The 144179-nt window shown below is 44.8% G+C and overlaps 1 protein-coding gene across 3 annotated transcripts; it reads left to right on the top strand.

Moving 5' to 3' along the window:
- Window positions 1-27279: 27279 nt before the first annotated feature.
- LOC115097840 (AN1-type zinc finger protein 5-like) lies at window positions 27280-87658 on the top strand. Of its 3 annotated transcripts, XM_029613946.1 has the most exons (9): window positions 27280-27340; window positions 27685-27740; window positions 28256-28473; window positions 36095-36270; window positions 55024-55123; window positions 72656-72804; window positions 74477-74587; window positions 85461-85574; window positions 85666-87658. In XM_029613946.1, exons 4-9 carry the CDS (start codon window positions 36120-36122, stop codon window positions 85740-85742), a joined length of 702 nt encoding a protein of 233 aa, XP_029469806.1. In that variant the 5' UTR covers window positions 27280-27340; window positions 27685-27740; window positions 28256-28473; window positions 36095-36119; the 3' UTR covers window positions 85743-87658. The 3 variants fall into 3 exon arrangements, with proteins under 3 accessions (XP_029469806.1, XP_029469807.1, XP_029469808.1); XM_029613947.1 differs by lacking the exon at window positions 27280-27340 and having other exon boundaries at window positions 27347-27740; window positions 85461-85567; XM_029613948.1 differs by lacking the exons at window positions 27280-27340; window positions 85461-85574; window positions 85666-87658 and adding an exon at window positions 81220-84638 and having other exon boundaries at window positions 27351-27740.
- The last annotated feature ends 56521 nt before the right edge of the window (window positions 87659-144179 follow it).

Below are 144179 nucleotides of genomic sequence, written 5' to 3' on the forward strand. Positions count from 1 at the left end.
AAGACATTATCATGGTCTTTCAGCCATGTTTTGGTGATGCAGAGGATAGAGGGATTTTGTTCCTCTAGTAAATCATTTATTAGTGGGATTTTTTTTACATCGATTGTGCATTTAGTAGGGATGTGAATCGGATCCGATATCGGATCCGATTCTGGTTCCGATTCACATCTCTATAGATGTGAATCGGATCCGATATCGGATGTGAATCGGATCCAATATCGGATCCGATTCACATCCCTAGCATTTAGTAATAGGAGAGTAAACATTAGGCAGGGAGAAGTTGCTGAGGTGTAGTTATTTAACTTGGGATAAATCAGGGTTTTTCTCTTTCTGTGCTTGTGTTTTGAATTTCTCTGGTACATTCCATGTTTTCCACGTCCTGTGGTGATTTCAATGAAGTGGACTGGCTCCATTTTATGATATGTGTGTTTAGGGCTGAGATAAAAATGTATTTATTTATTTATTTCAGGTGCAAGATAGCTAGGTAGGAAGACTGGTTAGGTAGTGAAGACATCCAGGTAGTCAAGCTAGACAGGAATTATAGCTAGCTAGGGAGTGTAGTCAGCTAGTTATATAGTTAGGCTAGTCATGTAGTAGAGGCAGTTAGGAGATAGTGAGATAAGCACTTTGGGCTTGCATTTCAGGCACACACGAAGGGGCACACAAAGGGGCAATCTCCTTTGTTGTGCTCCTTTGTGTGCATGCCAAAGGCGCACGCCTTCCAGCGCCCTTGCTTCATAGTCGGTAATGGTGGGCAGGCTGAGGGTTGGTCTGGGGGGGGGGGGCGGGAGTCAGCCTGCTGGCGTCGGTATCTTCTTCCTTCCCTCACCTGCAGGGGGAGGGGGCACCTTTTCCCATTGCTTCCGCCACCTTACCACGCTTCTGGGACCGGGGTTCAGCTGCAGGAGCTCCGGCCACAGTCTCCCGGCGTGGCTGCCTTAAACTCTAATCATTAAAAGCCACTGTCATAAGCCATGTTTTCAGGTTTTAATGAAATTTTAAACCATTCTTTTCTTCATTTAGACCCAGTGGAAGTGAATTCCATAAGACTGGGGTTCCTGCCACAAACGAGCGACTTTGCAATTGCTTCTTACGAAAAGCTTTAATATTCGGTAATTCAAGAGAATAGCCTTTTTTTGATTGCAGATTCCTGTTAGCCTCTTACCATTTTAATTTTCCTTTGAGATGTGGAGCACAAGGGCCATTCAAGGATTTAAAAGCTAGCAATAGAAACTTAAATTTACAGTGCATGCTCACTGGAAGCCAGTGTAGGCCGAATAACAATGGCTTAGCAGGAGTTCTTCTAGTGCTTCCAGTAATTATATGTACCATAGTATTTTGAATTACCTGTAACCTGTGTAACAAATTTACTGGCAATCCCATGAACAGTGCGTTGCAATAATCCAAATGAGATAAAATGAGTGCATAAGCCAGTTTTCAAAGAATCCCAATCCAAAAATGGTCTAAACTGTCTTATCATTTTTACTTTCAAATACACATTACAGGTTACTTGCCGTATGTGTTTCTCTAGACCAGAGCTTTCCAAACTTTTCATGTTGGTGACACACTTTTTAGACAAACATAATTTCGGGACACAGTTATTCAGTCTACTAGCAAACCAGAGGTTAAAGGTTAAACGAACAAAATGTATTTCGACAATTTATGTATGTTTCCTTAAATATATACATAATAAAATGTTTCTCGACACAACCTATCTTGTGAAAATCTTTCATTTATATTAAAAATATATAATATTCCAAGATTAATGTTATTGTTATAATTTATGAGTAACAATAATAAAACAAAGTTATTGTGTTATTCAATTTACCTCTTTAATGAGATATATGAGCTTGATGGGATGAACACAGATTTGAATATTTGGTGTTAATAAGAAAGTCCAAAGGGTCTTCTGCGTAATTTTAAAAAGCTGGCCAGTTTCACACTATAAAATTATTTGATAGCCTCATTCAACTAATTCTATATGGCTATGAGAGTGAAGACTGGAATTTATAGGAAGGGACAGAATGTCAATATAAATCCTGCACCTCCAGTTCTGTAACTCTGTGCATCCACTGAAATTCCCCCAAACAATGAGCTTGAATGTTTCCCTTACAGCTCATCATACTAAAAGATGTTTTCAAATTCTGGTGTCACCTCACAGTAACAGCAGCACAAACACCTTCCACTGCCAGGCACATTGTGAACGAAAATAAAACCTCGCAAAAAAAAAAAGACACTCAAAATCTATACTGCAATCCCATCATAACATAACAGTAATAACACCAAGGACTCTAACAACAATAACCCTACCTGTGAAAAAGCAAGGGTAAATATTATACTGGGTCCTAGAATACCAATACACCACCTACTGAGGAAACAATTGCTATAGATCCCTATGCTAGCGAATTTCTCATCATGGTCACACACACACAGAGCAGAGACAGACCCTCACCAAATACAGAATACAAAATAAAGGAGCACAAATTAGACAAAAACTGAAATGGAAACCCCAAGAAGCCAGACTCTGTGTATTAATAATGGAAAAACAGAATCATCATTCCTCATAAAACAAATAAAATCAAGAAACATAAAGCATCAGTTATAATAGTAGAACCATACTAATAAAAGAATATTTAAAATTACTGATAAATAGAATTTCTATTCATTAAAATCATATACATTTTTTACAATTTCCTAAACACCAATAAAATATTTCAAAACAGCACATATATCAAATAACACCCAATAATTAAAACTAATAAGGATTTTAAAAAGCCCCTGCTGTCCATACGTGGGAGCTCTTGATTTCCAGTCACCCTGATATTGTCAAGGATTAGGAGGTTATCCTCTCTCTCTCACACATACTCACATTTCCATTCTCTCTCACACATATACTGTCACATACATACACATTCATGCTCTTATACCCACCATAACCTCTCGCTCTCACAGACACTGACACACTCTCAAGCTCTAAGACACTCTCTCTCCCTCTACACACACACCCCCACACAAACTCTTACTCCCCTGGATTTTCTCATACATACTCTGTCTGGCTCCCTCACATACACACACACACACACCCAGGCAAGCTCCCAGTCATTCTCACACACTGAAACTGACCCCCAGGCAGGCTTCCATTCAATTTCACACCACTCCCTCAGGCATGCACACATTCATTCTCACACACACAGACCCCCAGGCAGGCACCAATTCATTCTCACACACACATATACCACACACAGGCCGGCACCTATTCTCACACATACAAACCCCAGGAAGACACCCATACATTCTCATACACAGACACACCCTCAGGCAGGCACACACTAAAGGCAAACCCCCTCTCTTTCTTTTGCCAGCAACCTCGGAGCCTCTCTCATTCCTCTGCTGCCACTGTCACTGCTGCCGCATGGCTATTGGGGAGGCGCTGATTGCTGCTATTGGCACTGAAGCCCATTCTGCTGCCTCCTCTGTGCAGGACCCGTGGGTTTTCACTTCCTCCATGTTGATCTCGTACATTGTGAAATCAGCATAGAGAAAGTGCTACTCTTGCACATTACCAAAGATTACATGTGCCAATCAGTAAAAAGTAATTTATTTCTTTTTTTTTTACCTTTGCTGTCTGATCTTAGTTTTCTAATCGGTTGGTCACAGGCTTTTTTGTTCCACCTCCCCTTTCTTATTTTTTTGCCAATTCCTTTCATATTGTCTTTTTTTCTATTTCTTTTCTCTCCATCTATCTTCTTCCCTCAAACATTCAGTCAGGTTCTCATTCTCACATACTTTCTCTCTCTCACACACTCACAGGCTCTCTCTCATACAATCATTCATACAGTCTCTCTCTTGCACATGCTGTCTGACTCTCACACACCCAGGCTCTCTCTCACTCCCACATGCTGTCTTGCTCAAGCACAGACTCTCACTGTCACATGCTCTCTCTCATACAATCATTCATACACACAGGCTCTCACTGTCACATGCTGTCTCTCACACACACACACACACACACACACACACACACACAGGCTCTCTCACATGCTGTCTCTGCAAACATTCAGGTCCTCACTCCCACACACAATCTCTCAACTCACCTCATACACACACACAATCTCTCAACTCAGCTCACAGACGCACACAATCTCTCAACTCAGCTCACAGACGCACACAATCGCTCAACTCACCTCATTCACACACACAATCGCTCAACTCAGCTCACAGACGCACACAATCGCTCAACTCACCTCACACACGCACTCTACGGGCCCTCAGCCGCTCTCTTACCTCTGGGCCTCCTCTTCACCGGTCGCTGCAGGATGGGCTCTGCAGCGGCCCTGATTTTCTCCGCGGCGGCGACCCTGCTACCGGGCCTCCTCCTCTTCTCTCCCCGCTGCTGCTCCTCTTCTGGACGCGGCTGACGCTCCTCCCCCTTTCTGCCCGTGCGGCTCCGGCAACATTTTTCTTCCGGGGCCGCATGGGCAGGAAGGAGGAGGAGCACCTGCACGTCTCGACGTGACCTTTTTCTTCTTCGGGCCGTGGTGAGGTGAGCTCCACCACGGCCTTGCCGATCTTCCTGCCAGCGATATTTTACTGCTCAGCCGCCAGTGGGATGAGCTTCACTGGCGGCTGCATTGGCTCCCACTTGCCGGTGTGTCACGTGCACCAGGCTTGCGCGACACACCGGCACACCTCAGGCGACACACCAAAGTGTCGCGACACACACTTTGGAAAGCTCTGCTCTAGACAAAGCTCTGAATCTAGAATGACACCTAAAAATCTTACCTCATTTTTCATCACCATATCCACATCATTCAATTTCAACCCTTTTTAATCTCTTCCAAACCAAGCCAAAGCACCTCTATCTTACTGGTATTTACCACTAAATTATTACTATTATTCAACCACTGTGCAAGATTAGTTAAACGATGATTTATACACAGAAAATCTTCAACAACAATTAATACAAAGTTATACATGGTATTGTATTCGTTCAGTTACTAAGTTATATTGTAAAGCGCAATGCTGAATTACTGTTTGAATGTAAACCGAGGTGATGTTACTTACGTACTCCGGTATAAAATAATCTATAAATAAATAAATAAAATAAATAAATAAATAACAAGCTTGTCCATTGTAGCCAAAATCTGCACATTAGGGGGCGGATTTTAAAAAGCATTTACATGCGTAAATCTGGGTTTTACGCATGTAAATGCACTTTACTCGAGTAAGTGGGCTTTTGAAAATTGCTACAATATATGCCATTGAATTGTCCATAGGATTTATTCGCATAAGTGCACTTTACGTGAGTAAATGGCTTTAGAAAATTGCTACAATAGTAGTTACATTTATGCGCGTAACTCCTTTGAAAATTACCCCCTAGCAGCATAAATGAAGGAACTAAACCCCGCATCCTGAATAATTTAGCATAGTGGTGCCAAGAAAATATTAAATAGTAAGGGAGAGAGGGTCGATCCCTGAGGGAACCCCCCCCCCACCTCCACTTACCCTCTTTCACCCTCTATATTTCACCCTGAAAACTCACCAACTGTTTCCTAGTGTAAATAGAGTAAATAAAGGTCTTAGGAAAAAGAGGCCACTGTACTTTTCTAAAGAAGTGATTAAAATGGTAAAGGGAGCAAAGAGTAACATTCATAAATTACAACAGATTGCAGAAAAAGGAAGACAGGCAACAATATCTGGAAAAGCTAAGAGAATCTGAGAAAGTAGTCAAGAAAGCAAAGATGCTAATAGAAGAAAAAGCAAGTTGACACAGTAAAACAGGAGGACAAGAGACTTTTTTTTTTAGTTATATTAGTGATAGAAGGAAGTTAAAAAAAGGGATTGTAAAACTCACAAGTGATGAGGGCACTATGTAGAGACTGATGAGGAGAAAACAGAATAGCTTAACAAATATTTCTGTTTGGTGTTCATTGAGGAAGAGATTGGAATAGAACCACAGAAAACTGACACAAATAGGAACAGAAGATTGTGTTCAAGCAGAGCTAACAAAACTAAAAGTCTAGAAAGATAAAGCTATGGGGCCAGACGGAATACATCTGAGGGTATTATGGGGACTTAGGGAAGTTCTGGTAGCTCCGTTGTCTGATCTTTTCAGTGCTTCCTTAGAGTCAGGAGTGGTTCCAAAGAACAGGAGACAGGTAGAGGTGGTTCCTCTTCACAAAACTGGAAGTAAGATGGAGTCTGAAAACTAGAGACCAGTTAGTCCAACCTCAGTGGTGAACACATTAATGGAATAACTGTTAAAACAGAGGATAGTTCAGTTTATGGAATCCAGTGGAATATAGGATCAGAGATAGCATATTTTACTAGAGGTGCCAGACGAGTCTAATCAACTTCTTTGACTGGGTGACCAGAAAATTAGATCGGGGAGAGCGCTAGAAATAACGTACTTGGATTTCAGCAAGGATATGGTTCTGCATAGGCAAATTATAAACAAACTGAGTACCCTACGCATAGATCCTGGGTTAGAAAATGGTTGAATAGGAGTGTAGCGTATTCGGGCCTGCTGCAGCCTCAATAATAGCTCAGGAACACAATAAAGCTGGACCAACTTAATTCTGGTGCAAGAATTTACTTACAGTGCTTCAAGGATACAGAAACTAAAATAGTAGCTCATCTTACGTCAGGCACAACTATCAGGTAAAGTTATTCTGTCCAGGTGTATCGTGAGGTCCTACCAGCTCCCTGGGGCCTCTCCAAGCTTTGTAGGCCCTCGCAGCCTTCTGCCTTAAGGATGACTGGGTTAAAAGCCTGAGCCAGGCTTCTAAAGGTAGAATGGTTGTCGGTACACTCCGTCACAGGGAGTAGGAAAATGGTATAGAAGTGTATTAAATAAAAAAATAAATAAGAGAATTATCTGCAAGCCAGCACTATTAGTTGAAAGCCATCAAGTCAGATACAACAATACCAGGGAAGCAAGCCCAAAAATGACAGATCTATGCTGACAGCTCAACAATAATTGTAATACCTTTTATATCATCTGCAGGATTAGAGGGAAAAGGAAGATGATTCCTCTGAGGAAAAAATACTTTTCAGGCAACCATCTGGCCACATGGATGCCCATCCTGAGTTATGTGGGCTCCACTTTATATCTATGTGGGTATTAAACATAAGATTAGCAATATAGCCTAATGGTTAGAGAAGAGCATTAAGAAACAAGGAGATCCGCATCCAGCTGCTGCCCCTCAATCACTAGGCGACCTTAAGTTACTTGGGGGGGGTCATTTTCCAAAGGTATCGCAAGCAAAAGGGGACTTTTCACGTGCGATACCTAGATCGGGGCGGGTTCTGGGCGGCGTCCGCATTGGAAGGGGAGGAGTCGGGGCAGCACCGGGGCGGACGCTGCAAAGACATCGCTGACGGCGAAAAGGTAAGGAGCCTTATTGCCGTCAGTAACGCTGCCAATAGCGCCACCTTTCATGGTGGCGCTATTGGTTTGCAAGAGCCAGCAGCGATTGCACTGCGGTGGTGCGATCACTGCTGGCTTTCGCAAGCCCCCCCCCGCCCCCTGTTACTGCCGGATTTGGCCTTAATCTCTTAGATGGTGTGCTAAGAAACTCAGTCCTGGGACCTCATCAAATCATACAGGAGCAGGTCCATTTCAAATAAGTTCCAAATTGTTACCATTTTCTATGGAATTTTTTTAGAAATACCCCAACAGTGTTTGAGACATTCCCTTACATTTGCAATAATGTCAAAGATGCTATACAAAGAAAAAAATAAATCATCCGCATTTCTGATCCTCCTTCTTGTTTAGCCACAAAACAAAACTATTATTTTCCCATTTTATCCCTCAAAAAAGTTTTCTTGCAAATATCTATTTCCATGAAGGTTAGAACAGCCAGAGCCAGTGCAACCCATAGGGCTTGGTGGTAACTACTTGGCCAGCAACTGAAATGAAAGTTATTTGACCTAGTGCCCCAAAAATTCTAATTTAAATGGATTTCACATCAGCAAAATTCAATGTGTTTTTTTTCCAGTGAATTGCTTTTCGCTTCCATAAACCCAGACAGTACCCTCTTTCCCACGCTAAAACTCCTCTCTTAAAAGCTTTGAAATACTGACATGTATAAGGCACAAACAGCTGTTATTGAAGGCTTGGAGATGGAGAAATCTCTTTCATCTAAGGTTAATTTACACATCTCATCTAAGCCACACTCACAGGCCGATGCAGTAAATTGCGCACTCAAAATAGGTGCTAGTATTGAGCGTCTGTTGTCCTACCGCGTGCACAGCCACATCCTCTGGGTAGCCGATTCAGTATTTAAATGAGAAGCAGCATATAAAAGTGCGCGCCATTGTATTCTTTGGCAAGTTCAACCCAATCACATGATCACTTCGCCTCCCCCCACCCCTCACCTTAGTGGGCTCAGCCCTATAGTTTGAGAATCACTGCAGCACACCACCACCACTACTACAATTTCTAAAAATAATACCCTGTTCTTGTGAGTCCTTCAGCTATTCCTGCACTTCCCACCTTCTTTTGACCTTTTCCACCACACGCAGTCTCAGACCCTGCCCAATTCTAAATAAGCACAACTCTATGATGCGCTGGAGGAAGAAGGGAGGAACAGAGACTGGTTGCAGCAGTAACAATCCAAATGCCTTAGTGCAAGACCAGAAGGGGGAGCAGTGGATCCAGAGCACCCTCCACTGTTTGTTTTGTAGAGTACTTTTCCAGCGACTTGGACTCAACTATTACAACAATTTTTTTGTATTTCTAAAGCACTACTAGATAGATATCCACTGTACAGATACACAGAAGAGAGAGTCCCTTCTTTATAGAACTTACAATCTAGTTAAGACTATTTAATATAAAAGACCTCCAGGCCATCACTAAAGGTCAAATGTACTGAGCAGACCCAAAATAGGGAAACCCTTTAGTACCATTTGGCCTGATTGTCCATTGAGAAAAAAAAAAAAGAGGCAAGAACCCAAAATTGTGTTACTTCTGCCCAAGCACTTGGACTATCACAATTCTAGTGCAGCCGAGGGGTACCTAAACCTTTGAAAGCATAGGGCACCTCTATCCCTCTCTTTCCTCTCTCTTCTGAAAAGTTTAGAAGGACATTTATTCCAAAAGCAGGTTATGCGACATCTCTGTTTACCACCTCACTGTTTATGTAGCATTGACATTTCTTGCAGAGAAGAAACAAGAGAAGAGAACCATTTGTGGGAAATAATGAGTGTAATTTTGAAAGATGAGTGTTTCAGGGCGAGTTCTTCACTTTCCTCCCCTGTCCCCAACCTTTCTTTCTCTTTTTTTTTTTGCAAAGTAATGACAGCAATGAAACAAGAAAGAAATCTCCTGCATCTTTTACATGTTCTCTCCCATCATAGGTCATTTTGGTGGCCCATTCACACAGCCTGGTTACCACGGTGATTGCTGGCTAGCCAGAAAAATGTAACATGGCCCCCGAAAAAAAAAAAAAAAGAAAAAGGTTTTGTCCTTCCAGTGAATACACACAGAGACTCACAAACATATTTACATCCAGATAATGGAGTATAATGGAACCGGTATTAGCTACCTTATGACAGGGACCACTGCAGTCTTTCGTTGTTTGCTGGGACTATAGGTCTGTGGGTTCTTGAACATGTGCTGGGAGGTGGAAGGGTGGTGGCCCATGGTGATGCTGGACCAGCTTATCCTGTGTTCTCTTTTTTGCTATGATTATTTTATGGTGAAATGCATGGACCAAGTTGCAAAACCACCATTAGCCATGAATAAAGACAAATATTAATGCTCAATGCATGCACCTAGGAAGTCTTGACTACTTGCATTCCACAAAATACGAGCATGATTGTTTCCTGGATGTTCTCCTTTTGCATACCCTCTCTCCCAGTTCTTCTTGCTTTACTGCCATAACGTATTTTCTTTTTTATCTGATCAAATATCTCAATAGCAAATATTGGAAATCCTTGGGCTTAAGATACAATTGGCTCCTGAAAACTGTCTCAAGTTGAAACAATGTAACTCAAAACCCACTTTTGCATAAGAACAGTGTTATAAATGGGAGACTGATTCCAGCACCAAGGCCCAATGGGCTAGTTTCACCAAAATACAGTAATCTGGAATTTAGTAATATATAATACTGTAAAAAGTATGGACATTTTAAAGCATTGCATTTGTTTAATGTCTGAAGAGAAAAGTGCCAAGGAGTAGAGGAATTCTCTGGAGTTCTCCCTGCTGATATCACCTTGGTGTGCCTCACAGTCATCAGTTACCAATGTGCACTTACCAAAAGGCACTTATGTATTGCAAATCAGAAAAAAACATTATACAGTTGAATCATGGGTGTCAATTCACCAACGAGGTAGCAGATCAAACCTGCCCCCTAACACTAAGGTAATACACCCCTCTCTGGACAACAGAAAACCGTGGTTTATACCCGAGCTGAAGTCCCTCAAGCAAGAGCTCAGAAACAAAGAACATAGATGGCGCAAAAACCCCTCCACGACATCTCTGGCTATCTACAAATCCTCTCTCAACGCCTATAGGACGACCATCCTCAGAACTAAGAAAGACTTCTTCGCAAAAAAAATCCACCATTTCATCTTTGACTCCAAAGCTTTGTTCTCATACGTTTCGACGCTCACCAAGCCCACTCCCCCGACTATACCAGACGACCAAGCACTCAGCAAAGCCACGGAACTCGCCAATTACTTCAAGGACAAAATTACCAAACTCATCAACCCCCTCTCCGCTTCCAACCCCCCTCACCCCCCTTCTCATTTCCTCCTCATCACAACACCACCTTTGAAGCTTTCGAACTCACATCAGCTCTTGAGATAGAAAACATTCTCAAGAAACTTAAACCCTCCTCCCACCCCTTTGACACCATTCCTTCTAACCTACTCCTCTCCATCCCGAACACCATTGCTCAGCCCATCTCTGATATCATTAACTGCTCTCTAAAACAGGGTTTAGTTCCAGACTCTCTCAAGCTCGCCATTCTAAAACCTCTTCTAAAAAACCAAACCTGTCGACTGCTGACCCTGCGAACTTCCACCCCATAGCCAATTTGCCTCTTATAGCTAAACTCATGGAGAAAATAGTCAATAAACAACTTTCAGAGTACTTGGAGAAACACAAGATTCTAGCCCCATCTCAGTTTGGATTTTGCAAAGCTCTAAATACAGAATCCCTTCTAATTTCTCTCACAGACTCCCTCATCTTGAACATGGATAAAAGACAATCCTATCTACTGGCTCTCCTGGATCTATCTGCGGCCTTTGACACGGTCAACCATGCAATTCTCCTAGACCGTCTTGCGGACATAGGCATCTCGGGATCCGCACTCAATTGGTTTAAATCCTTCCTCGGCAACAGGTCCTTCAAGGTCAAAATAAACAGCAAACTATCTCATCCAATCAGCTCCAACCTGGGAGTCCCCCAAGGATCTTCCCTCTCACCAACTCTGTTCAACATTTACCTTCTCAACAATCTAAAGATCAAACATTATCTTTATGCAGATGACGTGCAAATTCTCATCCCGATCTTGGAATCGCTACAGAAAACCCTAACCTTCTGGAATAGTTGCCTCCAGTCTATCAACTCCCTCCTCTCTAGTCTCAATCTAGTCCTTAATACCAACAAGACAGAGATCCTCATCATCTCCCAGGATGATAACAACCATCCCACCCACACTCCAATCTCATCGCTTTCCGCCAACATCAACCACTCGCCCTATGTGAGAGACCTTGGCGTTCTCCTGGACACCCAGCTCAACTTCAAAAAATTTGTAAACACCACCACCAAGGTCTTAAAATACACCACCACTTCAGGTCTTAAAAAAGCTTAAAGCCCTCCTACATTTCCATGACTTTAGAATGGTACTCCAAGCCATTATCTTTTCAAAAATCGACTACTGTAACTATCTTCTTCTCGGCCTTCCAGCTAACACCATCAAACCTCTACAGATGTTACAGAACTCAGCCGCCAGGATATTAACTAACACAAAAAAAAGGGATCACATCACACCCATCCTCCACAACCTCCATTGGCTTCCCATTAAATTCAGAATCCTCTATAAAATCCTTACCATAATCCACAAAGCGTTGCACAACCTCTCCCCTCTGGACCTGACCATCCAACTGCGTCCACATACCTCCACCAGACCTATCAGAAATGCTTATCAAGGCATGTTGTATACTCCTCCTGCTAAATCATCACTAAGGAAACGAGCCCTATCTACAGCGGGCCCCCCTCAATGGAACGCATTCCCTCCGGACCTCCGACAAGATCCATGCCCCATATCATTCAAAAAAAAACATAAAATGTGGCTTTTTAGACTAGCATTTCCTGACTGATCCCATCATTTCAGGATCCTGCCAGCGCAAGACCTGGCCAACCACACCTAATCATTTTTCCCACACCATTATTATAATTTCCCTCCACCAGGGGTTTCTTGTTCCCTCTTATCATCAGAATTCTAGTTATCCCTCCCAACATCAGAATTCCAAGCAAGCTCTACAGCTCAAAAATCGTTCTCTAGAGACTTCTACGCTCCGTTCAGCGTTTGGTTCCACTGAGCAAGACCTTTTTTACTGAAGATCACGTTCCAACTGTTACTACTACCCATTTCCTATTGCTAACTAAAGCTCTACTCCTCCCATTTTCCGCTTGATCTCTCTTTATTCTCTCTGGTTCAGAAATTTAACTCATTATTTACTTATCTTTTATTAAACATTTATTGAACGTTTATTCACCCCCTGGTTTGTCACTCAAAGGGCAACCTGATGTCCTAGTTTCCCTGCTATTTGTATCACAGTTATGTTTATACCCGTTGGTTCTATGTAACGTTCCTAGGCGATGTTAAGTTCACTGTTAACCAGATTGTTCTATGTAACGCTCCCATGCTATGATTACTGTAAACCGGTGTGATTTGTATCCTATACAAGAAGGTCGGTATATAAAAGTTAAAAATAAATAAATAAATAATTACATTTAAAAACATTATTACTTCAGATCACTGTAACTTGAAATACCTTAATTCAATGATTGCTTGTATATACCTTAGTTATAAGAAACAGCTGCACTTGTCCAAATACTCCATAGTACATATATAAATGAATTTAATCTGTGGAGAAATGCAACTTGTTTAATTCAGTTTCTTTACAGTAATTGGACCATGTTTGATAGCATTTGGGTTCCTTTTCCTCTCAAGTGTAGCTGAAACAATGTACAAACTGAAGCAACATGACTAGTGCAACCTGAGTTCTATTATCACTGTAAAACCATTAATACACATAAAGCTCAACTTTCAAATCTATCCACAGTGCAGCATTTGCATGTATAAATGGATATATGGAGAATAATGCTAGTATTTTATAAAAACTGTGAGGCGGGAGCTGCACAGTTTAAAAAATACTGTGTATTTCAGCTCCAAAAGTACGTGTGTGTGTTTCAGTATGCACAAATATTACCAATGCAAGAAAATGCATACTTTTCTCTACCCATTTTATAGTAACCCCCCGAGCTGATGTGCCATCATAGGACCCCCTATGAATCTAAGGGCCTTCGATTGGTTCAAAGTTTCTTACAACTATTAAGTCCCTCTGCGTATAGAATGCTCTGTCCAGGGCAGGGATATTTCTAAGGCCTTGAGTGGTGTTAGCTCCATATTTATGCATCACAGTCTTGTGTATACAGGAATAATCATCATGCTGGAAGTAGATTATGGTCTCTAACTTAACTTTACTGATTGATGATGGAATATTGATGAAGCTATTGATGAAAAGTCATGGGATAGGAGGCAATGTTCTATTGTGGATTGAAAACTGATTAAAATATAGAAAACAGAGAGTAGAGCTAAATAGTCAAATTTCTCAACGGAGAAAGGTGAATAGTGAAGTGCCTCAGGGATCTGTACTGGGACCACTGCTTTTTAACCTATTAATAAATGACATAGAGATGGGAACGAATAAGGTGATCAAATTTGCTGACAGAATATTATTCAAATTGGTTAACTCACAAGAGAAATGTGAGAAATTGCAAATGGACCTTGTGAGATAGGCATCCAAATGGCAGATGACATTTAATGTAAACAAGTGCAAAGTGATGCATGTAGGGAACAGAAATCCAAATTATAACTGAACAATGCAAGGTTCCACATTGGGAGTCACTACCTAGGAAAAGAACCTAGTCTTTGTCGTGGAAATCTTCTGCTCAGTGTCCAGTGTGGCTAAGAAAGAAAACAGAATGCTAGGAATTATTAGGAAAGGAATGGCGAATATTATAATGCTTCCATATTGCTCCATGATGTAACCATAGAGTATTATGTGCAGTTTGGGTCACTGCATCTAAAAAAAAGATATAGCAGAATTAGAAAAGGAACAGATAAGGGTGAGCAAAATAATAAAGGGGATGGGACAATTGCTCTATGAGGAAAGGAATGATGAGCAGTGTGAGAATGAGCCCTTGTTGCTGTAGGCAAAACTACGAGGTCTACGTCGACAGCTGGCGAATGCGTCCTGAAGCGGGACAGACTGGAGCCCTTGGGTTCTGGTGGCCATCTGGATTTAGGTGAGTCCTTAGGGTGGTGGAAAGAACAAGAGTCCAGAGGCAAGATGGGATCAGGACAGGCAGCAGACTGGAAAGAATGGAAACAGGCCAATGGCTGGGGCAGGCAGCAGATGTCACATTTGCCGGCTCGTGAGTCAACACATTCATCCAAGGCCACCAACGCCAGACCCTGCTTCACAGCCGGGCTGCTGCCACCATGTCGTTCCTAGAGCTTCCCCATAGGCATGCACCTAGACTTAAAGGCCCCGCGGCAGGAACTGCTTGAGTCAGAGCTGGCACATGACATCATACAGCTGGATATTTAAACCCAAGATGGGCTACAGACCAATGCCTCAGAAATGGATCACTGGCATCCTTGAAGAAGTGTGTTGCTGCATTCTGTGATCCTGATCCTGCCTCCCAGTTCCAAGTCTACCTGTCTTGTCTCTTCAAACCCTGCCAGCCTCATTCTCCTTGCCCTGTTGCCCTCGTCCTCCCAGTGTCTTCCTTGCCTGTCCTCAGACTGACTACCGGATTTGACCATAGCCTGAATTCTGACCATCCTTGCAAGCCACCTGCCACTAACCTCAGCCTGAACTCCAACTACTCTCACCTGCCTCTGACCTCAGCCTGACCTCAACCATTGTCTGCTGCCTGCCTCTGACTCTAGCCACAACTGGGACTTGTGTTATTACCAACTTCCATGAGACTCATGCCTATGTCCTGCTGGCCTCTGGAACCCAAGGGCTCTGCTATGGAATTATATGGCTAAGATAGATACTTCTATTAACAACTTAACTGAAGTAGTGATAAAAACTTCCAATTCATTAGTAGTAAATACCACTGAATTGGGAAAACAACAAGAGGTTATTAATGAGATAGAAAAACGTGTAGGACATCTTGAGAAAATCCAGACCCATCAGATAAAAAATGAAAATGGAACCCAAGGGCTCAATCTAAAGGGAAAGGGGCTGGTATATGTGAAGCTCCAGACCAGTCTCCAACCAGCCTAGTCCCTCCAGCTGTCAGGGAGGACCTACAGGGCCTTCCCTGTAGGTTGAGCCAATCTCCCCACAGTAACAAGGGTCCATGAACCTTACAGATTGCTGAGGCCATGAACCCAATAGTTTCTATGCTCGCTTCTGGCCTTTGCAGGTTTGGTCCAATAAGACCAAGAACAACAAAGTATGTTGAACCAGGTCATCATGGTTTTAGAAAAGTTGGCGCTCTGCAACATCATAGTGGACAGATTTTCTAAAATGGAACAATTTGTACCTCTCTCTGGGCTACCTTCTGCTCCTGAGCTGGACTATGTATTCATCCAGCATGTCTTCAAGATATATGGCCTACCTTCTCACATTCTGTCCAACAGGGTATCCAATTCACGGCCTGTTACTGAAGGGCTCTTTGTCAAAAATTTGGCATCACTTTATATTTCACCACAACCTACCATCCTCAGAGCAACGGACAGACCAAGAGGATCAACCAAGTTCTCAAGACCTTCCTTTGATTGTACATTAAAAAAAAGGCAAGATGACTTGGCCACTCTGTTACCCTGGCCAGAGTTTTTGCATAACAACCAGTTATGAATAGTGCAACCAGTTCCTCTTTGTTTCAGATCATCTACAGAAAACATCCATGAGTGCTGTTACCTTTGCCTCTCATCGCGGACTGCCCCGCAGCCCGCCTAACTGCCAAAGAACTCTAAGACCTTTGGATACAGACGAACCAACTCTCTTGGGCCACCACCTAGCCAAGAAGTATGCGGACATCCGATGTCAAGCTACACCTCAATTCAAAACGGGTGATCTCATATAATTAAGCACCCAACACCTCCGTTTAAGCATCCCTTCACTCTGTCTGGCACCTCACATCATAGGTCCTTTCCCCGTTCTATGGCTGCTGGGATCAGTGACATATCAACTCAAACTGCCCATTACTTTGGGTATCCATAATGTCTTCCATGTATCTCTACTGAAGCTGTTAGTTCTTTCCTGGCCTTCTTGACTACATCCCAAGCCCACAGAAATCTTTGAAGAAGAGGATGCACAATATGAGGTAAAGGAAATCTTAGATTCATGCAGATGACACAACAGATTAGAATATCTCATCACCTGGAAACATTATGGGCCAGAGGAGAATTCCTGGGAGCCAGCAAGTAATCTCCAGGCTCCCCTTCTGGTCAAAGACTTTCAACCACCAATCCCCATGTGTTGGAGTCATTTTTTGTTACTTTTGCTGAGGATGTATGTAGAGGATAGGCCGTATGGATTCAGAGTTTTCACACAGACACAGACTAGTTTGAAGGCCACAGGCCAATCTCTCAGTGAACTCCTATTTACTTTCTTGCACTGTGATATGTTTACGAACAGGCAAGAGTCTGTTTATTTAGTTATTCCTCTAGGTCTATGATGAGAAAGCTAGCAATTAAAGCCTGACAGAGAATGAAGGCCACATAGCTGTGCCTGAAATTTGATAAAAAAATCAGAGGGAGGGAACATCACTGCTTTCACAAACATTTTTAGTGTATAAAGAGAAATAGCAGAGACAGAAAGAGAGGAGAAGAGCACGCTGGATGTGATGGTACAGGCTAATCCTTTGGAAACATGTAAGCTTTGTATATCTATGTACCAATTGTTATCATCTACCTTTGCTCTGTCCTCCTATTGCTCAAATAAACTGTTGCACAAATTACACTTTCCTAAATACCTGGAACCGTGATGTACTGAATCAAAGTCTGTGTGTGGCTCTTTGTGTTGGGAATTAGCTCCTGGGTTCAAGCTCACAGGGATAATCCCAGTAATTGTGTGTGGCTATTTGTCCGGGGGATAAGCTCCTGGGTTCAACCCCCCAGGTATAATTCCAGTAATTGTGTGTGTTTATGTGGGATAAGCCCATCAGATAGCCCCCAGTGTAGACCTCAGTGAGATTAGCTCCCCCAGGTCAGAGCCCCTGGGCAGAATACCAGTGTGCACAGTCTGAACCCATAACACCACTCAAACTGAAGCCTTGGACCTTGAGGAGGGGCTTAAGAGGGAGATACTGTTATATTTGCCGGCTCATGGGCAGCTCCCACAAGCCAATGCACTCACCTAAGACTGCCGAAGCCAGACCCTGCTTCATGGCAGGGATGCCACCACCATATTTTTCCCAGAGCTTCTCCCTAGGCACTCACGCCAGCGCGCACCTAGTCTTAAAGGTACTGCGGCAGGAACTGCTTGAGCTGATGCCGGCAGATGACATCACATGGCTGGGTAACTAAACCTAGGCAATGCTACAGACCAATGTCTCAGCAACAGGTCACCTGCATCCTTACGGAAGTGTGTTGCTGCATCCTTTGTCCCGATTCTGCCTTTCTAATCCTGCATTCCAGTTCCAAACCTGCCTGCCTCGTCTCTCCAAGCCCTGTTGCCCTCATCCTCCCAGTGTCTTCCTCGCCTGCCCTCAGACCAACTACAAGATTTGACCACAGCCTGAACTTTGACCATCCTTGTCATCCGCCTGCCATTGATCTCAACCTGAACTCTGACTGCTCTTGCCTGGCGTCTGCCTCTGGCCTCAGCTTGGACCTCGACCTTCCTCATCTGCCACCTGTCTCTGACCCTAGCTACGACCGGAACTTACATCATTACCAACTTCCACAAGTCTCATGCCTAAGTCCTTCTGGCCCCCAGAAACTGAGGGCTCAACCTAAGGGGAAAGGGGCCGGTATAGGTGAAGCTCAAGACCAATCTCCAACCAGCCTAGTCCCGCCAGATGTCAGGAGGAACTACAGGGCTTTCCCTGTAGGTTGAGTCAACCTCCCCACAGCAAGAAGGATTTATGAACCTTTCAGTAGGCAAGTAGGCAAGATAGGTTACAATGCAGGTCCAGGCAGCAGGCAAGTATGGTCAGGATCAAAGCAAGAGTACAGGTCCAGGCGGCAGGTAATCATGATGTCCAAAACAAAAAGGTCAGGTCCAAGAAATCAGGCCAAGGATGGACGAAGACATAAGGAGATACTGGACAAAACAGCTGGACAGAGCAAGGCTGGATGAGACAGGCTGGGCAAGGCAAGGCTGGACAAGCCAGGAACAATCAGGAATGCAGGAGCAACATGCACTGTTTAAGGCAGGAGACCCGTCGCTGAGGCATGGCTTTGGTGCATGGCTAGGCCTTATATATCCAGCAGTGTGATGACATCAGGAGGCACCAGCATTGTGGGTACCCGCCGTGGGCTCTTTAAATGAAGACACACACACGCATAGGGTAGTCCATAGGGGAGGAGAGATGGCGTCATGTTGGTGGCTTCCTGCCACAGGAGTGCACCGCAGCTTCCAGGCCTCACCAAGAGCTGGGGCGTCGTGTGGGAGAGTGCTGCTACTGGTGAGCATAATAAAAGCCTGAAGAGGTTAGGGCTCTTCAGCTTGGAAAAGAGAAAGGTAAAGGGAAATATGATAGAAGTCTATAAAATAATGAGTGGCGCGGAACGGGTAAATACATATCGCTTGTTTACTTTTTTAAAAAGTACAAAGACTAGAGGACATTCAATTAAGTTACTAGATGATATGTTTAAGACAAATAGGAAAAAAATAATTATTTACTAAATGCATAATTAACTTTGGAATTTGTTGCTAGAGGATGTGTTGAAAACTGTTAATATAGTTGGGTTTAAAAAAGATTTGGACAAGTTCATGGAAAAAAGTCTATAAACCATTATTAAGGTGGACTTGGGGAAATCCACTGCTTTAACCTTGGGTTAAGCAGCATGGAATCTATTGACCTTCTGGGATGCTGCCAGGTACTTGTGACCTGGATTGGCCAATTGTTAGAAACAGGATACTGAGCTTGATGGACCTTTAGCCTGACCCAGTAGGCCAAATCTTATGTAAGAACGAAAAATGTAAAAGATATTGAAAAACTTATCTGGAGAGACTGAGTACAAATCCTGTGCTCAGAGAAAAAATGATCGAGGAGACTCATGAGCCAACGCCCATGCAGGAATTCCTGCACATGCTCAGTAGAACTCAAAGCTCTACTAGCTATGATAGACAAGTCCATTCTGTATCACCAGCTGATGTCACCCACAAGTAATTGCTAATTCAGTCTGCTTACTGATAGAAAAACCCCCCAACTTATTCTAAGCGTGTAAATCCTTTAGAAATTTATCCCATTTTTCTTCAGAATTTTGCAGAACTCTAATATATTGTGCACACAATTTGTAATGTTTTTATGCAGAATTTCCCCAGGAGTACTTGGGAGGAAAGGTAGAAAGAGAATTTTGTATTGAACAAGAAAATCTAATTAAACGTAGATGTGAATGGGACAAAAAAAAAGAAAAAGAAAGAAAAAATAATAAGGCAATAGCCACTCCTCCCTGTTGCATCTTTTGCCATGGAACAAGGCACAGCTGTACAAGAAAAGGTTCTGACTCACTCCTTAATTGTATTCTTTTCCTAACTGCTATAATTGAGATGGTGATCGATATTGCTTGCTTAGTTCCCTGCCTTTCCCACCACCTGGTTTCCTTACATAAAAAGTGACATTCAGATGTTCTGCAATTATCATGAGGGTGGAGGGGAAGCTTGAGAGACATGGACTGATTTACACAAGGGTTTAAGTGGAGCTAGGTTTGTCCAGTTTTTACTTTAGGGCAGCTGGCAGAACAACATATTAAAATATATATAAACAAAAAAAAAAAAAGAAGAAATAAATATTTTAAAAATATTTAATAATCCTACATTCTTTTCAGGAAGTGCTGGAAAAAAACTTATGTTAATGCCGCTTTTTGTCTGTGCCCTTTTTCAACTTCATGTCTTTCAAAATTACATGCTTAAGTTCCATGGCATCGCAAAAATAGGCACATATGTCCAAGGCTGGAAACAGCGCCTTCCATGCACAATGCAACTTTACAGTCCAAACTTGAATTCACGCTCTTTTAGTTTTTCAGTAGCATTCACACATTCCATCCTCATATCCCACTCATAACCCATACTACACTCATCCAGATGTTGTACAGAGATAACTATGATTTGAAACAGTCATGAGCTTAATTATCACATATATTGCACTTTCCTCCACAGCAGAAAATGTCTATGCTTCAATAAAATCTTTTTACCAGTTACATCTCTTTGTCCCATTTGTTCCAGAGTAACAAATACTCACATGTCCGATTTCCACACATGAAAAACAGGTAATTCGTCTTTATGCCAGTGAGAAAGAATGACCTTCTTCACTAAGGTCAAGGCAATACTTAGTAATTTCGCACTACCTAAAGGCAGTGCCAATGATTTATCAAATAAATACAAATATGACATTTTAGTGTTCCATATCAAATCTTTCCCTAACAAACAATCTAAAAAAAAGCATATACCAGTACTTGTCTCCAAAATGCTTATAATTTATGGCACTCAGTAAACATGTGACAAAGAGTACCACTCTGATTATTGCATTTTAAACAAAAATCTGATTCCCACAATTGCATTTTGGCACCTAGAACCTGAGTAATATATAATCTATGAAGTATTTTAAATTGAATTTCTCTTAAACTCACAGGTTGGAGATATTTCTTTCTTTCTTTCTTTGGATTTTTATATTCTGCTTTTCGGCACTTCAAAGTGTACATCAAACCAGATTACATTCTGGTACTATAGGTATTTCCCTATCCCACAGGGTTTACAATCTAATTTTGTACTTGAGGCAACATATCTATGCAAAGCTGCAAAAGCTACTATAATAGCCTTATCTTCCACCTGAAAACCCAAATCCACACCCCATAGGTGTGCCAATTTATCAATTTGTATATTCTGATAACCCTTCTTAATATGATTCACCCATATACCAATTTTGTTAAATTTAGACAGTTTCCATGAAGGTTTCTTCATCATCTGTAAAAGTAATGTTTTCTAAACCCACATCTGTAATGCTCATACAATAATGTCTAGCTTGAAGGTATGCAAAAACAATTTTTATTAGGAATATCCCACATTTGTTGTAGTTGTTGAAATAAGTATTGACAAGACTGTTCATGATGGACACATTTTCCCTTCTTTTTCCACTGGGAAATCCGGATTACCTGTGGAAGTTTGCCTGGTCCCAAACAGCAGCAGCAGCCCTCTAGGTCCTCAGCTCTTCGCCCATAGACATTCTCGACAAAACACTACTCCGTCACACCTTCTCCCTAGATGTCACACAGCAGATGACACTCTGGTCCAACAGTCACCAAGTATACAGGGGTGTTGAAGGGAAAGGTTGGTTGGTGTACAAGTGAGTGCTAAGCATTACCTGTCCCCTAGATTCCACAGCAGATATGGCTGCATCATCTCTATGTATGCACAGGAAACCTATTGAAACCTATGGCAGAAAGAAGGTAGGCCTACCCTTCCAGCGTATACAGAGGACAGAGTAAGTGTGAAAAGATGCGCCCAGGGCTGTGTGCGCCAGGGGTGGCAGCTTCTATGTCTACTGTGCATAATAAGATCAACAGAGTGGAGGCAAAGAGACCAGTGACTATAAAAATAGGCTCTCAAATGTGATAGATGGCAGGCCTCTGGCACTTGCCAAGTAAGCAACCCCCCCCCCCCCCCACACACACACACAGAAACCCCTGCACCGGGAATCTCACTACGTGCTGCCACTAAACCCTTATCCAAACCATTAATTGGAATCGGGCCAACATCTATCCCATTTGAGGGTCCTTGACAGTCAACGTTCCTGCCATCCCAGCAGCCAGCCCCACATTCAGTGGAGAGCTTAACACACACTTCCTCCCTCCATAAAGTGGCAAGCCTCAGTGACAGCTTAAGCTCTGGAAGCCTGCACACCCCCAAATAACTGGACTATTAGGCCCACTCAAAGTTTGGGGGGTGGACATTGTGCATTACAGGCAAATGTCATCAAATCGCACACTTGTAAGACAGCTTAATTATGGGTCACGCTGTCAAGTTTCACACATTTGCCCTCCTCTCTACACTAGGTATAAACAGTGAGCAGACTAGGGGAAATTTGAAAGCACAAGGCCTGAGGCCATGCACACTGAAGCCCTCTCAAAAGCACCCCTTCTCAAGACTGGAAGCACTCGCTCACTGCTGTCCAAAAGCAGTGTGTGCCAAATAAATGCGCACACACAGCCTGCTCTGGGGTATGGATTGCTGTGGTAAGGGCGGGACCTCCGAGTGTAACAGGACCCCCAGAGTCAGAGACTGACAAAGGGTAACACAGAACGACACTCACCAAGTCGAGCGCTGACACGCTTATCTTTTGAGTACAGACTACCTGCAGCACTTCATGCACCTACACATAGGCAATGTGTATGTTGAGGGAATGTTTGTCATCAAACTACATAGATGTCACTGGCTACTTGTTCCTAACTGCTAATGAGGTATTCTGAGTCCTTCCTTGCACTTAATATCTATACATGGCCATATAAAACCCAAATGGCAAATGACTGCTGTGCCTGGAGGATCAGGCCACACCCCGCCCCGCCCCTTTTTGCAAGCCCCGGGACATATGTACATAGTTTTCCCTCTATTCTTATTTAATTTGTTTTTTTACTTCATCTTCCTTTCTGCCTTGTCCTCTTCTCCTCCTCATCCCCTCATTTTGTTAATTGTTATTGTTATTTATTATTATTGTTATTAATATTTTTTATTGTTGTACTGTATTTTCCACCTGAGTTCATTGTAAACCGGCATGATGTGCTTCACGAATGTCGGTAAATAAAAGTAAATAAATAAATAAATATGCGTGTCCCGGGACTTGTGCGCGCCGCCGAGCCTATGCAAAATAGGCTCGGCGCGCACGGGGAGGGGGGGGGGGTTTAAGGGTTACGTGCTCCTCTCTGTCATTGCGATATAATTTGTTCCCCGGTATATTACTGTCCCACTGATTGTCCTCCTTCCACCATGTCTCTGAGATGCCAATTAAGTCTGTGTCATCATTCACTGCTATACATTCTAATTCTCCCATCTTACTTCTTAGACTTCTGGCATTAGCATACAAACATTTCAAAGTTTGTTTTTTGTTTGTATTTTCTTTCTGCTTTTTAATTAATAGGGATAAGTTAGAATATTTTAGCTCAGCTAAGTTTTTAGTTACAGGCACTTGGACTACTTTTCTAATTATTGGAACCTCACTGTCGGGATGCCCTAATTCTAATGCATCATTAGTATCCTTTGAAGATACCTCTCTCTGAACCATGCGCTGCTGAGCGACTGTCAGCTTTCCCCTTTGTTCTAGTTTAAAAGCTGCTCTATCTCCTTTTTAAAAGTTAGCGCCAGAGGTCTGGTTCCACCCTGGTTATGGTGGAGCCCATCCCTTCGGAAGAGACTCCCCCTTCCCCAAAAGGTTCCCCAGTTCCTAACAAAACTGAATCCCTCTTCTTTGCACCATCGTCTCATCCACACATTGAGACTCCGGAGCTCTGCCTGTCTCTGGTGACCTGCGTGAGGAACAGGGAGCATTTCAGAGAATGCTACCCTGGAGGTTCTGGATTTAAGCTTTCTACCTAAGAGCCTAAATTTGGCTTCCAGAACCTCCATCCCACATTTTCCTATGTCGTTGGTGCCCACATGTACCACGACAGCCTGCTCCTCCCCAGCACTGTCTAAAATCTTATCTAGGTGACGCATGAGGTCTGCCACCTTCGCACCAGGTAGGCATGTTACCATGCGATCCTCCCGCCCATCAGCCACCCAGCTGTCTACATTCCTAATAATGGAATCACCAACTATAACGGCCATTCTAACCCTTCCCTCCTGGGCAGTAGGCCTTGGGGAGATATCCTCGGTGCGAAAGGACAATGCCATAAGTGCCATAAGTGGAGAGACACAGGTACATCCAGCCCAGTTTATCACCATTTCCCCCGGCCCCTCCCTAACACCCCTATTATACTTGTGCATTCAGACAGTAAATCATTCTTAGTCTAATTTAAACTGATCAGATAAAAGGAGAACACCGCGCCAAAGCTAATCACAAAGGTAATTCTAGTCACATCATGTTTTGCTGCCCTTTATTTTTTTATTTTTTTAACAGCAGTGGGAAAGAGTAGGTCCATGGGCTTCACTTGTGACCCCAACCCAGGAAACCACCATCAGGCAAAATTACTTAACAGGTACAAAAGTTATATGGATCCCTGCTGCAGGTTGGGGGTTCTTGTCCTGTTTGACAGGAACAGGAACAGAAGCAAGAGCAGGAGCAAAAAACCTGGCCTCCACAGGCTGACCAGAGTAAAGCAACCACACTCACTGTTCAATTGCGACAGTACATTGGTTCCATCTTCTGGTAGAAATACAGCATTTCATGTACAGCCTAAAATCATGTAGTTGCCGTGCTAGTCCATGTGAATGCATAGAAGTAAAAAAAAATTATATCTTTTTATTAGACTAATCTGACCCTTTTCTTGACTAGCTTACAAGTGTTACAACCTGATAAAAGGAGTTAAAAGCTAGTCAAGAAATGGATCAGATTAGTCTATTTATTCAATTTATATTCAACTTAAATTCAGGTATTATAGGTATTTCCCTATCCTCAGAGGGCTCACAATTTCAGGGCCTCATTTATTAAGCATTTTCCCATAGACACAGAATGAGAGAAAAAACTTAGTAAATCAGGCCCCAAGTTTATACTTGAGGCAATGCAGGATGAAGCGACTTGCCCAAGGTCACAAGGAGCAGCAGCAGGATTTGAACCCTGGCTTCCCTTATTGCTGCTTTAACCACTAGGCTATTACTCCACATAATAAAAAAAAAAGCATCCTCATATTTCTTTGTTGTTGCTGACTTTTCTTTCAGCTTATGTATGCCTTAGTAATAAAAATGGAGACCCTTTCTTGCTACCATTTCTGTAGGGGCTGTCCCTCTTCTTAACGAACTATGTGTCCCTTCTATTTTGGGAAAAAAAAAAAGACAGTTTTGTTCACTTTGTTTAAATACTATTTATGCCCAAGTTATAGTGTCTGAACTGTAACATAGAAACATAGAAATGACGGCAGAAGAAGACCAAACGGCCCATCCAGTCTGCCCAGCAAGCTTCACACATTTTTTCTCATACTTATCTGTTTCTCTTAGCTCTTGGTTCTATTTACCTTCCACCCCCACCATTGAAATATCTAGCTTGATTAGTTAGGGGTAGTAGGGGTAGTAACTGCCGCAATAAGCAAGCTACACCCATGCTTATTTGTTTTACCCAGACTATGTTATACAGTCCTTATTGGTTGTTTTTCTTCTCCCCTGCTGTTGAAGCAGGGAGCTATGCTGGAAATGCGTGATGTATCAGTCTTCTCCCATGCCGTTGAAGCAGAAAACTGTAACTTGCCTTGGGCTCAGATTTGGAAAAAGCGAGTAATTAAATAAATCAGTTTGGATTTTAGATTTATCACTTATTAACATAGAATTCTAGGGATACAAAAGCGTTAAACTGGTTTTGCATGTCTATCAGGAATGGCAACTTAAACATGAAATATAAAGCTGAAACAGTTTATTCTAAGTCCTCAGTGCAAAAACTCCCAAAGCAATTAAGTTAAAAAGTTCTCTTCTGAAACCAATATCAATTCACTTATTAAAATGAACCTGCAGACAGGATCTTCTCCCTAGGGGTGACCAATTATCCATAGCTATTTTGTAGATACAGGGACCTTCATTTTCAGTTTTTAATTTTAACTTTTCCCTGGTAATTTCTCAGGATTTGTTATAAGCAACAAAAACAGGAGTCAATCATATGGGAAATAAAGGAGTCATTTTTCTCCATTGATTTTCTGCCATTTGGTTGGTTATAACAAATTCCCAGGGAAAATAAAAGAAAAACTGACAATGAAGGTCTATTTGTAGAGAAATATAGGTTAACAAATAAAAACAAAAAAGAAACTGATGCCTTTTTATTGGACTAACGTAATACATTTCTTGACAGGTAGCTCAGATTTCTGATATGCAAGTAGACTAATACAGTAGCCAAAATAGTTTATCCTGACCAAACACACCCTGGAAAATGATGCTGATGTGTTTATTGTACTGCACAAAACCTTTCAAAAATCACAGGCTGAAATTCAAGGTGCAGAGAGGGCGAGATAAGAAAAAAAAAATCCAACACTTTTAAGCAATGAAAAGCAACAGATAAATTATAGCTAAAAAAACCCAACAAAAAACTATTTACAAGACTAACAATACTTTTGTAATAAAAAATGTGTAAGCTACAACTTTTTTTTTAACCTTTATCTGTGTATCCACCTAGACATTCAAGTAATGAAAACTGGACCTTTAATTTGTTAAAATTTAAAAAGTTACAGGAACAACAATGTGGACAAATTTCAGAATTTTGAAGAGGTGGGCCCTACAGTTGATTATGTATTAATAAATAAGGCAGTTTTTTTTTTAATGACAGCAAAAAAACAAAGATCCATGCAAGTCTACCCAGCAAGTTATTTAGGGTAGTAACTAGCACGCCAGTAGCTTTTTACTAAGGATAGTAACTGCATTTTTTTCCCCTACTAAGAAATAATAAACAAATAAATAAATGTTCAGATGATCAATTCCTGTGACATAAGATTTACAATAAATGTCCATGTGGACTACAGAATTAAGTTTAAAATGAGAATTATAATCCCCCCCAAACAAGGCACATCCATTTGAGTAAAGATCAATGAATGAATTGCCCTTTTTAGAAATTCGCCTAACAATACATTTATGATTTTTTTTTTCAGATTTTTCTTTATTTTCAGTCACAACATTGGTAAAATCTATGCGGGCCTCAAGCCAGGCCTTGAAAAACCGTGCCCCAACCTCAGCTTTTTACACTAGGCCAGGGGCCGAGCCAGCGGCCGCCTCCGCCTCTTCCTCGGACCAGGTCCGGGATGAGCCGACGCCATATTCCTCGTCCCCCTCCAAACAAACCCACCCGTCCGTCCTCCCAGCCACCGAGTCCCTCCTCCTCCTCCTCCCGACATTATTAAACCTGCACCCCCGGGGCCCCTCCTTCTACACAGCCATATTTTTTTTAATTATTTATTTTTAGATTACCGAATTAAATTTAAAACAAAGTCCCGTGAGGGAAAAGGGAATGAAAACGTTAAAACAACGATAAGTTTATTTTGTTACCTTGCGTATACTCGGAGGGGGGTTTTTTTTTGTTTGTTTCTTCCGCCTGCGGATATTTTTTTTTTTTATGTGGTTGTTCCGTTTGTCTCTCAGGGAAAATCCGAACACGGTGCGGGATGCAGCGACGACCCTGAACGGAGGTCCCAGCGGTGAGTAGTATTTACCAAAAGCTGCCTCCCTGGCCTGTGATATAGAATATGCATACTTGGTAATGCAAATATTATTCGTATTATCAAAAGGTGATTTTGCTGCTAACGGCATCCCTAGTGTGTTTCTTTATTTTTAGAGGAGGGGACTTGCCGTTTCCCCAACACAATTTTTTTTCCACTCCTATTCGCTCTACTTATTTTCTCCCGTCTATTTTATATTTCTTCATAAATTGTAATGGTATAAAACATATAGGCTTGTATTGTAAGGGAAAGCGGTTTATTTTAAAAGGAAATGGGTAAAAAAATTCCTAAGCGTTCAAACAAAAAAAAAAAAAGGGGGGGGTGTTTCTCGGGTTATTTTGTTTTTATGGCCGATGTTTTCTACGTCCAGAAGGTGCAATTTTAATATATTTTTCACGTTAATGGAGGTGTGGATCGCTGTAAAGCAATTTACTATCGTTAAATTGTCTTTTTTTTTCTTTGTTTCTTTTGTTTCCCCCAACCCCAATTTAAAGGTGGCATCGAGTGAGCAGGCCATAAAGCCCCAGCCTGGCGTTGACCTTCTTAGCCGTTTCCTGGCCTTGTCGGAGCGGCTCCGGGCAAGGCCCGCCTCCCGCTCCGCTGCTCCTATCTGATTGGTTGGCGCTTATCGCTGGAGGGGGATTGGTTGGTTTGGAGAGCTATCTGTCGTAATTCTGTGACGTGGCCAGGCGGACCCGGATCTATTTCTGCTGTGAGTGCTGTAAAAGTTTTCAAATTAAGCAAAATATTTATAATAGCTATTAAAAATCAGAAGTACAAATTGGAATAAATATTCAAAATAACATATGCAGTCTTTTCGGGGGAAAATGGTTTGGGATACTTTGATATTTCTTGCTCCTTTTTATATTTTAATATAAATGTATTTTGGGTTTGGTTTTTTTATATTTTGTTTTAAGTATATTTCTGGATACCTTTTCTCTCTATTACAGTTATATAATTATGTTTTAAAATAAAACTGCAAGCCTGGTCCTCTAAAAAATAACATCCCTCATGATACATGGTGATGATAATTGGTTATCTGAAATATATAAAAATGAGTACAGAAAAATAGCAAACTGTTATGAGCTATGTGGCAGCTTAATCTACTACAGTAACTCTGTTGGAAAGCAATTCACCATATTCATTGTTTTGTTATTGACCTCAAGATTTTGAATTAAGGGGGCCCATTCAGGGATTTATATGTAAGTTTGAATTGGCCCTAGAGCTGTGCCCTTGGGCAGTGATGACCTAACTAGAGAAACTGGGATCAGGTCTGAAGTTTTTAAGTAGCACAGTGTCCCACATAGAGCAAAAATAGGAGAGGTCAGAATCACCACTTGGATTCTGGTTTATTATGTCCAGTTGCACAACAAATGAAAAATCTTTTAAAATGTTTGTTTTAAAACAACCAGGATTTTTTAATTTTGTACTGAAACGTTTTTGGACTTTAGGCCGTCTTTTATTAAAAATTTTATTCCCCCAGGAACTGAGTGGGGCAAAGCCCTTTCTGAGTAGGGCCCATTGAGATAATTGTGGAGTGTATGCTGTGTAAAGGCAGCTGCAGTTTTAGAGAACATGTCTAGTAAAATTAAACTGTTTTTGTACAGAACAGGGCATACTGAAGTCTAGCTTTGGACGTAGCTATTTTGGGCAAACTCCTGTACCTGTGGGTGACACAAAGCATGGTTTGATTCCTGTTGATGTAGAATGTTGGGCTAAAATTCAGTACAAAAATAGATTAATTATGTAGATATTCACCTTCACATATAAGGACAAAAACAGTCCTGTTCCCTGTATATACCCAGATCAGTCCAGACTCCTGGATTTTGCCTCCCTCCCAGCAGATGGAGACAGAGAGAGTTTCCACCTGCATCTCCTCAGTAGTTCTCTGTCTCCAACAGATGGAGGTGGTGCAAAACCTGCGGTTCTGAACCCAAGAGGAAAAAAAAAAAAAAGGGAGAGAATGTTTATCCTCTCAGGAGATTGTCTGGTCCTGGTGGGATCATCCTCCCTGGTAGTAGGTAGAGGATGAGCAGGGTACGGAACCCCAAATTTGCTCCTTCTGGGCACCGGGGGTGATAGCTGGTGGTCCAGCTCCCTCCCATCCATCGAGGATTTCTGAGCAGCCTCTACCACCTTTTCTTCAGGAAGGTACTGTTTTTTTTAATTTCCTACAGGTCAATCCTGTAAAGTGCGTCCGCGGTTTCCCCGTTCCTAACCCGCTTTCTACTCTCTTTCCGGCTGCGTTAGCCCTTCCTGCGATCTCCAATCCCCTTTAACCTATTCTTACCGCGTCCTTAAATCCCCGGGCAACCCCTTCCGCACGCGGCATGTATATTGCATGAAAACAATAGAATTAGCTATTCCCTACCATCCAGTAACGCGCGCCCCGACTATCGCTTTTTTACCCTGCCGTTTTGCCGTGCGTTTAACCTGCTAACTTACCGCCTACCCTTACCCCTGCGTTAGAGGCAGGGGTAAGGGTAGGCGGCAAACTTTCCTCCAGCCCCCGCTCACCTGCCCTGGCCGCGTCCATGGGTGCTGGTCTCCAGGGCAGCCCCAGTCTTCTCACCTCCTCCCGAAGCAACAAAATCGAAAAAAATCGAAAAAAAAAAAAGTTGCAAGAGAGCGAGGGGAGAGAGGACGGGCAATCCTACGCTCGGGACTGCCAGTCCCCTCTCCCCTCCTCCCGAGGCAAGGCGCGAAAAGCAGCCTTGCTCCGGGAGGAAGGGAGAGAGGATTGGCAGTGTAAAGCGACGAAGCGACTTACTTTTTTTGCAGCCCCCCTCCGGAGACGGACATCGGCGAGGACGACCGTGGCTCCCTGCCTCTAGCTGCCCGCGAAGATAGACGCCTGCACGGGCGAAAGCGGCCCCTGTTCGTGCAATTGGGCCGCTCAAGGCGTGACGTCACGACGTTTGGCATCATGGCATGTGATGTCACGCCTTGAGCGGCCCAATTGCACGAACAGGGGCCGCTTTCGCCCGTGCAGGTGTCCATCTTTGCGGGCAGCTGTGGTCGTCCTCGCCGATGTCCGTCTCCGGAGGGGGGCTGCAAAAAAAAGTAAGTCGCTTCGTCGCTTGGTAGTCTGGGCAGCTGCCTGCATTTTCTAGCTCCTGCCTCCGTCCGACTTGGAGTACTGACTCGCTTTGATGCTGTTGGTTGGAGCTGGGAAGCCACATGGGCAGGGAGGGATCAGCAGATTCTGGTGCTCTTCCCGTGCAGTGTACTGCCAATCCTCTCTCCCCTCCTCCCGGAGCAAGGCTGCTTTTCGCGCCTTGCCTCGGGAGGAGGGGAGAGGAGAGGAGATTGGCAGTCCCGAGCGTAGGATTGCCAGTCCTCTCTCCCCTCGCTCTCTTGCAACTTTTTTTTTTTCGATTTTTTTCGCTTTTGTTGCTTCAGGAGGAGGGTGGAGAGGGCTGACAATCCCGAGCGTCAGAGAACTGTCCACTTCCTGGTACCTGTCATTTGAAATGACAGATACCAGCGTGTCCGAGAAGCATTAGGCCCGCGCACCCAGGTTGCTGTATAGGCGCTGTATAGCGCTCTATACAGTAAAACGGGTTGCAAGGGCCTAACGCTTCATGGACGCTTCTTAGACGCAGATTGCATTTGCTGCGGTAGGTGAGCTGGACTGTGCGTGCGGCAACCGCGGGTGCGCCGGGCACTAACGCTTCTCTTCCTACTGCTCGTTACTGGATTGACCTGCTTGTAATAAAGTTAAAAAAAAATAAGAGGTGGTTGATAGCTGAGGTGTGCTGCTATCGGGGCTGCTCGCTCGATCTCTGGGTAAGGTGGAAGGCAGTGATTTGAGGCAAATTTTATTTTTTCTTCGGTGCCCCACTCCTATTTTCCTGCTGTTTTTGGTGCCTGCTGCGTGGTCTTCGTCAGGCCATGCTATGCCTTGCTCGAGCCGCGGCTCGACTCATTGAGGCCAATCCATGTTCTCACTGCCCCCCCCCCCCCCCCGGGGGAAGGGCTCTTCATGGGAGGCTGTAAGAGTATCGGTGAAGCAGTGCAGCCCCAGTCAGGTGCTGGCTGCTCCAGAGGAGGAGGCCGACCCATTCCCACTAAGTGTGGGAACGATGGCCAGTTTGAAAACATTCAAGGTGGCTGCAGAGACAGCAGCAGGGGGAGGGGATCACCCCCCAGTGCTGTACCGGCTGATTTGAGCCCGGGAGGCCTTGGGAGACTAGTCGGGGGAGGATCCTGATCTCCCTGGAAGGGGATCGGGGGGGGGGGGGGGGCCCCTCTTATCTTTCTCCTGACTTTGTGCTCTTATTACACCAAGTGTATTTGGCCAGTAAACACAGGAAGAGGGCGTCTTCCAAACATGCTTTTTGATGGGCCACCCAAGAAAGTGCCCAGGTGCTCGGAGATGCTGGGGGCTACAAGGGTCCAGATAGTTCAGGGTCCAGTGGTACGGTGTATCACGGGGTTCCTTTCTTCGGAGGACTCTGACCAGGGAAGATCGGCGTTTGATGATTCTCCTGCCATCCCCCCCCTCCTAGAGGTAGTCTGGATCAGGAGGAAGAGTACTGAAAGATTCCTTCCATGGAAGGGGGCAATCCGAAGGTGGTGCACTTATTCCAACGGGAAGAGCTGGTTCCTTTGATCCTGCATGTCGTAGTGGAATTAGGAATAGCGGATTCGGAAGAAGAGCTGAGCCAGGATATGGTGGACCCGGTCATGACAGGTTTGCGGGGTCTGGCCAGGACTTTTTCCCTTCCATAGCATGGTTAAGCAGCTGATAGGGAGTGGGATACTCCTGAAACAGGGCTCAGAGTCAGATTCGTGGACAAGCTTTATCCCTTGCCTGAAGAAATTCTAGTGCTTTTAAGGGTACCTAAAGTGGATGCATCTGTATCGGCAGCTACCAAAAGGACCACCATACAAGAGTGGGAGCGGCAGCCTTAAAAGATCTCCAGGATAGGAAGCTCGAAGTGCACCTTAAGATTTTTGAAGTTTCTGCTCTAAGCATCCGGGTAGCAGTTTTATGCTTCGTGCAAGACTCAGATGGTTGCAGCAGTTGCTGAGTGCCAGGGATCTCTCGTCCCAGGAGTCCGAGCAGGCGGAATGCTTAGAGGCAGGGGTAGCTTATGGGGCTGATGCTTTATATGACTTTATTCACACTTCTTCCCGGATGATGGTGTCTGCGGTCTTGGCTAGGAGACTTTTTTGTGTTTGTGAAACTGGTTGGCGGATGTTTCATCGAAGGCTCAGCTTGGAGCGCTCCCCTTTAAGGGCAAACTACTGTTTGGGGAAGTCCTGGAGCAGATGATAAAGCAGCTCGGAGATAATAAGGTGCATAAGCTCCCCGAAGACAAGCCGAAAGGGCCTAAAGGATTTCTACCGGTTCGCTCTCAGTTTCGCGGCCAAAGGCAGTCCCTTCGGAGCAGAGCTCCAGGCGCAGGCCAAAGGCCGGCCTAGGAGAGGTTTCAGTCTTGGTCCCAATTCTTTTGTGAGCACAGAGCAAACTGGGATGGCTCCAGCCAAGGGCCTAGCGGAGTCAAATCCACACAATGAAAGACGGACGGCCCACTCCTCGGTTCCTATCATTGGGGATTGGTTGACTTTTTTTTTTTTTTTTTTTTTATGAGGAGTGGGTCAAGACCTGTGGGTTCTAAGCGAGATAGGACAAGGCTATGTGTTAGAATTTGCTCGGCCATTAAGAAACGTCTTGTGTTTCAACAATGAAAAATCAATCAGGGAATAACTAGTTTCCAAGTGATACCAAAATTAACTAGTGAGCGTGATCTGACATAAGTTGTCTAGAGTCTCATGAAATCATATGTTTAAACTGATTCTGACTGTTAAAAAAAAAATGTAATCCTTTTTATTTTAATTCACACATCTTATTCATACTATTATGTTAAATTTTTTCAATTATTGATTCTTTTTTTTATTTATTTTATATAATGTATTTCTAATGAAAGGGAAGACCTCAGTACTGGCACAGGATCTGATTGACACAGAAACTTTATAGCCAGTTATTTCAGTCACCGGTCTTTTCCCTTCTTTTTTATTTTAACTTAAAATGCTTTACTTGACTTCTGTTCTGCAATATGTGGTTCGCAATTCTGTATTATCTGCAATTAGCAGTTCGCATTGAAAACCACTTCTCACGGTGAAACTCACTTCAATTGCGTTCAAAATTGCAAAAAACTGATGTTTTAAGTATGGTCAACTTTCAAATTGGACTCTTGCAATCATGACAGCAACCAGTATTTTAACTGGATAGCCCTATATATCTTGATACTTAGAACAGGAAAAACTTCATACGTTCTATTGCATTCTGATTTTAGATAACTTGTCCTGACATTTGTTACAGCAAAAGGCACTTATCTTACAGCTTGTTGCTGATTTTTCTCTTCTTTGTTAACAAGTGTGTGCCTTCAAAAACCACTGCGTTTTGTTTGGCTGCCGCCAACGTTGTTAACGTTTCGCTTTAATGCTGCATCAGGGCGATTCTAGAGTGCAAGAAACAAAGAAATTAACATCTCTTATATTTTCAAGATAAGTTACAAATTTAAATTATTGCTGTAGTCGGCTGTACTCGGTTACTTTCTCAACCTTCCATCTTGTTAGTCGGGCTTAATCTAAATTCTAAAAACATGGCTGCCTTTTTTAACCACTAAACTTACTTGAGATGTAACCAATCGTGACTCACGTTCTGACGTGTATTACCGTGTGATGTAATGATTTAAATGTCACTTCCTATGCCTTTCTTTACGCTTATGTGAACTTATGAAAAGTGTCAAATCTGTCACTACTGGTCTAACAATCTTTAATTACATATTGGAGAACACAAGAGCTGTTTAAAAAAACAAAAAAGAAACTGCTCCTATAGTGGCGCATTGCCTTTCAAAAAATCACAACAACGAGATTTATGCTGGTTCGCAATAGATCATGTCAAACAAGATCCTAGAAGAGGTAACAGAGAGAAATGGTCATATCGGAGGGAACAAGAATGGATTTTCAAATTATTTTCTGAAGAACCTAATGGCCTCAACTGTAAAATCGAGTGGAACAGTTTGATTAATTAAAGATTGCTAGACCAATAACGACGGATTTGACACTTTTCATAAGTTGTGAGACATGCTGATCAGAAAAATGATAATGTAAAGGTGGTTTTTTTTGTTGTGATTTGTTCAGCCAGGAGGGTGTCTGAACTTCAAGCACTGTCATGCAGGGAGCTGTTTTTTGCAAATTTCGGATTCAGGATTCTCTCTAAAGACAGTCCCGTCTTTTCTGCCAAAGGTAGTTTCTGTGTTCCACTTGAGTCGGTCCGTGGAGCTTCCGGCCTTTACGAATTTAGAGATTGATGCACCTCATGCAAAAGAGTTGAGGTGCCTGGATGTTAGGCTTTGTTATGGTATTGTTGGATCATCTTTTGTCCTTTGGAGTGGTGCAAAGAAGGGTCAGAAGGCATCAAAGGGCTTCAGTGGCGTGTTGGTTGAAAGAGGCTATTGGTTCCGCGTATATCTGTAGTGGCCGCCCTGTCCCGGAGGAGTTAAGGGCTCATTCTACCCATTCCCAGGTGGCCTCCTGGGCTGAATGCCAACTGGTTTCGCCTCAAGAGATTTTCAGGGCGGCTACTTGGAAGCCATTGCATACCTTTGCCAGACAATACCGCTTGGATATCCAGGCTCCGGATGTCGACAATTTCGGTGGGAGTATTCTTCGAGTGGGACTCTTAACAGTCCCACCCAGGTTAAGGAAGCTTGGGTATATGCCAGGAGTCTGGACTGATCCCGGGTACGTACAGGGAAAGGAAAATTGGTTCTTACCTGCTAATTTTCGTTCCTGTAGTACCACAGATCAGTCCAGAGTCCCACCCTCTGGGAAGCAGAAGTTTTTTTTTCTGGAGAGGCCCCTTGATTCTTTTTTTTTTCTGATTTCTTCTGAAGAATGGCTCAGTTTGCTCAATAATCCTTTAAAGACGTTCTTTGAATTCAATTACGAATTTTCTTTATCCTCTGCTCATTCTGGGGGAAGTCTTTAGTGTTACTCGTTTTTAAGTTTTGGGTTTTATATTTTTGCTTGGGTATCGATAAATACTTAGGAGATGCAGGTGGCCCACTGGGTTATGAGGCGGTGCCTGGGAAACTTTCTCTGTCTCCATTTGCTGGAAGGGAGGCAAAACCCAGGAGTCTGGACTGATCTGTGGTACTACAGGAACAAAAACTAGCAGGTAAGAACCAAATTTCCTTTATTGCTGTAGTAACCCCTGCCCTGACATACGAACAGGGGGCAGCTTGTGTTGTGCTTTCTTTGTATTGCTCTCATAAAAATCACAAGTGTGTGTTCCTGATCTGATTTTTATTTGTTAGTTATTGAACGCCTTAGATAAGGAAAATGGCCCAGGAGACAAACCAGACACAGGTGCCCATGCTATGTACAACAGGCTGTGGATTCTATGGGAACCCCAGGACAAACGGGATGTGTTCTGTCTGTTATAAAGAATTTCTACAAAGGCAGCAGAGCAGCGGCAGGATAAGCCCACCAGGTAGGATACTACATGTGGTGATAAGTGTAGAACCCTCTGGGTCTTTTGAACATTAAACTGTCCTTGAGACAAACCTGTGGAGTTTTTATATGTAGATAATATGTGCATATTTGGGAGATTATCAGGTATGACTAAATGTATCCTTTATTGCAATTTCCTTTTCTTGAATCCTGCCACTGATGTGTGGGTTTTCGCTCCCTCCTAGCAAATGGAATTGGAGGAAACATCTTTGTCTGTGTCGACCATTGCTGGTAGCTATCATGGTGCAACTCCAGCAAGAAGCTAGTATTCTTATGTCAGAGCCATTAAAGAAAAACTACAGAGTCATGCTCTTAACAAAAGATCCTTCCAAACTTTTCTTGGATAAATGAAGAGGGAAAAAAGGGAAGTGAAAAGTAAACCTCCAGTTGCCTCTTAACAATCTTTGTATACTGAGGTAGACTTTTAAAGACTGCACAGGACCAACTTCCCAGGAGGGTCCTAAACTGGTGTAGCAGGATTCAAGGAAAGAAAATTATCAGGTAAGACTAAATTTCTCCTTATCACCCTATTACACCAATCCAGACATGTGCTAAGTAACCAAGCCAATTAATCTGCCAGGGAGGAAGTTAGGGCTACTCTGAGAACACTAGCTCCAAAGGCTGCATTCTCTTTTGCATGAACATCCAAACTGAAATGTCTTGAGAATAGAAGGAAAACCAAATGACTGCCTTACAAATATCCTCCAGGGCAAGAGTGGAAGCTCTGCCCAAGAAGAAATTTGAGTTTTCACTGAGTTTGCTTGAAGGACTGCTGGAGGCTGCCAACGTTTCAGTAGATAAGCAGAATCAACTTCTTTTTTTTTTTTCTCCCTTTTAAATCTAGCTAAAGAGGCTATAGAAGCTGTGTCATCCTTAGGAAGCCCTGCATTTAAAACAATCTGTCTGATTTCTGAAAAAGGATTAGAGGCTGCTAAATTCCTAAGAAGAACCTGACAGACATCTACTAATCGGCGCGATCTGTCTTTACCTTGGCAATTCCCTCTCATGAGCACCACTGGAGGTTGTGTCTAATTTAAGTGGAACACAGAAACTAGTTTAGGTAAAAAGGACTGATCTATGAGACTGAAAACCAATGAGAAGAGCAGAAAAGGATTTCTGAAAGACAAGTCTTATAATTCAGAAATGCTGAACAAATGACCACCAGAAAATTAATCTTCAGCAATAAAACCTAGAGAAAAGCACTGTTAAGAGGCTTGAATGGTGAGCCCAGCAAAGCTTTATGAACTAAATTAAGGTGCCACTGAGGGACCAAGGACTTAAAAGGAGGATAAAGATGTTACACTCCTCAGAGGAAAATGAGAAAATCTGGGTGAAAAATATTGAAACCCCTTGAACTACACCTCCGGTAACAGGAGATAGCAGCCACTTGAAACTTCAGAGAAATTTAAGATCAAACCTGAATACAACTCTCTCTGAAAGATGGCCAAAATGTTGGAAATATTCAATCTCCACAGTGATACTGATCACTCTTTGCAGCATGCTTCAAACAGATGTTAGATTCAGACATAAGCAAGCGAAAAGGCATTATTATAGGCCTTCAAGAGAGTAAATATCCCTTATGACTATTCAAGGCCATAATATAAATGGAGCTGGCCCGCCATCTGAATTGGACTTTGATTTAGGAGATCCTAATCCTCTAGGAATCCATTGCAGAATCAACCTGTATGTAGTCTCACAAGATCTTCATGCCAACGTCAGGTTGGCCAATCCGAAGTCACTAGAATGTCCTGCAAAAACTTTCACTATCATTCTCAAGGCCCTTACACTCAGAAGCCAAGGAGGAAACACACTTACAACAGTTTTCCCTCTGACCAGGGCTGGACCAGAATGTCTGTCCTTTTGGAGCCATACTTCCAGTGATAACTGAAAAACCAGGGGGTCTTGGCATTCTTGTTGGGACCAATGATTCACAGTCTTCTAAAATGTCTCCAAGTTGAGCTCCCACTCTGTGGGAGCCAACACATCTCTAAAGAGAGATGAACTGGATGTTTCCTAGTACTACAATATGAGTTGTGGAAATTGTAAAAGATTCTGTTCCACCCACTGAAAAATAGAAGGCTCATTTCCTTGGAGCCCTCTCGACTCTGGGTTTGTGTCTGTTTAAATAAGCCACTGCTATGGCATTGTCAGAGAGAACCCAGAATGACACTTTTTTCACCAAGGAGAGAAGAAGTAGATGCAGAAATGCAAAACTCATCTGAAGACCTGGTTTCCAATCTATTGATTGACCATGAGCCCTCTTCCTGTGACCAGAGCTCCCTGAGCAACTTAGTCCTGGTAGTGGGCTCCTCACCCCAACAATCTTGTATCTGTTTTGTAGAGCACTTACTGAGGAGATTCTAGACTCTCTCCTCAGCAAGGTCAGTGACATTGACCCCCAAGAGAGGTTTTGCCTCCTCGGCCCTGAAAGAGGAGGATCAGCAAGACAGATGGAAAAACTTCAGAGGACACACAAGGGCCCTGGCCCACTGAACCTAATCTGAAGAGGCTGCCATGAGGTCCAGGAGCTGTAGACAGTCCTGAGTTCTGGGAGCCCTCTGAGCAAGAAATTTCTCTACCTGACTCATAGTTAGAACCAATCTTTCCCGAGTCACATAGGGTTGGCTTGCTTAGGCACAAAAGAGAGATCCTAGGTATTTTGGAGACTGAGCAGAAACAACTTGCTCTTGGAAAAGTTGATTTTCCCTAGCCCAAGCCTTCTAAACTTGCACATCCTTGAACACCCAAAAGGCTTTTCTGGTGGGACTTGGTTCTGTTAAGCAATCGCTGAGGTATGGTTGAACTATAATCTATTCCTTTTGTAAGACAGCTACATTACCTTGGAAAGGTTCTTGGAGATCAAAATGGGAGTGCCCATGTTCCCAAATGGGAATATGGAAGTAAGTGTCAGATTCTGAGATGAGAGGAAACTTGCCCTGCCACACAGTCACTAATATGAACCAGAGGGTTTCCATACAGAAATGAGAAACGCGAAGACTGCTGTTTACCCCATTGTAGGAACTGTCGTCCTTTAGGACCACAAAATAAGTGAAGTACTGACCGTGCCCCTGTGCTTCACATGGAACTGGAAACGCTGCTCACAAATGCAGAACACCCTCCTTTTCAACGGGCGAAACATATGGAGAGACCATATAGATGCTGGGACCTAAGGTGCAACCATGAAGATATTTGGGACCACTCCTGGTAAAACTGCTGAAGGCGAACACATACAAGCACCCCCAAGGAGGGAAGATGGGGGAGGAGAGGCAGGTCCTGATATCTTGGCAGTGGGGGTAGGGGATGGGAGGGATATGAGAGGGATGTGTCCCTCCTCTGGCCCCAGCCCTGCTCCCCCTCATATCCCAGCTTCTGGTCCTTATCCTCTTATCTTTCCACTTCCTATTTCTTGTATTATTCCCTATATCACCTGCCCATGTGTGCACACATCCTTCCCCAGCATCTCTTTCACAGAAACCCTGATTCCCCAGTCCAGTGTTACTTACCTCTCCCCAGCTCCTCCATAACCCCTTCAACCTCTCTATCATGCCCCCATTCCTTTTCTCTTATCCTGCCAGCCTCTCTTTCACATAACCTGCCCATCACCTCTTTCTCTTCTTCTCCTGCCCCTCTTCCCTCCCTCTGCAATCTCCCCCTCCCCCTAAATTTCCATCTCACTAACAATTCCATCCCCCTACCTTTGCTGGCACTGGTCATGCTGCGAGGAGGAGAAGGAGAGCAGATGCATGTCAGACCTCTGCTCTCCTTCGGCTGTCTGGCTGAGCCTAATCATTGCTTTCAACCTCTGTTCCATGGTTGAAAGCAGCAGTTGGGCCCAGCCAGCAGAGAAGGATGCAGCTTTGATGTGCTGCTACTTTTCCTCTTCCTGCCAGGTGAGAAACATGGGGTGGGGGTGGTAAACCAGTGACATGACTAATTTTTTTTCTTTTTTTTTTACCTGATGATGGGTGGGGGGGGACCATCCCCCTGGAATGCCTGTTGTATGCACCCTTGCTTATGATAGTGCTGCAGAGGGAGGAGAGGTAGGCTGACACGAAGGGACTGTAATAACCTAAAGGAGGCTTGAGGTGACTGTGGCAGCGCTTTCTTTGAGAACCCCAATGTTGTTTTATTTTGAAGTTTGGCCAGGCCCAGGGTTAAAAAGGGGCCCATGGCAGACGAGAGCTGGCTGTGAGGAGAAGCAGCAGCGGTTAGACGACAAGAGTTGTCGCTGATATTGCCAATGCTGCTGTGCCAAATGAGAGCGAGCAGGTGAGCAACAGCGACACGTGAGAGGGCTCCCGCTGCTGATCCGGGCCAGCTGGTAGTGAAGAGACACGGCTCTAATGAGCAGTGGGAGCACAAGCGCTGGTTCCTGCTCTTGCAGCCATAGTAACATCATAAAGTGATGGCAGAAATCAAAACAGTGGTCCATCCAGTCTGCCCAGTAAGCTTTTATTTATTCATTTTTTTTTTTTTTTTATTTTCTCTTTATTGATATTTTTAATAATTACAAAGCATTTCCATCTTTGTACAGAAAAGAAAGAATTTAATACAATCAATATAACTTTCAAAGAAAAACATTATTTCTATAGTCCCCTATATATTACAAAGGGGGGTGGATTTTAGAAACTAAGGAAGCTTTGATTTCTCATCATATTTTACAGAAATAAACATAAGAAACTGCTCTTAGCTTGCTCTAATCACCATTTAAAAAAAAACAAAACCTAGGTTATTGGACCTTCAACAGGCGATGATGTTATCATCGCCCTTTTATGGGAATTGAGCCACAATTTCAGTTGTTCTGGAGATATAAACACATATGTATTACCACCAAACTTAATAATACATTTGCAAGGGTATCTTAGTTGGTATGTAGCCCCCATCTCTCTGGTTTCCTTACGAAGTGTCAGGAAACCCTTTCTCCTTTCTTGTGTACTTCTTGCCAGATCAGGAAAGATCTGAACAAATTGGCCCATAAATTTCTCCCCCATATTCTGGAAGTAGTTCTTCATTATCACGTTCATATCTTGTTCGTAGATAAAAGAAATCAGTAAAGTTGCTCTCTCAATAATCTCTGTAGTAGATGACTCCAAAAAGTCAGTAAGGTTTTCCAGATCCAGTTGGTTCTGTCTCATCCCTTCTTTCATCTGGGTAAATGGCAGGAAATAAACCTTATTGAATGCTGGTATACTTTCAGAAGGGATTTTTAAGGTTTAATTTAAATATCTCCGCAGGGTTAATCTTGGTTGCTCTCCCAATATTTTGGGGAAGTTTAGTAGCCGTAAGTTGAGCCTTCTCAGCCTGTTTTCCAGCAACTCTGTTTTTTTATTTAAAGCAATACAGTCTTGTATTGTAACCGTTTGCACCCTCTGCATTTCTTTCATCTGAGTTTCAATTAACTGCATTTTATCTGACTGTTCCTTGATTCTATTATCGTGAATCTGAGTAACCATTTCCAGTTTAGAAGAAAATAATGATATTTGATTCATACAGCCTTGGAGGACTAAATTTTGCTGGGCCATCAATTCCCATAGGGAGTCCATTGTTACCACCGCGGGTTTACTAGGAAGGGTTAAATCAGCTTGTTGTTGTTCCATAGTCGGTTTTAATAACAAAGAAACATTTGAAGTGGGAATCAAGACAGCCTTACCATTGCTGGCTTCTCCGGGCTTCACAATATTTACCGACATTAAAGCTGTCTGCCCTCCTTGTAAGATGGAAGTTCCTCTGTCCAGGTCTCCAGTTTCTGTGCCCTCCGCGGGTTCTCCTAAGCGACTTGCGCTGGGTGTCTCCGCAACAGCTTCCTCCGGAGGACTGAACTGCATCGCTTGTGGTATCCTAGGAGTGGGAGGGCTCAAAGATAGTTCCCCAGGCGAAATGGCTGCTTCCTTGCCTGGATCGTCAGCGGGGCACGGCTCCTCCCGATTGTGGTGAGAACGAGCGCACTCTTCGATGGTCTTTTGTCCCGGGGGTACTGAGGAACTAGAGGGATATGTCCTCAGTTTCCCCTTTTCGGCGGCATGTTTAATCGAAGAAACAGCGTTTACAAGGAAATTCGCCACGGGAGCTCTGAGTCAACGCTACTTGCAAGCGGCCATCTTGACTCCACCCCTTTTATTTATTCTTTTACTTAATTTATTTTTATTCTGTTAAGTGTAGTAACTGCTGCTTCGTGCAGGTTACCCCACTGTAGGTTACCCCTTATCTTTTTCATCCTTTAGCTACTAGGGGTTTTCTGTGTTTATCCCAAACTCCTTTGAATTCCATTACAGTTGTTGTCTTAACTACCTCTACCGGGAGAGCATCCACAATTCTTTCCATGACGAAATATTTCCTGACATTTGTTCTTGAGTCTACCCCCTTGGAACATCATACTCCCTGTACATACCCGGATCAGTCCAGACTCCTGAGGTTTGCCTCCCCTTCAGCAGACGGAAACAGAGAAAGTTTTGGCGGGCTTTGCCCTAAATCCCGAGGTGCCACCTACAGTCCGTCAGTATTTCTCTGTCTCCAGCAGATGGTGGAGGTGCAAACCCTACAGTCTGGTCTGATTACCTAGAGTGGAGAGAAAAGAGATTAGGTTATAGATAGTTAGAGGGTGTTTGCCTTTTGGTTAAAGTTCTTTTCAAAGTGTAAAAAAAAAAAAAAAAAGTTAGAAACAAAATGGATTCCTTCAGCCTCCCGGGGGTAGCTAGGTCCTGAGGGGACCATCCCCCCCTGGTCTTGCAGGCAGCTACTGGTAGGGATTGAGGGCTCTATTACCACTACAGAGCAGCGCTGGGTGTGATACCGGGGAGCCCGGCTCACTCATCCCAGAGAGTTCAGGATCCAGGAACGGCTGCCGGGCAAGTAGAGTAAAAAAAAAAAAAAGAAATTTAAAAGTTTGCGGATTTTTGTTAATTTTAATTCGCTGACTCTCTCCCTTCCCTCCCTGCTGCGACCTGGTGTTTTTGTTTTTTTTTTTTCCTCCTTAGCGTTGCGTGTGTCTTGGTTTTTACTTGCTTTTTCTTCCCTCTGCCGCGATGCCTTGGGGCTCCATTTGCTGCACGTGCGGCTCGACGCATGTCAGACCTCTGCTCTCCTTCGGCTGTCTGGCTGAGCCTAATCGTTGCTTTCAACCACTGTCCCATGGTTGAAAGCAGCAGTTGGGCCCAGCCAGCAGAGAAGGATGGCGTCAAATCTTCACAATAAGATGAGGCTGGTCCATTCTTCGGTTCCAGTTGTGGGGGGGCAGGCTATCGCTCTTTTACGAGGAATGGACCAAATTGACATTGGATCAGTGGGTCCTTACCGTGATAAGTCGAGGTTACGCTATAGATTTTTGTACGGCGGCCTTGGGACAGGTTCCTGGTCTCCCCTATCAGGTACACGGAAAAAAGACAGGCAGTACATGAAACATTATAGCGCCTCCTCGAGCTGGGCACAAGGCTTCCGTTGGGGGTTCCTGCTTCTTTCATCTACAGCTGAGCCGTTCCTGCGGAGCGTGGGAACAGCGGCAATTTTGGGCTCAGGCAGGGAAGCCACGAGTGCTGCTATGGGGGAAGGGATGTCCCCTCCTTCCCTTTCTCCTCAACAGATGGCCTCCGGGGGGATCTAGACCCAGGACTTTGCCTCCAATCTGCTTCTTTCCAGCCTTCCTGGCCTTAAAGGCCTTATGCAGAAGCAGCACGACTGCTCTCCGGAGTTTGAGGATGTCCCTGAGGAGGCTGCAAATTCCTCTTCCTCCTCATCCTTTTCGTCTGAGTTTGTGCTGCTTCTGCATAAGGCCTTTAAGGCCAGGAAGGCTGGTAAGAAGCAGATTGGAGGCAAAGTCCTGGGTCTAGATCCGAACACAGTTGGTAGGAAGAGGACCAGGTCTAAGGGGAGCTCGGTCAAGCCCAAGGGGGGTTCTGGCGCAGGAAAGGTTAAGCGCCCATTAAGGCCCGCAGTATCTACTACGGACTCTGATTCCTCGGCAACGGAGGACCAGGACACGCAGCCCAAGCCCCCGACGGGGGTTGATGCGGACCAGCGACAGGAGTCGGGCCACGGTTCTCAGTCAGTTGAAGGAGATGATCCTAAGGTGGTCCGTCTCTTTAGAAAGGAAGAGCTGATACCGATTATCCCAGCGATTCTGGGAGAGTTAGTTCTGGAAGTGCCGCCAGAGGATGCTAAGCTGGGAGCTATGGATCCAGTTTTACTGGGCCTGAAGGGCCCCACTGCCTCTTTCCCTTTTCATTTTTCGGCTACAGATTTGTTATTTAAGGAATGGGTTGACCTGGGCCTGAAAGTGGGTAAGGCTATGGACAAGCTATATCCTCTACCAGAGAAAGCTTTAGATCTGCTTCAAGTTCCCAAGGTGGATGCGGCGCTGTTGGCAGTCACTAAAAAGACCACCATCCCGGTGACTGGCACGACAGCCCTAAAGAACCTACAGGACCGGAAGTTGGAACTTCAACTCAAAAAGATATTTTAAGTTTCGGCCCTGGGAGTCAGAGCCGCCATGTGCAGCAATTTTGCGTTACGTGTGGGCCTTCGCTGGATGCAGCAACTACAGGCCAACTAAGGGCTTTCAGAAGAGGAGGCGCGCCAGGTAGGTCATCTAGAAGCAGTGATAACGTATAGTGCGGATGTGCTGTACGATTTGTTGCAGACTTCAGCCAGGTCCATGGGGTCAGCTGTGTTTGCGCACAGACTTCTGTGGTTGCGGAATTGGGCGGCGGATGTCTCGTCAAAGGCTCAGCAGGGTTCGTTACCTTTTAAAGATAAGTTGCTGTTTGGAAAGGACTTGGAGGACATGACTCAGTCCCTGGGCAAGAATAAGATGCATAGATTGCCGGAGGATGGGCCTAAGTCAAGGGGCTCCTTTATTAGTCGTGCTCGCTTTTGGGGGAATCGGAGGTTTCGTCCATCCCAAGCCTCGGGTCCTTCCTTTCAACAGACTTCAAGCAGACAGCAGTCATGATCTCAGTCCTTTCGAGGCCGCCGCTTCATTAGGTCTGGTAATGCCCAGTCTGCTCCTAGCGTCAAATCTTCACAATGAGATGAGGCCGGTCCATTCTTCGGTTCCAGTTGTGGGGGAGGCAGGCTATCGCTCTTTTACGAGGAATGGACCAAATTGACGTTGGATCAGTGGGTCCTTACCGTGATAAGTCAAGATTACGCTATAGATTTTTGTACGGCGGCCTCGGGACAGGAAGACAGGCTTCTGGTCTCCCCATGCGGGTACGCGGAAAAGAGACAGGCAGTACATGAAACATTACAGCGCCTCGAGCTGGGCGCCATTGTGCCGGTCCCGGCGGTGGAGCGAAGAAAAGGGCGCTATGTGGTCCCCAAGAAGGAGGGAACATTCCGGCCTGTTCTGGACTTGAAAAGAGTCAACAGATGTCTTCGAGTTCCTCGGTTCCGCATGGAGACTCTAAGGTCCATCATTGCCTCGGTACAAAAGGGTGAATTTATGGTGTCCCTGGACTTAATGGAGGCTTACTTACATATCGGCATCCAGGACGCTCACCAGAAGTTCTGCTGTTCTTCATCCTGGGATGTCATTACCAATTTTGAGCCTTACCTCTCGGACTGGCAATCGCGCCCCGGACTTTCACCAAGGTATTGGTGGTGGTCGCGGCGCAGCTTCGGAGAGAAGGATTGTTTGTTTATCCATACCTAGACAACTAGCTGATTTGAGCCTAATCAGAGGCGCTTTGTCAGTCGGCGATCCACAGGGTGCTGCAGCTGCTGAGGTCGCTCGGTTGGGTGATCAACCTTGCCAAGAGTCAGCTGGTTCCCTCACAATCCCTGGAATTTCTGGGAGCGCTGTTCACACACAAAAGGGGAGAGTGTTCCTGACGACGGACCAGATTGCCAAGTTGCAGGGACAGGTTCGAGACCTGTTGACCAATCACATTCCCAGATTGTGGGATTACTTGAGGGTCCTAGGCTCCATGGTCTCTATGCTGGAGTTGGTGCCATGGGCATTTGCTCATATACGACCTTTGCAATCCGCATTGCTCTCCCGGTGTAATCCGGTCTCGGAACAATGCTATCTGTCTCTTCCGCTTACGGAATCTGCAAGGTCCAGCCTCAATTGGTGGCTTCTCTCAGACAACTTAACTTGCGGAGTATCCTTAGTAATGCCCTAGTGGACAATGGTCACTACGGATGCCAGCCTATCCAGCTGAGGAGCGGTTTGTCTGGAGAAATTGTTCAAGGGCCATGGTCTCAGGCGGAGTCTCGGTGGTTTCTCAGTCGCTTAGAAACCAGAGCAGTTTATTTGGCGTTACAAACTTTTCTTCCACTCCTCCGGGGGAAGTCGGTCAGGGTTCTGTCGACAATGCCACCACGGTGGCATATATCGGTAACCAAGGAGGGACCAAAAGCCGCCCAGTGGCAGTGGAAGCCCAGCAGTTGATCCAATGGGCGGAACAGCATCTGGTAACCATTGCGGCATCCCACATAGCCGGAGTAGACAATGTGCAAGCAGACTTTCTAAGTCGAAACCGCCTCGATCCCGGGGAGTAGGAGCTGGCGGACGAAGCGTTTCAGCTCATCTGCAACACGTGGGGCACACCCAGCATGGATCTGATGGGGACGTTCAGGAATGCCAAGGCCCCACGTTTCTTCAGCCAGCGCAGGGAGACTGGAGCTGAGGGTGTGGATGCTCTGGTGCTCTCCTGGCCGACGAACGTGTGTACAGTCTTTCCTCTGTGGCCTCTCATCGGCAAGATGCTCAGGCGCATAGAGCTCCACCCGACGGAGGTGATTCTAGTGGTTCTGGAGTGGCCGAGATGACAGTGGTTCGCAGATCTGCGCAACCTAGCTGTAGCAGAACCCTTATGTTTTTGGGATTTTCCGGCTCTTCTTCATCAGGGTCTCGTTTGTTTGGAAGAGGCAGATCGCTTCTGTCTAGCAGCATGACTTTTGAAAGCAGACGTTTAAAAATTAAAGGATATTTGGACACAGTGGTGATGACTCTCCTTAGGTCTCGCAAGCCCTCCACTTCCTTGGCCTATGTCTGAGTGTGGAAAATATTTGAAGCTTGGTGCGTTGAACGGGAGGTAGTTCCGTTCCGGGCGTCTGTGTCTGACATTTTGTGTTTTCTGCTGGCTGGTCTAGCCAAAGGTTTGTCATGTAGTTCTCTTAAGGTGCAGGTTGCACCTCTCGGTTGTTTGCTTGGTACTATTCATGGGGTGCCATTAGCAGCGCATCCGGATGTGGCACGTTTCCTTTGTGGAGTGAAGCGCCTGAGACCTCCGTTTCGACATCTTGTCCTTCTTGGAGTTTGAGTTTGGTTCTCATGGCCCTGTGTGCTCCGCCCTTTGAGCCTCTGAAGAGGGCAACGTTGAAAGATCTCACGCTGAAGGTGGTGTTTCTGGTGGCTATCACAACTGCCCATAGGGTGTCAGAACTTCAGACTTTATCCTGCAGAGAGCCTTTTTTTAAGAATCTCGAATAATGGAGCCTCATTGCAGACGGTTCCGTTTCATCTTTTCACTTGAATCAGTCTGTGGAACTTCATCTTTTCCAGATTTGGACTGGTCGGATCCCCTCTCGAGAGATTTACAGAAACTGGATGTTCGCATGGCATTGCTGCATTATCTGGAGATTACAAATGCGTTTCATCTGTCCGACCATCTGTTTGTCCTGTGGGGTAGTCCAAAAAAGGTAATATGGCATCTAAAACTACGGTAGCTCGTTGGATGAAAGAGGCTATCAGTTCAGCATACTTGTTGCGTGGTAGGCCCATTCTACCCGTTCTTAGGCAGCGACATGGGTGGAACGTCAGCATGTCTCACCACAAGGATTTGCAGGGCAGCCACGTAAACGTTTTCTCTCACCTTCGCGAGACACTACAGATTGGATGTCTAGGTCCCGGAGTCTGGGGGATTTGGAGGAGGAGTGCTCCGAGCAGGCCTCTCCGGGTCCCAACCCAAGTAAGAAAGCTCTAGTACATCCCAGGAGTCTGGACTGATCCGGGTACATACAGGGAAAGGAAAATTTGTTCTTACCTGATAATTTTCGTTCCTGTAGTACCACGGATCAGTCCAGAGTCCCACCCGCTTTATGCATAGAAGTAACGGAGAGTCCGTTCGTTTGGTCTTTGTGTATTTCGAATCTGCAGATCAATTTTGTTCTCGGTGTTCCCTGGGTTCTGTTCCCATTTGGAGTTAATGAGCCAGTTTAGGAGTTGTGTTAGTTTTGGTTTTGATCCATTCTGCTTTGATACTGATTAATTCTGACGGACTGTAGGTGGCACCTCGGGGTTTAGGGCAAAGCCCGCCAAAACGTTCTCTGTTTCCATCTGCTGGAGGGGAGGCAAAACCCAGTAGTCTGGACTGATCCGTGGTACTACAGGAACGAAAATTATCAGGTAAGAACAAATTTTCCTTTATAACACCTAGTTCTATGACTTTGCTTCCATTGGAAAAGGATTGCTTCCCATGCATCATTTATACTCTTCAAGTATTTGAATGTCTGTATCATATTCCCCTTCTCCCTTCTTTTCTCCATGATATACATATTTAGTTCCATTACTTGCTAGGCTCGGCAGTGATGGCATCAACAGCACTGTGATCCTGGGAAGTGGGACCAGGGTTGTGGCACTGTGACTCTAGGCCAAAAGGGATGTAAAATAAATAGAGGGCCAGAAAGTGGCAGCAGCTGAAAGCACTGAAGGAGGAACAATGGCGTGTTAGCTTTCCCACCTGACTTGACTTCCTGATCTGCAGTGATTCCATAGGAACAAGCAAATTCTACTCCCTTCCCGCAGTTGCAGGAGCACATGCTGCCTTATGAGCCCCTCAGTCTTTTTTTTGTCTGAGTTTCTGAAAGGACGTGTACCCAATCTTTCTCTCTGCTTTTTGCCATTTTACATCTTTTCTGTTCTTGCTTTAGTTGCACATTCTTTGAGTTGTCTCTTCCTGAAGTTGCCCAACAGCCTAGGTGATGGGGGTGGGAGAGCCATGTTAGAAAAAAAAACCTGGTCTTAGCCCATTTCAACACGGACTCAGCAATCGTATTGAAATAGAATAAAAAGACCAGATTGTTTTCTAGCATGGCCCTCCCATGCTTGGAAAGGATCCTAATCAGTTGGGTAACTTCAGGAAGAGGGTATTTCAGAACTCAATGGCACAGTACTTATGCAACTGCATCAATAAATTGAAACTTCTGGTAGTCTCTTGACAGGGAGCAGGAAGGCTATCAGCAAGCTTTTCTGGATGTGGAAGAATGCAAATGTCATCTACTCTGGTCAGCGTATGAATTGTTTGATATAGTGGAAAGAACTTCTTCAGCAGCATCTGGAGCATACCGGGTGGCCTGGTTGAGAGCCAGCAACCTACATGAGGACTTTCCATGAAAAGTTGACAGTCTGTTCAGGGACAAGATCAGAGAAACAGTTGCCCAGATTAAGGAGCAAAATGTGGCCACTCAGCCCTTATCAATGGGAGCCAAGAGCCTTCTTCCTCTAGTCATCCCTACTTTTGTTTCTAAGCATTCTTTCTCCGAGTCACCCCTTCTGCTAATTTCAGTGGTATCGCATCCAGCCTGCGCTACTGCAACAGAAGCTTTTGGCACAAGGATGTCCATATGAGAGATGCCAACCTAAAGTACTCACAATAGGCCCAGCCTAAGACTGGTTTGAAGTTTTTGACTTGACTCGATCCTCTGACTGCAAACTCTCCAGTAGGAGGAAAGCTTCACCTATTTCTCAGAGTGGCAGAAGATCACGAAGGACTGCTAGGTCTTCAAAATTGTGGAGTCTGGATACCGTTTGCATTTCTCTCATTCCCCTGCACAGCATCAGTGTTTAACCTTCAATCTGGGATCTGTCTCACACAACCCAGCACCGTCTCAAGGTGGAGTCGCTACTCAGCCAGCAAGCAATAGAACCTTTTCCTTCCAAAGACCATGGCAAGGAGTTGTACTCCCACTATTTCCTTATCCCAAGAAGTCGAGGGGAGGGTATTGAGACCCATCCTGGATTTATGAAGATTGAACATGGGCTTGTTACAGGGGAAGTTCAAAAGTAAGTCCTTCTATGCCATTTTGCCTTTCATTCAAGCAGGACACTGCATGTGCAACCTTGATCTAAAAGAGGCTTATGTTCACATTCATCCATCTATCTCAATAGAAATGTCTCAGGTTTGCAGTGGATTCCTATCACTATTAATGCAAGATTCTTCCGTTTAGGATCTTGGAAGCCCCGAGGATCTTTACAAAATGCCTAGTAGTAATGGCGGCACATGTTATCTGCCAGTGGATATGTGTCTTTCTTTACTTGTATGAGTGACTGGTGATGGGACCTGGGGGAATTGTGTACACAAAAGCTTAAAATTCTGCAACCTTTATATTGGTCAAAATAACACAATTTACATGACAGTCTTTAAGTAATTACATTTTATATTTATACAGAGAAAAGTTATTACTTAGAGATGCAGAATTTCCCTAGAAATTCACTGTAAAAGTGTCCCTTCCTCTCACTCTCCCTACTCCTCTGGCCACTTTACCCTCTCAGGCCCCAACTCCTCCACGTGCCAGTATCTCTCCCTTCCACCTCTAGGCTCAACCCCTTCTACTCTATCGCCAGTCCCAGGGTTTGACTCCATTCTCAGTACTGCCCTTCACACAGGCTCCCTCTATCCCTCCCTCTCTCGCACACATGCTCCCTCTCTCTAGTACACAAACACACACCCTCATACAGGCTCCCTAACTCCCTCGCACACACACATCCCTTCATACAGGGTCCCCCTCTCTTGCATACCCACACAAGCTCCCTTTCTCTCTCACACCCACATCCTCACACAGGCTACCTATGTCTCTCTCACACACCCCTTCACACAGGCTCTGTCTCACACATACACAGGCTAGCACCTCACATACACACAATCCCTTTTTCATATACATGAGTTCCCAATCTCTCTCTCTCTCTCATACACACACCTTCACAATCTCCTCATATAGGCTCTCAAGCATCCCTGCTCTCTCTCACCTCCTATACTTTCTCTCACACCCTCCTGCTCTCTCACCCCCCTCTCCCTCTCATCTCACTCACGCACACGTGTTCACTCTCACCGGGGCCTTCTGTCTTCGCCGTGAGCGGAGCATACGCCATTCGCGAAACATGGGGGTCTTCCGTTTTTGCTGCGAATGGCACATCGGGGCCTTCATCTTTGCATGCGCCATTTGCGGCATGCCGGAGTTTCCTCTCCTATTTTCTGTGCAGAATTTGGCAATTCTGTGCAGGGGGGGAATTCTGCGCTCCGCAGTAATGCAGAATTCCCCCAGGACTAAACTTTGCTAAGTCAAACCTCATTCCTATCCAGAGACTCAAGTTCATTGGCGCATGGACTTTCTTTCTAGCAGATTGGACATTTTAGCTTCAAACACTAAACCATAACTTTACTATAGTGGGATCAGATCCTGGCCTGAGCTATCCTGGTAGTCCTTGGGTATAAGGCAGTAGCGGTATATGTGGTCCCCATGATATACCTCATCATGAGAGTTCTCCAGTGAGGACTTTGTGCCTAATGGATCAACAGCTTCAGCCCTGGTCACACCCAATGGAGATGAAAATGGCTCATTTGGTTGCTATATCCACAGATCCTGGAGATAGGTGCTCCTCTTTGATTTCTACCTCCTCATATAACGTTGGTGATGGAAGCATCCAACAGGGGGTGGGATATGCACATGGGTTCCTTCCAAACGTCTTGTTTCAGATCAGTCTCTTGGAACTATGAGCCATTTAACATGTGTTGAGCGTATTCTCGCATCTCCTTCAGGGAAAGAGGATTCAAATCAGTAACCAGGTGGCAATGATTTATGTGAGCAAAGAAGGGGATACAGTATCTGAAAAGTTTGAGTGCGCTCACAATCAGAGCTTTTCTTCAAGCAGCTTACCTTCCTGGAATTCCCAACACACTGGCAGATCGCCTCAACAGAGTTTTTCACCCCCATGAATGGGCCTTGGACCAGGGTGTGGTCGACAGGTCTACCTTGCAGTTCACCAGCCAAGAGTCCTTTTCATGTCCAAAGACAACTGGAAAGTCAACACATTTTTGCTCCATTTTTCAAAACAAGTTCAGATCCCCTCTGGATGCTTTTTGGCTCAAGTGGGCTGTTGTATGCCTTTCCTCTGCTTCCATTGGTGGTGAGACTGGTACAGAAAGTACTCAAAGACCAGGTACATCTTATTCTCTTTGCTTCAGCTTGGCCCAGGCAAGTGTGGTTCTCTTACCTTGTCGGGTTGTCAATCCACCAGGGATCCAATCTGGCTCTTCTAACTCAGGAGGTTAGTCTGTCATCCAAACCACCTCTCCCGCAATTTGATGACATGGATATTGAGCATGTGATAGTTTCATCTTTGTAACTCTCTAAGGAGTTTGACATGATTTCATCCAGGAAGCCATCTACCAGAAGCGTGTAGTTTTAAATAGGAACATTTTTCATCTTGGTGTCGGGCAGGCTCCTTGAACCCAAAAGATCTGTTTCAGTACTTGGTTTCCCTTTCTTCTTCAGGCCTCAGTATGTCATCAGTCGAAGTGCATCTCAGTGCCATTGCTGCTTACCACCCTCAAATGGATGGAAAGCTGTTCTCCATATCCTCTGGTATCAAAGTTCATGAAGAGTTTGTGGCATGAGACCTCCACTTGCCAAGCTACCTGTGCCATGAGCCCTCTGTGTCATCTTGGTACAATTGATGAAGCCTCCTTATGAACCGTTGGAGTCACCTTCCTTTACATTTTCTTATTTTGAAAGTGGTGTTTCTAGTTGTCATCACTTTTGTCGGAAGAGTCAGCAAGCTGCAAGCATTGGTTCATAACTCTCTACCTACAGTTTTTCCATAACAGGGTGGTGCTTCTCATTTGCTTATATTTCTCCAAAAGTGGTTATGGCATTTCATTTGAATTGCCCCATTGTTTTGCTCATGCTCCTTCCAAGACCTCATGCCCATAAAATAGAAAAGGCCTTCCACTCACTGGACTGTACAAAGACTTTGACCTATGATCTGAAGAGAACTCAACCACATTGTTGAGCTCAATTTTTCACCTCATATGATCCTAACAGACTGGTAATAGCTGTTGCCAAGTGCACATTGTCCAGCAGGCAAGCACACTATATCACACACTGTTATGCTCTGACTGGTCTCCAGATCCCAGCTCTGTCGAGGCTCATCAAGTCCAAGCCATGGCTAACTCTGGCTTATCTAAGAGCTCTGTCCATTGTAGATATCTGCAAAGCTTTATCCTGGTTGTCTGTTCACACCTTCATGTCCCATTACTGTCTGGACAGTCTCCCAAAAAGCAACAGTAACTTTGGACAAGCAGTTTTTCCGCAGTCTTTTCACCCTGTAGTTCCACTCCACGGTAGGTCCAGGTTGTATTTTCAGTGAGTGCTCTGCTTGGGACTCCCCATGTGTCATGGATAATTCAGCCCTGCATGTTGACTAAGAGAGCAAGTTTGCTTACCTTAAATGGGGTTCTCCGTAGACAGCAAGATGAATTAACCATGCTTAATACCTGCCCATCTTCCTGGAGAGTCGACTAGCTAAAGCTAAGCTCTGCAGTCGACTAAGAGGCTCATGAGGCAGTGAACTTGTGGGAACTCCCATACATGCTCCATAGTAAAATGTTTACTGAGCTAGAGAGATGAGTCCATTTGGCACAGTAAGATGTCACCCATATGTCATGGTTAATTCTTCCTGTTGTCTACAGAGAACCCCTTCTATAGTAAGCAAACTTGCTTTTCATGAATATTAAATGTTCAATTTCAGAAAGGACTAGAGGTGTTGTCCCTGCTAAGGTCTGGTATTGTAGTGTAGTAATTAGAACACAGAGCTGGAGACTTGGATTCCAGTTCTTTTAGTGTACTCCCAAACTATTGTGGGACACATTCTGCAGATTTTACATCCATTTTCAATAAGAAAGCATGCAGATACTTTCACTTTCAGACTTGCCGTGGGTCCAATTACCTGCAGATTTGTGCATTTGCTTTTTATGAGGGTACTATTTCCATGGAAAATTAATGCACATAGAATTGAAAATGGAATCTACACATTTATTTTCCTCCCCTGACCTAATCATGCCCCCATGTACACCTCTAAATGCTGCTAAAAGTATGTGTGCTGTTCCACATCTCTCATACTTTTAGCTGTATTGAGAGAGAGCAATTCTCAAACTGCCAATTTATATGCATAAATTGTTATTTACCCGCACAAATGGCTTTGAAAATGTTCCTGTGTGTTCCCTTCAGCAAGTCAGTTTGCCATCCTGGATTCAGACTTTTCCCCTACTTGAATGGCAGGGGGAAAAGGGGAATTAGATTCAGACAGCAACCAACAAGGACATTGAATTTTACAATCTGGGAAAACAAATAAGCATGGGGGTAACTTGCTGATACGGCTGTTACTACACTTAACGAATAAGCTGGATACTTCTGATGCAACTCCAACATACCTTTTGCCGTCAAAGTAGAGAGTAAACGGGGAATTGGACTCAAACAGCAACCATCAAGGAACTGGACTTTGACAGTCTGGGAAACTGACAAGTATGGGGGTGATGTGTAAGGCATGGCAGATACTACCATAAGCTTGCTGGGCCGGCTGGATGGACCGTTTATCCTTTTCTGCCATCATTTCTATGTTTCTATAAGTCTTCCAAGGCAGGGGCATTATAACCATGTAAATGATCTTGGATAGCACCCTGTACTCTGGCACTGTAAAAATAAATATTCTCTAACAACTTTCTGCTCTTCTTTGCAGCAAATGTTTCTAGCAGTAGTGGTGGCAGTTCTACAGCTGCAGAGTCTCTTCCAGTTCAGTGCACAGAAGGAAACCCAGCAGCTGAAGATGTAAAAACCAGGTTGGTAGTATGCAGCCGTTAAGGAGAGTTCCTGCTATTTCATGACCAGTTGGTTTCTTCTACTTAGGCCTGAATTTGTCTAGTCAGCCTTCATGTTCGTGTGGTCTTGACTTCCCTGAAACTGTGTGCAGCTTGCACCCTAAATTTCTGCGCCGGTGTCCAGAAAAGCAAGTGTGCTTACCCTAAACAGTGTTTTACGTAGATAGCAGGATTAATTAGCCATGCTGTTTGGGATGTCCTCCGGCGGCCCTGGGCAGAGCTTCTCTCCAAGATCATAGAGCTTTGATTGTGTGCCTGCACGGATCTTCCCATGTGATCACTATTTCTCCTCAGTCTGTATCGCAGCTTAACCGGTGTAGGGGGAATGGAGAGGCTGTCCAGGGAGGTGGCCAGGTTAGCATGGCTAATTCATCCTGCTATCTATTGCAGTGGTTCTCAACCTTTTTTCTGTCGGGACACACCTGATAGTTGGTCCTCATATGCGAGACACACTGAACACATGACAGTCACAGGGCTAACCCCACCCTCGACCCTCAATAATGGGTATAAAGCAGAACTAGAACATTCCCCGTACAACTCACCATACAAAAAAGATATTCTGGTGTTATCTCAATAACAGCAACACAAACTCCCTCTACTACCAGGCGCAATAACTCTACTTCTAAAAAGATAGTAGTTCGCCACCAGTGCATGTCCAATTGAGAAAACACAACAAATAAAATGAGGTATTTTTGTGCCTACATGCTAGTTAAATACCTCACCTTGGTCATACACACAAGATCCACCTTCACCAAGTACAGAAAGACCACAAATTACAAATATGGAGACAAACTGGAACGAAAACCCAAAAAAAGCCACTCTGCATGCAGAGCAAACCTGGAGAAATGGAAAAAGAAATATAGCACCTAACAGAGTCCCAGGATCTGCAATAATGCACACAAACTAATCTGCACAAAGTTACTCCTGCATTATGGCATGCACTCAAATGGAACAACCCTACCTATAAAAAGGCAACCCTTTTCCTAGCGTGTAGCCAGATGGACTCAGACCAGTGGGTTATGTGCTCCTCTGCTAGCAGATGGGAGACTGATTCAGATTTCAAGCTGACATCATCCTGGGTACATATACCCCTGCACTGACCTCAGTTCCTTAGTATCACTCAGTATCCTAGCAGATGCGGACACTATCCCACACACTAGCACAGTGTTAGGAAAATTGCAATAAGAAGATAAATTTACCTTAAGAAGATCGAGCCTCGCTTTCCTGCGGTGATACCTAAGGGTCCCTCCCACAGTTGAGAATTCCTGAGGTGATCTCCAATATCCCTCAGAGGTGAGCCTTGGTCCCGGTGTGGACTTAGCCCCCAGAGTGGCTGAAAGGCAGCGGGTGCACATCCGAGCGCGGCAGTGAAGGTAAAACCCTCCCTCCCCCCGGCAGCTGGAGACTGTCCAATGCACAAGCGGTAAACACCGAGACTAGGTAGGAAGGAAACTTTAAATTCAGGTCTCCGGTCTCCAGAACCCGGATCGCCGTACCGTCTCTGCCTCCAGCGAGTTAAAAAAGGGAGCACCGATCGGTTTGAGCAGCCTTGGTTAGGCTAGGCCCCGATTTGGTGCAAGGGTCCACACACGTGGAGACCCTTAGGGGGGGGGGGGGGCGCCATCTTCCTTTCCCCTTGGCGGTACACGCAAGACAATCTGGCGGCCAATGCGCATAATTGTACACATCCCATAGTCGCACGTGCAGCGGCGCGCTCAAGTTAGCTGCGCGCACACCGGAGCGCACTCTGTGCGCATAACTACAGCTGCACACAAATCCTCACCATGCGCATAACTACGGCCGCGCACAATTCTCACACGCAGTGAAGCTAATTTGTGCGTCCAATATAAATTCAATGGCACCAGCATCCAAGAAGGCACTCTTTGTGCAGCCTGAACTGGAGTCCTGCCTGTCAGCTTTGCGAAGAAGCCCAGGGAGGACCAAAGCATGGTCCTTCGCTGTCTGAGGACGGGTCTGGAACCACTACATACGATAGCTCCCCGGACCTATGCAACTCCAAGATGACTTTTCCACAGGAGGGCACCTCAAGGGCCCCTACCCTGACTCCCCCTGGGATTAACATGGACCCAGGGACCTTCTCCTGGTTGGAATTTTTCCACGGGCTGCAAGCCTTTGTACAGGCACAATCAGCCCTGGCTGCAACACAGGCTCAAGTCCTGCCGTAAGCACAAAATCCTCCCGGCCTTACGCGAATGCCACGCCTAACTAAGAGTCACCCGGATACCTCAGATGATGACGGCTCCATGGAAGAAGGAGAAATCCCTCCAGGCTTGGAACCATACCGAACCATGCTTCGCTTCTTCCACAAGGCTGCATTACCAGCCCTTGTTTCCCAGACTCTGAAGACTCTGGGTATTCCAGGCACGGACCCCATGGCGGAACCAAAGAAAAACCCCATCTTGGTGTCCCTTCAAAAAAGCCTTATGCTACTTCCTGATGATGTAAGCCATCCAGGAACTGATTGACCTGGAGTGTGATGCCCTGGAGGCCAGCTTTAAAGGAGGTCGGACCTTGGAAGCCTTTTACCCTCTGGAACCAGCGGCCAAGGAACGCCTGCGCTTTCCAAAGTGGACGCCATGGTCTGTGCTGTCTCAAAGCAAACAACCATCCCCGTTGAGGGAGGGGCTGCATTGAAGGACACTCAGGACAGAAAATGAGTTCATCCTTAAGCAGGTCTTCAATGCAACAGCAATGACACTGCAGATTGCCTCCTGCTGCGCACTGGTGGCACGTTCCTGTTTGCTCCACTCGAGAGAGGCAAATAACTCCGGAACGTATACTGGTAAGACGATGGAACTTGCAGCAGCCTTCCTGACGGACGCAAGTTCAGATCTAGTGCGTACCTCAGCCAGAGGAGTAGCCTAAGTAGTGGCAGCCAGAAGATAGTTATGGCTGCGAAATTGGTCTGCTGATGCGACCTCTAAACTGAATCTCATGAGGATGTTCTTTAAAGGATCTCTCCTATTTGGAAGCGAATTGGAAATGTTAGCCAGCAGGTGGGGCGAATCCCCATTTGCCTCGGCTATCGGAAGAGAGGGGTAAAAAGATACCAGCACCCCTCGCCCAGAAGAGCCAGGGGCAGAGGTTCTCAATGCTTTAGACCCTACAGGAACTCACAGCTCCAAGCACCTCGTCCTTCCGGAAGGCCCCAGGCCTTTCAGAACCGACAGACCAAGAGAGGAACAGGCACAGCCCCCAATGAGAAGGGGCCGATCCATCCACGGGAAGAGGAAATAGGAGGTCGACTTTCCCTCTTTTACCAAAGATGGGTCGAGATCACGTCGGACAAATGGGTACTAAACATTCGAGACGGTTACTCTCTGTAGTTCCCCAGCATTCCTCGAGACATTTATGATGCCACCCTTCCACTCCCATACCAAAAGACTTGCAATGGCAGCAACTCTGACAAGATTACTCAGTCTGAAGGCAATAACTCCGGTTCCTATGCCCCAACGAAATATGGGGCGCTATTCCATCTATTTTATCGTTCCCAAGAAGTTAGGATCATTCCGGCCCATCTTGGACCTCAAGAACGTCAACCGTCATCTGCGGATACTACATTCCGCATGGAGACCCTTTGCTCCATAATAATGGCAGTACAACCAGGGGAGTTCCTGACCTCCCTGGACTTCTCCAAAGCCTACATTCACATTCCAGTCCATAAAGAGCACCAGCGTTTTCTACGCTTTGCGATACTGGGTCACCATTACCAGTTCAGAGCACTACCCTTTGGCCTAGCAACTGCCCCCAGAACATTCTACAAAATCATGGTGGTCGTGGCGGCAACACTAAGGAAGGAAGGGATCTTGGTTCACCCTTACCTGGACGACTGACTGATTAGGGCAAAGTCTTCGGAAGAGAGCCAGCAGGTGACCCGCAAAGTCAAGAACCTACTGCAGGAGCTGTGTTGGGTTGTGAACATGAGGAAGAGCAGTCTGCAGCACTCCCAGTCTCTAGAGTACCTGGGGGCCTGTTTCGACACCAAAGAAAACAAAGTCTTTCTTCCTCCCCTGAGGAGAAGGAAGCTGATGGAACAGTTACGACGATTGATGACCAATGCGCACCCCAGAGTATGGGACTATCTTCAAGCCCTAGGCCTCATGGCATCCACCCTGGAAGTTGTTCCACGGGCAAGGGCCCACATGCGACTGCTCCAGTGATGCTTACTCTCACGCTGGAACCCACTGTCCCAGGACTACTCGATTCACCTCCAACTACCAGCAGAGGTATGTTCTCAGCTTCAGTGGTGGCTACAGGAAGAACACCTAAGCAGAGGAGTAAACCTATCCCCACCGAACTGGATCTTGCTCACCACAGATGCGAGCCTGCGAGGGTGGGGATCCCACTGTCAGGAACTGACGGCCCAGGGACAGTAGAGCAAGGAAGAGTCGGGATGGAACAAAACCGCCTGGAAGCTCGAGCAGTCAGACTAGCTTGCCCGTGATTCAGCCACAGACTCCGAGACAAAGCGATTCGAGTAATGTCTGACAACGCCACAATGGTGGCCTATCTTTAACCGCCAAGGAGGAACCAGGAACCAGCAGGTGTCCCTGGAGATAGATCCTCTCATGGCATGGGAGGAGATAAACCTACAAGGGATCTCGGCCTTCCACATCGCAGGAAAAGACAACGTCTCAGCAGATTTCCTCAGCAGAGAGAGCCTGGACTCGGGGGAGGAATGGATACTGTCGACCACAGCCTTCCAACTGATAGTGAATCGCTGGGGCCTACCAGCCATGGATCTACTGGCCACCTACCTCAGTGCCCAAGTCCCCAGGTTCTTCAGCCGCAGACGAGAGCCACACTCCCAAGGGATCGATGCCCTCATCCAGACCTGGCCAGAGGAAGTCTTACTGTATGCCTTCCCCCCCATGGCCACTACTGGGCAAGGTCATCCACATGTTAGAACACCACAGGGGACTAGTTCTACTAGTAGCCCCAGATTGGCCAAGATGCCCATGGTACGCAAACATGCAAAGACTCCTTGTGGGGGGAGCCCTCTGTGCCTACCCCCAGACAGGGACCTTCTCCAGCAGGGCCCAATTCTTCATGAAGATCCATCTCGATTCTCTCTTACGGTTTGGCCCTTGAGAGGACTCGTCTGAAGAAGCGCGGTTACTTGAAACCCGTGATTGATACTGTGCTCAGTGCGCGCAAGTTCTCCATATCCCTGACAAACATACAGATCTGGAGAATATTCGAAGCCTGGTGCGAGGACCGTGGGACTCTCCCACGGACAGCCAAAATCCCCATGATTCTGCAGTTCTTACAGGACGGTGTGATGAAGGGGCTGTCTCTCAACTCATTCAAGGTCCGAGTAGCTGCCCTCTCCTGCTTCAGAGCCGAAGTGAATGGTATCAGTCTAGCAGCTCATCTGGATTTGACCCGTTTCCTAAAAGGGGTTAAGCAACTTCGGCTTAACCCCTAAAGTGGCTGGTGCCCCTATGGAATCTCAATCTGGTATTAGACTTCCTAGTGGTCTGTCACTACGACTCTTAACATTGAAGACTGTATTCCTGGTGGCAATATGTTCAGCTCTTCGTATCTCCGAACTACAGGCACTATCCTCCGGGAGCCCTTCCTGGAACCATACAGCTATGCACCGTTCCCTCCTTCCTACCGAAAGTGGTTTCCGAGTTTCAGCTGAACCAAACCATCTCCCTACCATTGCCTGATTAACATAAGGACTCTGAAGACTCATGCCTTCTTTGCCTCCTAAATGTCGGTAGACTCCTGGTGCAATACCTGGAAAGATTGGAACCAATGCGCAAAACGGATCACTTGTTCATCCTTCACAGCGGGAAGAAACAAGGAGAAGCGGCTTTGCGGGCAACCATAGCCCGCTGGATCAAGGAAGTAATCAAGACAGCCTACATAGCGGCAGGGAAGCCCTTACCACTGCAGGTTAAGACTCATTCTGCTAGGGCCCAAGCACTATCTTGGGCAGAAACCAAACTATCGCCCACAGAGATCTGTCAGGCAGTGACGTGGTCCTCCCTACACACCTTCTCCAGGTTCTACCGCCTGGATGTTCAGGCCCGAGAAAGTGCAGCCTTCGCAAGGGCAGTACTAAGTGGGCCACGGGCAGCCGCCCTGTCCGGGAGTAGCTTTTGTACATCCCACTGGTCTGAATCCATCTGGCTTCACGCTAGGAAAGGGAGAAATTACTTACCTGATAATTTCATTTTCCTTAGTGTAGACAGATGGACTCAGCATCCCGCCCACGGCTGCCCCCAGAGAAGGAGGACCTGGGAAAGCGAACCTCGAGACTAAAACAAATACGGGTAAGCCGTTGCCTACTCTTAGTTCAAGACACTCAGTCTGGTGTTGGTGTTGACTTAGTTGAGTGCACTGGGGGTCTCCAGTTTTTTTGAATCAGTTAATCAAGTTTAATAAGTAAAACCAAGTTATGCAAAATATATATCCACAATGGCTTTTCGAGGAGGATACTGAGGAAGTGATGTCAGTGCAGGGGTATATGTACCCAGGATGACGTCAGCTTTGAAATCTGACTCAGTCTCCCATCTGCTAGCAGAGGAGCACATCTGTCTACACTAAGGAAAATGAAATTATCAGGTCATTTCTCCCACAAATATTAAATCAGACCATAAACACCAATACACCTCCCATTAGGAAAGCAGAAAAAGCCAAGCTGTTATAGATTCCCACACAGAAATAATTACAGAAATAATATGAAAACCATATGAAAAAATGTTTCAAAACAGCTGATGAACAGAACATCATCTAACAATTAAAAACTCTTAAAAAATTATTAAAATTTCTTCAAACACCAATAAAATATTTCAAAACAGCAGACACATCACATATTACCCAATAATTAAAATGGCAGTCAATCAAAAAAAAATGAACTTAAAAAGCCACCTTTACTTACCCTCTCCATCAGTTCTCCTACTCCTTTCCCTTGCAGGCCACTCCAGAAGCAGCAATAGTTGCTGAAGCTGTCCTCATGGTCCTCTTCCTTAGGGACCACAACCAATCTTCTCTCACTCTCTCTCTCTGGTCTCCGGTGGCTAGCAGCGCCAGTCTTCATGTCTTCGGCCCTGCGAGAAGCACGCAACAAATCTGCTGGTGCGTGGTGACACACTGTTGTGTTGCGCCACACCGGTTGAGAATCACTGATCTATGGAAAACACTGTTTTTATGGTAAGCAAACTTGCTTTTTTCCCATTGATAAGCAGGCTGAATTAGCCATGCTGTCCAGAAGTCCCCAGCTCAGGTTTGATTGCCACACACTGCAGTATGCCAATGCAGAAGTGGGTGTCTAGCCCTCAGAGAAGAAATTGTCTTTGTGTGCGCAACCCACAACTTTAGTGGACAGCCTCATCTCCTGGACACATGCTTCAATACTACCAAACTGAGAGTTGCATCCAGACAGTAGTGTGATGTGAAAGTATGCAGAGATGACCATGTGGCTACTTTGCATATATCCAGCAATGGTACCTCATGAAGATGTGCAGTTGAAGTTGATGAACTTTGACTGGGTCTGAAAGTTGTGTCAAACGGCTTGAGTAACAAAAGTGAATGCACTGGGATATACAATTCGAAGTCCGCTTTGCAACCAGAAGTGCTGGCACAGTTGGGTTGAAAAACACACAAAGCTGTGAAGTTCTCCCTTCTGACTGCAGCCTTGGCTTGTAGTAAGCCATCACCCTTTTGCAGTCTGTGTAGAGGAGCCTCTCCCAGTTGTTTTTATGTGGCTTTGGAAAGAAAATAGGTAATGTTATAGTTCAAGTGGAAAGCCGAGATTACCTTTGGTAAGAAGGAGGGTTGAGTTCTCAAGGTAACCTTGCCACGGTGGAACTGCAGATATGGAGAGTAGTGATGTAGAGCCTGTAGCTCATTAATTCATCTTGCCAAAGTCCGTGCCACCAGGAATACTACTTTCCAAGAGAGAGATTTCATGAGCAGTGTCAGTGGGTTCAAAGGGCATGAGCTGCTCCAAAACCAGATTTATGTCCCAAGGAACTGGAGGCTTTGATATGGGTAGCCTCAGTTTCAAGATGCCTTTCATAAAGCGTGACACCAGAGGATGGTTCAACACAGGAAAGCCATTGCATGGGTGATGATACACTGCAATACGCTCGCATGGACCATAACAGATGCCGTTGCCAACTCTGATTAATAGAATAAATGCAGGTATTATAATGGAGCTTTGGGTGAGCAGGAGAATGGGTCTATTCCCTTATCCAAATACCAGGCCATGTAAAGCTGCCACTTGCCTTGATTGTTTTGCCTTGTGTAAACTTTCCTAGCCGAGATTAAAATGTCTTAGACTCCTGTAAACAACTGCAGATGGTTCAATATTGTCCTCAAATCTCTAAGTGTTGAGATGAAGCAAGGCGTGCATGGAGTGTAGCAGTGTGCCCCCTTTCTGAGTCAATAGATCCACGCTGCCTCCCAACGAGATAGGAGTGATGGGTAGCCGAACTAGATAGGTGTACCAAGGTTGTCTTGGCCACGCCGGAGTGATGAGGATCATGTCCGAAGTGGATCATCCAGGATATTGGTAAGCGTAATGGAGTCCCTCCGACCAAGGAATGAGGAACGCATCCTGTGCAAATCGCTCCTGGCTGGCGTAGACCAAACAGAACATTTCAACCTTCCTGTTGTGTATTGTTGCGAAGAGGTCTATGCATGGAGACCCTATGCCACGAAGAGACCGGCCGCTGCCTTCTGGTTGAGAGCCCATTCGTGTGGATGGAATATCCTGCTGAGTCTGTTGGCTTCAGTGTTCATAATCTCCAGGTGATAGGTCACCTTCAGGGAGATGGAGTGTTCCTCTGCCCCTTCCATGATCTGAATCGCTTCACTGCACAGACACCTGACACTGCACAGACACCTGACCCTCCTTCTTTGTTTATGTAAAACATGGCCACCTGGTTGTCTGTGTGAACCATGACATTTCTTCCTTAAAAGTGGTCACAAAATGTGTGGAGGGCATACCTTATCGCTCTCAACTCTAGGAGGTTTATTTATTGGGTTCTCTCTGATGGCGACCATAAATCTTGCATCTTTAAATGCTTTAATTTAGCTCTCCAACCTGTGGTGGTTGCATCTGTGGTCAGAATTATTTGGTGTGCTGGGCTGCGGAATGGGGCTCCCATAGTAAAGATTGTCGGGAACAACCACCATGCAATGTCACTTTGCACATCCTGAGTCAGTATCACTGTTTTTGAACAATGGCTGAGTGAATTGAACCTTTCACCCCCCACTGCAGGTGGCACATATGTAGTTGAGTGTGTGGGACCACATATAACACTGCCGCCATGTGTCCCAGAGGATTAAAATTTGATGTGCAGAGGGGCATGCGCAATTCTTCAATTGTATAGCTAGAGCGAGAAGGGTCTGAGCCCTGTCTCCCGGCAGGAACACTTTCCCAACAATGGTGTTCATAATAACTCCTATGAACTGAAGAGTTTGCGTCAGTTGAAGGCTGGATTTATCGTAGTTTATTGTGAATCCTAGCCATTCTAAGCAATTTATCGTGTCCCTTAAACGTTTCTGAAGAGTAGTCGCTTCTGATGCCACCAGAGACCAATCGTCCAGATAAGAGAACAATTGATTCCCTGTATGTACCCGGATCAGTCCAGACTCCTGGGTTTATTCATCCATGCCAGCAGATGGAGACAGAGAAAGTAAAACTAACACTGCTTTATATACATTGATGCCACCTGCAGTTCCTCAGTATTTCTCTGTCTCCAGCAGTTGGTGGCTGATGCCACCTGCAGTTTGTTCCATTATTTTGGTCTCTTTTTTTTTTTTTTTTGTTGCTCTGAACCTTCCTCCCAGGGGTTGGGGTTCTTCGTGAGGAATCCCTATCCTGTTCGGTCGAGGCGGTCAGGCTGGGGGTTGGCAACCCTTTTTTGTATGCCCGATCCAGGGATTGCCATGAGGTGTACATCTGGTGGTCCAGAATCTCCCCTTCACGAGGTCACTTAGGTGGCTAGATTTTTTTTTTCTTTGGCTCTCTTTTCCTGACTTTCCTTTCCTTTTTGAATTGCGCTGGACAGCATTCTTCAGCGTTAGGAGCAGGAAGCAGATGAAGGCCTACCACCCTGAGGCTGCGCTCTCGGAGGACTGGGTGGTGGATCTGGGCACGGCGGATACGCAGGGGGATGTCATCGATCCGGGGCCTGCAGCTGAAGGTGATGACCCCAAGATCCTCCGGTTTTTCCACAGTGAGGAACTGGCCCTGCTCATTCCCCAAGTTTTGTAGGAGCTGGAACTCCAGCCTCCGCGTGACGACTCTCGCAAGGATGGAGCAGATCCAGTCTTGGCGGGTATGCGTAGCCCTCCTTCCGGGTTTCCGTATCATGAGTCCATTAAAAAGATGGTGGACCAGGAGTGGGGTAACCTTGTCGTGGGATTGCGGGTCGGCAGGGCTATGGCCAAGCTTTATACCTTGCTGGAGCAAGCCCTGGGGCTTTTTGCGCTCTCTAAGGTGGATGCCACGGTCTCGACCATTCCAGTTGCGGGAGCAGCGGTTCTGAAGGATGTTCAGGACCACAAGTTGGAGGTCTATCTCAAATGGATTTTCAAGGTTTCGGCTTTGAGTCTCCTTGTGGCTATGTGTTCCAGTTTCATGCAGAGAGCATGCTTACGCTGGGTACAGCGTTCTCAGGAGGGCCAAGCGACCATAGGTACTCTGGGTGCTCAGGCGGACAGGTTGAAGGCTGCAATAACTTTTGTGGCAGATGCATTGTACGATGTGGTTCAGTCATCTTCCCACATTGTGGGTGCTGCGGTTTCCACAAGGCATCTCTTATGGCTCTGTAACTGGTCAGTGGCTGTTTCGTCTGTCCCAGCTGGAGTGTCTGCCGTTCAAAGGCCGACTCTTGTTTGGTGAGGAGCTAGTGAAGCAATTAGGTGACACTAAGGTGCATAAATTGCCGGAGGACAAGCCTAAGGGCAGTCAGACAATTCTACCACATCCGCGTTTTCGGGACAGTCTAGGATTTCAGCAACCGTGGGGCACATCAGCGGCACAGAGGCCCTTTTCGTCTCGTGATCAGTCCTGGGGACAGTCCTTTTGAGGAGGACGTCAACCCTTCAGAACACCCATCACTGGAGGATCCTCAGGTTCCAAATCGGCACAATGAGGCGAGGCTGGCCCACTCCTCTGTTACTTTTAAAGGGGGGTGGCTGGCTCGTTTTTACGAGGAGTGGGCCAGAATCACCCAGGATCAGTGGGTCCTCAGTGTCATAAGGGATGGTTATGCCTTAGAATTTGCTTGGCCCGTCCGCAACCTGTATTGATCTTCCCCTGCGGCTCGCTGCAGAAGCGCCGGGCGGTGTGGGAGACATTGGACAAGTTGCAGTGCTTGGGGGCCATGATTCCGGTGCCTCCAGACTAACTCTGAACGGGTCAATATTCCATTTTCTTTGTCCCGAAGAAGGCGTGGTCCTTTCGGCCCATTCTCTATTTGAAATGTGTGAATGCGGTGTTGAAAGTCCCCCGATTTTCACTTGGAGACGTTGCATTCGGTGAAAGCAGCCATATGCACCCAGGAGTTCCTGGTGTCGCTGGATTTGATGGAAGCTTATCTTCACATTCCAATTCGGCGAGGTTTATGGTCTTAGGGCAGCAGTTCCCATTTCAGGCTCTCCTGTTCGGTCTGGCCATGGCACCTTCACCAAAGTCATGGTAGTCGTAGCGGCGCATTGCAGCACCAGGGAGTCCGTGTTCATCCTTATCTGGACAATTGGCTTATTCGGGCGAAGTCGCAGAGCAGTTGTCGTTCCTCCATACAGATGGTACTTCAGACTCTACGGTTGCTAGGCTGGGTGATGAATTTAGCCAAGAGCCACTTACTCCAGATTTTGAGACGGGGTTATCTGGAGACGCGTTTCAACACGAGCCAAAGCAAGGTCTTTCTGATGGAGGAGAGAGTGTAAGTTTCAAGCTCAGGTTCAGCGATTGGCACAGTTGCGTGTTCCCAGAGCTTGGGATTGTTTGCATGTCCTCGGTTCGATGACTTCCACACTAGATCTGGTGCCATGGGCCTTTGCTCATACGCATCCACTTCAGAGAACTCTTCTGGCTCAGTGGAGACTGTTGTCAGAAGAGTTTCACCAGCCTGTCCCCCTCTCTCCTCCAGCCAGGTATAGTCTATCTTGGTGGCTGCAGACACCCAACCTAATGCGAGGGGTCACAATGGAAGTTATATTGGGTGGTCCTGACTACAGATGCCAGTCTCTCTGGATGGGGAGCAGTATGCCAGAGACAGGCGGCCCAGGGCACCTGGTCGGTGGAAGAGGCTTCTTGGTCTATAAATCGCTTGGAGGCCAGGGCGGTGTGGTTAGTATTAATGCTTTTCGGCCTTTGGTTCAAGGGCGTTCAGTGCAAGATCTTTCGGACAATACGATGGCAGTAGCTTACATCAACAGACAGAAGGGCACCAAGACCACTCAGTAGCTCTGGAGGTTCAGGAGCTGATCCTTTTGGGCGAAACAGCACCTGGTTCAAATAGTGGCATCGTATATCGCAGGAATCTAAAATGTCCAAGCGGATTTTCTCAGTCGCACTCTTCTCAATCTGGGAGAATGGGAGCTGTTGGACAGAGTGATGCGGCTCATTTGCAAGAAATGGGGCTGTCCTAGTGTCGATCTGATAGCGACACGCCACAATACGAAGGCTCCTCGTTTTTTCAGTAGACGAAGGGAGTACGTAGCTGAGGGCATAGACGTTTTGGTGTTACCTTGGCCACGGGGAGTTGTTCTTAATGTTTTCCCCCTATGGCCTCTGGTGGGAAAGGTCTTGCGGCAGATAGTGTCTTCCGGGGGAGGTGGTGCTGATGGCCTCTCCAGCCGTGGTTTGCAGATCTGGTAAACCTCGCGGTAGAGGGTTGTTGCGGCTCAGTCACCTTCTGCGGCAGGGCCCCATATTTTCTGACCAGGCAGATCGCTTTTGTCTAGTGGCTTGGCTTTTGAGAGGAAGTGTTTGAGGACAAGGGGGTACCCGGAGATGGTAATTACTACCCTTCTCCAAGCAAGACAGAAGTCCACCTCCTTATCTTATGTCCAAGTCTGGTGTGTGGCTAAGGGAGTGCAGGCATTATGGGCCTTACTGTCCCATGTCTTGTCATTCCTTCAGGAAGGGCTAGTTAAGGGCCTCACTTTCAACTCTCTTAGAGTTCAGGTGGTGGCTTTGGCTTGCTTGAGAGGTAAGGTGGATGGTTACAGTTTGTCTTCTCATCCTGACGTGATCAGGTTTATCCGAGGAGTCAAGAATTTGCGCCCTCCTGTGAGGAAAGTTTTTGTCCTCCTTGGAATCTCAATCTAGTCCTTTGAGTTTTGTGTGAGACCCCATTTGAACCTGTCCGCAGAGCGACCCTTAAAGATTTGATTCTAAAAGTCATTTTTTGGTAGCCATTTGCTCTGCGAGGCGAATTTCAGAATTGCAAGCTCTGTCGTGTCAAGATCCATTCCTTCACATATCGGACATAGGTGTGTCTTTGCGGATGGTGCATCCTTTCTCCCAAAGGTGGTATATGCCTTCCATGTTAATCAGTCGGTTCAATTACCGGCCTTTCCAGATTTGGGAGCTTCTGAGGCTAATGCTCGAGAGCTTAGGCTGCTGGATGTCCGTAGAGCTTTACTCTATCTTAAAATCACAAACAATTTTAGAAGGTCTGATCATCTTTTCGTTTTGTGGAATGGTCCAAAGAAGGGTTCTTAGGCTTCCAAGACTACCGTTGCAAGATGGCTTAAGGAAGCTATTGGATCCACTTACATCTTTAAGGGTAGACCAGTTCTGGAAGGCTTGAGGGCCAATTCTACTCTATCTCAGGTGACCTCTTGGGCAGAAGCTCAGTTGGTTGCACCACAGGAAATTTGTAGAGCAGTGACTTGGAAGTCTCTGCATACCTTTGCAAGGCATTATCGGCTGGATGTGGGGAATCGTGAGTCTCTGTTCTTTGGCGAGGGCATTTTAAGAGCAGGACTCTCCAGGTCCCACCCTGTTTAGGAAACTTTGGTACATCCCAGGGTACATACACGGAAAGGAAAATTTGGTTCTTACTTGCTAATTTTCGTCCTGTAGTACTGTGGATCTGTCCGTAACCCGCCTAATTTAGGAGGGTGGAGAGTTGTCTGCTCACCTGTTTGGATATTGCAGATATCAGAAGTTTTATCAGTTTATCTTGGAATGTTTTGTGGTTTGTTGCATTTAGCTTGGGTACAGATCAATACTGAGGAACTGCAGGTGGCATCAGTGTATATAAAGCAGTGTCAGTTTTACTTTCTCTGTCTCCATCTGCTGGCATGGATGAATAAACCCAGGAGTCTGGACTGATCCGTGGTACTACAGGAACAAAAATTAGCAGGTAAGAACCTAATTTTCCTGTTCCCTTCCTTCTTAGGGGGGCCACCGCTATTGCTAAACACTTTGTGAAAATTTTCGGGGTTGACGATAATCCAAAGGGAAGCCCCTTGTAATGGTAATGCCATGTATTGACCTGGAAACATAGGTAGTGCCATGAAGAATGGTGCATTGGAATGTGGGAGTAAGCATCCTTGAGATCCAGCGAGCACATACAATCGTTGGTTACAGAAAAGGCAGAATGGATTTGAGGGATGTCATCTTGAACCTCTTCTTGTCAATGAATTAGTTGAGGGCCCGTAAATCCACAATTGGGCAGAGACACCTCCCAATTGTTTTGGAATAAGGAAGTATTGGGAATAAAAACACTTGTTGCGCTGGTGCAAAGGCACCACTTGGATTGCTGCTTCTTGAAGTAGTGAGTTGACTTCCTCTTGCAATAGTTGCACTTGTAAGCAGTCCCGCGGTGAAGGACCAGTCACGGGAGAGTCTGGTTCCTTTTGAAGCTCAGCCTGTACCCCTCGCGGACAGTGCTCAATACACAATAGTCTGATGTGATTGCTGCCCAAGAGTCGTAAAATTTGGATATTCTGCCCCCTAGCCCATAGCGGTAGCTTCGGCCAGGCCTTCCTCAAAAACCCTGTTGCGGCTTCTGGTTGGTGCCTTGTTGCATCTGCTGATGCTGGCCCCTTGGCCTATTTCTGGGCGCTGACTGTTGTAGCTGCTGCCTGAGCTGCTGGAACGCTGGTGTCCTGAAAGAGCACCTTTTGGTAATAAGATTTCCTGTAGTTTGAGGAATATCTCCTGGCAGCGGGTTGTTTCATCGGGAAGCTAGGGACAAGACTGCCATGTTCTGCTGGGAGACTATCTCCCGCAGCTTGTCTCCGAATAGGTTGTCTCCCTTACACGGCAGATCTGCCAACTTCTCGTGGACATCTTCATGAATGGCACTGGCCCTAAGCCAGGCCATTCTGCGGGCTGCAATGGCCCCTGCCAATGTGCGGGCTGATGTTTCAAACTCTTCATACACCATGTGAAGGAGGTGGCACATTCCTTCCTCCAGATCCACGAAGGACTGAGGAAGCAGGTTGTCTGATGTGTAAGCCGTGAAGTGCAGCTTGAGGGACTGTAGACATTTGAGATGTAGAATTGATGTTGCTGAATCTTGGCATTCAACATAGCTGCTTGGAAGGCTTTCCTTCCAAACTCATCCAGGTAGCGGTTATCCCTACCTGGTGGAATGTTCGAGCATAGCCTAGATTTTTTAGACTTCTTCCTGGCCGAATCTACTGTGGATGGGGGTTCCACCATCTCATCCCATGGGTTATAATCCTCCCATTGTGGGGACGGGGACTCCCCTGTAGGGGGGAATTCTTCCGCCGAGGGGCTGGGTGGTTGACGCCCTTGCTTTCCACTCTCCTGGGATATGAATAAATTGCTCAGAATTACAGAGATCTGAGACATCGCTTGGGAAGCTTATCTTCCCTTTCTGGGTATTTGCTGTCTCTTCTGGGCGGTGGGTGTGATTCTCTCCTGCCTCTTGTCCAGGGCAGACTTGAACTTTCTGGTTGGTGGAGGCACAGCTTAAGAGGATGATGGAATCCGGTCGCCTACCACATTCTGTTGGATTCTCGTCCCTGTGGGATGGTTTGTGTCTTTTTGCCAGGGGCTCTGTAGTTGAGGTGAGTGCCTCTTCCTTCTTGACACCAAAGATATGTCCGAGTACACTCTCTGGGATGATCCAGAGGATCCCACAGAAAAATGGTCATCTGAAAGTGGCTCCATATCCGAGAAACCCAGCTCAAGGAGCACCTCTGGTGAGAACTCCCCTTGAGGATCCTTCTCTGGTTTCCCCTTGTGAGAAACCTGCTTCTGGGGAGGTTTGTGCTTCCCTACCATCTCTTCCAGCATTGGGTTTGACACACAGCCCAACTGCGTCATGTGTGTCATGGATGGATGCTTTGATACGTGGTCCTGCGTCCTACGCTTGGGAGGTATCTGCATCGATGTGAGTGGGGCTTGGGAACCACACTTCGGTGCGTCATGGCTCTGCGATGCATCCCTGCTCATGCGTCAGAACCTTCCTTCATTCGACGCAAGTGTCAAGTCGGTTCTGCGTCAAGCGTCTTGCTTGCTCTGTTTCAATACCTGCAGCAGTCCGTGGGTTTCGATGCTGTTTTTGACACAGGTCTTGCCAAGGCATCCCCTGTCACCTGGTGTTTCTTTGGGGCATGGCTGAGATGGGGTGCTGTGGGAACATGTCCCATCTGGCTCTGCCCCGTTTTTCCACTCTGTGGGCCCAAGGAGGAGGCTCTTCTTGAATTTTCTGGTTGATGTGTCTTTGGCCCCGGGGATGAATGTGAAGAGAGCCATTCTGACGCCGGGGTATAAGAGTTAGCGCCCTCCTCCCTTAGTCTCACAATTTTCTGTGCCCTCCGTCACTGGGCCCTGGGCGACATCGGACCATAGTCCTTACAGGTGGACAGGTCATGTTCAGGCCCAGGCAGATGTAGCAATAGTTATGCCCATCTGTGATGGACATAATCTTGCCACATTGGCAATATTTAAATCCAGGCAGCTTGGGTGCCATGGTAGCACTTAAAAATGCTGTTTGAGTGACTTGCATTAAAATGTTTTCCGAGGAGACAAGAGAAGAGCTCCATGTGCAGCTAGCAGCACGAAAGAAGAAAGACTGAGGAGAAATGGCAATCACGCAGGAAGACCCGCGCAGGCGCACAGAGTCAAGCTCTGTGATCTTGGAGAGAAGTTCCGCCTAGGACTGCCGGAGGATGTCCCAGACAGCATGGCTAATTCAGCCTGCTTATCAGTGGGAAAATAGTAAATCCGTGTCATAGGGTTGGTATTCCTTTATGAATAATGTAACAGGGGTCTTGCCTGCCCATGGCAGACAAAATGCAGAAAAACTAGAAGCATATAATTTAAAGTGAGTGAGTGTAGTTATTTTCAAGCTGAAAATCCCTGTTGTGTGGGGTTTTTTTTTGGGGGGGGGGGGGGGGGTTGTGGCATCAGTTTAATTTTCCTGATATTTCTCACTTTTTCCTTAAGGCAACTAATGCTTCTCCTAAGTGACAGATAATTTGGTTGGTCATTAATATACCTTTGACTGTCAGTCCCCAGGCGCCAGTGACGCGTCAAATGACTGCCATGAGTATTTCCAGAGATGAGAACAGCAGTGAGACAGGAGACTTTCTTAAAACAGAAGAAGCCTCCACCACTTCAGCTCCCACCACCACTGCCTCCACCTCTTCTTCCTCTTCAGGTGAATAACACAAGAAGATCAGCTGCAAGGTCAGAAGTTGCAGGGAATAAAGACAGATCAAATTTCTAGCAGAAATATCCACCTTGTATGTGCCATACCCTGTGTGCACATGCCAAGTAGCACTATGCACCCTGCATAGATTTAAAAACATGATTCCATTACCTATATACGTAATACCTTGCTACTTTATAAGAAGAATTTATCATATATAGAGATATACTCTGTCTCTGTGTGTGTGTGTATTTTTTGTTTTTGTTTTTTTTTTTATTTGTTAATCTTTATTTTTGTTACCTTATATAATCTATCTTGGGCCTACATTTAGGAAAAGATGGAATATCAAATGCTTATAAACAAATACATTTTTAAATTGTAATACTGAAAGTTCTTTAAGCTGAATTCCTGGCAACAGCCATATTAGGAATAATGTAAGAAATAAGTTTATGCATATTGAAATTGATTGATCTGTATCTGTCATGCCAGGCTGATATTTTGATACTAGCGGAAGAGGCCTGTCAAAAATGTCAGGCTGTGATGTCTGATTTCTGCTGGACCACTGTCTACTGTGGTCCATCAGTGTGATGCTTCCCATCTTCCTTGCGGCAAACAGGCAGGGCCTCCTCTGCTCTGCATCCGTGCATACACCATCTGCATATTGGCCCCTCTGCTTTCCCTGCTGCTAAATGACACAGCAGTCCGCACATGCAGAGGCCCTTCTGAAACACACTAACAATGCAGGTAACCCAACTGGCTAATAAATTGGTAAAGATGTAATATGAAAGGCCTTTAATTGGCATGTTCTTAATAGAACCCCTATACAGATGCATGTAAGCAACAATTTGGAACTGCCTGCAATATGATATCCTCTCTTGTAGTGAGTTTGACCTGTATCTTCTGCAGACACAAACCACCACCCCAGAAAGATGCCCATAGCCCTGATGATCATATCATTGGTTTTCATGTTTAATTTTATTGTAAACCACCTGGATAATGTATTTTTTACAGACAGTAGTATTAAATCAAATAAATAATAGCATTAGGGTACTTCAGTGGGTGCAGACTGTTTTCTCCCCATTCTTGCAAATATCATTCAGCTGTATTCTTTTATCATGTGGGGGTTCAAATATCTTACATTGCAAGTACCCTTTGTTGTGACATAACACTCAATTACACACTGCAATAATTAAGGGGTTATTGGTGTTTGCAAGAAGCTACAAAGGATTTCAGTACAAACAAGGCTCAGAAGATCTGTAGAGTAAATCCCTAGGGTAAAATGTTTGGCATTTTTTCCCCATGCTTATCTTCCTTACAAATACAGTGAGGCTTGCAGACTGCCTCAGGTACAAACTTAGATTGTAAGCCCTCTAGGGATAGCAAAATACCTACAGTACCTGAATGTAATCCACTTTGAAGTGCTGAAAAAAGTGCGAAAAGCGGAATATAAATCTAAATAAATAAAAATAAAATAATAATGGGCAGAAGTGCCTGTTCATGGTTTACATGCCACTTTGACAGGTGCTTTTAGTTCTTAATTGTCTTTGGTTCTATATACAAACATCACCTCCACAAAAATACACACATACCTAACTTTTTAAAAATATATATATATTAAAAGATTTCCCAATTTAGAAGGAAAAATATAAAACCAACCCATTCCTTTTCTGCTGCATTTCAGGAAGTATCCTAGAAATATCTCAGAGCTCAGTTGAAGGAGATGACACTCCAGAGAAACCCAAGCCCAAGAGGAATCGATGCTTCATGTGTCGGAAGAAGGTTGGATTGACAGGTAAAGAGGTTGTGTATTGGGGTCATGTTTAGCTATCTGATTTTTCAGGCTGAGAGAGGACAGCCTTTTCCCTCCCCAGCTGTGTGCTTCCAACACCATCAAGGTGTATTAGATTCCTGAAGCTCTCTGAATGGTCCCAGCAGAGGTCACCATACCTACCCATTTCACACCAGCAAAGTTATTTGCCATTTGGATGCTCCTGTCGTCAAGAAACTGTAATGAAATTTTCCTGGCAAGTAGTCAGATGGACTCAGGACCAATGGGTTATGCTCCCCTGCCAGCAGATGGAGACAGTCAGATTTCAAAGCTGACCACCCTACATACACTCCTGTAGTGTCCTCAGCTCCTCAGTATTCTCCGTCTGCAGCAGATGGTGGATGTACCTCTCCCTAGGGGATTGCTGTACTTTTTAGAAGGAGAAATTCTACTTTCTAAATCAAAGGAAAATTGAGCCCTGCTCTCCTGCGGTGATTCCTAAAGGTCATTCCCTCAGTTGAGAATTTCTGAGGCAATTTCTGAGATCCCTCAGAGATGTGCTTTGGTCCAAGGTTCCCGGTGTGGAATTTGCTACTTGCAGATGAAAGGCAGTGGGTGCAGGAAACCGAGCGCGGTGGTGACTGCCAAAGCCAGAGACCGTCTCTGTACTTAGCTGGTAAGCACTGAGCCCAAGTAAGTAAAAAAAAAAAAAGATTTACTTCCCTATTCTGAGATGTTTGGAGGGGTTTCGGTAAGACTTCCTGCGGTTTCTTTGCTCGTTGCGCCGTACAGACATCATTCCTGATCCCGTTGGGGTAAGGGGAAGTGGGCTTCCAAACGGGTTGGATGACCCCCGGTGGGCCAGGGCCCATTTTAGGCTTGGTCAGCACACCGCGTGGAAGGCCGTGGCGGCGCCATCTTGCACGTGCGTCTTTTTCATGCCGTATTGCCCTCCATAGAACATCGATATGCACAGTGTGTCGGCTGTGCAACGTGCCGTGCACATAATGTCGTGTGCATACATACACGTACAATTTACTTAGCGTAGGGTGCATGGGCTGTGCATGCGCCTCGCTGCACCCCTCCTAGGTACTCGAAATCTGTGCGTATAAAAATGTTTTAAGCGCAAGCCGATAGAGCACACAGTTATCGCCATCAATGGCGCCGGCAGCCAAGAAACATAAGCGCCTTTCCTCTTCACTGCCTATCATATTAGGGCTTCACAGTCTGACCTGGATTTCAACTTATGTCAGCACTGTAAGGAAGCCCAAGGAGAGTTGGCCTCCCTGGACTTTAAGCCCGGCCCCTCCCATTCAGAGGATGGATTAGCCACAGCTTTAACTGGAAGGACCCTGGATCTGAGTACTCCCTTGACTGGGTTATCCATGGGAGAGGGCAATTCAGTGGCACCTACCCCAGTACCTTCTGGGCTAGGCATGGACCCAGCTGCCTTCTCTTGGGTGGAATTTTTCCAGGGTCTACAAGCCTTCATACAAGCGCAGTCTACTACCTCAATTGCCCCTTCTGGACGGATCCTCAGCCAGTAAGCCCTCCCTCTCCCAGTCCTATTGGCATGCCTCGCCTTATCAAGGGCATCCCTGGTGGGGACCCAGATGGCTCAGATGAAGAGGACGATCCAGACTCCTTGGAAGAAAGGGAAATTCTCCCTGGGTAGGAACCGTATTGATCCATGTTGTGGTTTTTTTCATAGAGACAAATTGCCGGCCTTGGTTTCCCAGGCCCTGAAGACACTGGGAGTCCTTGGGACTGATTCTATGACGGAACCAAAGAAGAATCCCATTTTGATGTCCCTATGAAAAACATCTTGCTACTTTCAGTACTGGAAGCCATCCAGGAGTTGATTGACCTGGAATGGGATGCCCCAGAAGCAAGTTTTAAAAGGGGATGAGCATGAGAAGCTCTATACCCATTGGATCCAGCAATGAGAGAGAGTTTGCGATTCCCTAAAGTGGATGCACTGATCTGTGCCATCTGTAAGTGAACAACTATCCCAGTAGAGGGAGGAGCAGCTTTAAAGGGTGCCCATGATAGACGGATGGAGTCCATCCTTAAAGAAGCCTTTGACGCAGTAGCAATGACCTTGCAGATTGTTTCTTGTGCCCTGGTAGCTCGTTTGTGCCTACTCCTCTCTTAGGAGGTAGATGACTCGGGGGTGAATTCCAGAGTGTTATGAAACCCGCAGATGCAGGCTCTGATCTAGTCCATACTTCAGCCAGAGGAGTGGCCTCAGTGGTGGCGGCCAGAAGACAGCTATGGCTGCAGAATTGGTCAGCAGATGCAATCTCCAAGACCAGTCTTGCAAAGATGCCCTTTAAAGGATCACTCCTTTTTGGAAGCGAATTGGAAATTTGGCCAGTAAATGGGGTGAGTCTCCAGTCCCCCAGCTACTGTAAGATAAGATGAAGCGGTTACAGCGCCCCTCACCTATGAGGGCCTGATCCAGGGGCTCCCAATGTTTTCATCCCTACAGAAACTCGACATCTCAGAGATCTCGGCTTTTTGGGAGGTCTCGGTCCTTTTGTAGTCAACAGCCCAAGAGGGGCAGGCTTGGGTTCAGGTTCGTCCTGAACTCCCCAGTAAAATATTGCTGATCCAACCTTGGAACAAGGAGATAGGGGGTTGACTGTCCGTCTTCTACCAGCTGTGGGTCGAGATCACTTCAGACAAATGGGTGCTGGAGGTCATACAAGAAGGATATGTGCTGGAATTTCACAGCACTCCTTGGGACATGTTCATGATATCTCCTTGTCACTCCCAGCACAAGAAGCAGACAGTGGAGATTACTTTTTCAAGGTTCCTCAGGATGAGGGCTATATTCCCATTACTTGTACCCCAGGAAAATATGGGGCGTTATTCCATCTATTTCATTGTACCCAAGAAGGAAGCTTCCTTTTGCCCCATTCTGGATTTCAAAGTGTCAACCGACATCTACAAGTGAATCATTTCTGCATGAAAACCTTATGCTCCATGATAATGGCCGTACAATTGGGAGAGTTCTTAACCTCCCTGGACCTATCTGAAGCCTACCTACATATTCCAGTCCGTCAGGAACACAAACGTTACCTATGCTTTGCAGTACTGGGTCGCCATTATCTGTTCTGGGCATTGCCCTTTGGCCTAGCAACTGCCCCCAGAACATTTTCCAAGATTATGGTGGTCGTTGCAGTAGCTTTGAGAAAAGAGGGAATCTTGGTGCACCCATACGTGGATGACTGATTGATCCAGGCCAAGTCTGTGGAAGAGAGTCTTCAGGTGACCAACAGGATGACCTCCTTGCTTCAGAAACTCGGTTGGGTAGTAAACCTGGACAAGAGCAGTCTCAAGCCTTCCCATCCTTGGAATATCTGGGAATCCGGTTTGACACCAATCAGGGCAAGGTCTTCCTTCCGACAACGCAGGTAAGGAAGTTATGTCCCAGGTGCGTTACTTGATGAGCACAATACGCCTGATGGTGTAGAGCTATCTCCAAGTTCTCAGTTTGATGGTGGCAATCCTGGAAGTGGTGCCGTGGGCGAGGTCACACATGTGACCACTTGAGCGCTCACTGCTGTCATGTTGGTACTCGCAGCCTCAAGACTATTCAATTCACCTCTACTTGCCGAGGGGAGTATGCTCTCTGCTCCAGTAGTGGCTGCAGGAAGCTCATCTGAGCTGGGGTGTCATCACCGAACTGGCTGGTCCTCATGACAGATGCGAGTCTCTGGGGCTAGGGAGCTCACTGTCATGACCGAACAAGAGGCCCTCTGGAACATCAACTGCCTGGAAGCCCAAGCAGTCAGATTGGCGTGTCTACAATTCAGCCACAGACTCCAGGGTCAAGCGGTCCGCGTAATGTCCGACAACAGAACTATGGTAGCCTACATCAGCCGCTAGGGTGGAACCAAGAGCCAGCAAGTGTCACAGGAGATAGATCTCGTTATGGAATGGGCAGAAATACATCTACAGACGGTCTCCGCCTCCCACATCGCAGGGAAAGACAATGTCAAAGCAGGCTTTCTAAGCAGGGAGACTCTGGATCCAGGAGAGTGGGTGGTGTTGGCCAAAGCCTTTCAACAGATAGTAGATCACTAAGGCCTCCCGTCTATCGACCTGCTAGCCACATCTCGCAATGTGAAGGTTCCCTGATTCTTCAGTTGCAGAAGAGATCCGTTGTCCCTGGGGATCAATGCTCTCGTTCAGACCTGGCCAGAAGAAGAGTTGCTATACGCCTTCCCTCCGTGGCCCCTGCTGGGCAGGGTCAGTTGGAGAATCGAGCACCACAGGGGATTAGTCCTACTTAGTTACTCCAGATTGGCCCAGGCGTCTGTGGTATGCAGACATGTGGAGACTTCCCTGTGCCTCCCACCGTACAGGGACCTGCTAGAGCATGGACCGGTCTTTCACGAGGATCTGACTCAATTCTGTCTTAAGGTCTGGCCCTTGAGAGGGCTCGCCTGATGAAGCAAGGATATTCTGCGGCAGTAATTGCCACCTTACTCCGCACTCGGAAGTTCTCTACATCCCTAGCCTATGTGAGGGGTCTGGTGCGAGGATTGCGGTGTCCCCCCTTGGGCGGTCAAAATCCCACTTATTCTGGAATTTTTGCAGGATGGCTTGAATAAAAGTTTAGCCCTTAACTCTTTGAAGGTGCAGGTGGCAGCTCTCTCCTGATTCAGGGGCGAGGTGAATGGAACCTCCCTGTTGGCTCAAACCTGGAAGTGGCCCGTTTTCTGAAAGGGTGAAGCACCTTTGGCCACCCATATGGTGGCTGGTTCCCTTGTGGAATCTTAACCTAGTATTGGAATTTTTGGCAGGGCCCTCCTTTCGGCTGCTGTGCAGTCTTTCCTTGCGTTTATTAACCTTGAAAACTGTGTTCCTGGTGGCTAGATGTTCGACATTAAGCATCTCCGAACTACAGGCATTGTCGTGTCGGGAACCGTTCCTCTGGATAATTCCAGGAGCGTTACAGCTTCGTACCGCTCCATCCTTTCCCAAGGTAGTCTCTGAGTTTCATTTGAATCACTCTATTTCATTGCATCCTTAGAAAAGAATAAGAACGCAGAAGAATACCGCCTCCTTCGTCATTTGAATGTTAGTAGGCTTTTGGTGCAGTATCTGGAAGTTTCAGAACCAGTCCGAAAGATGGACCGCCTGTTTGTCCTTCACAGTGGAAAGAAGCAGGGCGAACCAGCTTCATGGGCTACCATAGCTCGCTGGATTAAGGAGGTGGTCACGGGAACCAATGTGGAGGCAGGAAAGCCATTACCTTCTCAGGTTAAAGCTCATTCCACTAGGGCTCAGGTGGTCTCTTGGGCAGAAGTTAGACTATCTCCCTCTGCTATCTGCCAAACGACGACGCGGTCCTCCTTGCATTCCTGCTCCAGGTTCTATCGCCTGGATGTTCAGACCTGAGAGGACACCTTTGCAAGGGCGGTGCTAACCGGACCATGGGCAGCGACCTACCCTGATCGGGAGTAGCTTTTGTACATCCCATTGGTCCTGAGTTCATCTGGCTGCATACTAGGAAATGGAGAATTACTTACCTGATAATTTTGTTTTCCTTAGTGTAGACAGATGGACTCAGCATCCTGCCCTTGGCTGCCCAAGAACTGTGCCAAGGATTCGCTCGTGGAGTGGATATCAAAAGTAAGAGATTGCGAGTAAGCCATCATCCAGACCCTAGATCAGGGCACCTATATTCTTATTGGGGTTCAGTGTTTATGACTGGTTGAGTACAGTTATGGTTATCTGTTTTTAATCATATTTTTAATCTAGTTTTTTTCACTAGTGGGTCCACAGTGGCTTTTGAAGAGAATACTGAGGGGCTGAGGTCACTGCAGGGGTGTATGTGGGGTGATGTCAGCTTTGAAATATGATTCAGTCTCCAACTGCTGACAAGGAATATAACCCATTGGTCCTGACTCCATCTGTCTACACTAAAGAAAACAAAATTATCAGGTAAGTAATTTCTCCAGTCTCTTTCTGAATAGCTAAAAAGCTTTCACCAAACTGGAGACTGGCATCTTACCCCTGCCTTTCCTTCTCATGTGGAATTGCCCCCATTTGAAGGAGCACTTTTTAGCATCACTCCTGCATCTGAAGCCTCCCCATACTCTGGTTCCCAAGTTCAGGATCTGAGCAGAGTTTACAGCTCCTGTTCCATTCCTGGCTCGTAGCTGAATGAGGTCTGTCCAAGGAACAGGGGCTGCTGAATGAATAGGCTGTTTTTCTTTTGGCAAGTGCCTGATAATTCAGCTAAAGCATGAGGGTACATGGGAGGGAAGCTGCATGACTGGGTTTTTTTCTATTCCCATCACTACATATGAATATTGTGCGTTATACTTTGTTGCTCTCTACTGATAGGGGTTTAGTTTAATGCCTCATATGGAAGATGTTAACAGCACAGTGCCCCTAACACTATGCAGGGACAATGTTGCAGAACAGGCTTAGAAAAACCTCATATAAGCTTCATGCTGTCTCCCCCTCTATAACACGTGCATTCCTTATTCTTAATTTTATACATCTTGGATAGAGTGCTATAAAAAATGTATTAATAAAAAAAAATATTTCCTCTGATGGCCCTTCCTCCTCTTTCCCCTCTTGACACATGAGCTGATCATTTATCAAATTTCTCCCCAACTACTCCTGTTCTTTAGGCTTTGATTGCCGCTGCGGTAACCTCTTCTGTGCCATTCACCGATACTCTGACAAGCATGAGTGTCCTTATGACTACAAGTCTGAAGCCGCAGAGAAGATCCGTAAGGAGAACCCCATCATTGTAGCTGAGAAGATCCAGAAGTTGTGAAGAGCTCTGTGTATAAAATGGACAAAATACTTGGTTTTCACCACCCTCCTGCTTCGGGTTAAAATGAATAGGATTAAGGGTGGAGGCCAGGAAACCAGATGATGTATGTGAACCAGAGTGTCTGCTCAGCTTGGCACATGGAGTACATGCCCCTTGGTGATGCTGCATCTCCCTCATGTTTTCTTTCCTCAGTCTTGAGGAAGATGTTGGTTTCTATGGGCTAAAAACTGATCTTCCAAGTGTTAGCCTGATGCTGAGAACTGCATTAACTCAAGCAGGCTGGGCTTTTTGTAAGAAGAGTGATTGCCTTGGAAATTGGCCCTGAAAGCAAAGGGGTCACTACCTCTCTCAACGCGGCAGTGTATTGAGGCTTTTGCCTATAAATCCTGTCCACAAGTAAGGTTTTTAACCAGGATTATCCTTGCCGTAGAGCTAGAGAAACATCAATTTCTTCAGCAGATGCATGCATGGGAAGAACAGAATTCAGAAAGGGAGATCAGCTCCCCTCCTCTGAGGCTTTAACTCTAGGGAACTGGTAGTACTGTTTTTCTTGGAGATGTAAGAGATCGGGGTTGGGGAGGGAAGAGAATTATAATGTAGCGTTAAGCGTCTTGGATATTTTGTTGTGCAAGTAGACGCTGAATTTGTAACCAGCTGCTAGCTGTATCGTGCACTTGATGTCATGCCTCACAGGGAAAGCAGGTACAAGTGGACACCTTACTACACTTATCTGTCTACAAGTGGACACCTTTTAACTTGCAGCTCATAACCTTGTACCATCCTTTACACACTTTGGCTACTGCTCCCTTCCTCCCTTAATGTTGGGTTTGTGCCAAGCAAGTTCATGATACTAAACTGTTCAGGTGTCCAAAACAACTATATATGCAGGCTTCTGGGTTTTTTGGTTTGTTTTTGGTTTTTTTTTAAATAACATTTATCAAGCAAAGTTTTGTTGAGCACAAAAAATGTCATGTTTCCAGCGATCCATTTCACTTTTGACCTTCTGCCTTACTATAGTACAGTAAAACCTTATGTTTAGTCCTGTGCACTCTTTATAGCCAGCTAGGCTTTTTCACAACTGCCTCCTTTAAATGCTGGTCAGACTTATCTTCAAGACTTGTCATGAGGCTTCACCCCCTCTTCAAGAGTTCAGCATGAGTAAACTGAGAGAATCTTTAACAAAGCTAGGAAAAATGTGAAATGGTTCCAACAGCATGACTTTTATATAACAGTAGGATGGAAAATACTGATACTGATCTGTCAGCATTGCCCTATAAATAATGCAAGCTGTGGTGACTCTATTAAGGCAGGCATCTTGTAGCAAGATTTTACTGTACTGTGGCAGATGGGCTGCACTGAGGACACCAGCAGAAATCCCTGCCCTTGCCGCACTGCTCTATCCAAGAGCGTTTTCCCTCACTATTGCCATTTTTGTTTTCGTTTATCATCTGCTTCCTCCAGCCTGTTGTGACTGACTTTAGAAATGGGTTGTAATGCTGTGGCCCATGCCTCCCTCTTCCTGGAGCTTCTCCCATATCCCATTCCCTTATCTCTTGTGTGTGGCACAGCCTTTCTTTGTAAATGTAACAGGCCTGTGAAAGGAGCTTTAGTGTCAGTCTTTGCACACCAGCTTGGTCCAATAACAATTTGTTCTAGCTACTTATTTATTTTATCAGACTAGTCAGCATCCCAGAGAGTGAATGTTTTAATTTTTATTTTAATCATTATAGTTATTGACGGTCTAATGGTTACTCTGGTAACAAATAACCTGAAAGAATAAGGTGTTTGCTTCCTTGAGTGAACATTGTGTCATTGGGAAGTGCCCTGGAGACTTTTTACTGAAACATGTGAAAGGGAAGGGAAGGTGGACAAAAGCTGGATATATTAAGCTGGCAAATGTATTTGCTTGTGAACCAAAATGGATGAAAAATAGTCTACAGGAGCCTAAGGTATTTAAGTTCTGCTAATTCATATTGTTTGTCTTTTGAGGTGTCGTCCTGTAAACAACATTCACTTTGTCAATGAAACCTTTAGCTTGTGTGTGGCTGGTTTGACTGTCCATTAATGGGTTCTCAGCTATTTCATAAAGTCTAGTGACCAGATAAGTGCAGGTTACTGGGGACAGGCTCAATCAAACTTGATTTTCACCCCTGTTGCACCTAGGGACTTGTAGTCCTGAGGTCTTGCAATGACAGCTCCCTACAATTGGAAGTGGTTTTTTACTCATCTATGGACCAGGAGTCATCTTGCTGCCCCTCATTATAATCACATTTTATCACTACATAGTGAAATGTGTGTGTATGTGCATATATACATACTTACACAAACACACACACAATATATATAAAATCAGGGTGTATCATTTCCTGAGCCAACCGTCCCTATTGTGTGATAATCTCTCAGGGAAAACTGCTTCCTGGTGTTTATAATATGTTCCTTCCTTGTAATAATTGTGAGGGTGTGTTTGCCTCAACAGAGAGGGAGTATCCAGGTATGCTGAATGTCTGTTTTACAAATCAATCTGAAGCCCTATTTCTATCATACAAAAAAACCCCAACATAAAATCAGTAGAAAAACAAACACTTGTGGTTTAATCTGCTTCTGCTAGCAGTCACCACAGTGGGGAGCTAAATTTAAACACAGATTTATAGTATTTAGAGATATTTTTAATGGTCATTACTAGATGGCAGTAGCTTCAAAGAACTGAAGAAGAAAAAAATCAAAGCGGTCCATACAAATTCTTGCATGGTTTTTATACACTTCAACACTTAAAATCTCTTTCAGGTAGCATAAAGAAGCTTATGATACCTTTCTTATGCGACACCATCAGTCACTTAATAGACTGCAGCCTTTACTAGGCCATTATCTGTTGTGCTGCAAAAAAAGCTACAATCTCAAAATTTACAGAACAGACATGTTCATTTTACCCAGTATGTTTAATGTGTACAAGCTTACTTTTAGCAGCATTAACAAAAGAAGCTATGTGTGTCTGTTTCTCTGCTCCACAATTCTAGGAAAACCCAGAATACTTCTCTGGGTAAAATCGCTTGGGAAGTCTTTGGGGAAAAGCAAGAATATTTAGGGAGAGGGAAGGACTTCCTGCTTTACTTGAGGTTTTGGGCTAGTTTCATCCCACCTTCTTTGTTTGATTTTTGTGAGGGGGGGGAACTGGAGAATATGGTATATTTGGGGTGCTGTTTCTCTGCTCTTTTTTTCTTAAACTACAATACGAGATCTATAAATATTAATATATTCTAATTTTGCATTGCATACTTTTGTTTGTTTTCATTTGGGATTTTGTCAATGTGGTGGTGGTTTGCTGGGCATTCTGTCCTTGGATCCTCCATTTGGAATGGGGGTGGGGAAAGGAGAGGACAAAGATGATTAATTTGTTTCAAATTATGTGTACCACCAAAATAGCGTCTGACCGAGAGCTGTTGCGCTCACATTAGACACTCATACTTTGTAAAATGAAATGATCCCCAGTAACTTTTTATTTAGTTAGGTGAAAAAAAATTACCAAAGTGATTGACAGGAAAAACAGTGGCTAATGTAAGCTGCTTGCTGTCCAAGTCCTTTACTGTAATTCTGCTTGGCCACCTGTTTGTGGTAATGTAGAGTTTGTTTAACTTGAAGATCTGAGTGATTATATGTGCCCAACTCCCATGTCCATGTGCCTTTTTTTTGTTGGATGTCTGACTCCCTGATCTTTGTTCAGGTGAATGCAGGTTGTTTTTGATCAGTATTCAATCCTACTAAACTGGCACTCAGATACATCAGTTTTTTACCCACATAATAGGAGTGAAATAAAAAGTTACACTGTTCCCCCCCCAAACCCACCCCCCCCTCCCCCCCACCCCCCACGCCACCCCCCCCCCCCCCACACCCCCCCACCCCACCCCCCCCCACCCCCCCCCACACACCACCCCCCCCCCCCACCCCCCCCCCCCCCCCCCCCCCCCACCCCCCCCCCCCGTCCCCAATTGCATTGTGAAATGAGTGTCATAACACTGGACAAAAATCCCATCTCTGTTTCCTCTGCCTCTGCTGCTCCTGGATTTCAGAATAAAACCAAAGTGTCTCTCTTAATAGTGTGCTGTCTCACAGTCAACAACCTGCCTTGTAGTGGAAAGAAAACCATGAGATTGAGCGGTACTGCCTGTCCTCCAGACTCTGCATTATCCAAGCTACCAGCAATGGTGAGAGGTAGCTGTGCATGAGTGATGTCATGGATGATGTATATTGTGTCTTTACAGTCTTAAATTCAATGCAGTAATTATGCTTTCCTTTTTCATAGTTGCTGGTACTTTGCCGTCTGAACTACAGGTGTGCGGTATGGTGAAAAGTGGCACTTTGCAATTTCATCTGACGTGAAACAGCATAGGCGCGTACGCTGTTTTCCATCGATAAAACAGGCTGAATTATCCATAACATGTGGGTGATGTCATCCAGCGGCACCAAACGGATCTCTCCTACCTAGTAGAGTTTTTGCTTTAGTGAGCATGTGTGGGAATTCCCACATGGCAATTGCCTTGTGAGCCCTTTCAATCTTGTTTGAGCACTAGCACAGACATATATTTCTTTCTCTTTTTCTTAAAGAAATTTCAAAATGTTACTTTAAAAGTTGCCTTGCTGCCGCAGCAGTAGCTCCCAAACAGCATTTTTCACTGCTGCCTTTTAAAAATTAATTAATTACATTTTTTGTTGGAATGTTTTCCAAAAAGAAAATCATAGTAAATGGATTTAAAGACTGGCTGTGGTAGAAAAATGTCTATTACAGATGGAAACGAACTCTGCTACTCCTTCCTGAGTCCAGACCACAACCATGCGAATTGTTATAATGGATATTCCAGCAAATGCAATGAGCCAAGGCCTAGAATATGGAGGAACTACATAAGTCTTGTAGGAGCTGCAGTTCTCTACCCGTAATGCAGCCTCATCTGTCTCATTGGGATTAGAATTGAGCACTGGCTCCTCTTAAATATTTCCGCCGTTGGTAAAACATGCTGCATCTTCAAGTCAGGTAAACATAGCCACTGTGCATCCACAAAAAGGAGGCACCACTTCAGGGAACCTCTGGAGCAGCCGGCGTCAAAGAAGCACAGAGGCTTGCATGCACAGAACTGTTGACACACAAGGATGCATTGGCATAGTTGATGTCCAGTGCTCCAGTTGGTGCCGTTGGCACTTTTGGCACTATCACTACATAAGATTTCATTGGCACCATCCAAGCATGAAGCTACATCGATGTAAAAGTCTTCATCACATTGAGTCTCAGACCATCAGTCCTTGATGCCTTTGCCCATTAAACCATTGGAAGTGTTGATTCATTGTACTGCAAATCTTCCTGTGCAACTATATGCTGGTTAGGGCAAGATCTTCACTAGAGTAGGAGGAGATATAATCCTCCTTCCACTGCTTACTAGAGTACACTTAGCAATGACATTATTGCTACAAGCTCTGCATCTAGAAACACCAGATCCTATTTGTTCTCTGGTGCTTCTTATTTCTAATTAGTCTCCAGTACAAATTCTACAAAGCTCAGAAGATAATGCAACATTCCATTCTAGTATCAGAAGATGTTCCACCACCTACACCAGGTCAGAGGGCATATCACTCAATTGGCCAAGTAGTGGAATTAGAGATTTGTTATCTCAGTGGCTAAGGATAAGGAGGGTACCATTCTACCTTTCCTTTCCAAAATGTTATCTTTACTTCCACATAAAGGAGTCCCAGAATCCTAAATTCACATGGATTCTCCATTGGATTCCCACAAGGGGTTTCTAGCCCAAGATATTCACATGCAGCAGAGTCTAGCCACGCCAAGAATATGCACCAGGAGTTCTCTCATCCAAGGTGACTGAGAATCATTCCTCTGTCACCAGCTTTGTTGTCTGAGTCGTGGATCAGTGTTCCCTCACCTCAAGGTTCCAAGAAGGGATTGAGGGGGAATTCTTTTCCTACCCCCTCCAGAATTTTCAGAACAGTCTTCCCTATAAGACATTCCTACGCCAGGTTTCTGGACAGATTAAGAAAACAGCTTGGAGTGAATGCATATAAGAGCAGAGACCCTTGTACAGAAGTCTTGAGTCTCCTCCAGGTTCTGGAAGCTTTAGTGGATCCAGCAATGATCATAGTTCATTATATTCTGCAAGGAGTCTTGACCCCGTGTACAGAGTTAAAAAAAAAAATCCCCAGGCCTTGGAACAGTACAGTTATCTCATCAATCAGTAATAGTAGAATATACTCTTAAAGGGTGAAAAAAAAACAAGAATATATTCAAATATGACACCAATTTTGACAAAAAGTTTCAAAGCTCCATGCTTAATGCAAGGATCTCTATGCATCAATTTTATGTAGTTCAGTGTTTACTGAACTGTATAACAAAAGCCATTTCTTCTAGCCCCTGAGGGCAGACTCGTATACCCTCAGCCACTATTGGATGCCAAAGAATGCATATGCCATCTTCTTTGATCTATCTATGAAGCGTTTGATACCACTTCATGCTCTTTGTCAAACTCCATTACAGTTTGCTGCATGGCCTGGTTGAGAACCAGAGGCCTATGTGAGGATCTCCATGATAAATTGTCAATGTGCCCTACCTCAGTAATAACATCTTTGGAAATAAACTGGCTCAGATTAAGGAACAACTGGGCAAATACTTTTTTTTTTTTTTTTTAATGTTTTTGACGATTATAGTAATGAGATAATCAAAATGATGTCATAACTATCTTTCAAATTTTTCACATACAAAAATCTTAGCACCCGGATGAATTCTTACATATTACTAATTTTTCATAAGTGACCTTCATAACGCCCTGCACTATCTTTGGGCATTGCTGCTCCATTCATTGTACTGCTAGAGCACCATTTTTAATCATTAGTCATGCACAATTTCAGTTTTTTTTTCTTTTTTTGTCTTCTTTCAGATTATGGTAAAACTCAGTTATATCGTAAGCAAATGCTTCTCAAGAATATTAAATATTCACGGTACTTAGTGCTTCCCTTAAGGTGACGGAATTCTGTTCCGCTCTGTTTAGATGTATGTATTTCCTTTGGGGAGATGATAGAGCTCGGTCCAACGTGATCACGTTTCACGTCCCAGCTGCCTCAGGGACCTCTCTGGTATCGGATTTACATCACCGGTACTCTGGGTTCCAAAGGGATTTTTCTTTTTTCACAATTTCATTTCGTGTTATTTCTGCAACAACAAAACATATCACATGAGGTGGTATCAAACGCTGTATAGACAGATTAAAGAAGATGGCATATGCATTCTTTGGCATCTAATTGGGGCATTAACCATGGAGCTTTGAAACATTTTTGCCAAAACTGGCCAGGAGCCTGGGATCTTTCGTTGGTGTCATATTTGAATATATTCTTGTTTTTTTTTTCACCCTTTAAGATTATGTTCTACCATTACTGATTGATGAGGTAATTGTACTATTCCAAGGCCTGGGGATTTTTTGATGCTGTACATGGGGTCAAGTCTCCTTGCAGAATATAATGAACTATGATCATTGCTGGATCCACTATTGCTTCCAGAACCTGGAGGAGACTCAAGACTTCTGTACAAGGGTCTCTGCTCTTATATGCATTCACTCTGAGCGGTTTTCCTAATTTGTCCAGAAACCTGGAGTAGGAATGTCTTACAGGGAAGAATGTTCTGAAAATTCTGGAAGGCGTAGGAAAGAATTCCCCTCAATCATTATGAATATCAGATTAAGGAACACTACATGCTGGTGCAGTCTCTGTGGGACTGGAACAGCAGTCGTCTGCAGGGTGTCCATTTGGTGCTTTTAAAAGACCCCCTTGCTTCAGTGCCAACGCTATGGCGTATTGTCCCTATTTCAGCAATAGCAACTTCCTTGTCACCCTTAATAGCATAAATGTCATCAACCTAGAAACCTGATCCAAATTTTTTTTACCATTCTTCAGACCCAGCAACTGTCATCTCTGGTAGGGGGGAGAATGTTGCAAGATCACCAAAGACCACTGGGTTTTCAAGATTGTGGAGTCTGGATACTGTTTCTCCCAGCTTCTAATGCTTCCTCACGGCTCAGCCTTTAATCCGGCTCTTATCTCACTTGACCCACATCCACCTGGAAATTGAGTCCCTCTTTGAACAGCAGGCGATAGAACTGATCTTACCCCCATCTCCATGGCTGGGGTTCTACTCCCACACTTTCCTAATCCCCAAGCAGTCTCTGTGACAGAGGCCAATCATGGCTTTAGGAAGTCTGAAGAAGCATATACTCCAGGAGAAATTCAAAATGAATTCCCTCCATACAATTCTCCTTTCATCCAGAAAGGAGAGGATGTGGGCTCTGGATCTCGAAGATGCCTATGCTCATAGCCCCATCCACCCCTCCCATTGGCAAGAACTACATTTTATAGTGGATTGTACTCATTATCAATACAAAATGCTCCCTTTCAGCGTCTTTGCTGTACTGAGACTCTTCACCAAATGCCTATACTCATCTTTAGAATTAGGTGCAGCTCTGGTCACACATTTCAAAAAGGTATAGCAGAAATAGAAAAAATACAAAGAAGGGTAACCAAAATGATAAAGGAGCTATGAACAAAGGCTAAAGAGGTTAGCTTGGAGAAGACAGGTGAGAGGAGAGATGATAAAGGTCTATAAAATAATGAGTGGAAAAGAATGAATAAACAGTTGTTTACTCTTTAAAAATGTACAAAGATTGGGGACATTCAATGAAATTACTAGGTAATACATTTAAAACTAATAAGGACATTTTTTTTTACTCAACATAATTAAGCTCTGGAATTCATTATCAGAGGATGTGGTGAAAGCTATTTTTGTAGTTGCTTTAAAAAAGGTTTAGATAAGTTCTTGGAGGAAAAGTCCATTAACCATTAAGGCAAAGTTACAGAAATCCACTGCTTATTCTTGGGATAAGCAGTTTGGAATCTACCCCTTGGGATCCTGCCAGGTACTTGTGACCTGGATTGACCACTGTGGGAAACAGGATACTGGGCTTGATGGACCTTTTGGTCTGAGCCAGTATGGCAAGTCTTATGTTTTTATTAGCAGCACATATATGCCTTTACGGCATCTAGGTCTTCCCTTACCTGGGCAACTACCTCGTGACAGCAAATTCCCAAGAAGGAGTTCTGACCCCCCTGGAGAAATTGATATGTCTCTTACAGTCACTTTGTGAGCTTGTGAATTTTGAGAAATTGACTCTGACTCTGATTCCATCCCAGAAAATAAAGTTCATTGGGGCATGGATTGATTCTGTGCAGGAGAGAGCGTTCCTTCCTTCAGATCAAGCTCAAACTCTCTGGGCATCAGCTAACAGATCATTGAGCACAGATCAATCCTCTGCCAGAAGTGTTTGGTTGTTTATAGTCACACGGTGGCAGCAATTGACATAGTTTCACTGACCCACCTTCACATATGTTACTCTTAGTAGGGCCTTCGATTCCAATGGGACCAGCTTACTCTAACTGAATTTACTTCAGCTTGTTTCAGATGGTTAACCTTTCTTTGATGTTTTGTTTGATTTTTAATTGTAATTTCTTCAAGCAGTTTGTATGAGTGCAGCATATAAATCCTTATAAATAAATACTCTGCCCCTAACAACCAAAGCAAAGATTGCAAAAGAAATGAAGCAAGAACTGACTTGGTGGCCAGACCTCTTCAGTTTAAAAGAAGGAGCACCGCTGCATCTAGCTCCTCACCAAATAACCTTAGTAATGGATGCCTCCACAGAGGGGCCCCTTTTGAACTCAAGGGATATGGTCATTTCTGGAAAGATGATTTCAAATCAGTTTTCTAGAGTTGAGTGATAAGGTATACTCTAAAAACGTTCATTCGCCTCCTTCAAGGAAAGAACACTTATGTCCAAATAGACAATCAAGTCGCATATTCTACATGAACAAACAAAGAGGCATGGATATTGGATTCTGTGTTGAGATAAAATATGACAGCATGCAGACATCAAGCTGTACTGCAAGCTACCTAGTTTCTTATACTCTTCAACACTTTAGCAAATCGCCTCAGCAGACTCATCCACACAAATGGTCCTTTCAGTAATCCACTGGGATTTCCAGTGATCGAATTATTTGCATCAGAAGAAAACAGAAAATTAGAGATTTTGCTCCATTCTTCCCAGCGAACTCTAATCCACTCAGGATGCTCTTCTGCTCAACTGAATGCAGATCTCATTTATGCTTTTCCACTGATTTTTCTAATAACCAGAACAGTGCAAAAAGTACTGAAGGACAAGGCCCATCTGATCCTCAAAGCTTCATTGTGGCCCAGACAAGTGTGGGTTGCTTATCTAGTATAACTCTCCAGTCATCCTATGATATCTCTCAGATTAGAACCATACTTGTTAACCCAAGAAGAGGGATATCTGTTTCATCTGAATCTTCCCTCCTTCAGGGTTGACTTGGATGTTGAATGCTTAATGAAAAGACTTGTTTGCACCTAAAGCAGTGGAGGATATATTAGTATTCTGCCAGAAAATCTTCAGGTAGAAGAGGTTATGATTTCAAATGGAAAATGTTTTTCCACATGGTGTCAACACAACAATTTGGATCAGTTCGCATGTGATCTAAAAGTTATTAAATTATCTGCTCTTGCTTTCTGAATCAGGCCTTGCTATCTAATCAGTAAGATTACATCTCCGTGCCATAGCAGCTTCCCATGTTCAAACTTAGGGTAAGTTTATTTCCATTCATCCAATAGTGTCAAAATTCATGAAAAGCTTGTGGCATACTAAGCCACTAGTTGTAAAACTTCCCAATCCGTGGGATCTATTGTGGCACAACTGATGAAGCCACCCTTTCAACCACTGGAAATGGCCTCACTCAAGTGTCTAACGTGGAAAGTAATATTTCTGGTCTCAGTAACCTCAGTCAGAGGAGTGAGTGAATGTCAGGGTTTAGTTCATTGTCCACCTTCTATGCCATTTTTTTCACAATCGGGTGATCCTTTGCACCCACCCAAAATTTCTGCCAAAGGTTGTATCAGCGTTCCATATTTATCAAGCTATTGTGTTATCTACATTTTTCCCAAAATATCACATACATGAAGGTGAGACAGCTTTTCATACGTTGGACTGTAAATGGTCTTTGGCTTACTAGAAGCGAAGACATCTGCTTCATCACCAGACCTCTCAACTATTCCCCTATGATTCCAATAAATTGGACATAGCCATGGCCAAATGTAGATTGTCCAACTGGCTAGTAGACTGCATTGTGCACTTCTATAGTCTAGCAAGCCTTCAAATTACAGATACTTATCAAGGCTTATCAATTTAGAGCTATAGCTGCATCAATGGTGCATCTGTGAGCCATGTCTTTCAAAGATAGCTGCATTGTGGTTGTCTGTACACACCTTTATGTCCCATTACTGTCTAGACAATCTCTCCAAGAGTGACAGTAAATTTGGACAGGCAGTTTTGTGTAGACTTTTCACCCAGTAATCTACTCTCCATGGTGGGGTCCAGGTTGCTTATTCAGTAAATGCTCCACTGCTACCCTCAACTTGAGACTTCCCACATGTTATGACTAATTCAGCCTGCTTATCGATTGGAAAAAGCATTTGCTTACCATAAATGGCATTTTCTGTAGATAACAGGATGAATTAGTCATACTAAATACCTGCCCACCTCCCTGGAGACTTAGCTGTAAAATTGACTGAGGAGGCTCACGAGGCAGTGCATGAGTAGGAATTCCTACACACTTGATAGGCCTTAATAAGAGTCTAAAAAAAATGAAAGGGCTTTTTCAGCTACTGCTTCATGCAGGAATGATAAGCCATACAAAATTTACTGCTAGCAACATTTTTACTGGGTGATAAACCTTCTTGAAAATTCAGACAGTGCTGACATGTTTTGCTTATGGACTTGGCCTAAGCCGCAGACCTGTGCTTTTTCACTTATATCTATGTATCTGTACCCCAGACTGTAAAAGTCAGAGCCCATGTTGATTTTCGTCTAAAACAAATTCCTCTTCCACCCCCTCCCCCAAACTTTCCATGTGAGAAATGTTAGAGAAGATTCCAGTGGTTCATAAGATGGTTTCATTAATTGTGCCAGAACTGCATTCAGGTCCCATGGAATAGGTGGTTTAGCCATCAGAGCTTTAATATGGCATAAGGCTTTCATGAATTTGGATATCAATGGATAAGTGAAAATTGGTCTATCTTCAATTAAAAAAAGGCACAAAGGAGTACTTTAATTGGTGAGGTGCTGAGACATGAGGAAGAAAGAGCAAGTACTTAAGTAGCCGTTTTGGTTTGCATGTAAATGGATCCAACAAAGTCTGACACCAGGAAGAGAACAATTTCCATTTGAATCCTTAAGCTTTTCTAATAGCTGGCTTCCTAGCTAGCAGACACTACTGTATCCTCAGCCTCCTTGGGTAAAGAAAAATGGGCAATCAACGAGCGTTCACCATTCATACTGTCAGGTAGAAAGAGGGAAAGTTCTGATGAGTTAATAGGGATCTGCCCCAAGATGGATTGGAGTTCTGATGGATAGCTGTATTAGAGGTACACAAACCAAACTTGTCTGGGCCACAGTGGAGCAATACGCATCAGATGGGCCTGGTTCTTGAGTATTTGTTTGCTCTGTTCTGGCTATCAGTGGAAGTGGTGGAAAAGCATACATGAGATCTGCATTCCAGCTAAGCTGAGATGATCTGGTTTCACTAGGGCGAATAGAGCAAAATCATTCTACTTTTCTGTTCTCTTCTGATGCAAATAGTTTGAGTGCTAGAAGGTCCTCATAGACTGAACAGTTTGTCAGCAGGACGTGGGTGAAATACTCTGTTGAGATACTCTGCTAATGTGTTAGAAATCCCTGGATGGTAGGTTGCAGGACCATTTGCTATGTGCATGCCCATTGCCATATCTTTATTGCCTCTTGGTAGCAGGTCCATGACATTGTGCCATCTTGTTTGTTCACATAGAACATGGCTACTTGGTTGTCTATTTGAATAAGAATGCTCTTCCCCAGAAGAGATGCATAAAGGTTGTTAGATTGCTCCTAGTTCTAAAAGGTTGATGTGAAATTGTCTTTCTATTAATGACCAAGTCTCTTGAGTTTAGAAGGGGTCCATGTGGGCTCTGTAGCCTTTTGTGGCAGCATCTATCTCCAGTTCTACTTGGTGAGGAAGCAAAGAAGATGATGCCTTATTTTGAAGGATGAAGGTTTATAATCATGGTGAAGCTCCTGTTTCATTTCCTCTGAAACATCCACTGAGGTCATTAAGGGTCGAGTAAGTTAGTCCTATTCGGACTGGAGGACCCAGTGAAGGAGTTGCATGAGAAGATGGGTTAGTGAAACTATAGCAATTGCTGCTGCCATGTCTCCCAGAACAGCTAGAATTTCCCTGGCTGTTCGGTCTGCGTTCAGCAGTTGATATACAAAGTTCCTAAGAGTATTCACCCATTATGACTAGAAGAAAGCTCTCACCTGCAGGAGGTCTATCCATGCTCCTATGAATTTGATTCTTGCAGTGGGAATTAGTCAGTTTTTTTTTCAAAGTTCACTAGGAATCCTAATGACTAGGAGTTGAATTATTTCTACAGAGCTGTGAGAACACCTTCCTGAGAAGTCACTGTCCCTAGCCAGTCATCTAGACTTGAATGCCTTGATGACAAAGGTGAGCTGCTACTATAGCTAGGCATTTGGAAAGACTTGGTACTGCTGATCATCCAAAGAGGAGTACTCTGTACTGGTAATGAGAAGTCCAACACAAAGCATAACTAGAGTCAGTGGGAGGGATGGATGAAATGTGAACATAAGTGACTTTCAAATCTACATCCACACTCTCTTCTGAATGAAGGGAAGAATTGTGTGAAGGGAGTTCAATTTGAATATCTCCCAGAACAGATTCTTATTAGACTTTTTAAATCCAGGATGGGCCTAAATTCCCCAATTTTCTTAGGGATAAGAAAAAGTGGGAATAAAATCCTTGGCCGTGTTGATGGGGTGGAAAAAGTTCTATTGCATGCTGGTGGAGAAGAGACCCACATCTCCAGCTGGAGTTGTGTTAAGTGATTGAAAGCTGAGCAATGAGGAAGCATGGCAAGTTGGGAGAAATGTAAGTATCTGGATGCTGCAATTTTGAGAACCCAGTTGTCTTTGATAGTTTTGATAGTCTTGTGCTATTCCTACAAACAGAGCTGGATCCTCAACTGGGGAGGATGATTTTGAAGGTTGGAGGCTGGTCAAAAACTTGGTCTAGGTTTAGGTTGGATCTGTTGTGCTGCTTTTAATTAATGACATTTGTGTTATTAACTTCAGGCTGAAAGTTGCTGTGGAAACAGAGGCGGGATCCAGTACCTTCTGAAATTGCCGGAAGAAGCGTTTCTGAAAGTATGACCTTTTAAAGGCATAGTATGGCCACTGTAAAATAGACCGTTGCTCTGAGCCTATGGTGAGGGATTAGACCACCATGTATTGCTCTTTGATTTGAGTAATGGTTTCTCTGAGTTTATCTCTGAAAAGACTCCCAGACAGGGTATGTCCATTAACTTATGGTGGAAATAATCCTGCAAGCTACTGCCTCATAACTAAGGTATCTGATGTGTTCTGATTGAATCTGATGAAGAGCAGGCTCTCAAGTCAAACACTTCGTAAATTGACCAAATAAGATGGTATATGCATTCTTCTGCATCTAGACATGGTTGTGGGTATGCAAAGCTGCATTTTTTGCATGCAACCATGTAAATATTGAACTGTGTAGAATTGGTGAGCAGAAATCTGTGCATTGAGAATGGACTTCTGAAACAGTTGTTTACAAAAATTGTCTAGTAACCTGGGAGCCTTTTCTGGTGGAGTATTGGAAAATAGTTTTTCTTAGGTCTTTTAAGTATTGTCTTCACTACTATGATTGATGAGATAGTAATACAAGTATGAAACTTAGAGATTTCTATATTCTGTACTTGAGATCTAATTTCCTTGCACCTGGGGAGCAGGACATTGGACCTCCCACATTCTTGTTTGTAACTCTTGCAGAATATCAGGGCTTGGTAAGGGCTGCTGATTCTGATGAGGTCTTCAGAATTTGGAAAATGCTGAAAAATTTTGTGCGAGGATCCTTCTCCTTATGAGCATTGAGTCAGAGTACTATTCCCAACTTGTCTAAAACCTGGAGTAAGAAAGGCCCTTTAAGAGTAGATGAGTTCTAAAGGCTCAGGAAGGGGATTGGACGGTATTCCTGTTAAACCTTTTCAGATCCAAGAGGGGAGGGAACAAGAATCCAGGACCAGAATGATGACTGAGGAAGAGTTCTTAGTCACCTTGGAGGGATGTGGTCCTGGTGTAAATCTACCAACTGCCTGGCCGCTGCTGTAAGTGAAGGGCGGAGACTAGAATCACATCACAGAGGATCTGTTGGAGTGTATGCTCGATACAGGCAAACTGCTCTGTGGGAGTAAAACTAATATTTTGGAAAGGAGAGATTCAAATACCCTGTCAAAATCTCCTTGCACATCTTCTGGACTTCTGACTCCCTGTGAAAATTGTGCAAGCAAGAGGAGCTCTGAACAAAAGGGACCTGCTTTATCTAGCTAAATGCTTTGCTTTGATAATCTCAAACATGATATCATTCTGGAGATGGGGTGGGGAGGGAAGTGAATTATATATTTCCTTCTGCCCCTTGCAATCTTTCTCTGTCAAAGGTGTCACTATTTATTTAGATTTTTTATATTCTGCTTTTTTGCAGCATTTCAAAGTGGATTATATTCAGGTACTGTAGGTATTTCCCTATCCCCAGAGGGCTTATAATCTAAGTTTGTACCTGAGGTAATGGTGGGTAAAGTGTCTTGCCCAAGGTCACAAGAAGCAACAGCAGGACTCAAACCCTGGTCTCCTGGTTCATAGCCCACTGCTCTAACCACTAGGCTACTCCTCCACTCTGCTAGTAAGTTAGTGAACAATTGTGTTGGAAGCACTGTGGCTCAGTGCATTGATGAGCGAGCAGTCTATTCCGATTCTCAAAGTGTTAATGGCATTTAAGTTCAATGCATTGCATGCTCCAGGGTTCAGTGTGACTATGGTGCCCTATCTGTCTATGGCACTGGAGCCCAATGTGTTGCCAGGGCTCCATGTGTTGGATGGTACATTGACAGGACCGAGGCTCGATGCTTTTTCGGCACTGGGTATGCCACCAGCTCTGAAGCGCATTTCTTCCTAGCAGCAGTCCATTTCTGCTTGCTAGACACCGAAGATTCAGCTTTTTCTACCGAAGGGAGAGAACTTCAAGGAGCTCCTGCACAGTTCTATATCTGAGGTGCATTAAGAGGCCCTGTATAGGCTCCTCAGAGTTTTTCACAGCTCCTCCATTTTCCAGGCCCAGGACTTCTGTGACCACGGAGAAAAGTAGCCATAGTGATAGCAATTTTGCCTGGTTATGGTCCATCCAAGGCAATAATAACAGGTCATGTCCATTGGTAATGGACATCTTTCTACCGCATATACATTCCTTGAAACCATTTACTGTGGCTGCCAATGCAACAAAATTAAAAATAAGTGTTAAACATTTTTCAGAGAGATAGGGTACAAATCTGTGCTGAAGCTCAGATTTAAAAAAAAAAAAGGGTGCTAATGAGGCAATGCCTGTGCAGGAATTCCCACACATGCTCAATAGAGCAAAAGCGCTAGGAGCTGGAAGCCAGTGGTCCATTTGGCACCATGTTATGGCTAATTCAGTCCTCCTCAGCTGAAAAAAGGCAGTTGTTTAAATACCCATGTATTTTTCCCAACAGCTGGGGTGCAGTGGTAAACATGCAATTGGCTATATTTACTTTTGGGATTTTTTTGGCAAGGTTCCCAGGACATGGTTGTATATAGTTACCATCTAATTCAGGTGAATGAAGCATGAGAGGCTGAGCCTGTCCTGGTTTTGCTTCCATTGCATTTGTGAACTTGTAGTTTCAATTTCTCTAAGAAAGATAAGACTTGTCCCTAGATGTAGTGGGACAAAACCACAACTAAATCAGCTATTCAGGATTGATCTGTGTCAGGTGTCAACCATAGATACATGTATCATATTGCTGTGAAACTGATGAACACTATGGACCCTCCGTTCCTAAACCTTTCATCTCCAAGGCACTGATTTGTTTTATCATGGGTTGTCTCTGATCAGGTGCCACTATCATAGAGATTCTGATTTCTCTTTTTTTTGAGAAATGCTCAGGTGGCCTTAGCAAGTTTCCTCGTCCTCTGATGTAAAAAAAAGGCACAATATCACATTTTAAGTTATTACATCAAGGCAGCATATACACTTTTGTATATAAGTAGAGAGAAGGAAGATACATCACAGATCCTACTATGATTTCATTCATTGCAAATGAAGAAATAGTCTGTGCTCTATTAAACTTTTGTGTATACACTGCTGTAAAAGAGTTCCTTGAAAATCTTTTAACTTATCCCCTTGTATAAAATTAATAAATTATTTTTTTCCAACACCTTGTTTCTCTTCTGTACCTTAAGTATGAGTTTTGGTCCCTTAACCTAGTACTGTACTAGTTTTCTTCACATCCGTCCTCATAAAAAACTAAAATTCAAACTACCTTTAACAGTATTAACTTTTGTCCCGTTTTCTGCTTTCCCCCTATATTATAGGGGTCCCTTTTTAAACCAGATGACCTGAGAGTTGGGATAGCAGAATCTGATTGCTATACTCTATACTGGAAAGGAAATTCTGAGGGTTGTTTCTTATAATAAAACACCCCTGTATTAATTTTAAAAAGTGCAAGCCTTGTTTATTTTTTTTTTCTAAGGTTCTTTTTGACTTCTTCCCTGTATCTTCCAGATAGACATGCTGTGTTAAATTCCAGGAAGACTGCTAAAATGTTTTCTACCTGATCAGTTATAAAATGACAAAACAAGCCAGCAACCACAGGAACCACTCTACTACATTAACCCATCCATACAGGAGTGTGTACTGTGCTCAAGAATTTCTGTAGGAACATGGTGTATTTAGCTAAGATTTGTAAGTGCTGCTTTATTATACACACATGCCAAGCTCCCAGCAAGCTCTGCTGGCCCTAAAATTTAAAAAGGAGATAGAACAGATTTTAAACCAGTTTATGGGGGAAAGCTTACAGTCATGCAGAAGCGCATAGGTTGAAGGGAGGTACCGTCAAAAGATATTGGCATAACAAGGAAGCTAGACTATCCTGAGAAGCTGTAGTAAAGCTTGAAGTAGCCCACATGGATTTAAGTAAAAAGCATATGGCTAAGAATGACTCCAAACTGCCTACATCATCTGCTAATAAACAGGTTGTGAATACAGGTAAAAATAGAAATACAAATACAAAAAAATTTTTTAAATATGTGAATGATAGAAGTATGAAAAATAGATTGGCTGCAGGGGTGGATTCCCGATGATGACCGGCCTGGGGATTTGCTGGCCCAGGAGACACCATGTGGTCTGCCGAGCGCGGCTCTTGTCACAGCACGCTCGGCAGACCACGTGACTAGAGCGACCGGCCCACTGGGGGATGCCTGATCCCCCGATAGGCCAATCCGCCCCTGATTGGCTAGAACTAAATGAAGTACTAGAATAGTCATCTCTGAAATCCTGGTGGAAGGAGGATAAGCAATGGGATACTATGCCAGGGCAGATTAAATTAGTGAAGGGATGGCATTATATGTTAAGGATGGCATAAGATGAAACAGGAAACTGCATTCTAGAATCCTTAAGGATAAAAATTCCAAGTGTGATGGAGAAGAATACACCAGTGGGGTATACTACTGCCCATCTGACCAGGATGTGGAAACCAATTGTAAAATACTAGACAGGCTCAGAAAATTGGCCACACACTAAGGGGCTGATGTAATATAGTGCGCTCAGCCAAGCACACTGTATAACCCACAGTTGGATGCGGGTTGAATAGGCACTAATCAATCCCCTAATGCAATAAGGGGATTACGCCTATTCAACACACGTCCAATGCGGAGTGAATCTAATAGCACTCATCACATGCAGATGCATGTGAATGAAGCTATTAGGCATTCACTCCCGATGCGAAAAAAAAAATGTGCGTCTCAAATACACATTTAACTCATCTATTAATGCCTGCCTGGAGCAGGCGTTAATAGGTTTTCCTTTCCAGCGGACAGCCATCACGAAAACCGACGCAGAGTTTATCAGCATCAGTTTTCCTTGCCGGTAGACGGCCGAGTCACAAAAACCAATTGGGTTCTCGTTAGCAAGGAGGCGCTAGACACCCTAGCACCTCCTTGCTAACGCGACCCCCTACTTTAAATATAACATGGCACCCTCCTTGGAGTCGCCTGGGGTGTGTTAAGAAAGTGGGCGCTGACTGTTCAGTTCTTGCTTTCTATGCTAATTTATTGCATCGGCCCCTAACGATAGATTTCAATTACCCCCAAATTCATTGGGTAAGTTTCAGCAGGATATACTAGGGATTTAAATTCACTAGATGTCTTATATATCTGCCTTATGCAGCACATTGTCATGAAATCAACAAGGAGGGTAACCACTTTACATCTAGTTCTCTGTGAAATACAAAACCTAGTGCAAGAAGTAAAGGTGATGGATCTTCTGGGCAATAGTAATCAAAATGCAATTAAATTTGACATAATCACTGAAGGGCAGATACATCATTTGCTTACCGTAAACAGTGTTTTCTGAAGCTAGGATGAATTAACCATGGCATGAGTGTAATGTCATCCAGTGGAACTGAATGCCTCATGATCGTCGGTGCATATCAGCACTAAATCCAGCTAGGTAGTTGATGCTCCGGGGAGGGAGGTGGGTATTTGGCAAAGCTAATTCATCCTGCTATCTACGAAAAACATAGTTTATAATAAGTAAACTCACTTTTTCCATTGATAAGCAATGCTGGATTATCCATGACGTGGAGAGTCACAAACTGAGCGTTGTTTACTAACAGGCCGATACATTGCCGGAGCGCACTGTTAACCCGCGTTTGGACGCGCGTTTTCGACACACTAGCTTTACCCCTTATTCAGTAAAGGGTAATAGCACATCGAAAATGCACGTCCAACACCCCCCCCCCCCAAACTAACAGCGCCCGCAACATGCAAATGCATGTTGATGGCCCTATTAGTTATTCTCGCGCGATTCAGTAAGTAAAATGTGCAGCCAAGCCGCACATTTTACTTTCAGAAATTAGCGCCTACCCAAAGGTAGGCATTAATTTCTGCCGGCACTGGGAAAGTGCACAGAAAAGCAGTAAAAACTGCTTTTCTGTACAGCCTCCGACTTAATATCATGGCGATATTAAGTCGGAGGTTTCAAAAGTTAAAAATGTATTAAAAATAAAAAAAAAAAAGTGAAATCGGCCTGCGGCTCATGGGTTGAAAACTGGACACTCAATTTTGCCGGCGTCCGGTTTCCGAACCCATGGCTGTCAGCGGGTTTGAGAACTGATGCCGGCAAAATTGAGCGCCGGCTGTCAAACTCACTGACAGCCACTGCTCCTGTCAAAAAAGAGGCGCTAGGGATGCGCTAGTGTCCCTAGTGCCTCTTTTTACCGTGGGCCCTAATTTGAATAATTTGTTTTAGTGAATCGTGCGCACAGGAGAGTGGCCTATGTGTGCGCCGGGAGAGTGGGTGTCCGCCCGTTCTCCCGCGAATTTTACTGTATTGGCCTGATAAAGCAATCTGGACCTCACCGTGGAGAGTAGACTACGCAAAACAGCTTATCTGAATTTACTGTCAGTCCTTGAGAAATTGTCCAGACAATAGTGGGATGTAAAGGTGTGAACTGATGACAAAGTCACATCTTAGCAGATTTCTTTGAGAGGAACCTCTTGCAGATGAGCAATGGAAGAGACCCTAGTTTTAACCTGATGAGCCTTGACAGTCTGTAATTTGTCAATGTGCGACTGTGTAGCTGTGCTGAATACAACCTGGTACCCAGTTAGACTGTGCATGTTTAGTGACTGCTATGCCACATCTGTTAGGACAAGAAGAGTTGTGAAGCTTGGCAATGTGGCTGACTTCTTTCTTATAATAGGCTAAGGCTCTTTTGCAATCCAAATTATGAAGGATTTTTTCTCCTTCATGCGCATGAGAAAGAAAGTAGGTAGTATGATGGATTGATTGATATGGAAAGCTGATACAACTTTTGGGAGAAACTTCAGGTGAGTTCAAAGAACTTCCCTATTGTGGAAGAATTCCATATATGGTGGATAGTGAACCAGTGTTTGGAGATCGCTGATTATTCTGGCTGATGTTAATGCCATGACACCAACTACCTATCTGTGTCAAGAATTTAAGAGAAGTTGATTCTAATGATTCAAAAAGTGGTTTCATCAACTGAGACAGGATCACATTCAGGTCCCATGGTACTTGGAGGTTTCTGTACCGGGGGCTTAATATGCCATAAACCTTTCATAAATCTCATTACTAAGAGTTGAGTTGAGATGAATTACTATCAATTGTCACATGGTGAGCCGCTATGGTGCTGATATGCACTCTCAGGGAAAATACGATGAGGCTCGAGTCAGAAAGAGAGAAAACTAGTGGGCCGATACAGTACAGTGCGCTCCGACGTAGCGCACTGTTAACCTGCCATTGGACGTGCGTTTTCCCTTACCCCTTATTCAGTAAGGGGCGGAAAACGCGTGTCCAACCCACCGAACCTAATAGCGCCCTCAACATGCAAATGCATGTTGAGGGCCCTATTAGGTATTCACGCGTGATTCAGTAAGTAAAATGTGCAGCCAAGCCGCACATTTTACTTTCAGAAATTAGCGCCTACCCAAAGGTAGGTGCTAATTTCTTAGGCACCGGGAAAGTGCACAGAAAAGCAGTAAAAACTGCTTTTCTGTGCACCCTCTGACTTAATATCATGGCGATATTAAGTCGAAGGTCCTGAAGGGTAAAAAAAATTTTGAAGTCGGCCGGTGGCTGTCGGGTCGAAAACCGGACGCTCAATTTTGCCGGCATCCGGTTTCCGAGCCCGTGGTTGTCAGCGGGCTCAAGAACTGACGCCGGCAAAATTGAGCGTCGGCTGTCAAACCCGCTGACTGCCGCCACTCTGGGGCAAAAGGAGGCGCTAGGGATGTGCTAGTGTCCCTAGTGCCTTCTTTTGCCCGTTTCTACCGCCGGACCTAATTTAAATACTGAATCGCGCGCACAGGCGAGTGGCCTGTGCGCGCGCCGGGAGAGCGGGCAAACGCCCGCTCTCCCGTGGACTTTACTGAATCGGCCCGTAGGTTAGCAAATGCTTGTGCTCACAATAAAATGGGTCCAAGGCATTATGTTGATACCATATGGAGTATCTTTTCCATTAAAGCCATAGGCTGTCCTAGTTGATGGCTTTCTGCTGGAAACTATTATATTCTCAATTTCTCAAGGTAAAGAAAGATCAGTGATTATTGAGCATCCAATATCCAAGCAGTCAGATTGAAGGATGAGAGATTTGGGTGGAATAGAATTCCTTATTCTTGAGTTAACAAGGCTGGGTCTCTCCCCAGATGGATTGGAGGACTGCTGGAAAGTTGTGTGAGATATGCAAACCAAATCTATCTAGGCCATGCTGGAGCCATGATGATCAGTAACATGTGCACTGTTCTGCACTTTCTGCACTGTTCTGGCTATCAGCAGTATTGGTTGAAAATTGTTCATGAGACCTGCATTCCAATTGAGTAGGTCAATGGTTTTCAACCTTTGTTCCATCATGACATACATGATGATCAATGCTCATATGCATAACACACTGCACATTACAATCTGCAGCTTAACTAAAAAGAAGCCTAAATATTATTTTTATTATTGTTAAAAATGATGCAAAGGAAAGATAACATACTCATACCATTCCTTTGCAAGCTGTTATTGAAATTAGTTGTTGCATTTTATTTTTCACAAAGTTTTAATCTTCACTTATTTAATTGGCTATAAAAGACACTACCAGAAAAAGTCCCGAGGGTCTTCTGTCAAAGAAACCTCTCGGTCAGATTCAACCATTCAGTAAAGCTACCATTAAAATTATTTGATAGCTTCATTCAACCATTTCTATATGGGTGTGAAGTCTGGAGTCTATATGGAACAGAGCTAGGATATTTCACTCCCAAAAACATATATTCAGATTCTGGTGTCTCCTCAGTAACAGCAAGACAAGCTCCCTCCACTCCCAGACACATTATGAAATACAAAGCCCTGGAAAAATCACTCAGCACAAACATAGCAATCCTGCCATACCAAAACAGCACTGACTCCCAGGATGCACACATCAACAGCCCTACCTATGAAAAGGCAGCAGTGCAAATATTACACTGGATCAATACACCTCCTAAGAGGAAAACAGAACAAGCTGGACTGCTATAGATTCCTACACAAAAAACTACAGGCTAGCAGAATCCCTCTCCTCTTTCATACACACAGAACACAGACAGGAATTCACAGTATGTAGACAAAAAAATGAATGGGACCCCCCCCAAGAAGATAGACTATACATGCAGTGCAATCCTGGAGAACCACCCCAGGGGTAGTCCTTTCTGTAGGGGGGAAACTAATGTTTCTGGCCCAGGTGGGTGAGGTGAATCCCTTGTCAGTGTGCAGTTGTTGGGTGTGATGCTGATGCTCTATGGGGAAAGATGACGCAGGACACAGGTCTAGGTGTTCAAATAATAACTTTTACTGATTTCTTCAAAAAGATAATCAATGTCCAGGTGGAATAAATAATATTACAGATGAGTGTCCAGTTCTTTCTCAGTGTAAGTGTTGACAATTCAGGCTCCTGGGGGGCCTCCTAACTCTCCTGTCAGCATCCCAGTCTGTGAGGACAATCCCCTTTGAGATTTACCCAGTCTACCTGCGTTTCAGTAGACTTCTTACCCAGCCTCCTTTATGTGACCTCTCATGGAGAAAGGCCTAAAATGGTACTTTGGGGCTGTGCAAATACAGCTCCAGCCCCAACAGAAGAGGGATGGCAAACAGAACCTCCTCAAAACAAAATCCAAATCAAAACTATTTAACATCAATATCTCCTCTAGCGGGAACACTGTCACTGCAGCCCCTTTTTCTTAAGAGACTACAGGTCATGGATCCAGGGGGGTAACCTTTGCAAAGAAATTCCAGGTTCCTACTTCCAGTCTCAAAAATCCTCAATTTAGAAAAAAATCTAAAGCAATGTCTCTATAACTCTCAGGGTAGTCCCACTCTGACAAGGAGTGTCTGGTAGGGATTTCCCTTAACAGAAACCACACATAATGAAGGATATAGGCCCCACAGGCAGAAACTAAAAAGAGCTCCTTCCTCCTCAGGAACTAAAACAAACCACACCTACTCTTCTCTCATCCCCTAGTTACGAACAAGGTCCACCCACTAAGGCTTCCTGAGGAGAAGCTGAAAAGTGATACTCCTTGTAGCTGATACATGGCCTACTAGGGATGTCTAGTGGCCACCCATAGGGATGCCACACAAACTCTCCAGATCCTCCAGAATTGTGCTGTGTGTCTGATGTTAGGCCATGATATTAGATCGCACATTACCTTGGTATTGAAAGATCTGCAGTAGCCTCCCATCGAGTGATGATTTCAATATAAGATCACTACTGTTATCCATAAGATACTTAATGAGGACTATCTTCCATGCAGGGCCGGTGCTAGCTGTTTTGTGCCCTGTGCGAACAATTACTGTGCTCCCCCCCCCAACACACACACTTCATTCAGTCTCTGGCTCAGGCCTGCCGAAAAAAAAAAAAAAGCCCAGTTCCTTCCAGTGACCTAAACTTTAAAACTGTCACCCCTCTACCCTCCAGGTCTTCACCCCCTCTCTTGGAATCCATTTCTGGTGCAAGAATATTAGGTGCCCTAAGCAAATCTTATATCCTTGTACCACGCCTCCTGCTCTCTCCATGTACACAGTTAAAAATTATACATTAATTATTCAGGTGTTACATGAAAAAGAATATTCAAAGTACAGTCTTCTGAGGTAAAAAAAAAATTACAAGAATTTGCATGCATTTCTTTAGTGCCAGCCAGAAAACCCGACAAAAAAGACACTTGGAACCCATATGGCATTAGGATTACTGTAATGCGTGTAAGGTGTGGGCTTGACCCTCAAACAGCTATGAGTAAATTACAATTACAATATAATAAACCTACCACACCAAAACACCACTAACTGCCAGCACTTAAAAAAATAACAACCCTACCTATGAAAAGGCAACACTGCAAATATTACACCACACCCTAAAACACCAATACACCTCCTATTAAGAAAACAGAAGAAACCAAGCTGTTATAGATTCCTACACACTAACAGAATACATCTCCTCATTCACATACAGAACACAGGCAGACCCTCACCAAATACAGAATAAAAAGACCATAAAGAATAAATAGAAACATGCAGGCAAAAACTGAATAGGACAACCGCAACAAGTCATAGTCTATGCAGTGAAACAATGGAAAAACAGAAACCACCACCAATCCTCAGACATTACAGCATCCAAAAATTAAAACTAATAAGGATAAAATAATTCATGCTGTCCATACCTGGAACCTTTTGATTTCCAGTCACTCTTAGAGTGTAGTGGATTAGTGAGAGAAGGATGCATAAACTTTCTCCTCTCTCTCTCATAGATGTATATCTATACATATGCTCTCTCTCCCTCAAATGTGCACATGCTCCCGCTTACATTCACATGCATATGCATCATTTTGTGAAACAGATTCCGCCAATGCCAAAATGAAGGGACTTCAGGATTCTGCCAGCAAATTAAAATTAATTTTTCTCCAACGACAAGCTTTCTTAACCAATAATCGATTCCCTGTTCCCTTAACTATCAAAGCTGGGAAAATAGCAAATAGTACTGTCAATGGATTAACAGGGATGGGCGTTTCTAATAATTGTACAAGGTAAGTCATAATTTTACCTCAGAAAGATTGAATTTGTGGGCATTCCCAAAAGGCATGAGATAAATGGTTAACATATTGATTGCATCTAAAACAAATTATCTGTTGGAGACAGTTTGGCCCGAAAAGTCAATTGCTGGGACACATAAGCCCTTCTGAGAAATTTATACCGCATTTCTCAATAATACATTTGGACTGAAACTTCTGACAAATGTCGGAAATTATATTGCAGATTCCTAGATTGTACCTGAAACACCCCATCCTTATTCCACCTGTCTGCTGAAATTTGAGAAATATCCACCTCAGTAAGTTTCATAAGGGCTTTCTGGAGCTTCGGTAGAGATAAACAAGGAACATCATCAAACAAAAAAAAAATCATCATAAAGATAAAAAATTGAGTATTTAGAGCTCATTAGAACTCTATGAATGTACACAATGATTGTTTGGCAATCTGGTCCTTGCAGATTTCTTTACAATGTGGTCTTTGAATCATGAAGAAGCTTTTCTTCTATGTAATGCTATATTGCAGTTACTTATGTAATACTTTCTTTCCCTGTCATGTGCCATGTTAAAATTCTGAATAAAGAATAATAAAAAAAATGGAAGAATGTAAAGCTTCATTAGTGAGTGAACTAATATATTGTTGGGAGTTGAATATAAGGAAAATAATGATTGTTCTGCAACCAAAAACTAGTCTTTAATTCGTCGAAAGATAATACTTTACCTTCCGAATCTAGAAATGGCCATTAAAGTAGTTATATTCAAATCATAGCGGGCCAACAAATCCAAGGTAATTTGGAGACCAAGGTACCGAAACGATATATCTGCCCAATACAAGGGAAAGTGATCCCCCCAAGAGTTTGGTAACATATCTGGAAATGCTAAAGCCTCATATTTATCAGTATTCAACTTAAAACCGGAGAAGGTCCCCAAATCATTAAATATTCTCATCAGAGCTTGTAGAGAATGAACTGAGTCAGTGAGAAATATCAGAGTATCATCTGTGAAGGCAGCATATTTAAACTCCTGTGTACCCAGGACTTTCCCCTTCACCAACTCTGAATCGTGGAAGGATGCCAATAATGGTTCCAAAGATAATAAAAATAAAAGAGGGGATAAGGGATACCCTTGCCTGGTATCCCTAGTAATAGAGAATATATCTGACTGCATGCCATTGGCCATAATCACAGCTTCAGGTTGGGAGTTAAGCAAGTGGATAGCATATAAAAAACCAACCCTGTAATCCCATACGATCCAAAATATAATGGGCCGGATTTTAAAACACCTACATGCGCTGGGCCAATTTTCAAAGACCCGACCATGAGTGTAAACCCCCGGGATGCGTGCAAGTCCTGGGGTTGCTGAAAGGGGCGGTCCGGGGGCAGGGCGGGGCTAGAGGCGCCCGGCACAGCAGCCATTTGCTGCTGTGCTGGGGCATCGCGTGCTGGCAGGATGCCAGCGTGCGTAACTTGTGCCTGCTCAAAGCAGGCGCAAAAGATAGGTTAAAGCTATTGGGGGGACTTAGGATAGGGCTAGGGGTCGAGAAGGTTAGGGGAAGGGGTAGAAAGATTAGTATAGGGGTAGGGAAGTTCTCTCCCAGGCCGTTCCTAAATTGGAGTGGACTGGGAGCGAACTGTAGAAGGCTGCGGGCGTCGGTGCGTGCAGGTTGCACAAATGTGCACCCCCTTGCGCATGTTGACACCCAGTTTTATAACATGCACGCACTGGTACGTGCATGTTATAAAATCGTGTGTCCATGTGTGCGCGCCGGGTAGCGCATGCACATGGTCGCGAGCACGCAAGTTTTTAAAAACTACCACGCCTTTTTGGTATCGAAGTTGATTACCAAAAAGAGTTCACTGCACGTTGACAAAGATTTATAGCCATTAATAGAGATCGCACATTTGTCAAGGCAGATTGTCTATGAACAAAATCCACTTGCCCAGAACAGATAATGGAAAGAAGGAGCACCGCCAAACGATCAGCCAAAATTTTTGAAAAAAGCTTCTGATCGAAGTTTAGTAAAGATATTGGCCTGTAAGGAGACAAGAAAAACAGGTCCTTACCCGGCTTAGGCAATTCTGTGATATGAGCCAAGTTGGCATATGTGGGAAATTGACCTTTATCTATCAGGGCATTAAACACCAAACAGAGAGGCACTGAATTAAAATCTATGAAAATCTTAAAAAACGCTGAACTGAACCCATCAGGGCCTGGGGCTTTAAAGCATTTTGCCTGATGAATGCCAGCTAGAATTTCTTTGCTGGTAATAGCTCTATTCAACCATGATAATTGCTTTTCAGTAAATTTAGGGAGCTGCAATTTTTCACAAAATTGTTTACATTTCTCCAAATCCCAACTATCAGAGGAATATAGCTGGGCATAAAAATCTTTAAAACTTTGAAGAATCTCCTGATTAGAATTTGTTAAGCATCCTTTCTCCATTTTCAGGGCTGAAATATATTTAGATCCTCAACTGGTTTTGATCAAATTAGCTAGAAGTCTATCGGTTTTATTACTATATTGATATAGCTTGAACTTAGTGGCTCATTGATGGAGTAAGGAGATCAAAGCTACTTGTATAGCCATATAATTTTTTTATGCGCTGGGGTAGTGGCTTGTAACAACCTACTTTTTGCTTTTCGCAATTGAGCTTCTAACTGTAGCACCTGTTTATCAAAAGCCCACCGTCTATGAGCAACATATGAAATAATGTCACTCCTTAAAACAGCTTTTGCTGTATACCAAAATATTTATTTATTTATTTTTATATACCGACATTCAATCTGAGATATCACATCGGTTTACATTCAGGTACTGTAGGTATTTCCCTATCCCCAGAGGGCTTACAGTCACACGGGCCGATACAGTAAAGTCCGCGGGAGAGCAGACAAGCACCCGCTCTCCCGGCACGTGCACCGGCCCCTCGCCGGTGCACGCGATGCAGTATGCAAATTAGGCGGCGCGGTAGAAACGGGGAAAAGGAGGCGCTAGATACACTATCACATCCCTAGCGCCTCCTTTTTGACAGGAGCGGCGGCTGCCAGCGGGTTTGACAGCTGACGCTCAATTTTGCCGGCGTCGGTTCTCGAGCCCACTGATAGCTACGGGCTCGGAAACCAGACGCTGGCAAAATTGAGAGTCCAGTTTTCGGCCCGACAGCCGCGGGCCGAATTCAAATTGGTTTTTTTTTTTTTTACTTTTTTTACTCTTCGGGACCTCCGACTTAATATTGCCATGATATTAAGTCGGAGGGTGCACAGAAAAGCAGTTTTTACTGCTTTTCTGTGCACTTTCCCAGTGCCGGAAGAAATTAGCGCCGACCTTTGGGTCGGTGCTAATTTCTGAAAGTAAAATGTGCGGCTTGGCTGCACATTTTACTTTCTGTATCCCGCACGCATACCTAATAGGGCCCTCAACATGCATTTGCATGTTGAGGGCCCTATTAGGTGCTGCGGGTTGGATGCACGTTTTCCTCCCCTTACTGAATAAGGGGTAAGGGAAAACACGCGTCCAATAGTAGGCTAACAGTGCGCTCCGTCGGAGTGCACTGTACTGTATCGGCCTGTAAGTTTGTACCTGAGGCAATGGAGGGTAAAGTAACTTGCCCAAGGTCACAAGGACCGACAGCGGGACTCGAACCCAGGTCTCCTGGTTCATCGCCCACTGGGCTAGTCCTTCCTCTGATCCCATAGAATGGGATCAGAGGAATGAACCTTATTATTAGTCTCAAAATCTTTACATTTATGTCTTAAGTAATCCTGGAAAGAGAGGTCATTGGCCAAATAATAAGGAAAATGCCAGCCCTTAAACAATTGGTCATCAGAGCGAAATGAAAGTCTAAACATCACCGGGACATGGTCAGAAATCAAGATTTCTTCAATGCCAGCATCAAGGGTCCTAGAAAATATATCTTGTCCAATCAAAAAATAATCCAATCTAGAATAGGTGGCATGGGCTCTTGACAAGTGGATGAAATCCTTTTCTGAAGGATGGAGCACTCTCCAGGCATCCACCAAATGCAACAAGTCCTACAGGAAAGGTATACCTATATCCCAGGATGTCTAGTCCACCTTACTCTGGAGAGACCTATCCAAAAGAGGGTCACAAACCAAATTGAAGTTTCCTCCCACCACCAGACCCGAGTCAACATAGGGAAGTAAATGATAATAAACCTGACTGAAAAAGGTGTGGTCATAAGTGTTCGGAGCATAAACATTACAAAGTACTAAAGGCTTATTATCAAAAAGGGCCACCAATATCAAAAATTGACCCTTGGGGTCTTTTTAATCACTTTCTGGATGGTAATCAAGACATTTTTATGTATTAGAATTGCAACCCCTGTGGACCTTGTAGAAGCCGAAGCAAAATGGACCACTCCCACCCAGTTCCGTTTGAGTTTAAGGTGCTCTGAATCATTCAAATGTATTTCTTGCAAAAAAACAAAAGATGCAGATTGTTTTTTCAGATATTGAGAATTTTAGTCCTTTTAACCACAGAATTTATCCCACAAACATTCCAAGTAAAAAATATAACAGCTTATGTCCTCTCCAAACCCTAACACAAATTTATGATGTTCAATGAGAAAAACGGGCAACCTCCCCAGCACAGTCCCTGCCAGAAACCTTGGAAGCGCTTTCTGAAAGTTACTATTGTTGCAAAGGGAAACAAACATATCAGGGTTGCCTCATAGATAACTAGAACTATTAAGAAAAAGAAACTCCTATTCCCACCTCCCATATCCCTTATTAACCCCACAATTACCCCGACTATAAGAACATGCCATACTGGGTCAGACCAAGGGTCCATCAATCCCAGCATCCTGTTTCCAACAGACTATAACTATAGGAGATAACTGGCACCCACCCACTTCCCGCCCCACTCCCATCCACTACATCCTATTCATGCAGAAAGGCACCGCCTGGAGATATGAAAATGAAAGAAATCACCACCAGTCCCATAAAATTGCAATTCTTGCATCTGATTTTCTACTGAGAAGGCAGGGAAAGGGAAAAATAACATATCCAACAGATGTCCGATCTCCGTCCCATCGGCTATGGGCGAACGGGTGACAGGCAGCTTTGTCGACCACTCCGTCACAAATGCCTGAACGTCCGATAATTGGGAAAACCAACGAAAGCCCATTGGGGTGACAACCCACAGTTTTGCCAGACAAAGCAGGGCAGTGTGGAGGCCCATTGCATGTAGTTGGGAGTATAACAGAGAATAAGCTCTGCATCTTGCCGAGAGTTCTGCAGAGTAGTCTGAGAAGACCAGAATCCTGTGATTTTCATAGCTTAATTGTTTTCCTGATCGAAGTGCTTGTAAAATTTCAGTCTTATATGCAAAATTAAGGAGTTTGGCAATTACTACATGGGGTTTCTCTGACGCCGATCTTTTAGAGCTCAGGAGGTGCACACGCGCTATCTGCAGCTTCCCATGTGTTTATAAAATGCTCAATTCTGTAGAAATCCAAGACTCAAAAAATGACTGCAGATCATGTTCCTCCAACGTTTCAGGTAGGCCTATAAAGTGCAAATTATCCTGCCTGGAGCGATTCTCGAGATCATCCAATTTTTCTGTCTGCTTTTTTTTTTTTTAGAGTAGATTGCAATAAGCAAATCTCAGAACGGGTCACGAGAAGGCCATCTTGATTATCCGAGATCCGTTGCTCTACCTCTGCAAAATGGCATTCAAAGCCAGTCTTGGCAATTGATACATCCTCCAGTTTATCAAAACTTTTTCGGAGTTCAGGTTCTAGTGCCATTACCACTGCAGATTTCAGCTCCACCACCACAGCCGCCGAAGAAGCAGAGAAAAGGTCGGGGCCCAAGGCCTCCTCCACCATAGTCGATTCAGATGCCTTCAATTTGTCTTTGACTTTCTCCTTTTTAGCTGACCTGTGGACATAACGTCTGCAACAAGGCACGCTGGTGTTATTGAGCAAATTATCTACTAGGCCCAAGGCTATTTTAACAGAGATTGGTGCGTGGATGGGGATAGATAAGGCTACAAGGAGAGCCGAGAGAGGAAATTACATCTTGTTTCTCTCACTGCAACATGTGGTCTCTCCAGTAATTTTGTTTTTAAATATAACTTCTACCAATTTTGCCCAGCATTGACATCCGGCTCACCAGTCTGTAGTTTTCTGGATCCTCCTGGAGTTGTTTTTAAAAATTGGTGTTATATTGGTTACCCTCCAGTCTTCAGGTACTGTGGCTGTTTTAAATGAAAGGTTACTACAGATTACTAATAACAGGTTTGCAATTTTATGTTTGTATTCTTTCAGGACTCTGGGGTGAGTACCATTTGGTCTGCTGATTTGTTATGCTTTAGTTTATCAATTTGTTCTATTACATCATGCAGTTTGCCAGTGATTTGCTTTAGCTGGTCAAAATCATCACCATCAAAGAAGATTTCTAGTGTGGGCATGTTCCCAATATCCTCCTCAATAAAGACTGAGATAAAGAATTCATGTAAAGGTCGATTTTAAAAGGAGCACATGTGCATCCATGTGTGCACAGTTCCTGGCGCGCAAACATGGACACAGTTATTTTATAACATGTGCGCGTCACACGCATGTACGAATGGGTGGCCTGCTCCGCACGCAGTGGGAGATTTTAGAAAAATACGTGCGGCAACACAATCAGGCCTCCCCATTTCCCTCCCAATCCGCTCCAATTAAGGAGCAGACTAGGAGGGAACTTTCCTATCCCTAACCCTATCCTTCCTACCTCTTCCCCTCTCCTCCCTAACCCCTAAACCTACCCTAACTAACCTATTTATTTTAAATTTTTGAACTTACCTGCTCCTTTGAGCAGTAGTAAGTTCCGTGTGCCAGCTGGCTTCCCCGGGACAGCGGCTAATGGCACTGTCCTGGCCCACCCTCCACCCTGCTCCTCCCCACCCAGACCACGCCCTCAGTCCGCCCCTTTTGAAGGGCCTGGCACTTCTGTGCGTAATGGGGGCTTTCACAAGTGACCGGGCCCATTCTCAAATGCGCACAGCGCATGCAAGGCCTGGCCACGCTTGTTACCCCCCATTTTTACACGTGTGGCCCTTTTAAAATCGGGCCATTAGCTTGTCTGTTATCTTCTTGTCTTCTTGAACATTCCTTTTACTCCTTGGTTATCTAGAGGTTACAACTTACTCCCTCACAGGATTTTTGCCTCAGATGTGCTATTACAGGGGTGGCAAACTGTCGTCTCGTGAGCCACATAAGGCTCTTTGAAGGACATTTTGTGGCTCTTGCAGCTGGCCCTAAAACTGCCTCTTAACTCCTTCCCCGTGTTTCTCCCCAGTGACAGCAGCAGACAGAGGATTCTTACAGAGCTCACGCTTCTGCACATAAACATCCTCCTCTTCTCTTAAGACTTACAATTTCTGTCCTGAGGTTGGTTGCTGTGAAGGGAGAGGATCACCACGTGCAGAAGTGTGAGTTCTGCTGGCCTATTTCCCCTACTACTGCTGCTATTTTGTTTGCCTTTGGCACACTGGTCTCTTGATGTTGTGGCTATAATAGCCATGCTATTTATGTACTCTTGCAGCTGTCTTGGATGTGTTTCCCATGCTCCCTCAGCTTTCTTAGCCTTGATGTTTCCTGCGCTCCTATGTAAGTGAAGTAGGGACTGCCTAGGCTGGGACTTATAATCTGTTGCTCCTCTGTCTCAGCCTGACCCCGGAGTTTCTTAGATAGGCACCAGCAAATTCAGGGGAAGGGGTGAAGAGGGAGATGGAGAGAAGAGAATTGGAAGAAATGGGGCAGATGGTTGGGGAAAGGGTGCAGTTAGTATAGCTGTGTTTAAAAAAGGATTGGAGAAGTTCTTGGAGAAGTCCATTACCTGCTATTAAGTTGACTTAGAAAATAGCCACTGCTATTACTAGCAACAGTAACATGGAATAGACTTAGTTTTTGGGTACTTGCCAGGTTCTTATGGCCTGGATTGGCCACTGCTGGAAACATGATGCTGGGCTTGATGGACCCTTGGTCTGACCTAGCATGGCATGTTCTTATGTTCTTAATTGGGGGAAATGGGGTAGGTATGAGGGGGAAAGAGAGCAGGGAAGAGAAACATAGAAACATAGAATGATTAGGGATATGCAGCAGGGACGGATTCCTCCATTCGGTATTCGTATTCGTCGGGACCCAAATCCGTTGCATCCGTTCTCGGGGGACCCCCATCCGTTCATTAGTTACATATGTATTTGTTTCCCAAAAAAACCCTCCATTCCAACCCTTTAAATTTAATTAACTACAACCCCCCACCCTTCTGACCCCCCCCCAAGACTTGGCAAAAGTCCCTGGTGGTCCAGTGGGGGTCCTGGAGCGATCTCCTGCATTCGGGCTGTCGGTTGCCAGTATTCAAAATGGCACGATAGCCTTTTCCCTTACTATGTCACAGGGGCTACCGGTGTCATTGGTCGGCCCCTGTCACATGGTAGGAGCAATGGACGGCAGGCGCCATCTTGTGCTCCTACCATGTGACAGGGGCCGACCAATGGCACCGGTAGCCCCTGTGACATAGTAAGGGCAAAGGCTATCGGCGCCATTTTGAATATCAGCAGCCGACGGGCCGAGTGCAGGAGATCGCTCCAGGACCCCCGCTGGACCACCAGGGACTTTTGGCAAGTCTTCGGGGGGTCAGGAGGGTGGGGGTTTATTCGTTAGTGATACGTTGTATTCATGGGGGTTCGCCATATGTTTCTTGACCCCCACGAATACAACAAATATGGCATATACATTGCGGATTGCCAATACATTGCAAACGAATGCACACCCCTAGAAATGATGGCAGAAAAAGACCAATCGGCCCATCCAGTCTGCCCAGCAAGCTCCCATATTTATTTTCCCATACTTAGCTGTTTCACCGACCACCAAGTTTAGGGCCCTTGTTGGTAACTGTTTGATTCAAATTTCCTGCCACCCCCTGCCATTGATGCAGAGAGTAATGTTGGAGTTGCATCAAAGGTGAACATAAGGCTTAATGGTTGTGGGTAGTAACCGTTGCATCAGGCAAGTTACCCTGATGCTTGTTTATCTAGACTGCACAAATCCATGCCTTGTTGGATGTTGCCTGAATGTAAATCCTCTTTTCCACATTTCTCCCTGCTGTTGAAGCAGAGAGCAATGCTGTATATGCATTCAAAGTGAAGTATCAGGCTTAATTGGTTTAGGGTAGTAATCGCTGCAATAAGCAAGCTACCCCCACGCTTATTTGTTTACCCAGATTGTGTAGTTCAGTACTTGTTGGTTGTTGTCTGAATGCAAATCCTCTTTTCCATATTTCCACATTTCCCCCTGCCGTTGAAGCAGAGAGCAATGCTGTATATGCATTCAAAATGATGTATCAGGCATAATTGGTTTAGGGTAGTAACTGCCGCAATAAGCAAGCTACCCCCAAGCTTATTTGTTTACCCAGACTGTGTAGTTCAGTCCTTGTTGGTTGTTGTCTGAATGTAAATCCTCTTTTCCACATTTCCCCTTGCCGGTGAAGCAGAGAGCAATGTTGGAGTTGCATTAACCATGAGAAGGCTTATTGAGTAAGAGTAGTAATCACCAGGTAGTAGCCTCCATTCCAGCAAGCCACCCTCCTGGCTCTTCTCTTCATTCCCATCTTCTAGCCTTTATGGATCCACAGTGTTTATCCCATGCCCCTTTGAAATCCTTCACAGTTTTAGTCTTCATCACTTCCTCTGGAAGGGCATTCCAGGCATCCACCATCCTCTCCGTGAAGAAATACTTCCTGACATTGGTTCTAAGACTTCCTCCCTGGAGTTTCAAATGTGACCCCTAGTTCTTCTACATTGTTTCCAATGGAAAAGGTTTGTTGACGACCATGGATCATTAAAACCTTTCAAGTATCTGAAGATCTGTATCATATCACCCCTGCTCCTCCTCTCCTCCAGGGTATACATATTCAGGTTCCTCAACCTCTCCTCATAAGTCATTTGATGGAGACCACCCACCATTTTGGTCGCCCTTCTCTGAACTGCCTTCATCCTGTCTCTGTCTCCTTTGAGATACGGTCCCCAGAACCGATCACAGTACTCCAGGTGAGGCCTCACCAAGGACCTGTACAAGGGGATTATCACTTCCCTTTTCTTTATTTATTTATTTATTTAACAGCTTTTAATATACCGGTGTTCGTGCAAGCACATCACGCCGGTTTACAATAAAGTTGAGAAGGAGGAAATTACAAAAAACAGGGAGTGGGGGAATAGAGCAGGAGCGAAAAAGGGGGGGGGGGGGAGAGAGGTAAAGGAGGAAAGACAGCAGTTGAGAAAGGTACAAGGAACGTATCAGTATTTACAAAAAAGGTTGCTCAACATGGTGGATTATATTGATAACTTATTAAACAATTAAACACATATATATAAACTCATATGTATAAACTATTAGCTTATTTACAGCAGTTATAGCAAGTAGTAACGGTATCATGATTTAAACATAAAGGTTGTGAGTTTTAACTGGGGGTACAGTGGAGAACGGTAGATAGGTGGGGATGGGGTGATAGGTGGGCGGGGGTATAGGGAAAGGGTGGAGGGAGGGTGGGTATGGGTGGGTTGAAGGTGAGACTAAGGAGGTTTCAGGGAGGTGAGACAGGGGAGAGACAGGGGGGAGCAACTAGATATTAGATATTCCTCTCTCTATGCAGCCCAGCATTCTTCTGGCTTTGGCTATCACCGTGTCACACTGCTTCGTCGACTTCAGGTCATAAGACACTATCACCCCAAGGTCTCTCTCCTGCTCCAGGCACATAAGAACATAAGAACATAAGAAATTGCCATGCTGGGTCAGACCAAGGGTCCATCAAGCCCAGCATCCTGTTTCCAACAGAGGCCAAACCAGGCCACAAGAACCTGGCAATTACCCAAACAATAAGAAGATCCCATATTACTGATGCAATTAATAGCAGTGGCTATTCCCTAAGAAAACTTGATTAATAGCCGTTAATGGACTTCTCCTCCAAGAACTTATCCAAACCGTTTTTGAACCCAGCCACACTAACTGCACTAACCACACCCTCTGGCAACAAATTCCAGAGCTTTATTGTGCATTGAGTGAAAAAGAATTTTCTCCGATTAGTCTTAAATGTGCTAATTGCTAACTTCATGGAATGTCCCCTAGTCCTTCTATTATTCGAAAGTGTAAATAACCGAGTCACATCTACTCGTTCAAGACCTCTCATGATCTTAAAGACCTCTATCATATTCCCCCTCAGCCGTCTCTTCTCCAAGCTGAACAGCCCTAACCTCTTCAGCCTTTCCTCACAGGGAAGCTGTTCCATCTCCTTTATCATTTTGGTTGCCCTTCTCTGTATCTTCTCCATCGCAACTATATCTTTTTTGAGATATGGCGACCAGAATTGTACACAGGGTGTATTCAAGGTGCGGTCTCACCATGGAGCGATATAGAGGCATGAAGACATTTTCCGTTTTATTAATCATTCCCTTCCTAAAAATTCCTAACAATCTATTTGCTTTTTTGACTGCTGAAGCACACTGAGCAGACAATTTTAAAGTATTATCCACTATGATGCCTAGATCTTTTTCCTGGGTGATAGCTCCTAATATGGAACCTAACATCGTGTAACTACAGCAAGGGTTATTTTTCCCTATATGCAACACCTTGCACTTGTCCACATTAAATTTCATCTGCCATTTGGATGCCCAATCTTCCAGTCTTGCAAGGTCCTCCAGTAATGTATCACAATCCGCTTGTGATTTAATTACTCTGAATAATTTTGTATCATCCACAAATTTGATAACCTCACTCGTCGTATTGCTTTCCAGATCATTTATATATATATATCTTGAAAAGCACTGGTCCAAGTACAGATCCCTGAGGTACTCCACTGTTTACCCTTTTCCACTGAGAAAATTGACCATTTAATCCTACTCTATGTTTCCTGTCTTTTAACCAGTTTGAAATCCACGAAAGGACATCCCATGACTTTTTAGTTTTCTTAGAAGCCTCTCATGAGGGACTTTGTCAAACGCCTTCTGAAAATCCAAATACATTACATCTACCAGTTCACCCGTATCCACATGTTTATTAATCCCTTCAAAAAAAAAGAAGCAGATTTGTTAGGCAAGACTTCCCTTGGGTAAATCCATGTTGACTGTGTTCCATTAAACCATGTCTTTCTATTTGCTCTATGATTTTGATCTTGAGAATAGTTTCCACTATTTTTCCTGGCACTGAAGTCAGGCTCACTGGTCTATAGTTACCCGAATCACCCTGGAGCCTTTTTTATATTATGGGGTGACATTGGCCACCCTCCAGTCTTCAGGTATAATGGATGATTTTAATGATAGAATACAAATTTTAACTAATAGATCAGAAATTTAATTTTTTAGTTCATTCAGTACCCTAGGATGTATACCATTCGGTCCAGGTGATTTGCTACTCTTTAGTTTGTCAGTCTGGCCTACTACATCTTCCAGGTTCACAGTGATTTCGTTCAGTTCGTCTGACTCATCACCCTTGAAAACCATCTCCAGAACTGGTATCTCCCCAACATCCTCATTAGTAAATACGGAAGCAAATAATTCATTTAGTTTTTCTGCAATGGTCTTATCTTCCCTAAGAGCCCCTTTAACCCCTCGGTCATCTAATGGTCCAACCGACTCCCTCACAGGTTTCTTGCTTCGGATATATTTTAAAAAGTTTTTATTATGAGTTTTTGCCTCTATGGCCAACTTCATTTTAAATTCTCTCTTCGCCTGTCTTATCAATGTTTTACACTTAACTTGACAATGCTTATATTTTATCCTATTTTCTTCAGATGGATCCTTCTTCCAATTTTTGAAAGATGTTTTTTTTGCTAAAATAGCCTTTCACCTCACCTTTTAACCATGACGGTAATCATTTTGCCTTCCTTCTACCTTTCTTAATGTGTGGAATACATATGGACCGTGCCTCTAGGATTGTATTTTTAAACAATGTCCATGTCTGTTGAACACTTTTAACCTTTGCAGCTGTACCTTTCAGTTTTTTTCAATTTTCCTCATTTTATCAAAGTTTCCCTTTTGAAAGTTTAGTGTTAGAGCTGCAGATCTACATATTGTTCCCCTTCCAGTTATTAGTTTAAATTTGATCATGTTAAGATCACTGTTGCCAAGTGGCCTCACAACCGTTATCTCTCTCACCAAATCCTGTGTTCCACTAAGAATTAAATCTAAAATAGCTCTCTCTCTCTTGTTGGTTCCTGAACCAATTGTTCCATGAAGCAGTCATTTATTACATCCAGGAACTTAATGACTCTAGCAAGTCCTGATGTTACATTTACCCAGTCAATATTGGGATAATTGAAATCTCCCATTATTATTGCACTGCCAAATTGGTTAGCTTCCCTGATTTCTCTTAGCATTTCATCATCTCTCTGACCATTTTGTCCAGGTGGACGGTAGTATACTCCTATCGCTATACTCTTACCCAACACACATCAGCCCTTCACCCCCCAAAGCATATATTTCTTTAGGATTACCATGCCCCAGATGCATGACTCTGCATTTCTTGGCATTGAGTCCCAGCTGCCATATGTTCAACCACTCTTCCATCTTCCTTAAATCCTGTGTCATTTTCTGTACTCCTTCCGGCGTGTCCACTCTGTTGTAGATCTTAGTATCATCCGCAAATAGACAAACTTTACCTTCTAATCCTTCCGAAAGAAAGCAACGTTGAGAAAAACTAAGGGAGAAGGGAAGAGAGTGTGTCCTGGTTGGTACTAGGGGACACCAATGCAATTGAGCCTTACCAAAGGGCTGCCCTGAACTCCCCCACCATCGATCAGTGAAGTGAGCTGAACCTGCAGGCCACCTTGCCTCCCCACCCATTGTCTGGTTGAAAGAGGGGTAAAGGGAAGCAACTGAGCACCAGAGCCTGCTGGCTGAATGCCCCCCCCCCCCCCCTGCTTTCCTCTGTCCCTGCTCCCTCTCATGCTTGGCCACAGCAACAAATAAAAATTTAAAAAAAGAACCAGCAATGGTACCTTTCAGCCCACCCTTTCCCAAACCTATGTATGCCTCTTCCTGTAGCCTCAACAGCCCATCCAGACCCTGTTGAATCTTTATGGATAGAAATTCCAGGTGAAAAAGGGAATAAAATAGTAATAGGGGCCAGGTGGACAGTATATTACTGTCCACCTGGCCAGAATGAATCAACAGACAATGAAATGGTAAAATAAATTAGGGAAGCTAACAAAATCAGCAGCATAGTAATAATGGGTGATTTCAATTACTCCAGTAATAACTGGGTGACTGTTATATCAGGACATTCTAGAGAAGTAAAGTTCCTAGATGAAATAAATGACTGCTTCATGGAGCAGGTGGTACAAGAATCAAGCAAGAGGGGAAACTATTTTAGACCTAGTCCTTAATGGAACACAAGATTTGGTGTGAGAGGTAACAGTGTTGGAGCCACTTGGCAATAGTGATCACAACATTATCAAATTTGACTTAATAACTGGAGGGAGCAAAAAAAATAAATCTACTATGACAACATTTAACTTTCAAAAAGGTGGCTATGATAAAATGAGGCGAATGGTTAGGAAAAAAACTGACAGGAGCAACTGCAAAGGTTAAGAGTTTAGCTCAGGCATGAATGTTGCTTAAATATATTATCTTGGAAGCTCAAAACAGATGTATTCCACGCATTAGACAAGGTGAGGTGAGAGAGGCTATAATATCTAAAAGAACATCTTTCAAGAAATGGAAAAAGGATCTGAATGAAGAAAACAGGAAACAGCATAAGCACTGGCAAGTCAGATGCAAAGCATTGATAAGGAAGGCAAAGAAAGAATTTGAAAAGAAGATTGCCATGGAAGCAAAAACGTTTAATAAAATCTTTTCAGGTACATTTGAGATAAAAAGCCTGTGAGGGAGTCAGTTGGACTATTAGATGATCAAGGGGTAAAAGGAGCACTTAAGAATGACAAAGCCATAGCAGAGAGACTAAATGAATTCTTTGCTTTGATATTCACTGAGGAAGATGTAATAGATATACCCATGCAAGAAATGATATTCAAAGGTATTGATTCAGAGGAAGTGAAACAAATCTCAGTGAACCTAGAAGATGTACTAGAGCAAATTGACAAACTAAAGAGTAGCAAATCACGTGGACCAGATGTGCTGAAAGAACTGAGAAATGAAATTGCGGACCTGCTATTGGAAATGTGTAAACTATTAATAACATCATCTATAGTACCTGAAGACTAGAGGGTTGCCAATGTAATGCTAATTTTTAAAAAGGGATCAATGGGTGATCCAGGAAATTAAAGACCAGTGATCTGACATCTGTGCCAGGCAAAATGGTAGAAACTATTAGAGGTGTGAATCGTGTAATCGATCATCTTAACGATCGATTTTGGCTGGAGGGGAGGGAAATCTGATCGTCGAGTTTTTTTTTTCTAAAAATCGTTAAAAATCATAAAATCGGGGGAGGGCGGCAAAACCGGCACACCAAAAAAACCCTAAAACCCACCCGAACCTTTAAAACAAATTCCCCACCCTCCCGAACCCCCCCCCCCCAAAATGTTTTAAATTACCTGGGGTCCAGTGAGGGGGGTCCTGATGCGATCTCCACCCGCTCTCTGGCCAGCGCTGCGTTGAGAAATGGCGCCGGTGGCCCTTTGCCCTTATCATGTGACAGGGCAAAGGTAGCGCCGGCGCCATTTTGTTTCCTGGCTCCCGTCAGGCGTGCGGGAGATCGCCCCCGGACCCCCGCTGGACCCCCAGGGACTTTTGGCCAGCTTGGGGGGGGGCCTCCTGACCCCTACAAGACTTGCCAAAAGTCCAGCGGGGGTCCGGAAGCGACCTCCTGCACGCGGAAGATTGGCAATACGGCCCGCGTGCAGGAGGTTTTCCCACGCCCTATTTAACGATACAATACAAATGCCCCTGACGATAAATCGGGGGCATTTGTATTGTACCGCGTAGCTAACGATTTTGGACGATTTTAAAATTATCTGATGATGATTTTAATCGTTCAAAAACGATTCACATCCCTAGAAACTATCATAAAGAACAAAATTGCTGAACATATTGTTATGGATTAACGGTTTTAGTGGACCCTTGGGCCGGCCTGCAGGAGACTGGGGAGAGGTGGACTATAGTCTCAGTGTACAAGCAGGCCAGGAGGCGGATATCAGGCAGGATGCGAACGATGATCTTCACCCTGGAAGCCGGTGCTCCCCCGGGAGGAGCCCGTAGGAGCCCAGCCGCTGGGACTTAGGTGATCGGCGGTGAGACTTCACCCTGGAAGCCGGAGCTCCCCCGGGAGGAGCCCGGCCGCTGGGACTTAGGCGAGTACTGTAGCTGGATCAGGAACAAGCAGGCTTGGGAACTGGAACCAGGCAGGGAACTGGAGCAAGACTCGAGTACTGGAACCAGGCAGGAACTGAAGCAAGACACGAGTACTGGAACCAGGCAGGAACTGAAGCAAGACACGAGCACTGGAACCAGGCAGGAACTGAAGCAAGACACGAGCACTGGAACCAGGCAGGAACTGAAGCAAGACACGAGCACTGGAACCAGGCAGGAACTGAAGCAAGGCACGGGTACTGGAACCAGGTAGGAACTGAAGCAAAGTCTGAAGCAGGAGCCAGGCTGGAACGTAAGCAAAGTCTGAAGCAGGAACCAGGCTGGAACGTAAGCAAAGTCTGAAGCAGGAGCCAGGCTGGAACGTAAGCAAAGTCTGAAGCAGGAACCAGGCTGGAACGTAAGCAAAGTCTGAAGCAGGAGCCAGGCTGGAACGGAGCAACTACCGGCAAGTAGTAACACACTTCGGGGCACGGAGCAACTGGGAACCACAAGGTAACCCCGTTGCCAGGCAAAGACTGAGGGTCCGCGGCCGGCTTACATAGGCCGTGGCGTCTGACATCAGGAAGCGGGCGGAGCTTTGAATGGCGGGAACAGGCCTACAAAAGCGTCCTTCTTGCGCGCGCGCCTAGGGACAGGGCGTCCACTGAAGATCTCCCACCAGCGTCGCCCCTGCGGGGACGCCGCCACACAGGCCACAAAGTCCGCCAGCTGAACCGGGAGCGGGACCAGGAACATGGAGGTAAGGGCCTGGTCGCAGCACACGCGACCGGGACCGTAACACATATAGATAAGCATAATTAAATGGGACAAAGCTAACATGGATTTAGCCTCACAAATTTGCTACATTTTTTGAGGGATTTCCAGAAAGCATTTGACAAAGTCCTTCATGAGAGCCTTCTTAGGAAATTAGAAAGTCATTGGATAGGTGGCATTAACCTATTGTGAATTGCTAACTGGTTAAAAGATAGAAAACAGAGAGTAGGGCTAAATGATACATTTTCCTAATGGAAATAGGAGAATAGTGGAGTGCCCCAGGGATCTGTTCTAGGACCGATGCTTTTTAATATATTTATAAATGACCTGGAAATGGGAACAACAAGTGAGGTGATCAAATTTTCTGATGACACAAAATTATTCAAAGTTGTCAAATCACAAGAGGAATGTGAGAAATTGCAAGAGGATATTGCAAAACTGGGAGACTGGGCATGCAAATGGCAAATTAAATTTAATGTAGACAAGTGCAAAGTGATGCACTTAGGGAAGTGTAACCCAAATTATAGCTACAAAATGTAAGACTCCACATTAGGAGTCACCACTCAGGAAAAGGATCCAGGTGTCATGTTTGAAAATACATTGAAATCTTCTGCTCAGTGTGCAGCAGCAGCCAAGAAAGCAAATAGAATGTTAGGGACTATTAGGAGAGGAACGAAGAATAAAACAGAGAATATCAAAATGCCTCTGTATCACTCCATGGTGCAATACAAAGTATTGTGTTCAGTTCTGGTCACCACATATCAAGAAAAATATAGCAGAATTAGAAAAGGTACAGAGAAGGGCGACTAAGATGATAAAGGGGATGGAACAGTTGTTCGGATTTGTGGACCCCTGAGCCGGCTGCGACAGATGTAGCTCACTTGTGGGAAGGCCCACCGTGGAGGTCGTAGCTGGGAGGTGGCACAGCGCAGGAGACCCGAAGGATCTTCACCACTGGAAGCCCGAGGTCCCCCCAGGAGGAACCCATGAGGACCCGAGCCGCTTGGTCTTACGTGTGGTCTCCTGAAAGCCGGTGCCTGGAGAGGAGTTCCTGAAGGTCAAGAAGAGAAGGGCCGAAGCCAGGAGGCCAGCAGGAACTTCACCACTGGAAGCCCGTGGTCCCCCCAAGAGGAGCTCGTGAAGACCCGAGCTGCTTGGACTTAGGAGGGGGCTCCTGGGCGAGAGCCGGAGTCAGGAACCAGAGGAGTGCAGCCGGAAACCAAAGCCAGTAGTCCAAGCCAAGGTCAAAAGACCGAAGTCAGAAGCCGAAGACAGGAGCCAGTAATCGAAGCCGGAATCAGAAGCTAGTAGTCCAAGCCGAAGTCAGAAGCCGAAGACAGAAGCCAGTAATCGGAAGCCGGAATCAGAAGCCAGTAGTCCAAGCCGAGGTCAAAAGCCCGAAGTCAGAAGCCGAAGACAGGAGCCAGTAATCGGAAGCCGGAATCAGAAGCCAGTAGTCCAAGCCGAAGTCAGAAGCCGAAGACAGAAGCCAGTAATCGGAAGCCGGAATCAGAAGCCAGTAGTCCAAGCCGAGGTCAGAAGCCAGAAGTCAGAGTCAATAGCCCCTGCAGCATCTGACGTCATCGGAGGGCTTTCCTGAATTCTCTCGCGCTGGCCCGCTTTAAATCTGGAGCCCCCCCCCCCCCCCGTGCATGTGCGCCTAGGGGGCGGGGCCAGATGCGTCGGGCCGGTGGCGTCTCCCTCGAGGAGGGAATGCCGCGGCAGGGCCAGGATCTGACCCTGCCGACCAAGGAGGAGGCTCAGCGGCCCGGGCCGGCCTTGAGGTGAGTGAAAGGACCTGGGCTTGGCCCGGGACGGTAACAACAATTCCCCTATGAAGAAAGGCTAAAGAGGTTAGGATGCTTTAGCTTGGAGAAGAGATGGCGGAGGGGAGATATGATAGAGGTCTAAAAAATAATGAGTGAAATGGAACGAGTAAATGTTAATTGGTTGTTCACTCTTTCCAAAAGTACAAAGACCAGGGGACACACAATGAAGTTACTGGGTAATACAGTTAAAACTAATAAGAGAAAATATTTGTTTACTCAACACATAATTAAGCTCTGGAATTCGTTGCCAGAGGATGTTGTGAAAGCTGTTAGTGTAGCTGTACTTAAAAAGGTTTAGACAAGTTCCTGGAGGAAAAGTCCATTAACAATTATTAAGTTGCAGAAATCCACTGCTTATTTTTGGAATAAGCAGCTTAGAATCCATCTACCCCTTGGGATCCTGCCAGGTACTTGTGAACTGGCTTGGCCACTGTTAGAAACAGGATACTGGGCTTGATGGACCGTTGGTCTGACCCAGTATGGCAAGTCTTATGTTCTTATGGAGTCCTGCCTGGATCTTCACTGACCACCAATGTATGAAAAAACTTTTTTTTTCTTATTCATTGGAGGATGCTGCCACTTGTGTGTTTTGAAGGATGAGAAGAGTGAGTTTGAAAGTGAGTCCGTGAGCATGCATGTGAGCATGAGAGTATGAGAAAGTCCGTGAGCATGTGTGTGAGCATGAGAGAATATAAGTCTGTAAGCATGCATATGAGCATGTGAGTCAGTGTGCATTTTTATGTGTGAGTAAGTGAGAGTGTGTGTGCAAGAATAAACATGTATATGTTAATATATATATATGAGAAAGTGGAGAACGTTTGTATGTCTCTCCCTCTCCCAGGGTGACTAGAAATCAAAAATTCCCAGGTATGGAGAGCAGGAGATTTTTTAACCCTGATTTGTTTTAATTATTGGGTATTATTTGATGAGGCTGATGTTTTGAAATATGTTATTGGTTTTTGGGAAATATTTAAACAAAAATAATGTGAGTTTTTTATTATTAGTCATATTGGTCAACTGTTCTGAAATATTTATTTTTTTTAGTAGTATGGTTTTACTATTATAAATTATATTTTATATTTCTTGATTTTATTGTTTGATGTTTTATGAGGAATAGTGATTTTTTTTGTTTTTCCATTATTACACTGTATAATAGTCTGGCTTGTAATTTCCAGTTCAGTTTTTGTCTGCACATTTTTATTTATACGTTGTGTTCTCTTTATTCTGTATTATTCAGTGACAGTCTGTCTGTATTCTGCATGTGTAGGTATTCTGCTAGTGCCTGCCTGGGAAAGAGTGAGTGAATGTGTGTGTTTTTGTGCCTGAGAGAGAATGTGTGCTTGTGAGTTTTATGCCTAAGAGAGACTGTGCGCATGTGTGTGGTTTTGTGTTGAGAGAGTGAGTGTGTGTATATGTGTGAGTTTTTGTGCCTGAGAGTGTGTGTGTGTGTGTATGTGTTTGTGTGTGAGTGTGTTTGTGCCTGAGAGAGTATGTAAAGGTTGATGTGAGCACTTGGTGCTGCAGAGTAGTTGATGCAGCCTCATAGGCAAACCTACGAGGCTAATGCTGGCAGCTGGTAAACACGCCCTGTAGTGGGACAGACTGGAGCTTCACCTATACCAGCCACCTCTCCTGCAGGTTGAGCCCTTGGGTTCTGGAGGCCGGAAGGTCTAAGGTGGGTTCCTAGGGTGGAGGCAAGAGCAACAGTCCAATAGCACACCAGAGTCAGGGCAAGCAGTGGACAGATGAAGACAGAGACAGGCTAAGGTTAGGGCTGGCTGAGACCAGATATGGTCAGGTCCAAGCAAGAAGTCAGAAAGAGGTGGCAGGTAAAACGTGGTCAGGTCCAGGCAGAAGGTCATGATCCAGAGAGTCAGGCCAAAGGAGGACGAGGATACACTGAAGACACTGGATGAAAGGAATAAGATGAAGCAAGACAAGGCAGGATGGAGCAGGGCAGGAAGGCAAGGCTAGATGAGGCAAGGCTGGACAAGGCAAGGATCAGGATTGCAAGATGACAGGAACCAGCAGGAAACTTGTTGCTAAGGCATCGGCAAGCAGTCCGAGGGGCCCTTAAGTAGGACAGGCCTGCTGGTATCATCAGAGGGCACCATGGGGATTTTCCTGCCCTGGGCCCTTCAAAGCCAGGAATTTACCATTGATAAGCAGGACTGACTTAGCCATGACATATGGGTGACATCATCTGGCAGCACTGAATGGGCTCGTCTCTCCTAGCTAGTAGAGTATTTAAGACTACCGAGTATGTGTGGGAATTCCCATATAGGCTTTGCTTCGTGAATCTCCTCAGTCATTTCTTGACCAAGCACAGTATGGACATATACTCAATCTCTCTATATTTTTCTCTAAATCTTTGTATTTTTTTTTCATACTTTGATTATTTTAACCTCTTAGTTGCCTCCCTTCCTCAACAGCACCCACAACAGTGCTTTTCAGTGCTACAGAAAAAAAAATAGAAGCAAAAGTTTCTTGCTTCCTCAAGATGTCCATCAAAAAGAAGCTAACTGTGAGTGGTTTTAAGAATTATATTTGTGGTAAGAAAATGTCCCCTGTGGATGGACACGAATTGTATTACTACTGGCTGGGGCCAGAACACGACCAAACAAACTACTACTGTTGTGGATAGATGTCCCCACACATCCAACATGCCAGGACATACAAAACTATGTAAGTCTCTTCGAAGTCATTATTTATTTATTTATTTATTTGCTTTTACATACTGACATTCGTTGGAGTACATCACATCGGTTCACATTATAACAGTTGGAATAGTATGACCTTAATGGGTAAACATTAAGGGGTACATTTTATAAAAAAACGTGAGCGCGTACTTTTGTTCGCGCACCAGGTGCAAACAAAAGTACGCCGGCTACGCACGTGTCTTATAAAATCCGGGGTCGGTGCATGCAAGGGGGTGAGCATTTGTGCACCTTGCGCGTGCCGAGTCCTGTGCGCGCTGCCCGTTCCCTCCGAGGCTGCTCCGAAATCAGAGCGGCCTTGGAGGGAACTTTCCTTCCGCCTCCCCCCACCTTCCCCTCCCTTCCCCTACTTAACCCACCCCCCCAGCCTTATCTACACCCCCTCTACCTTTATTCCCAAAGTTACGCCTGCTCAAGGCAGGCGTAACTTTGCATTTTTTTCAAATGTGTGGGCTGGCTGCCGGCGTGCCAGGTTCCGGTTTGGGGGCTGGTCCGGAGGCCGCGGCCACGCCCCCGGAACGCCCCGGACCGGAACCACGCCCGCGGCCAAGCCCCGGATGACACACCACCATGACACGCCCCCGACACGCCCCCCAGGAAAGCCCCGGGACTTACGCATGTCCCGGGGCTTGCGCGCGCCACTGAGCCTATGCAAAATAGGCTCGGCGCACGCAGGGGGGATTTGTGGTAGGTTTTTGGGGGTTACGCGTGTATGTTAAGCATGTAACCCTTTGAAAATCTACCTCTAAACATATATAACATTAAACATAAAGGATTGGATATTGAAAATTCAATTTTAGAACTGGGCTAGGGTGCCTCTTAACAGATACAATATATACAATATAGTATGTAACCAATTTAAACTTGAGATTAAGGTGTCTTAATAATGATACATAGAGACATTGGAGGGGGGAGGGCAAGGGGGCAGAGAGTATGACATAGAACACAGAAGAGAGGGGGTGGGGTGAGGGGGGATTAGTCTGTGTGTTGGTAGGCTTTATGGAATAGCCATGTTTTCAATTGTTTTTTGAACGATTGGGTGGAGGGTTCCAGTCTGAGTTGGGAGGGATGCTCAATGCAGCACTGTCTGCCTCACCAGGAAAAGAGCTGAGCAGGAGCTCCTCAAACTACATTGGTAAAGTAGGCCAAATCATTGGAATCAAGTAGTGCTGGCCACCCACATCGATAAAGAAGTAGTGTCATGTCGCAAAGCCATCGAGGCAACTTGTGTCAAAAAAACATTGGCCTTCATTTTCTTCTACTTTGATGCATAAGCCTTCCAAGCATGCTACATCGGCACCGTTGATACACAGTACTTTGGCACCTTTGACGCACGCTGCATGTCTACCAACATCTGTACACCAACTCATGGTGCTCCAACACATGGCACTAGTATATCATTGGTGCAAGGAATTCCACTGCCTTACATGTATGTTCCATCAACACACTCCCATTCAGTGCTGTCATTGTTGATGCACTCAAAACAAGTCCATTTCACTCCATCAAAGCATAAGTCTTCAATGTCTCCAGAGCAAAAGCTTCAACTCCATGGACACATCATACGATGCATAGAACTCCAGACCATGCTCATCATGCCCAAGATCAGGAGCAGAGGGTAATAAACTATCTCTATCCCCTCCAATTAAGAACATAAGATATGCCATACTGGGTCAGACCAAGAGTCCATCAAGCCCAGTATCCTGTTTCCAACAGTGGCCAATCCAAGTCACAGTGACGACAATAGGAATCGGATGATAACAAGCCCTTTATTAAAACGCCCGACTCTGGCCGAGTTTCGCTCCCTTGCACAGAGCTGCCTCAGGGGCAATTCATTTTACCAGGACTTGATTTGATCAATGCAGAAAATATCGTATTGATTGTGCCTTCGGTGCAGATGTGTTCTCACTCAAATAGACTTTCTCTAATCAGCATAGTATTGCTACGTAATAGCTGCTTTGAAGTCAAAACGTTCTGTACATGACAAATTTAGATTGACGAGCCGTATCTTAGCTAGTCAAGAGGTCTTGACTAGCTAAGATACTATGCTGATTAGAGAAAGTCTATTTGAGTGAGAACACATCTGCACCGAAGGCACAATCAATACGATATTTTCTGCATTGATCAAATCAAGTCCTGGTAAAATGAATTGCCCCTGAGGCAGCTCTGTGCAAGGGAGCGAAACTCGGCCAGAGTCGGGCGTTTTAATAAAGGGCTTGTTATCATCCGATTCCTATTGTTGTCACTGTTACACAGCCCACTGGATCGGCTACCGCTTTGTTTTTTGGGTCCAATCCAAGTCACATGCACCTGGCAAGTGCCCAAACATTAAATAGATAATATTCCATCAAGATTATTGGCAGAAGGTCTGCATTTAGAAATGCCAGATCCAATATGTTCTTTGGTACCGCTAACCTCGAACAGACATCCCATTCAAAGGCAGGAATGCAGCCTTGTCTCCAAAGAGGATGCCCCACTGCCCATTCCAGGTACTCAACTACAGCAGAGTCCAGCCAGAGATTGCAGACCAGCTCTATTCCCCTCTGAGACAACCAAGGGACCCCCTCCCCCAATTTACCATTTGTCAGGATGACCAAGCAGGTTTCATTCTCTTGGAGTCAGATACTATGCTGACAAACAAACAATCACAGTGTTGAGAAACACTGCATACCTTTGCAGTATTGTCCTCCATACTGTCTTAAGAACATAAGAACATAAGAAAATGCCATACTGGGTCAGACCAAGGGTCCATCAAGCCCAGCATCCTGTTTCCAACAGTGGCCAATCCAGGCCATAAGAACCTGGCAAGTACCCAAAAACTAAGTCTATTCCATGTAACCATTGCTAATGGCAGTGGCTATTCTCTAAGTGAACTTAATAGCAGGTAATGGACTTCTCCTCCAAGAACTTATCCAATCCTTTTTTAAACACAGCTATACTAACTGCACGAACCACATTCTCTGGCAACAAATTCCAGAGTTTAATTGTGCGTTGAGTAAAAAAGAACTTTCTCCGATTAGTTTTAAATGTGCCCCATGCTAACTTCATGGAGTGTCCCCTAGTCTTTCTACTATCCGAAAGAGTAAATAACCGATTCACATCTACCCGTTCTAGACCTCTCATGATTTTAAACACCTCTATCATATCCCCCCTCAGTCGTCTCTTCTCCAAGCTGAAAAGTCCTAACCTCTTTAGTCTTTCCTCATAGGGGAGTTGTTCCATTCCCCTTATCATTTTGGTAGCCCTTCTCTGTACCTTCTCCATCGCAATTATATCTTTTTTGAGATGCGGCGACCAGAATTGTACACAGTATTCAAGGTGCGGTCTCACCATGGAGCGATACAGAGGCATTATGACATTTTCCGTTTTATTCATCATTCCTTTTCTAATAATTCCCAACATTCTGTTTGCTTTTTTAACTGCTGCAGCACACTGAACCGACGATTTCAATGTGTTATCCACTATGACACCTAGATCTCTTTCTTGGGTTGTAGCACCTAATATGGAACCCAACATCGTGTAATTATAGCATGGGTTATTTTTCCCTATATGCATTACCTTGCACTTATCCACATTAAATTTCATCTGCCATTTGGATGCCCAATTTTCCAGTCTCACAAGGTCTTCCTGCAATTTATCACAATCTGCTTGTGATTTAACTACTCTGAACAATTTTGTGTCATCTGCAAATTTGATTATCTCACTCGTCGTATTTCTTTCCAGATCATTTATAAATATATTGAACAGTAAGGGTCCCAATACAGATCCCTGAGGCACTCCACTGTCCACTCCCTTCCACTGAGAAAATTGCCCATTTAATCCTACTCTCTGTTTCCTGTCTTTTAGCCAGTTTGCAATCCACGAAAGGACATCGCCACCTATCCCATGACTTTTTACTTTTCCTAGAAGCCTCTCATGAGGAGCTTTGTCAAACGCCTTCTGAAAATCCAAGTATACTATATCTACCGGTTCACCTTTATCCACATGTTTATTAACTCCTTCAAAAAAGTGAAGCAGATTTGTGAAGCAAGACTTGCCCTGGGTAAAGCCATGCTGACTTTGTTCCATTAAACCATGTCTTTCTATATGTTCTGTGATTTTGATGTTTAGAACACTTTCCACTATTTTTCCTGGCACTGAAGTCAGGCTAACCGGTCTGTAGTTTCCCGGATCGCCCCTGGAGCCCTTTTTAAATATTGGGGTTACATTTGCTATCCTCCAGTCTTCAGGTACAATGGATGATTTTAATGATAAGTTACAAATTTTTACTAATAGGTCTGAAATTTCATTTTTTAGTTCCTTCAGAACTCTGGGGTGTATACCATCCGGTCCAGATACCACATCTTCTAGGTTCACCGTGATTTGATTCAGTCCATCTGAATCATTACCCATGAAAACCTTCTCCATTACGGGTACCTCCCCAACATCCTCTTCAGTAAACACCGAAGCAAAGAAATCATTTAATCTTTCCGCGATGGCCTTATCTTCTCTAAGTGCCCCTTTAACCCCTCGATCATCTAACGGTCCAACTGACTCCCTCACAGGCTTTCTGCTTCGGATATATTTAAAAAAGTTTTTACTGTGAGTTTTTGCCTCTACAGCCAACTTCTTTTCAAATTCTCTCTTAGCCTGTCTTATCAATGTCTTACATTTAACTTGCCAATGTTTATGCTTTATCCTATTTTCTTCTGTTGGATCCTTCTTCCAATTTTTGAATGAAGATCTTTTGGCTAAAATAGCTTCTTTCACCTCCCCTTTTAACCATGCCGGTAATCATTTTGCCTTCTTTCCACCTTTCCTAATGTGTGGAATACATCTGGACTGTGCTTCTAGAATGGTATTTTTTAACAATGACCACGCCTCTTGGACATGTTTTACTTTTGTAGCTGCTCCTTTCAGTTTTTTTCTAACAATTTTTCTCATTTTATCAAAGTTTCCCTTTTGAAAGTTTAGCACGAGAGCCTTGGATTTGCACACTGTTCCTTTTCCAGTCATTAAATCAAATTTGATCATATTATGATCACTATTGCCAAGCGGCCCCACCACCGTTACCTCTCTCACCAAGTCCTGTGCTCCACTGAGAATTAGATCTAAAATTGCTCCCTCTCTCGTCGGTTCCTGAACCAATTGCTCCATAAAGTTATCATTTATTCCATCCAGGAACATTATCTCTCTAGCGTGACCCGATGATACATTTACCCAGTCTATATTGGGGTAATTGAAGTCTCCCATTATTACTGCACTACCAATTTGGTTAGCTTCCCTAATTTCTCTTAGCATTTCACTGTCCATCTCACCATCTTGACCAGGTGGACGGTAGTATACTCCTATCACTGTAGTCTTCCCTGATACACAAGGGATTTCTACCCATAAAGATTCAATTTTGTATTTAGTCTCATGCAGGATGTTTATCCTGTTGGACTCTATGCCATCCCGGACATAAAGCGCCACACCTCCTCCCGAGTGCTCCTCTCTGTCATTGCGATATAATTTGTACCCCTGTATAGCACTGTCCCATTGGTTATCCTCTTTCCACCATGTCTCTGAGATGCCAATTAAGTCTATGTCATCATTTACTGCTATACATTCTAATTCTCCCATCTTACTTAGACTTCTGGCATTAGCATACAAACATTTCAAAGTGTGTTTTTTGTTTGTATTTTTATTCTGCTTTTTAATTGATAGGGATAAGTTAGAATTTTTTAGCTCAGGTGAGTTTTTAGTTACAGGCACTTGGACTACTTTTCTAATTATTGGAACCTCACTGTTGGGATGCCCTAATTCTAATGCATCATTAGTATCCTTTAAAGATACCTCTCTCCGAACCATGCGCTGCAGAGTGACTGTCGGCTTTCCCCTTTGTTCTAGTTTAAAAGCTGCTCTATCTCCTTTTTAAAGGTTAGCGCCAGCAGTCTGGTTCCACCCTGGTTAAGGTGGAGCCCATCCCTTCGGAAGAGACTCCCCCTTCCCCAAAAGGTTCCCCAGTTCCTAACAAAACTGAATCCCTCTTCCTTGCACCATCGTCTCATCCACGCATCTTGGACAGGATAGATTAACAGGAGCTGCCTCTCTGGAGACTCGGGGCATCTCAAACCTAGCTGGGATTACATTTTTATCCCTGTCATCTGGTCCGCCCTCTGTCCTCTTCCCTGCACCTGCAGGATCCCACCCACAAAGCTCTCTCCCTCTGTGGTGTTTAAGGTGAACTAGGCTTCTAGCCTGGTCCTGCACATACAAACAGGGGAAAATGGGGTCACTCTTTTACATACCCCCTCTGCTTGGACCCATTGGTCCAAGCGAAACTACTTCCCCCTGGATCCCATCTAGGGAAGTACCACACATCCCTCTCCCTTTCAACTGGCCTCCCTCTAGCTAAGCTTGGGGAAAGGATCTAGGGTCATGCTCACCCCCACACCTTAGTGTTATGGTTATTGATGTTTGGGTGGATCCTTGGACACTGTGACAGCTGACCATGCCCACCGGGGGGGGGGGGGGGGGGGGGGCAGTCCCGTGAGGGACCATGGTGTCAGGCTAGACTCTGGACACACAAATACAGATTTGAATCTTTATTTAAACAGTTTTGGAAACCACCAAAGGTGGCAGTAGTGAGTAGTGGATATTGAGCCCGGCTGGGCAGGTTTCCCACAGGACGCTGGAACAGCGAATCTTCTGCTAGGTTGTGCTGTAGTGGAAAGAGACTGAGAGTTATGAGTACACAGTGAGAAACATACAGAGTCCCAGGTAGAATAGGAGAAACTCCGAGACAGGGAGAGCAGGCCCTCGAAGAGCGAGTACCTGATCCCTTAGAGTAGAGAGACTCAGTGGTATTGTACTCACACAGCGATTCCACTACACGAGAAGTCTGGCACTGGAACAGAGGGCAAGCCCTCAAGGAGCGAGTACCTGATTCCAGGGAAGCAGCACTGTGGAATAGATGGTAGTTGTACTCACAGATGGAAACTGTTAGTGAAGTACCGGTTTCCTGATAGCACCTGAAAGAAGCAGAAGATGCCCCCGAGGAGCAGGTACCCCATTAACAATAAGAGTTCCAGATAACGCTGGAGTGGCAGAGCAGCTTCGGAATGGAGAGCGAATCCCATCCGTAGAATTCCGGTTGCTAACTCCATTAGCTGGCAAAAGTTGTAGGCTTAAATATTCAGGCAGCGTGACGTCATCTCAGGGGGATGCCCCTGAGGTTCGCGCCAACGAGGAAATAAAGATGAGGGCGGCGTGCGCATGCACGCCCAATGGTACCTTGGAGGAACATGGCGGGAAACAGCACCAAAGCTAGTCCGGGGATGCCGGAGAGGTTGGCAGACAGATGCTGCGGCAGCCAGTAGTCCAAGGTGAGCGGGAGGAGCCGCAAGAAGCCGCAAGAAGAGTGAGGTAGGCGGGGTGAATCGCAGACAGACGGTCGCAACACTTAGGATCACCCCAGGCAATACTGATAGTACCACCCACTGTGGCCCTCGCCCAGTATATGCCCATAGTCTTGAATTTGAGTCCATTCTTGGCTCCGGGTTCCACTTCCAGCCTAGTGGACTCCTTGAACTGTCTGCGGGGGGAGGTGAGTGTCAGGGGAGGGAGAATGAGGGGAGAGGTGAGTGTGAGGGGAGAGAGTTGGAGTGGGGACAGGGGAGGGAAGGGGGGGGTGCGTGACAAAGGGGGAGGAGGATGAGTGACTGAGGTAAATAAGCAAGGGGAAGGGGGAGGGAGGGAAAAGAACCTGACTCTGCCACTGCAACGCATGGCGAGGTACCACTAGTTTAATATAACTTTATTCTATATTTTCCCAATATATTTTGCTTTATCTCTGCAGCCTGAGTTGTCTGCCATGAATAAGTAGCTAATGCACCTGAAAGAGTCAAATAACCTCCCCTTCCTTGCAACACCCAGAATATCTCTCCCAACTTTCACAGAGGATTCAGAAACTCAGGTATAACTGGTTTACAATGTGCTCTGGTAGAACAAGACCTGTGACTCCAAGATACCCAGTTTCCAAGGGCGGATTGCCCTGTCAGTGGATTGGGCTTCCTCCGGTGGGCCGGCCGCTCCCATCACGTGATTTTTTGTATAAACTTCCCGGCACACCTAGGAAGGCGGTGCAGCAGCAGCAGAAGAGGCTGCAGGATGGTGAAGTAGACCCGCCAAGGCAAGGCCGCCACAAGAAACTGTCTCGGTGGTAGCGAAGAAGACCGGCTGAAGCAAGGCTGCCTTGGGAGCCCATCCCCGTGGCGGCGATGACATCCACCAAAACAAGGCTGCCACGGGAGCCCGTCCCTATGGCAGCGAAGAAGGGGTTTGCAGTGAGCCCCAGTGCATGTGTGTGAGAACGGGAATCTGGGTATGAGAATGGAAGCCTGGGTGTTTCCATGGGGGAATGGGTGCCTGAGTGTCTGCAAAGAGGAATGAGTGCTTGGGAGAATGGGTGCCTGGGTGTGTGAGTGAGAGCTTGTGTTTCTGGTAGAACATGTGAGAGCTTGTGTGCGTAATGGAGTCTTTGTGAGAAAACATGAGCCTTTGTGTGTATGTGTTTGAGAGAGAGAGGAAGGGAAGAAGATAGGAGAGAGAGAAGAAGCAGAAAGAGAAGAGTGACCCTGGAGAAAGAATTAGGAAAAGACTGATAATGGGAAAGTGGAAAAAAAGAGACCTGGACCAACAGACAACAAAGGAATATGCCATCTTTGGGTATATGCATTTCTTATAATTTTGTATTTTGCCCTTTAGACTTTCACTGTTCAAAGTCTAGTTTCTCAAGCTTTCTATTTTGGTTTTGTTTGTATGTTTCTATTTCTAAATTGTAGTCCCTTATTTCCTTATTAGATAAGGGTCAGTCTGTGTTCTACCTGTGTATGATTGAGGTGCAGAATTGCTGCTAGCATATAGTTTCTCTGTAGAGATTTGTAGCAGTCTGGCTTGTTCTGTTATCCCAGTAGGTGGTGTATTGATGTTTTAAGATTTGGTGAAGTATTTGCATTCCTTCTTTTTCATAAGGTTACTGTTATTTGAGTCCTGAGAGTAAATTCTGTTATATGGTATGGCAAGGTTCTAGGAGCCTCTTTTTTTTTTTTTAATGTGTTTATGTTACTTCACAAAATGTTTAGCAGTGGAGGGTTTTTTGGGTTTTTTTGGTGAGGTGACCCCAGAATTTGAATATAGCTTTATCCCAGGACAAGCAGGATGCTAGTCCTCACATATGGGTGACGTCACCGACGGAGTCCTAGCGCGGGAAATCGTTCTGTCAAAGTTTCTAGAAACTTTTGACTGGCCCTGTGAGGGCACTGAGCATACCCAGCATGCCATGATATTCTCTGCCACAGGTGTCTCTCTTCAGTCTTTGCTTTTCCTCGCTGCTTCAGGCATAGCAGGACAGGAGCCGTTGCATTTCTTCACAACTTTTTGCTGACTGAAAAGTCATACTTTTACCGATATTCTCTCTCATAGAAGTCTCTTGGGGTTCCCTTTCACCGGCTGGTGAGCACCTCGGTCTTGATTTCTCAATTTTGGAAATTATTTCTTCTCACGAATTCACATTCTTTCAACGGCCGTCAATAACAAAATGGCTACGGGCTTCAAAAAATGCCCTATTTGTAAGAGAACCATGTCGATCACCGACCCACATCTAGAATGTGTGATTTGTCTCGGTGAAAAACATGATGTGAATACATGTCCTAAATGCGCCGAGATGACGGCAAAGGGGCGAAAGGCTAGGCTGGAAAAAATGGAACATTTGTTCCAACTGCAACTGATTCCTTCCCCTTCCAAATCGTCAAATCATCTCCGGCTGAAGCGACTAAACGAGCCTTACTTAAAAAACCGCGCCCGGACGGATCTGGTGATCGTCCGTCTTCACCATCATCCATAGTATCGACTAAGTCGGCCGACCAACTAAAGCTGAAACATCGACATCGACATCGTCGACCATCATCGTCCGCATCGACGTCCCAGGAGGAATTGATGGCAAAGCGGCCACGGGACCAGGAAATAGCGGTCCCCTTGATGCCTGGGCCTTTACCTCCATCGATGCCGGATCCTCCACAGACTTCCGCACAGGATCCATCGTTGCAGCCTCCGCCACCGCTTACAACTGCTCTGATTCCACCAGTTATACAGCCGGAATTGTCTGAACTCATCAGACAAGCGTTCATCCAGGCTCTAAAAGATCAAGCACTTCCGGCGATCCCGCTGATGCCACCAGCATCGATGCCGGTAGTAGTACTGATGCCGGTGGGCCCACCGATGCCAGTGCCCTTGTTGGCGCCGAGGACACCGATGGACTCGATCACTACGACACAGAGACGCGTTACGTCATCAACATCCATCTTCGCCCAGATTCCATCGGGCTCTTCGATGCCGATCTTGATTCCATCGATGTCGAAGTCTTCCACAACACTTCCACCGACGACTACATCGATGACAACCACTGTATCATCGAGGCAACCATCATCTGAGCCTCCTGAAGTACAAGATCTCGCATTTTATCGACATCTTTTGCAAAGATATCAAAATGTCATCGATAACCTACAATCAACAAAGCCTCAAGAAACCTCACCCTTGTTTTCCTCCGATGATCCACAACCAGGCCCTTCAGGCCTTCACTTCCCTCCCAGATCATCGCCAAAGTCTCCCTTTAGAGATGACCCGGACGACTCTTGGGATGACCAGCAGTCTGTAACATCTTCTGAGGGATTCATGACTGAGCCTTCTCCTCCAGACCAGAGAAAGAAATCACCTCCAGAAGATTTATCATTCTCAACATTCGTTCAGGACATGGCTGACTCCATTCCCTTCAAACTAACAGGAGAAGAAGATACCAGGCAACAAACTCTTGAAGTTCTACAGTTTGTAGACCCACTTAAACAAGTGCTGGCTATCCCAATCCATGAGGTTCTCTTGGATCTTCAACGCCGCATCTGGGAGCATCCATCTTCTGTCCCCGCAGTGAACAAGCGTGTGGACACAACCTATATAGTGCAGACAGCTCCAGGTTATCAAAAACAATAGTTACCACACCAGTCTGTTGTAGTAGAGTCTGCACAGAAAAAGTTGAGACGTGTGCGTCCACACTCATCAACTCCACCTGGTAAAGACCATAGGTTCCTCGATTCATTAGGCAGAAAAGTGTATCAGAGTGCCATCTTGAACACAAAAATCTCTGCTTACCAATTATACATCACACAATATCAGAGGAACCTATGGAAACAAATGGAGGAATTTATTACCTCTTTGCCTCCACAATTCCAGGAACCAGCACAGGCCATAGTCAAACGCCTAGAAGCCGGTAAACATGAGGTGAGGGCAGTATATGACAACTTTGAGATGGCTTCTAGAGCAGCAGCAGCTGGAATCACCGCCCGTAGATGGGCATGGCTCAAGGCCTCAGACCTCAGGCCTGAGGTTCAAGAAAAACTTGTGGACCTACCATGTGTCGGTGACAATTTATTTGGAGACAAGGTCCAAGAAGCAGTACAACAGCTTAAAGACCATACAGAGACTTTACGTCAACTATCTCAAATACCACAAGAGCCCTCTACACAATCTTCTCGTCGCATTCCTCGAAGAGAAACCAGACGCTCTTACTATAGGCCAATGGAGATACTACCCCCAAACTTCTAGGGGTAGATCAACCAGACCACAACAGCATTCCCAAGCTAGACAACCTAGGCCTACCCGCCCGCAACCCACTCCACAGTCAGGCCCTGCAGCGGGTTTTTGAAATACAGGCCAGAGAACAAATCCATCCCCTAAATCCTCAATCAGATCTGCCAGTGGGAGGAAGAGTATCCTACTTTCACGCACATTGGCTAAACATAACATCAGACCAATGGGTGCTCTCCATAGTGTCTCGAGGTTACAAACTAAATTTCCTCTCAATTCCTCCAGAATCTCCACCAAGTCTCTTCCCACAACAAAATTCTCAACTTCTTCAATTACAAGTACAATTATCCATCCTTCTGAGAGCCAGGGCTGTACAGCCAGTACCCTGGACTCAACAGGGCAGAGGATTCTACTCCCGGTATTTCCTCATTCCAAAGAAAACCGGAGGCCTACGTCCCATCCTAGACCTCAGAAACCTCAACAAATTTCTGAAGAAAGAAAAATTCAGGATGGTTTCTCTAGGCACCATGCTTCCACTTCTTCAAACAGGAGATTGGCTTTGTTCTCTGGATCTTCAAGATGCTTACGCTCACATACCAATATTCCCTCCTCATCGCAAGTACCTGTGCTTCATAGTAGGCCATCAACATTTCCAGTTCAGAGTTCTACCATTTGGCCTAGCCTCTGCCCCCAGAGTATTCACAAAATGTCTGGCAGTAATAGCAGGACACTTGCACAAGGAAAGTGTCCATGTTTTCCCATATCTGGACGACTGGCTCATCAGGAGTCAATCTCAGCAAGGAGCTCTCACTTCTCTGACTCGAACAATAAACCTACTTCACTCCATGGGTTTTCTCATCAATTATCAAAAATCCCATCTCACTCCAACTCACCTGCTTCAATTCAAAGGAGCAGAATTGAACACCAATCTAGCAAAGACCATTCTACCCGCAGATCGGGCAAGGACACTTACTCTACTAGCAAGAGCCATTTACTTACAGAAACAAACCACAGCTCATCAGTTTCTCACTTTACTAGGTCAGATGGCCTCCACAGTTCATGTCACTCCTATGGCGCGGCTCGCCATGAGAGTTACTCAATGGACTTTAAGATCACAATGGATCCAAGCCATTCAACCACTACATTATCCAATTCAAGTGACTCACCAGCTAAGATCATCTCTCCTTTGGTGGACAAACATGGACAACTTGTGCAAGGGCCTACCCTTTCAGCAACCACTCCCACAGATAACGTTAACTACAGAAGCATCCACCTTGGGTTGGGGAGCTCACATAGACAATCTCCAAACACAAGGCACTTGGACAACACTCGAAGCAACATTTCAAATCAATTTCCTAGAGCTTCGAGCTATACATTATGCTCTGCATGCGTTCAAGGACTGCCTTTCACACAAGACTGTTCTGTTCCAAACAGACAACACAGTAGCTATGTGGTACATCAACAAACAAGGAGGTACAGGCTCGTATCTCCTTTGTCAAGAGGCTGCGCAGATTTGGGCCTGGGCCCTAGATCACTCAATGTTCCTCTGGGCCACTTATCTAGCAGGCATTCACAATGTAGTGGCGGATCGCCTCAGTCGTCAGTTCCAACCACACGAGGAGTCCCTGGATCCCTCAGTAGCGACCAGGATTTTTCAGCGTTGGGGCCAACCGACAATAGACCTCTTTGCGTCACATCTGAATCACAAAGTAGACAAATTCTGTCTCTACACAAGCAGGAGAATCAGCCAGCCAAGGATGCCTTTGCTCACCCTTGGAACTCAGGCCTACTATACGCGTATCCTCCAATACCGCTCATAACGAAAACTCTAGTGAAGCTCCAACAGGACAAAGGGACCATGATTCTCATAGCCCCGTATTGGCCTCGACAAGTATGGTTTCCCATACTTCTAGACCTCTCGATCAGGGATCCCATTCATCTGGGAGTAGCTCCCACTCTCATAACTCAGGATCAGGGTCGGTTGCGCCATCCCAACCTTCAATCCCTATCCCTGACAGCATGGATGTTGAAAGCTTGATTTTGCAACCACTCAATCTTTCAACCAAGGTATCTCAAGTGCTTATAGCTTCACATAAACCTTCCACACGAAAGAATTATTCTTCAAAATGGAAACGGTTTACTTTGTGGTGCAGGCAAAAGGATATCGATCCATTCACTTGCCCCACTACTTCTCTAGTAGACTATTTATACCATCTTTCAGAGTCAGGTCTCCAGACTTCTTCTGTAAGAGTACATTTAAGTGCAATCTCAGCTTACCATAACAAACTAGGAGATGCACCAATATCAACACAACCTCTCATAAGTAGATTTATGAGAGGTTTAACTCACCTTAAACCACCAATTTGGCCACCAGTCATACAATGGGACCTGAATCTGGTTTTAACAAGACTAATGCGTTCTCCTTTTGAACCCATAGATTCCTGTGACCTTAAATATCTCACACGGAAGACTATCTTCCTCATAGCCATTATATCAGCTAGAAGGGTTAGTGAGTTACAAGCACTTGTCACGTACGCACCCTATACAAAGTTCCTACATGACAGAGTGGTTCTCCGTACACATCCAAAATTCCTTCCCAAGGTAGTTACGGAATTCCACTTGAACCAATCCATAGTTTTACCCACATTCTTTCCAAGGCCCCATTCTCATCCAGGAGAAACAGCCTTACATTCCTTGGACTGTAAACGTGCACTAGCATTCTATATCAACCGCACTGCAGTCCACAGAAAATCCACACAACTGTTTGTATCTTATGATCCAAACAAACCAGGAAAAGCGGTAGGAAAACATACTCTATCCAATTGGCTAGCAGATTGCATACAGTTTTGCTATGAAAAAGCAGGCCTTCCTCTCCAAAGGCGAGTAAAAGCCCATTCAGTACGAGCAATGTTAACCTCAGTAGCACACTATCGTTCAGTGCCAATCCTTGACATATGGATTGGCACTGAACTGACTCACAGGGCCAGTCAAAAGTTTCTAGAAACTTTGACAAAAAGATTTCCCGCGCTAGGTCTCCGTCGGTGACGTCACCCATATGTGAGGACTACATCCTGCTGTCCTGGGATAACACCTATTACAAGGTAAGCAATTTTGCTATTTTTCATGTTGGGTTTACTATATTGTAATGGTAATTCTGTTTATTCATGGCTCTCTGAGGGTCAAGTCCACACCCAGCATACATTACAAAAAAAATGTAATTCCATAGGAGTTCCAAGTGTTGTTGTTTTGCAGGATTTTCTGGTTGGCATCACAGCAGTGCATGTAAATATAATATGCATGTTGTAAGTGATATTTTGCCTCAGAAGACTGCACTTTTGAATGTTCTTTTTTCATGTAAAATCTGTTATAAATGCATAATTGAATTGTATGTGTGTGTGTATGTATGTGTGTGCAAGACTATAAGGTTTGCTTAGGCTACCTAATACCCTTCCCTTGAGCATGGGTTCTGTTTGGGGGGGTCAGTTTTTAAAAATATTCATTGCTGGAGGGAGCTGGGCTTTTTCTGATGGGTGCGGGCAGAGACTGAATGATGCCGGTGGGGGGTGGGGGGGGGCAGCACAGTAATTGTTCACACAGGGCAACAAAAAAGCTAGCACCCGCCCTGGAGGCCTGCGAGGCCACGGGAGAGCCCATCCTGCCGCAGCCGGAAGATACATGTGCTGCAGGGAAAGTGCATGAAGGCGTCAGATACACATGGGCCACTTTTGAAAAAATCCCCGGGCTGAT

Source organism: Rhinatrema bivittatum, chromosome 8 (assembly GCF_901001135.1).
Source record: "Rhinatrema bivittatum chromosome 8, aRhiBiv1.1, whole genome shotgun sequence".
NCBI classification, from domain to species: Eukaryota; Metazoa; Chordata; class Amphibia; order Gymnophiona; family Rhinatrematidae; genus Rhinatrema; species Rhinatrema bivittatum.

Excerpts from the sequence above, each read along its gene's own strand:
- LOC115097840 (XM_029613946.1), top strand. The coding sequence starts at position 36,120 with ATGGCCCAGGAGACAAACCAGACACAGGTGCCCATGCTATGTACAACA. Across the intron at positions 74,588-85,460 it reads GAAGAAGGTTGGATTGACAG|TGTGCTGTCTCACAGTCAAC; the intron begins GTAAAGAGGTTG and ends CTCTCTTAATAG. Across the intron at positions 85,575-85,665 it reads GCTACCAGCAATGGTGAGAG|TTGCTGGTACTTTGCCGTCT; the intron begins GTAGCTGTGCAT and ends CCTTTTTCATAG.